General features: G+C 39.9%; 1 protein-coding gene and 1 long non-coding RNA gene across 4 annotated transcripts; both read right to left on the bottom strand.

Moving 5' to 3' along the window:
* Positions 1-40,733: 40,733 nt before the first annotated feature.
* GALNT1 (polypeptide N-acetylgalactosaminyltransferase 1) lies at positions 40,734-133,469 on the bottom strand. 3 transcript variants are annotated; one of them, XM_055800700.1, is made up of 13 exons: positions 132,918-133,469; positions 106,045-106,220; positions 85,631-85,860; positions 78,782-78,956; positions 64,827-64,993; positions 58,555-58,762; positions 56,788-56,958; positions 55,229-55,346; positions 54,093-54,273; positions 47,105-47,244; positions 45,892-45,990; positions 44,982-45,116; positions 40,734-42,419 (listed from the first exon to the last, which is right to left on the bottom strand). In XM_055800700.1, the coding sequence occupies exons 3-13, from the start codon at positions 85,767-85,769 to the stop codon at positions 42,273-42,275; spliced, it is 1,680 nt and encodes a 559-aa protein (XP_055656675.1). In that variant the 5' UTR covers positions 85,770-85,860; positions 106,045-106,220; positions 132,918-133,469; the 3' UTR covers positions 40,734-42,272. The 3 variants fall into 3 exon arrangements, with proteins under 3 accessions (XP_055656675.1, XP_055656677.1, XP_055656678.1); XM_055800702.1 differs by having other exon boundaries at positions 106,045-106,215; XM_055800703.1 differs by lacking the exon at positions 85,631-85,860 and having other exon boundaries at positions 132,918-133,468.
* Positions 68,224-73,588, bottom strand: LOC129784210 (uncharacterized). The gene is made up of 3 exons (XR_008746663.1): positions 73,408-73,588; positions 72,189-72,291; positions 68,224-68,462 (listed from the first exon to the last, which is right to left on the bottom strand). It is a non-coding gene; the product is annotated as an uncharacterized LOC129784210 (long non-coding RNA).
* Positions 133,470-144,179: the final 10,710 nt, after the last annotated feature.

The raw sequence follows: 144,179 nt of genomic DNA, 5'->3' as shown, positions 1-144,179 counted from the left end.
ATGCAACAGGAAAGGAAAAGGAAAGTCATGGGACCAAACTTTCAGAAATGTCTATGGTTCCTGAGTCACTGACAAATTTAGGAGGCCGAGTTTCATTGTAAATCCATAGAGGCTGGTCCAGCTGTACCGCAGTCTTTCTCAGTGACACCATTTACCATGCCCAGAGCAATGGTGCCCTTGCTTTGAAAACCACAGCGACTGGCAAGGGGGTACTCTTTCGGAGGGAGCTCACCAGCAGGGACACATGCTGTGGGCACCCATTGCCAACCTGGTGCTGCAGGTGCATAAGCATCCAGAGGTGACGTCTGAAGGGTGCTGTGGAAGGTACCTAAAAAAAGGCAGTACGTTTAAACAGCAGCCTGCACCTTGTGTACAAAATGCGGGGGCTATGCAAACTGAGGGAGGTGGTGAAGCATTACTGTAGGTCACTGACTGGTGCTTTTGACCTTACCCAGTTAGGAGTAAAGTCTTCTTGCAGGACTGGGGGAGAAGGAGACTGGCATCCAAGGGACCAGCAGGGCAGCAGAGACAGGGCCCCAGGATGTGCCTGTCCCTTTCCCACCCATGGAGGGCAGGAGGGGAGGAAAGGAGGGCTAATCTCCACTGGTGCACAACTGAGCCCATGCTAGTGCCTCGCTGCCCCAGGATGTTCACCGCCCTTCTGCACCTCCCCAGGGAGGCATCAGGGTGCTACCATTGTTGGCACAGTGTGCTACTGCACAGGAAAACCTGAGCCCATCACACCGTCCCCAGCAGGAAACCCCATCTTTGGCCAACAGGTGCTCCCTGGAGAAGTTTGAGGGTTTACATATATATACACACACACATATACAAAATATATGTATTATATTTTATAAAAAAATTAATATATGTATATAAGCCCTGCGTTAGATGTGCATGCAGACAGAGTAGCTTCCCCAGGGCCCAGCAGCCGTGGGCACTAGTGGAGCTCAGGACCAAGCCCAGGGCTCTCCCACTGCCTGGAGCCATGTACATACATGGGGCATCTGTCAGGGTCAAGTGGGACTGCAGGTCCACATCAGCCTCTGAATGCTTCCTCGCGTTACACCAGCCATCCTAGGAGTATTCTGCTATCTTCCAGAGCTGAACTATCTCAGAGCTTCCCAAAAAAACAGTGGGAGGAAGCTCATTGTATTTCATCTGGAGTTTCAAGTGCTAATAACATTGATACAGTGCTTTCAGAACACTGAGACCCTTCGCATCCATATTGGGCTGCATGGTCCTGAAGGCTCACCAGTTTTAATAACACTTGGAAGAACCTGGGTGGGATTTTGCAAGTGATATGGGGCCAGGAACGAGCCGAGTTTTGCCTGGTTACCTCACAAATAACTTTTTTCAGACTAATTTTTAATCAAGGTTTACATACACTAAGTAGGCATCACTGAACACCGGCAATAAAAAGCTGTATTTCATATAGCAGCCTTCCCGTTCCCATCAATAGCAATAAGAACGTATTTAAGAAGCCCACTTCAAACAAGCATAACTCTCAAGCTTCCTCTGACAAGAAAACTATCATGAAAGAAATGTCTTGTTCATGAAAGACAGGAGCAAAAATCTTCAGAGACCTCCACCCTTCCTGCACCTCCACCCTCCCCAGGAGAAGGGAGGGACAAAGAGCTTGGGGGTTTTGTAGCCAGATGGAAAGAAATCTGGTGAACCCCTGGGTTAGAGACAAGGTGATGCTTGTCCAGCCCAGCCTAGTCCTGTGTCAGAAGCAAAGCACCAGCAGTTTTAATAAAAAGCACTAGATGGGAGTAAAACATCAAGCAAAGTCTGCTTGAGGAGCAGCAGGGAGGTTTTTCCAGATAGGGCAAGTGGGCAGAACATGCTGCTGCAAAGATGTGTTTTATTCTGATGCAGCTCCAGAGTGGTCTAAATTAACTTAAAATAAATGTGTCTGGAAGCACTGTAATAAAGTTCAGTGCACAGACAAATAAGCAGAACTTCCCTGACATGATGCAGAGAGTTGGCCATCTGTCCAACACAGAGCTGCTGTAATTAGAGGGAAATAGGGAGGCTACTTCATAGATTAAACATTTTCCTTCCTTTGGTGAGTGTCTAGGTGATGGTGATTGGTGCTGGTTCCCAAATGCAGGTGGTATCTATCACTTAGCTGGCAGTGGAAATTGCTGACCAGAAGTCACACACCTGGGCCAGGAGGCTAGAAACTCAGCAATATAGGAATTTTGCAGCATTTACAAAGCAGAGATGTTTACATGCCTGCAGAATATTACAAATGCAGCCCCTTCCCCCCCTAAGCCCATTACCAGGAGAGAGCAACACTCTCTCTGCCTTTCACAAAAGGCTAACCAAATGATTTCTTTTCAATGAATCCTCTCAATTCCCGTATACACAGAAGAGGATGAGCTCACCTCCCAGATATGTAACTGGTGTTTGAACACTCCCCCTCTCTTTCCTCCTTCCTTTCTGCTGGCCTTCAGGAGGAAGCTGTGTTTCCCCAGTGCACGCAGCCATTCCGAGGGTACGAGAGCATGTCACATACCAGACGCATCACTACATTCAAAATCAGGCACCCGGGCTGAACACAGCACGTGCTGGCAGTGAGACATAGTTTCTACTTTGAATTCTTTTTCCCTTAAAAAAAACCACCACCACAATAACTTTAGAGCTGTTGATGTGACCTCAGGATTGATAAGAAATACCCTGGACACACACCTTTGACAAATAAATGCCCCAAATCACAGTACTTAGCAACTCTGTATGTAGGTGCTGTTGTTCGAGCACTGAAGTCAGTCAGGAACAAAACCCCATGACTTGTCCAAGCCCTGTGCAGCTCATGACCCAGGAGGATAAGGCAAAATGTCCTGTGATATTTCAGCTTCTTCACCCTTTTTCCTCACCTGTTCAGCACAGAAAGTGAGTGTCTTCCCTGGGGTGCACGGTTAACCAGGACCTCCCATTAGCTCTCCAGATGAAAGAGTCCCAGATCCCATCAGCATGATGTGCAGCACTGTTCCACTCCTTCGGAAACAGCCAGACCCACCATCATTTTCAGAGAGGAAACACAACAGGATTTCATTCGTGACTGACCTGAGCTGGGTCAGGTATATATGATCTCTGAGAAAAAGGAAAATCGTATCTCTGGCCCATCACTTGCATTTCAGATCCTCATGGGCAAGAACCAAGGCTAATGATGGAAGGCATCTACAAAAAGCGGACAGAAAAGTAGGGTGGGAAGAGTGTTGTGATCCGACCATGCACCAGGCCTTGCCCAGACCTAGACTAGAACCTCTTGGGACCCACCTTCAGCCCTGCCTTAGCAAGCACTGAGCTCCAGGGGAGGGGAGAGGTGGTGTCCATCTGTGGCCAAGTGGGGAAAAAGTTTTAGCAGGAATAAACGAAGGCACAACATCAGTGCCATCATGGACAGTTTTGGAGCCATTACACAGTGTGGGTAGGGTTGAAGGGGGAAGCTCTCCAGCAACACCAAAACGCTGCTCATCTGCTGGCACGATGGTGCACGAGCTGTATTGCATCCTCTAGAAAGGGCACAGCCCAATGCTGCCTCCACACCTTCATCTCCAGCTACCTGGAGCTATGTGGGTACCAAGGTCAGTGCCCTAAGGTAATCCATCCTGTTGGGAGTAAAGAGGTCATGGAGGATTACTCCTCCTTCCCTACCTGCTGCCTTTGCTGCTGCTTGTTCCTCTCCCCCCAGCACATTCCCTTCACTCTCCTCTTTGCTAACATTTCTCTTTCTCTCTTGCACCTTCCCTGTAGTTTATCCTCTGTAGCATCAGCCTTGGCTCAGCCTGGCAGCCCCATGGTCCCCGGAGAGAGCACCAGACCACACTCCAGCGCAGAAGCCCAGCAATCACTGGGTCAATGCTTGCCTATAGCTCCACACCAGCAGCACTAACAGTGCTGTCTCCCTTTCCCACTGCTGAAATAAAAGCAAACCCTGCTTCAAATGAAAGCCAGCACCTGCTTAACTAATAGTTCCTGTAGTATTTGAATAAAAAGACCACCTCCGACACCAGCTGGAAGACAGTTTTGCTACAAAGATTTTCCAACTCTCACAAGTAAGCAACAGGCAGATCAAGTGGAGGGCAATCTGCGATGGAGAGGCAACGTTGGACTAAAGGGTGAGGGGTGGGGAACACAGCAGTAACTCACAGGAGAGAAAATTAAACCCACCATAATTAAATAAACCTCCAGGATCAAAATTATATATGTTCAACAGGGCCAGTATGTTTTCATTAAATCAGGGCCAGACTTTCCCAAAGAGTTAGGCCAGTCGTAATTCATCCTGTTTGTTTACTCAGAGTTCAATTGACTTCCACCAGTATTAAATATTTATTTAATTTCTCTGTGCATAAATGATGGGGCATACTAGCACAAAACAGTGACACTAAAAGCTGTATCCATTAACTGATGCTTTGCAGGGAGAGGGAGAATGCTACCATGTATCTTGCATTATCATATAATGTAGGAAAGGGAGAGGAAATGGCCTTTTCAATTCTCCAAAGCATGCAGTTCGACAATTCTCAGCAGTCTTATCTTGTGCAGAGATTAGAGCCAGGCAAATAAATTAAAGCAGTGTAATCAATGAATGCTTTCCTTTTTCCTGTTTGTGAAGAAGGGAGGGAGGCTGGGTTAACATCAGGCAGTCAGGTTAATGAATGTGTTCATGGGCCAGAATTACTAAATGAGCGTTTGTGCACACACACATACACCAAGCTATTGATTACACATAACCCTATTTCCAAAGAAAACTTCTCTGAATAGTCTGTAGTTCTGATTAGACATTGGACCTGTGAACCACCTGTGGGGACTGCAATTAAAAATATCTGTCCCAGCCTAACTTACCAAGTTTATCGATTTTAGTGCAACAGTACAAAAATCTCGCTGCTGCAGAATATTGAACGTGCATTACAGGTTTGCGCTCGTATCATTACATCAGGTCAGCTGAACACAGAAAACCTGCAATCCACCCAGATAACCCATGTTCATGGATCACTTGAGACCCCAGCTAAAGCCACAGTAAGATTGGTCTCAGCTACAAGATCAAACTTTGCAATCAAAAATCACAAAACAACACAAATCAAAAAGCTAATGGGTGCAAACAGGCATATAACCCAGGCAAAGATCCTGGCTGAAGACTTTCTGGCACATTTGTAAATGAACTGTATTTTGCAGCTTTAGCACCTTTGCTTTGGATTCCTCGATGAACAAAGTCAAACGGGGTTAACATGAACTAGGGTGTAGTGCAAATGTTCTTCCAACAATAAGGTGATGGGAAGCACTTCTAGATCAGAGACTCGGGGCTGAGGCCTGAAAGTTTTCTGCACCACTCCAGCATCCCGCAGGGGCAGTGTCTGCGGTACGTTCTCATCAGGAAGCTCAGAGAAGCACACAGAGCTGCCTCACCTCCTGAGCACCCTAGGAGCAGGGGTACTCAAGGATCAGGTTGCTCCAGTACCAAAGGTAGCACCCCTCCCCAAAAATGCACACACTAACCCAGATGGCTGGCAGACAGATTTATTGCCATAGCTGAACTATCTGATCTGGCTAGTCTGTGTGCCTGCGCGCTGGGGAGCACAGATTATCCCCTCTCTAATCTCCTCTCACGTTTCCCTAACCTGCAGACTGCTACCCGCAAACACACAATGTTTGGACTAGTCTTAAACTGTTAGCTATTCACATCAGGGCCCTACTTCTTATTTGCTCGCAAAGCCTCTGGTGCATTTTGACGTGACATAAATAGAGGGAAAGTCCATTTGATTTGCTCCTCCTTGTCAAACACAGTTTCCCCAGGTTACCTCTTTGTTTGGGAATACTGGCTTTTATCATACCTTGGATAAATACAGCCAGCCCTTTTTTAATATTTCCCCCATATCTGCACATTCATTTCATCTGTTTGTCCTGAGACGCTTCCAGCTATTTTCAGTGTCTTTCTGCGGGAGTTCACAAGCGAGTCTTTGTCTCCTACAGCAAGGTGCCCAGTGTAATGCAGAGCAGCGTCTGACTGCACCGGTACTGGAAAGAGGCAGGTTTTCAGATTACTAGAAAGAGCAGCAGGAGAAGACACCATAACACAACTACAGGCCCATTTCTTTCCCTCCCAGGGCCCCGCTGCAGAAGGTGGGGCACAAACTGCAAAAGATCTCCTCCTCCACCCACAGTTTACAGGTTTTCTTCTCCAAGACACCAGCTGAGTGGAGCCACTCAGATGCCAAACTGCAGCCTGCTGTACCCACCATTGGCACCTTGCCGCTCCCCATCACCCCCAAGCCCAGAGCAGCACCCCTGCTCTCCCTACAATGGGCTTCCCACACTCCTCTGCAGGTGAGACCCACCACCCTGGGCTCCACCATCACCACACCAGGTGTTTCAACAAGAGTATAAAGTGGTCCAGTTAATAACCAGGGCTGTGTGAAGGTTCAATGTACAAGTATGAGCTCTGCTCTTTGGTTTGTAATAACATATAATGTATTGCCAGAGGGAGCCATTACAGTAGCACTTAAAACTGACCAGTTTCTGCCCCCAGCAGATAGGATGCTACAAGAACAAAGCGATCAGGAACAGTCTGGTCATGCACCAAGTTTTTTTGCACTTTGCATTGTGGTTAAACTTAGCTAAAAACTACTCCTAACACAAGCTTTTCAGAACATTACGGTGACATCATGGGTTATGCAAGCCCTCGATTGTATTTCTGCACAGCCAGCTAAGAAAAAGTCCCACTGAAGGGTAATATTTGATGATATAACTTTGTATAGCATAACAGGGAAATCCCCCCACAGTGCTTTTCAAGTGAATTCATAATGTTCTATGTTTTTTGGGGGAAAAAATGCAGGGATAAAGTAAAAAGGAAATCAAAAGCACACCACAGTGTGCAAACTCCTCCATTCAGTCACTCTGAAACAGCAAGAACAGCTCACATTTGCATGAAATGGAAAGTAATGTCTGCCAGATGCTTGCCCAGGAAATTATTTCAGGGAATGCTACCGAATTCAGAAAAGCAGCAGCACTGTTATTTAAATTAAACATGGAACAGATATGATAGTTTGATTTTGCTCTATGCATCTCAGATCAGCCAAAAAGCAGCCATCCCTGCAAGGGAAAGCAGCAGTGCTTAGTGACACACTGTAGAGCCCAGGGAAGACTTTGGTTAACTGTTCACAAAGAGCTTTAAAATACCATTAAACCTTTACTAGAGCAGGCAGCCTTTGATTAATAAGGTCTCATCCAAACAAATGTTAACTACTAAACCCATTAATAATTGAGACCAAAGATGAAAACACATATATACTGGGGTCTGCCTCTGTGAGCTCCTTAAGTCAGGGGAGAAAAACAACAGTGTTGTGTGGCTGAAGGAGACGTAGGACCTGCTCAGATATGGAGAAGCTATGAGACCTGGTCCTGCTAAGACTTAGAAGCGATACTCATTCTCTGTAGCAGTAATAAGAATAGGCCATAAGTCATCTGCATTTCTTCATGTTTCCTTTGGAATGGGAGACAGGGCTGGGAGAAACACGCAGATGCCAAAACCTTCTGCTAAGGAGGTGCACAAAGCTGGCTGTTAGCGCTGACCTGCCCTATTGCTTTCTTTCTGCCATACCAGCTTCCCTGAATAAATTATGTCTCTGGGTCTTTTACACCTGAATTTATTCTTCAGCACCCTTTGACTAGGTTTCTTTCTTCGGGAGCAAATTTGACCACAGTGATGACATTCCAAATCACCTCCCATAACCTCTCCACCCTCCCTCTGTGCTCGAGGGGCATTTGGGGGGGTGCAGTGACCTCTGCCCGGACCACTGATACAGCAGCTGGGAATTACTGCCTGGGCTCAGCCAAGCAAAGTGCTCTACCAGCCTTACTTCAAGGGTATAGAGATACCCTGGCTGCTACATAAACTGACACCAGCAGCTGAGAACAGAGCCTCACCTGCTGTGGTCCTATGCTTGCATGCACATTTTATGGTAACTGTGCCCCAACACAGCTTGAGGGGGGGATGCCTTTAGAGATGATGGGTCACTGGCTAGAAACAGTGCCAAACAGCGACAAACAAACAAGCCTTTAAACAACAACAACAACAAAGAATACCTCAAAAAACTACACATTCAAAGACAAGAATCAGTAGGTATTAGCCAGAAATCTTAAAATCTTACTGCAGAACTTCATCCTCTAGAATTAGCAGCAAGAGAATGGATTTACTTTTTCCTCTTCTTTTAAAGCTGGCAAGTGTTTCCCAGCTCTTGTAGTGAAGACACAGTTATCAGGGAAAAATGCAAGAGGGGTTAGTTTTTTGTTGTTCAGCTGTGATCATTGAGGGCAGGATTTTTCTTATGCTTGCTGTATTAGAAGTGTTATTTTAAGAAACAAATTGGGAAATGTCCATCAAAATCACTACAGTTTATGGATAAAAGTGAGCACATCTGTTTCATCAGGCCTTTAAAAGTGTTTGCCTGAAGAGTTTCCTGCAAAATCACCTAAACATCATGACATGTGTATAACAATGTTTAGAATGTTACTAAAACATAATATTTATTTTTATGTATAACGTACAGAATATGTATCCTATTATATTATATATACGTTTTATATTCCATATGTATTTCTGACAACCCACTATCTTACTGCACTCTCTTGAGACACCTTTTCCTCCATATAGCCCCAGCAACCAAACCAAACAAAACCTGTACCACTCCCTCCTCTAAGTTCTTGTTTGCAGCAAATCTGAGATGAGAAGGAGCATGGTGAGGCCACTGAGAAATTCTGTCTAATTGAAATCAGAGTGCTTTTCTTGTCTTCTCGATGGGTGATTCCTCCACAGAGCTGACATTACCATCTTTCATGAGAAAGGAGGACTTTTTCACTCAGGTAAACATCAAAGCAAATCTGGTCCTGGTCCTCTTCCTCTCCCCAAGCATACAGTGGGCTTAATGGCCCCTGTGGCCCTTATGTTCCTGTGTGCAGCAGGTGGTTTCTCAGTGTTTCTAGACAAAGGCTTAGATTAAATTAAAGAGATGGGGAACCTGCAGGTCATCTGAAGGGCAATACTCCTGTGAGTGCTGAGGAGAACATCAAGGGGCCCAGAGAACCTGGACCTGTGGTGCTCTGTGGCTGTGAAAGGTAACGATGAGGGAGAAGAGAACGATGAGGTGCTTTCAGGGTGATTTATTTCTGGAGGAGAATGGCAGACGGGGAATTTAGAGGGAAAAAAGTGGATATTAGCAAACAAAGAGCAGAAATGGAGTTTAACAGTCCTGCTTTTTATAAATACATTCCAAATTTTAGGAAAAAACCCAACATTTAAACTTCAGAATCATTTTGGACAGGTGGAGAGATCAGTGATGTGGACAATCAAGGCTGCAGGTCACCAGCAAACAGCATGCAGAAGAGATTCAAGCCTACCTATGAGCCCTGCCAGGACACAGAGCACATTTCCCCACTCTGGCATGGCTGTTACTTTCCAGGGACAGGGCCTGAGTCGCTGCATTCATTTCCTCAGCAGTTATTTTCTTGGAACTCAGCAGAGTATTTCTTTCTTTTTTTTCCTCCCAGACAGAAAAGCATGTGATTATTTAGTATGACAAGCCAGCTTTCCCATCATTTTAATTTCTTTCAAGGAGAAGCACCCCACACAGAAACATACAATGCTACACAATAGCCTGCCAAAGGGTCTATGTGGGGAGTAGAGAACTCTTTCAGAGTGTGTCTAAGGAGGTGACATGTAATGCAGGGTTTTTTCATAATTTTACTTTATTTTCCCCTCTTTGAAAGGCTTCCAGTCAAGTGACATTTTGTTTGATATTCACATCATTTCCCAATTACAGTTCTTTTAGAATTCTTCTGAACAGCTGAATAATTCCTGGCGTGGTTTTGTTACAGCTCATTTCACTGCATTAGCTTCCACTGCCTCTCCTCTTTAGAGAGGCTGAACCTGGGGATGCAGTTCAAATCTCCCTCTCTTGCATCCCTCCCTCTCCACTTTTGCTTTTACCAAAGCAGGTTCTCTCTTATTTCAACTTCCATTTTGCAACATTGCTATTATGACCTGGTTTAGTGTAATTCTCCCTGCATATGATAGCTAAAAGAAAGGCTAAAATGTATCATAGTGATACACTTGCCCCAGCTGTTCAGCACTACTCACTTGAGGCATTCCTGAGCAGGCAGGGCACTTAGGAATGAGAAGGATCAAGAGCCATACCATGACTCTTATGTTCAAGACTCTCCAGCACACTTTTACAGTTGAAGGAGAGCAGTACATTCAGGGTAGGATATTCAGAAGCAATAAAAAAGGAGCAATCCATCCTTTATGCCTTTGAAAAGATTGATGCTCGTTGAACATCTTTCCTGCAAATACTTGTCATCGCTGGCAACTTCATAGATTTAACAGAGCCCATTGAATGCCACTGACAGTCCTCTCGGGTTAAACTATTCACACAGGGAAGTATGTTTTTTTCCCCAGGCAGAGCAATATAGAGAGCTCGTTAGCCCAGAGGCCATCTTAAATGGATGGTGCAGTCCTGGCCTTGCAGACAAAGTGCTTGTCAGTCTGGTTTCTCTCCTCTCCCTCCCCCCAGATTAAAATTGCTGTGCAAAAGCAGAGTGGAAAATGACACACTCATGGAGAAGCTCATGATCATTACTGAGTTTGCCCACAGTTACATCCACTGAACGCAGATTTCAGTGGTACCCAGCCACAAGCCTAAAGGATTTTTCTACTGCACATGAAGATCAGTTTTGTGTGCTGTGGCAACACTGAAACTCAGTGGGGATGGAGAGCAGCTTCCTGAAATGCATCAGGCTTATTTAAGATAGCTTAATGCCTAGAAAGGAAGTTTCCTGTTGAGGAAACAGAGGTGGATATTACCTCTATGCATAACGCTTCCGTCTTATATAGTTAAAAAGGGATACTAGGAAAGAGCCTCCCCGAGTGTTGTTACTCATAGCCTCATCTCTGCAGACTTTTGAAGCCAAGCTGCAGTCTAAGTTCCCTGATCCCTGCTGACATCCAAAAAGCAGTAACATACGCATCAACAAGAGCAGAAACTGGAGTCCTAGGGCTGAGCATGCAGGGCAGAGCTGATTTTCAGCTACTTGGTCGTTATTTTGTACCCCCAGATTCAAGTCTGTTCTCCAGCCCACCTGTCCCCCTTCTTTGTGGGGCTGTGGGAAGTGCCTGTGGGCACAGATACTCACTGAGAAGTAGAGCACAGGTCAGGAGCTCACTGGGGCTGTTTCACTAAGCCAGGCTACCAATGCCTAAACTTTCCTGAAAAGATTGCAAGCAGAGCTTATGCTGCCACCTGGGCTCAGGGAAAAGGCACCAGGCTGGGGAGTCAGGAGCTTTCAACTGCTGTCTCAGCTATGCTGATGATGCTATGCAATGATGAGCATTGCAGTGATCCTGTGCAAACAGGGTCCTGCATCCACAAGCTGGTCTCAGCCCTAAGGTTAACACCAGTTTTTTCACCCTTTCCCCTCTTGCTAGTCTCAGGGAATGAACTCCTCCACCCAGAACCCATCTCCTAGCTCACATCTGAGCTGAGAAGTCGAGATGCTTTCCCTTCCCCAACGCAAAAGCTGAGCAAAGATTATCCTGAGGTCACCTTTACAGCAAGAAGCATATTTCTGAGAACATTCCTGACCACAGAGTCCCCACTGTGCTTTGCTTCTGCTGCACTGAGCCAAGAACCTATAGATTTCCTGCTCTTAAAATACATTAATGTAATAAAAGTCAGAAATACACAGCCTAGTATTCATGATTTAGAGCCCTAAGCCAAACACAACAATTAAGAATTAAGAACATCCTGTGGCAACTCAAACAATCCAAGTCTGTCATGCAAAGGGGTGAACTTTTTACCTGCAACAGAGGAAGAGAGATATCGTGTCCATTACAGCCAAAACAGAAGTGACAGAGAAACATCTGCAATGTTTTTTTCTGGTTTTCCAGTGAATAGATCAACATTACTAATGACTGGCCTCGGCAGCTGTCCTGTGTAATTACCAGCTGCGCTCCAACATTATCATCTAATATTAATAACCACTGGAAACCCTGATTATATTCAGTTTATCATGATGTCATGTCTGGCTTCTTGTCTTTCTACTCCAAGTCTGCATGGTTAACTTAGACTAGTATCACTCCCTGCTTTCAGACTGAGCTAGCATTTTCAGAGTCTCTTTGCTGAAGGTGGTTTTAAGAAAAACATCACAGAGTGAGCAAGGCACTGCAGACATTCAGTCTTTGCTCTGCAATTAGCTCTGTTCTGTCCAGAGTCTTTTTTTTTTCCTTTTCATATCCACATCAGTATTTGATCTTTATGCATAAGCTCAACCCCAGCAACCAGCTAATGAACCTGAATTTTAATATTTATTTTAATTTTAATGTGCTTTGACCTGAAGAAAAGTGCTTTTACTGACACTGACTGAAAGACTTAAGTGAGCAATCAGCAGCGCTCCAACACTGCACCTGTAGCACCCCAGAGGAGCAGCCCAGATACACGACCTTTGCCTTTCAAGCCTATGTATCAATGATAAAGCCATGCTTTTCTGTTAGCTTCAACAAGCGAAAAAGGGAGAATCATCTCTCTGCATTTAAATGAATGACCTTAACAACGTTTAGAAGGGAGACTGAGGAGCAGCCCAATTCAGGAGAAAACTTAGGCTAAGGATTACACCGTACTTTGTGTTTGAGGTTCCACAGTACCTAAACACCAGGGAAAAGTGCATCGGGGTGCTCTCTCAGGGTCTGCATACTCTCCTGAGGGCAACATAGGCTTTGAATGTCACATTGAGATCGCAGAAAGCTAAAATACTGCACTAATCTCTAGGTTAAACATGTGGCAGACGAGACAATAGGAGCTTGTGTTTTTTCTTGCTAGCATGCTTCAGCAGCCAGATACCCAGAGGGATGCACCTGCAGGGATGAGGGTGAGCCAGACCTGCGTTTGAGGCTGACTTTTGGCTTCCTGTTGGTATCAGCTTCTAGGAAATGGGTCCTGTTTCCACGAGGACAGATACAAACTGGGCATTTTCCATAAGCCGGTTGGCTTGTTGTCACTACTTATAAGGCTTTTTTCCCCCCTCCTGCCAGACCGCTGGGGAGATGGGCCCCACATTCCTTCAGCCTTACCAGCTTGGCTCCCCCTTCATTCTGCTGGCAGCAGCTGCTGTGGCATCACATTGCTCCAGAAACCAGGTGCTTCTACCCCAGGGGTACAAACTGCATGACCCCACTCTGTATAAAAGGGCCACATTAGTCATGGAAAGCGCTTCCAGGAAGGCTAATGACAGGAAATGGATCCAGGCACTGACGCTTTGCATATTAAGTATCTCGTACTGCAAGGATCTTCCCTGCTCTTCAATTAAATAATATTCAGAGGAAGTACTGGTCACAAACCTTCTCTACCCTCATCCTTAATAGCTGGTAAAACAGTTACATTGACCCCTTGATGATGCTGCATGACCACAAAAGCAGCGGAGGAGTAGATGCTGTCACCAGGCACAGTAAGTAGAAATGACTGTGCATGCAAGCTTGACGTTTTCTCACGAACATCTGCTTTGAGGCCCTTAGCTGCCATGCACCCCTCTGCTGCCCTCCATTACGGTCATCTGCAAGAAAGCCAGCAGTTTTTATAGTGCAGAGACCCTAACTCAAGAGCTTCATGCTGATAATATACACAAGTCTTCTCTTACTCCAGAGGAGGGCAGACTCCAGTCCTGAGCCGTCACACACAAATTTGAGCACGAGTCTAATATGAATGAAAACATTGCCTTTTTAGCATTTTGTTAAGCATAATAGCAAGGCTGAATCTGAATCCTTATCCCAATCTTAAGGAGTAAGTTACATGTGAACATTGAAGGATCCTGTGCTGAGGATCCTTCAAAATCACAGTGTTACTATATCTAGAACATATGTATGCATACGTACAATGCGTGGCGGATCAAAAAATGAAAGACCTTTTCCAGCTGTTCTCCTATTGTAAGTTTTGCTTTTTTCACTACCATGGGAAAGAAGAATCTGATTTTTCAGCTAAAACATGTGTATTTGGTCTTCCTTTTTCTCTTCAGTGTAAGTGGCAAGAAATAGGGTAATTAGTTTCAAATATTTACACTATTTTGGTGGGGTTTCTTAAGTGGATGAAGCAATATCAGAATATACATGCCATAAGCAAGGGATAGCTGAGCACTAGGGGTAAATGAAGATCAAAGGGCATATATGCACCTGGATGTGCTTCCTTGAAATGTTTTTTGCTTGCACAGTAAAGTACTAGGCTCTGTGTCTATCATATAAACAATATAGAGCATGGGAGTCATGGAAAGTGAGGAAGACAAATAAAAATGGTTTGATATCAAATGTCACATTTGAGCTTTTCTTAGAAGATGTAATAATCCTCCAGAAAAGAGAAGGTAAAGGTTTTCATAACATAAAACACTATTTTCTGAAGCAGCGTACCTAGGCAAAAATCACTGCAAATGAAACAAAACCATAAAGCTGGTAGCAGCTGGGAAGTTCAAACAACCAAGTAAGGGTCTGAGTTGGGTCAAATTCAAATGGACTTATCTAATACAAAGTTGCTGGGTCTCCAGCCAGCATGTGGCAGTCACACAAAGCTCTACCACATCCCTGTGCATCTAACAGGGCGCTCCTGACCCAGGCACTCCAGTTTCCTGCCTTCATTCACTCACTTCTTGATGGTTGGTGGTCTTCCATGCATCTCTGAGAGGCTATCAAAATGTTTTAGTGTTATCACCTGTTGGGAGTAAAAAATATAAAATATTTTGCTCCTTCCAATGAGGTACGATTTTCTTTAAGTTTCTGAACTCAGGAGAGCAGCCGTGGTGCATGATAGATATGATTATTTCTTTTCTTACAGAGCAAATAAGAGTCATAAACATCTCTGCAATTACTTCAGACTCCATCACTGGTATTTTACATACATTTTAGTCCATCGGATTATTTTCAGGTGAATGTTCTTGTTGCTGCTGGGTGCATTTTCTCAGGATCTGCAATCCCACACCTTTATAAGAAGCCTCACAAAACTGCAGCGCTCCCCAGCTGGCTGCTTGCTCCCTTGGGATGCTCATGTATGTCTCGTGTCAATAAAGCTGTCCTCAGTCCCCCTGTGAAAAGGAATTGTTATTTCCTCATTTGAATGTTGAAGCAACACCGGGTGAGACAACAAAATACACCAGATGGAGAGGTCAGGACAGCACAGTCTCATTTATAGGACTCCAAACCACATCAATTTTTTGTCTTCTTTCAGCATACGAGTCCCAGCTGTGTCTCATTTGCTGGTGACAGAGGATGCTAGCAGTGAGAAGGGGGGCAAGATGCCAGGTGAGATCAGCCATTTCACCCCCTTCCCCAAGCCTGGGTGACTCTGACCAAGACCAAGGGGGCCCCAACAGGTCTCAGGTGGTTAGGGAGGGCAGATCTCCCCTCTGAAGCCTGGGGCTCTCGCTGACCTCCCTCCCCTGCCCCCCGAACCGGTGAGACAGAGGAAGCACCTCTCCCCACACACAGCACCACAGGCGTCTCTTCTGCCACTATTCACACCACCAGCCCCTCGCATTAGGCCATGACATGAAACACCAAATGAGATCATGAAAAGCAGCAGTGTGCATGCAGCACAGCTAAAGGTCACTGCTGCATGTGAATCCACTTTCAAAAATAATTAATTGAACAACAGCCTGACATTTACCCTGCAAAGGGATTTTTGAAAGTTTGCTTGCTGAAGCCTGATGCTCACAGGCTGCAATGTTTACTGCTGGAGGAGCAGAGGATCATTGTTATTCTAGAGCAAATAAAAGAAAACGGATCAAATTCAACTCTGAGTAAAGGGGAAAAAAAACACCTATGGGCAAACCTTGCATTGGATTGCTCAGCTTTGTTCTTTCTCCCTGCTTTGTTTCATGGGACCAGTGAATACCATTAAGGCTGAACAAATATTTCCAATGCAAAAAGTAATTTCCACTTGCACGGATTGTTCTTCCTCAGGGCTGAAGTTTCTCACACCTTTCCCTACCTCAGAAATATTTTTATTAACGTTATTTTCAACAATGAGAGTCTGAATAACGGTCAGGCAGGTTTTTTGAGGATATAGAGGAAGGAATAAAAGAAAGGAAATTGTGGTGTTCTCCTCACATCTTCTATTTAACTGGTAGCTCAGTTGCAAGTGTCTCATCCTTCTGTTTCACAGATGGGCTGAGCTGGGTGGTTTGACCAGCATCAGTTGTGAGGGGCCAACAACCCAAACCCATTCTTTTTACGTACTTGGACTCTGCAAGCCCATGGGCCATCAATTTCCTTCTGACTATATCTGCCCTTTTAAGCCCTGGAAGGAACAGGCCACAGACTCATTATCAATGATGTTGAACACAGCGGTTACTCACCCAGAAGCCTGTTCTACACAATGTTCATTAAGTATTTTGTCTCACAGGGAAGCTAAAATGTGAATTTTCATTGTGGACTTGGATCAGACTCTATTCCATTTTCAAAGCATCTGAAATTTGGATTCAGTGTCTCTCAGAGCATCTCACCCTCTAACCAGTTTTCTGTCCATTCTGACCTCTGGTGTGGACCCTTACCTAATGCTGCTAGAAAATCCACATGCATCCCACTGTCCTGGGCCCTGCTTAACCACAGACGTAGTGACAACCCCATGGGACCCAGGAGGCTAGTCTGGTAGGGTTTCCCTTCTTAAAAGCCATGCTGACTGCTTCCTACAGGCTGTGTTTATATCTACCTGCCCAACGCTCTTATTCCTTACTATCACCCCTACCATCTCGCTGCCGCTGCTGCGAGTCAGACGCATGCCCTGTGGTTCCCAGGATGCCCTGGGAAAGCTTCTTTTGTGAAGCGAGTTTACAATCAGGGATTTCAACTCTCCTTTAAAGAAACAAGCTTTTTGCATGCACCGATACTGATTTTAAGTTTTGGCAATGAAAATCTCAGTCTGGCGTCTGTACGTTCTTCTAGTCACAGTCAAGCCTGTGATTCTCAGCACTACAGCAACTGCAAGCACAAGCTTTATTCTTTACATATCACATGCCTTGCCTAATCACCTCCTATTTGTCACGTAACACACAGTTTAAAGAGAATCTCATACACTAGCATGCTGTAGCACCTGGCATTAGAATGCATATGTAAGGACAACACGTACATCTCCCAAGTCACAATATAAAGCAAACATTTTTCTTGAAACAGTATACTAATTTCTGACATATTTGCATAATTAGATTTTGTATGATTTATCACATAAATCACAAATACAACCTGCTTTCTGAATACACATCAATATACACAGCATCATACTGCAGACTGTGTGCAACATAAAGACACCCAAGCCAGACTTTCTAGCTCTGCTGTTGTATAGGTACTAGGGGAGGCAAGGAAGCTGGCTGCCGTGTCAAGGTGGTCCCTGCAGTCACATGAGATCGGCTGGATAATTTACCTCATTACTTCAGCTCTGAAATTAATGGCGCAGCCCTAACAGGCCAAGCTTAAGAAACAGGTAGATTTGCAGATTTATTGCAAGAGCTTTTAGGTCAAATATTTTTAAAAATTTTTTTAATTCCCTAAAGGTACATTATGAAGTTGGTTAATCTTCTGGCTGGCAGGCTAGATAGGGCCTGGGACCTCTGGTACCCCTTGGCTTTGGATCCCAGGTCTCCTATCTGCTGGCCTGGGTTACTTATGCTTGATCTCTGTGATAAAACTGGGGGCAGCATCCAGGCCACTTGTTCCTCAAGCACAGCTGATGCACACATGGCATGTTTGTTGACATCCAGTACTAACATTTTGCAGTTCCTTTATCTACATGCTCCATCAGCGGAGTTCCTCCTGTTTGCAAACTCTGATCCACGTGCCACTCTGAGCATGATGCTGAGCTCATTTTTTCGCAGGTCATTGGCAAAGAATTTCAGAAGGAGCAGAACAGAGCTGACGAGGCAGAAAGGTGATAGGTGAGCTTTGGTGTTGATGTAAGCAAGGAAATACACCTAGGGAAAAACAGCTTACCTGCGCCTACACGATGTGAAGCTTGGGAATAGGCAGTTACAACTCAGAAAGGAAATCTTAGAGTGATCATTGACAGCTCTCAGCAATTTCTAACTCGGTGCACAGGAGCAGAAAGAAAGAAAACACCAACATAATTGGGCATCATCAGGAAGGGTAATGAGAACAAGACAGGAAGGAATGCTTCGCCGCCACATAAGAAGTTGGCAGCCTCCATCCTGAAAATGGCATGTGGCTTGGGTGTCTGCATCTCAAGGAGGACATTGTGAAATTAAAGAAAGTCCAGAGAAGGGTTAACTGAAGTGATTAAGGGGATAGTGCAGTTACCCAACAGGGAGAGATAGTAAGAGACTAGGACTCTTCAAGCTTGCAAAAGACAAAGCCAAGGAATATCATACAATGCAATATTAATATAAAGACATCATATCAAAGCTGGTGGCCATGCTGAAAGCCAAATTGTTCAAGTGATCTCATATTGCAGGAACTATAGGACACTCAAGGAAACTGGCTGGAAACCAGTTTAAAGTTGAAAGAAAACAATTCCTTACATAGAAGGCAGTGAACTTCTGGGACTTGCTGCCAGAGCAAACCATGGATGTTGAGAGTAAGAGCTGGTTAAAAAAAAGGAATTAAGTTCACGGGCAATATAGAAATTATTTCTGAAAGGACTGGGCAAAGCTGTATTCTGTATAATTTTTATGATGGTGATTGTGGATGTTGGAGAACTATGAAGGGCATGGACCAACACAAATGGCAGGGCCTGCACAACCTCCTAAAACAGCCCCTCCTGTTGCCATTAAAATCTATGCCAGCTTTGCAATCATCTTCAAATTAAGCCAGTATACCATAGAACCAGCGTAAGCTCCCGTATATCATGAGTGTGATTTGTTGGTAACCCAGTAACTAAAGGCTGTGACGAACTAAAATCTGCTTGATAAGTAGGTGCAACTCTCAGGTGCAGAAGCTTCAGAGGACTTCTACAGTTTTGACTGGACAATCCAGTTCCATCACACAAGGAGCAGGGTAGACCTCATCAGATCTTAGGCAAAATCTGAATGCAAACATTACTACATATTGCTTACCAAGATACAAGAGATATTAACAAGCCACAATGCACTTCGTTATAATTGAATACTGTGGAGCTGCACATTTATCACATCCTAAAGATACTACATCTTGACCTTCAAATTTTCAGAGACAGACAAAGCAACTCAACAATTGGGAAAGAGTCATGAACAAACTGGGATTCATTTGGCTGCGTCAAGGTTTATATGAAGTTTTTGTTTTCTTGATTTAGAGGATTGTTTGGGAGTGCCCCACAAGGACACTCTCTAGAGCAATGTTCCTATTTACAAGTATCTGCAAAATATCCCCTAACCTCCCTGCCTTTATATCATATATTTTTAAATAGCAGGAAATCCAGACTACAATAAAAAAACCTGCACACTCAGCCCTTCCAGCAAAATGCCAAACCACATGATAGCTTATTCATCTGGTTTGAGTTGAGCCTGTCACAGAGAATGAACAAAACTGAAGGAAGGGGCCATTTATGATGGTTTACTAAATCTCTCCTATGCCAGTTTTCAGTTGCAAGGGTAATACTAGTCACAGTAAAGAGCCTAAATCATGCCCTGTATGTCAGCTGATAATGTCAAAAATAACACAGAAGGGAAACATTGACCCTTACAACTGCTGCTGAGACAGAAGTCATAGGTTACTGATGGGAAAAGGAATGTCTAGCAGCAAGAGAACACCGAGAAATGCCACAGGTAAAACCTCCAAGAACTTCTTGGAACCCCACACCTGAGGACAGTACCACAGCACATTACACTTTGCTTACTAAGGTGTCTCGGTCTTGGACACTTAGCAGGCAACTCTGAGTCTTCTATAGTTCAGATAGGTTAAGTGGAAAATACTGGGTTTGATTTTGCTATCCCAGAGGCTGTGAGGGTTGCAGGAATTTTCTAGGTCTAATTTATATGTGCCAGCCTACAATTTGCCACCAACTTCTGTTGGTAAGGAGATCTGAGAGGAGGCTTGAAGGAATGCACATGAGCACTATATCTCAAGAATCAGAGCTAAAATTATATGTTTGATCCAGTTACAAAACCTGTTTCTCATTGCAACACAAGTAATCACCCCTGTGATCCTGCTAAATTGACTGGTGTGTCCCAGTTAATGTCTTGCACCACCAAGTTTGTTTAGATTCCTATAGATTAACTTTGGCTTTTGGAGTAAGAGATAGCAATAGTTACTTCTCAGCTAATCACAGGTACTGGGTAAACGTAAAATTGTATCGATATATTGTTCCAGAAGCAGTAACCTTCTACCAAGACACACAGATATCTCACTCGACATGAACTTGTGACTCCTGGATGAAATGAAAACCCACCCTGTTTGGTTCAATTCCAACATTTTTTCTTGCTTAAGTTAGTGTTTATGATTGGCTAAAAACACCTCACCTCCTTACCACAATGATGCATTTGTGTGGGAGCAATATTATCATTCCTCCTTAAGGTTCAAATTACACAAACTCCCCCTTTACTCATCAGCCAAGACACCCTCTGAGGAATTTCATAGGAGATGAATGAAGGAACAGGTCAAGACAGGCTGCTGCCCAATGCCATCCTAGGTAAACCCTGGTGTACATACTTGCCTCGAAACCTGGATAGAGAGGATCTGTTCGTATCATCACAGCTTTCTGATGTGGTTGCACATTACAGCGTCCTGAACATTCAGTCCCTATTTCAAAGCCTCAAAAGCAGTGAGGCTGAGCCACAACTTTCTACTACTTTGATGAGAATTTGGATCCATGGGGCTTGTTGGGGGTGAGGGGTGGGGGCAAAAGAGTGTGAATTGCTAAATTAAAAAAGAGTTACATCTGTGGTAATAGACATTTTCCATTTGCAAGCCAAGAGCTTTTTCACTATTTTGCTTCCTTGAACAGATTAGCTCTGATTAACAACTGCTTTTAGAATCCTGTGGTGTAACATCAACTTCTCCTGGGTTTTTGGTTATTCCTCTCCATTTACAGAAATATGAGCTCATGTCTGGTGTCTGCTTCTAACCCCTCCTCCCTTGCTCAGACAAAATAATATGACATGTGCCTCCATGCCCTTGGAGGTGTCTGGCTGAAGGTCAGCTCTGGAGCACACCTCCTTCTACCACGAACTGAGCGAACATCACACTTTATGAAACCTCTGTCTCTTCATCACACCATACCAGGGCAGTTAGTGTTACATATTCTCTTAATGTAATTTTGTCCACGTGAATTCTGAGTCTTTCTGAGAACTATTTCCACAGACACAGCTTGCCCCTTCAGACAACAGCTTACAAGGTGAAGGCATGAATGGAGAAACATCGTGGATCAAAGGAATAGCCTCTAAGAGCTGAAGGCAGGAAGCAAGAGAGTTGCACACACACAAGCCAACATTGTTCCTGACTTCTGCAGCTTTCTTGTTGTGGTTTGGTTTGAACAAGTGCTAATCAGTAGAATACAGACATGAAAGATGCACAACGTGTCATTGCTCCTCTGTGGTCTCCTGTGCTCTGCCACCACCCACATCCTCTGGAAAATCCTTCCAAGCTGAGTTCTGAACTACTTCAGCTGAAAAAAAGCCAGAATGTATTAATGCCACCCATGTGTGACAATGGTCACTTTTATCCATAAACATGAGTGCAGTATTGGCTGGTAAAGATACCCGTGCGATAGATGGATATTACGTTACCTTCAGCGTGCTGCACAGTACCAGTTCAGATGACTAAGTTTGAACTCAAAGTCTGGCCTGTTTAGACAGAACTGAACTCCAAGTATGGCACCACAGCTGCTGTCAATACATCTGCACTTTTTTCTATTCCTACAAACACTTTTCCCAGTTTGTTAAGCTTCCTTTCCCCTTTTATGCCTCTTGCCCTCTGAAGGCCTTGCCCAAATACTTGCAGGCTACACCAACGTGCACTTCCAGTCAAGTGAAAGCAACACCCGGGCAGGGTGAAGAATTTGCAAATTGCAGATTAAGGCCTGAGAGAGGAGGACAAAAATAAAAATGGACAAAGAAATGAGGTTTTCCCCCTATAACTTACTGTTGCAAACATTCGAAGAACAAAAATAAGATTCATGAAGGCTGCTTGTGGAGGAGAAATGGAAAGAAAATGTGGGGACTGCACATTAGCTAAACAGAAATGCACATTGATGGTCACGTACACTCATACACACAGTCTGCACGAAGCAGATGATGTGTGTTTGAGACAGTCAGATGCTTTACCTGTCGGCATGTATTGACATGCATATACTCCTACTCATGGACCATGCCTCGATGGAGGCAATATAATCCAAACTGCGTTTTAATAATACAACCACACTTTCAAAAAACTATTGATAACTTTGAGTGTTGTTATTATTCAAACCCCTTGTCATCTCTGGAGACTTTAATTTAATGTGAAACCAAAGCTGATTTTCAATGAGTTCATTCTCTTCATGTGAGAAGAATATGCCTTATCTAGTTAAAAGAAGCTCTACCTTCAGGATTAGACATCTGATTTCATTAAGACTTCTGAAAGCATTTAATTAAGGATTCTTCCTCTTTCCACATTCCTGCAATCACACCATATTGAAGACACCAGGTGATTCTCTCATTTTAATTTTGTCCCCAGTAGCTTTCAACAACTGCTGCTTGAGCTGGAAAGTCTTTCTGCTGAGCCCTGGCAGCAACACCCTGATAATGGCAACATGATGTGCAACACATGCACTTGTTTCTTGCATGCAACCAGAAGCAGCAACTGCACCTCCAGGCCTTCAGGGTACCATAAGGAGGAAAAGGCCACCCAGGTCCAGTGCCGACCGCCCATACGCAGCATGTCTCCTGAGACTGTGGTATTGATGTAATCAGTCAGGAAAGACAGCAAAGGAAAGATTTGGTTTCAGTTCACTTGAGTAAACATCTCTTTACATGTTCATGTTTACAAGTTCAGAACAAACACTGAGAAACTAATATCCAAACAAACCTGATTTAACCCAGGATTTTGCTTTTCTGATTTTTTAAGGGCTGTTTATAGCTCTGACAACGTTATAACATCATTCCTGACTTGGCATTAGTTCCACAGAAACAGAGAAAACAAGACGTGTTACAAAGTTCAAGACAAGCAAAGCGTTCAGCCTGCAGGGCATCCCTCTGCCTTCGCTCCAGGGTGCTCGCACCTCCTGGCTCCTTATATCCACCGACAAACCAACTGTATGGTAGCAGCCACAAATGTCTCCAAGAGCATGGAGAAGGAAAGCGAGGGCAGGGTGAAGGGTGTCACAGCAAGGAGGTTCCTTGGGCCCTTTATTGGTAGGGACTGCCTAGAGACACTGCTAGGAGACCCGTATTTATCCCTTGCTAAGGCAATTCATTTACTGCAGGTTGCCCACAGCCTAAAACAAAGTTCAGGGAACACAAATAGGCCTCCAATGCTGCAAATAGGTCTTTTCATCTGTAAAATCCTTTATTGTTGCTAGACCCCAGAGGACTCGTCAAGCTGCCTCACCTGTTTCTTCCCCCCAGTGTATTTATGTAAAACACAGGAGCAATTTCCTCCCCAAACAGTGATGATCTTCCAGAGCCCACCACTGATGCCACGCTGTCTTAACACAATGTTTGTGAAACGATGTTCCTGCCTTGTATTCCTCAGGTACAATAACCCAAAATTTATTAATATGTTACCTTTTTGAAAAAACTTGGATCTACCTGGACAGATAAAAAAAAATAATCAAACCTGATGAATAAATGTATTCCTAGAGATAAAGGTCTGTGATGGGTGAGTTTCAGCTGCTGGAGGACACAGGCTGAGCAGCAAAGCAGCCCAAGCGGAGGGCAGTGTGCTCTCTGCCTGGGCTGCCACAGTGGTGCCCAGCAAGACTCTGCAGCACCCAGCCACTGGTCACAGCTGGCCCGGCTAGCCACAGAGGACAGCTGGCTCTTCAAAACAATGCACATCGTTTTGCCAAACACGTAAATGTCACTGCTAAAATCTGCAGATGGATCAACCACACACAGGCAGTTTATTAACAGTAAAATAGCAAAGTGAATGAGAGAAAGATTATGCTCGATCTGCTTGTGTGCATGTGTGTTCACTTGCATGTGTGGGGAACAGCAACCAAACATGAAGGTTTGTGCAACATATACGAGTGGGCTAATAAACACTGCAACTAAAGATGTCAAATGCATTCAGTGAATGCACAGCAGTTTGCCTATTTGGATATACTTAATTTTGCAATCCATTTATCTATACCCTTACAATAACTTTACTTACCAGCATAGAATTCCCATCAATAAATAAGGACAGTGATTCAATTTTCTTTTTCTAAATGGAAAACACGGTCCATATGACCCTAATCCCTCTGTAAAATACCCCGCCAAAAATACCATATAGACACACATTTAAATATCTTCATTATTTTTATATATGCATATAGGCATATTTAATATGCACACAGAAGCTTATACTAAAAAAATGTTTTCCAGCCATTTGACACTATGACTACTCATTAGGCTGTTATTGCACACAGGAACAGTTTTGAAACTTGCAAAATAAATATTTCAACCACATTCATGGAACCAACCAACTCCAGTCAGAGAGTAGCAGCTGAACCCATGCACATACAGCGGCCAGGAGGGAACTGGGAGTCCGCAAACAGGTGGCTTAGCTGCCAGAGGTCTGAACGGGGCAAGGGGGCCCGGCAGGCAGAATATCACTTTCTGGTACTCAGATGCCCAGGGACCTGCTCGCCGGGCACTGAGGGCATGATGAAAAGAAGAGTTTGGATTTACACACACCTGGAAGGATGAAAGAGTTGAATGCCTTGGTATTGAGTGTATGGAGTCCCTCGGGGATGGAGATATTTACGCAGCATTTCACTGTGAACAAAGTGAGAACTCACTAGCAACAGTGAAGAGGACCTCATCTGGCAAAGTGGTGTGTGTGGTACGTTTAGCTGCTGTCAGATGAGTCAGGCAGAGGAAGATAATAGGAAGGGTCCATGATGAGATGAGCAGTACAACACGGTTCTGAGTGTGTGACTGATGCAGGGCTTACCTTGACCAGCCTCTCTGACACTGTTGGAGCCTGAAAAGAAATCAGACTGCAGTGGGAACCCAAAGCAGCAGCCCTAGAGCGACTACCCAGGAGACCTGTACTTATCCCTGGATTACTCTATTTAATTTCTACAGGTTGCACACAACCTAAAATGAAGCTGAGACTCTGATGCTGCAGTCAGGATTGTCTGCCTCCAAAATCCTGCTGATCTTAAAACCAGTCAAGCAAGCTATGGTGAACTCCACTGGCCAAGACAGAATTAAAAGATGAAGGAAAAAATAAAGGCATGCAATGAATTGCCTCATTTTTGGCAAACACACAGTGGACAGAAATGATCACCTCAAGCACTGCTAGCTAAGGGGAATTAACAATCTGTCCATAGCCTGCTGCAAAGCACTCTGAAAAGCAAATAAGATTATTAATTTTCAATTGGATACTGTTACACAGTTACAAGTCAGTTTCCAGAAACAACAGTATTAAATAGAAAAAGAAGTTCCAAGTACTGAAAAATTGTCAGGGAATCCAGCATTTATCATGAAGGGCCTGTCCTGTAAGAGGAGAAAGGAAACTCGGCATGCTGGTGAGTGAGCCATCATCAATATTAATGAAGAAGGAAATACTTGTGGCTGTGCTCAGGAACACACTGCTCTACCTTATACTGGATAAAGGATGGGAATGCTTGCTCATCGCTGCACCACAGAAGCAAAATTCTAAGTGTTTAAATACATGGACCCTGAAGACCCGATTAAGACAACTACAAAATTACTCGCTACAGAGCTTTACCCTCCAAATACTTTCTTTCTAGGATGACCAGTTGATTTGGTTAAAAATATTGGGAAGCATAAACACTGATGACTGGCACCTCAGGAAAGAGCCAGAACAAACACAAACCAAGGCAAGTTTCATATTACAGGAAATGTATTAAATAATGAAGCAGCAACTGATAATGGATGTTAGGCTAAACTGTGTCTACTACAGCTAAATTTAGAGCAGATCTACAATATAATACACGTTTCTGGTAAACAAAGTGTTTTCATATTAAGGACGGGGGTGACCGTGATGCTGAAAGCTGATATCCATAAACCCCATCTCCTCTGATATGTAAAAGGTAGGTAAAACTTCACAGACAGCTCTCTGATTTTTGATGCTAGGTCCCACCTCCACTTTCTGCAACACAAGCCCACATCTGCTGGAGACAGCAGTGACTTCAGACAGCAGTCATCACATCAGCTTGCCACTCCAGACAAAGATGCATTGGGAGAGAAGAGGTAACGCCATCCCTGCCATCCCCCATGTCAGGGCAGAAGGAAGCCAAGAGAAGCTGAGGACAGGACTCCTGCTCCCCTGGAAGGCCTCAGGTGACAACCAAAGGAGATCAAACAACTGCCTCAGGTCAGAAGAATGCTACAATAAACAGACAAGGACGTTCCAGTTGCAAGCCCAGGCAGTCATGCAAAGCAGCTCGCAACTTAATTGAACAGCCATAGCAAACCCAGATGGAAGCTCAGGAGCTTGTGTTGTACTGCAGCAGGCTATGAAGCCAGGTTTAGCTGAGAAAAGATGGATGTGCTATGGGGACCAACATCCCCAGGAGCCTACCTACCTTTCCCTCCTTCAAAGCCCCGAGGTAACAATTTTGCTTGCACCTGACCTTTGTGTTATACAGTATTTTCTTCTTTATAAGAAGCCACAGGCGGCAGGGCAAGGAGGGAGAAGAGGGCCAGCTAACGCACCCTGCCTATCAGAAGATGACAATACCAACATACTCCCCCCAGCCAAACCCCTCGTGCAAAACCATCTGCAGTCTATGGAAACGTTGCCTGACAAGGCTCAGGAGGCTCACAGGGAGCAAACTGCTGGCATCAGCACAGTGCAAACAGATGAAGGAAAAGTTCACCAAAGCGCTGCTCGAACACAACAATAATGCAAGTTTATTCAGTAGATGGTGGTCAGGCTTTTACTGGGAAGTTAGCTACCCTACAAGTGGCTCTTGAGATGGAAACACTCCATATACTCCCATAATCCCTCTCTTTTTCTTTTTTAGTCAGACCTAGATATATAATATTAAAAAAATAACAAAAACACATCCAAATAAGACAACAACCATTGCACTCCAAATTATTTCCAAATGAAGACTTAATTTCAAACAGATGATGATCATTATGTGAAGCAAACAAGAGTAAAAAATATTGAGTAACAGACTCTGAAACATAGTTATTTTAAACAACCATGTTAAATAATAGCTAGCACACTAAATCACATGTTGGCATTTGAGAAGGTGGAAGCACAAAGACTGAAGACTTACACTTCTTGACCCAGCACCAAACATGTCAGAGGCTGATGGCATGGCTGCATCCTCTGCTCCTTCCCCTTCACTTTTTTCTTTGAACTCTGATATCATCCAAATGCAGCTCAGGAACTTTCTGTAACAAAAGCCTGATCTAACTTTGGGGCTGGAGGGGTGGGGTGGGGGGAGTCAAACTAGTGCTCTAAACCAGCTTCCCCATCTTAACCCTTTGGCACATGGTGCGGTTGTCAGAGGACGGCATTTATAGCCCAGCGACACTTTTCTGGTAGAGCTGTGCCTCAGGAAAGGAGTCCCATTGCATCATAGCAGAAAACCAATGTTTTCTTCTAAGGGTTTTATTTAGTTTTTGCTTACAGGTTTGGAGCAGTATTATTATTTCAAAGTTAAAAGCAGGCCATGTCATCTTATTCAAATCCTCTCCTCTCTTTCCAGCATTCTCAGTTTATTGGAAATAACTGTAAACTCGCCTTGTTCAGCTGAGCAATATGAAAGATCAAGTCAATTCTAGACCAGTTCTTAAGTACAGTAAAATATAAGCACAGAAAGGAAAATGTCAAGGAATGACCACTATTTTAATCCTGAAAAGCAGGGTGGAAATCACATAAGATTCTGCAAATTTCTTATTTAGTTTTAGAACAAATGAGACAGGGTTAAAGTGCAATACTTGCATACATCCTGATCTTCAGGACTGAATTCCAGCCCTATGTAGCGAAGCAGAGAAGCAAAGAAGCAGATGACTTCTTTTAAATCACAGGGAAGTTGTAGTTCTTGCAGTCCTACTCCGCCAGTAAGGGGGGAAAAAAGACCATCAGGGATACTGTCAATTTACTTACCCAGAGAAACACAGGAGAGACCATTTATCAGCAGTGCAAATTAATAACTGGAGCTACCTCTACTCTTTATATTAGGGTACTTGCTGTCTTTGAAAGCAAAGTCTGCAAACTAGATAAAAGTCATGGGTAAATGTCTTGAAAATTGTAACCATTGTGCACTGAAGCAAAATGTGGTGGCAATAGCAGGTTGGTTTCACATGGCCAGCTGCAGTTTCGGTGTCCCATTTGACATAAGCCTGAAAGATTTACTCTCTCATTCTTTGTATTCCTCTGCTTTTTGGAAAGGGACTGGAGCCGAGTACTTTGGTTCGGGGTAATTCCATGGTTACTCCAGCATTTTAAGGCAGATATGACAAAGTTTGACAAGAAAGCTGATGATTACTGTTTACTCTACAAGATCCTCAAATTTCACATCACATTGTTAGGCAGAGGAAAGACATTTAATTTCTTTCATATGATTTTACAGCTGCCTGTGGCCTTGCACAGCTGTACTCATAGTAACTGATGATCCTGGCTTTAACAACAAAACAGGGGGTCCAATACAAACACTTCAAATCTGTTTAAAACAATTGTAAAATAGTTTTTGCTAAGATTTGATCATTTGCTGCTATGCAAAGATTTTGCTTGCAATGCCAAGAAGTTTTCTGAAAGGTTTTCATTACACAGAGGAAAAAAAGATTGCACATCTTGGGAGAAACCCACAATGTGACTCACAAGCAAGACTGCTAAAGAATGAGACCTGGTTTTGGCTGGGCCACATTCCCTGGTTTCTAAGTTAGCTTTACATAGGTCTACTAGCTGGACAAAACCCATGCTGATGGCTAACAGCCACCAGGGAGATCACTGGTGCCTTTCATAGCACCAAACCAAAAGAGCACTTTTTATTTTTTTTTTCTTTTCCCCACCTGTAAAATGTTGTCAAAAATCAAAATGCTTGCAGGCACTTTATACACCATCTGGAATGACGCTGGCATCAATCTACTTTGTCTTTGCCACCAGCTTGAAGCTGTCACGTTGAAAGGGGTTGCACCTTAAGGGTAGGTAAGCAGAAGCCATTTACACCAAGAGCAGCCAAACGATGGGAGGCAAAGGGGGGTGCCCTGTGGGAGGTGGTGGGACTGTGGGAGCTGGGCAGCCAGCAGCAGCCCCAGTGGCCCAGGGATGGTGTCAGGGCTGGTTTAGCTGTGTCTGCTACAGCAATTCAGTCAAATAGGCAGTCAAATGAAACCACAGATGTGGATCTGTCCTCTGAATAGGGCTCCAGTTTTAGATGTACGACACGTTTGCATTGGGGAGGGAAAGCAGAGAGGAGATAATATCAGAGATACACCCAGAGTAAGGAAGGTTTTGAAATCTAATGGTGCCTCTGGTCCCTGGTTTGAGATCAGAAGGGTGGGTAGTTGTTCTGATTTGGTGAGTGAAAAGTCACATGAAGCAACTGTCTGTAAAAGTGTAAACAGTGGGAAGCAGAATTGCAAGAATAATTACCATCGAGCAAAGCACAGAGCAATGCTAGAGCAGCAAGACACCACACCTGCTTGCCTCCTGCTCTGCCCCAAGATTAAGTCTCTGATGTAACCACAGAGTTACAGTTTTGGCATTCAAGACAAGGGGGAAGGGGAAGAAAAAGTGAAGATGTTGCAATGGCAAGAAAAGGCAACTAGACCTAAAAAGGAAAAATTGAGCTCTTTCAGCTGTCTCCATCTTCAAAATACTTTGCCAATTCTTTGTGAAATGATGTGTTGTGTGTTCTTCTTTAAGGGTAAACGTTTCAAAATATTCAGCCATGGAAGTGTCTTTGGATTTGCTTTTTGTATAAAATATTTGTATAAAATAAAAAAATATTGCTTTATGTATTTTCTTTTCTTCCTGTGAACTAGATGCTTATGCTGACAGCTGCAGATGCCTGCCTAGCTAGGCTTTCTGTGCAGTTCAATGGAGACATTTAAGACTAAACACAGTCTCTTAAGAGTCTCTGCTTCCATATACCTGCACCCTCCCTTCCCACAAAAAGAGAACCTAACCAGTTTCTCCTTTGACTGTAAAACAAAGCTTCATTTTCTTTGTAAATTAATCTATTCTACCTGTGAGCAGAAAAAGGGAGAGAAAGACGATGAACATTATCTTTTCAATGAGAAAAGAAGGATGGCTTTTGTGGGCTATCCCTTTCACGAATGAAAATTGAACAGAGCATGAAGCGACTGCGATGGCCATTCTGACACAACCACCACAGCTGTACTTCAGAGAAAGTCCCTGTTTGCAAAATTCCAGTCCTGGGGCTGGTGCTGCTTTGACCCTTAGAAAGACAATCCCCCAGCCTCAGCATACCCTCCTCTTTCAGGACATCCAGAAGCCCCTTGTGTGGAGAAGAAATGAATGACACTATGAGTGTCAAGAAGTCACAATGAGCAAATCTTCAGAGGGGTGCTTCTGCAGTTCACAATGTTTCATGTTCTTTTCCCATTGCCATCGCGTTTTAACAGACCTCTGCTCTTGTGTCTCAATAAGCTGCTCTGTGCCCATCACAACACTCCGGAGCCCAGATCCCTGGGCTGTGCTTAGCAGCTGCAGCCCAAAGCAAAAGTTCCCTGGGCATCTCTGCAGTGGCAATGTGCAGAGCTGGCCCTTCTCACCGAGCTGGTCGCTCCTCACAGAGGTGACAGGCATTAGTTACCTACCCATAAGAAGCGTTTGAGCTCAATCACCTATTTCAGAGGAAGGATCATAAAATCCTCTGAATTCTTAGTTTTCAATAAGCCTCATGCTCTGAATAATCAAGATAGTCAGAAGTCAAGGCTCACTTCATCAGTTTAGAAAAAATCATATACAAGTTTGCATAAAAGTGAGATTTAAGTTTAGCTAAACCTTGTGAAGACGTCTCTTTATCCAGTAGTGATCCAGATAATGGTTTTTGGCTTTCCTAACTGAAAAGAAAAATAATTTGTTTTTTCTAGGACTCAGCTGTATGTATTTATTGTAAGTTACTTGAACGAACAGAATGACTCCTGGGAAAACATAGCTTTTCCCTGTGCTGACCCTAAACATTTCCCACGTAAAGCGCTTGCATATACAGCAAACACTGGTTAAGAAGATAAACTGTCTTGGACTTCAAAAGAAAAAAAATTCAGCTTTCAGTAAGTAGAGGAGCATTAGAAATTAATCTTTGAGAAATTCAGGAAAGCAACTTCAAATGTTCATTGAGTTTTTTTACTATCCCCCTAACTGTGAGAAATTATTAAAACAGTATGGTCAGGGCTGGCTTTTTTTCAGCTGTTGGTTTTGTTTGTTTGTTTGTTTGGGTGTGACAGCAAGGAAAAAATCTGTTCCAAGTCACTTTTACCCCATTACATTTTAATCTAAACCCCATCAGGTAGAATATGAGCTCCTATTCCTTCTCTCCTTGATTATATGCAGCTGTATTAAATCTGTTTTAGCTAGTTAACATTCCTAGCCCAGGCACATCATAAAAAAAGTTAGCTGAAATTTGCAGTTATCAAGCTACATCCACAGGATGCAGGAACAACCACTTCATTAGCATTTTGCAACATGCTCCGAATAATTAAGATAGTCAGAAGTCTAGGCTCACTTCATCAGTTTAAAAAAAAAAAATCATATGCAATTTTGCATAAAACTCAGATTACCTCGAACTGGATTTCTCCAAGTTGCAGTCTACTTGCACATTTGCATCTTGGTTGTACATATAACACAAATCTTTGTTTCTAGTATCCATATCGGGGAAAATAACTCTTCTGCTCTTCATATTTGGGGTACAGACATGCCTAGTACCATCTAAGTTCCTTCTCAGCCACTTGACTGATAGCCACAAAGTGTAAGGACTCTTACAGAAAGGGAAAGAAGGGAGGAAAATGAGCACACACATCTAATTAATCCCAACTGTGGCTTTCAAACTATGCTATTATCAAAAGAAAGATGCATGGAGCCACCTGTGGTGTTAACATAAGGTGCCTGACATTGATAACTACTTGTCTGAGGGTTTCTTCTCACAGACACCTTACTGGTGCCATGTTAGCCCTAGGTCATCACATAAGCTACTTAAGAAGTGGCAGGAAGAACACTTAAGATAACTCCAACTGTAGTGAAGTACGCTGCAAAGGAGGAGGCCATAGTGTGTACACGGAGGTGACCATTCTCCTAGCTTTGTCAACTAATACTACAGACAACCTTGGGTGGGCTTGTCTAAAGAACCTCGTACCACTGACAAAGGCAAAACTATCTGAGGTAATGCTATGAAGCACAGCTTTTGGTGTGAGCAATTTAATGAAAAACCTGGGTGCATTATAGCACAATTCAAGCAGACATCAGATTAGAAATTTAAACTGAACTACTGTATCTCAAAAAAGCTTGGGTACAGGTTGGTGCAGGGTATGGGAGTTATTATCCAGAAGTGCTCTATCTTCTCTGTATTTCTGGCAGAATTTGCCCTTCTTTCAGATATCTTCATAGAAAAATTCCATCAGGGGGGCAAGTAGGATCCATCTAACTTCCTTATGGAGCTGTAATATTACGGAATGTGAACACAGCAAAGAACAGGAAACAAAAAACCACAAAACGCACAGAATGAAAACAAAACCCCTCACAGCATGAGGTCCCTAAAACTGAAGGACGAATCAGTCTTCTCCAGTTGCCACTACTCTAACTGGCAATATTAAGGACTATAGGAACAATACTCTGGAAAACCATACGACAGTATACACTGTGTAGCTGGTTTTGCCATTGATGAGAATATCTTGCAAGGCAGAAGAGATGTATGCTCCTGAAAGAGCTGTCTCACCCATTCCCAAGATCAAGTACAGTAGAACTGTTAGGCACAGTGCTCCACCGTTCTCCATCGGAGGTCTGGGAGACGGGACAGCATCACTGAACAGCGTTGAGAGAGCAGTAAAGACATTCCCAGTATCACTACAGTCCCCACCAACCACATCGATTATTACTACATTCCCATCATTATGATGAGTCCAGTTCTGTCATCTCTTTGAAAAATGAAGGAAACTTGTACATCAGCCTTTCCGGCCCTCCAGCCAGAATCACATCTAAGGGACCTCTTTTTTAATTTCCCACACATCACTGACAGGATGAGAACAATTAACGTGTCTTATTGATGTCCAAGTCAAACATACAATTAACAGGCAGATTCAAATAGCCCCATGTCTGGAAGACAGTCCATTACACATTCCTCTGATATTTCCTACAGGAGATATGGAAACTTGAACCAATTCAGCCCACGCATCAGAATATTAGGAGCATGCAGTAAATGAGCCACAAACAAATACGAGGTTCAGTGCATCAATACATCAGTAGTCAACTGCTTCGACACCAAACCACAACATTTTGCTGTGTTGTGGATATTATACCAGTTGGTTACATGCAGCTGACAACACTCTGTAACATCGCAGAAGATCCTGATGAAACACCATGCAAAAGGCGTTGCCTGTTCACTGTGCAGAATAATGTGGCCTCCTACTCCTTTAGGAGCCAATAGGCTGGTTCTCCTCTAAGCAAGTGGTTTACATGGAAGCATTTTTAATTAGCTACCCAGGCAAAAATGGGACAGAGGCTGCCACCTCCCTGAGTACCAAATCAGTTCCAACACCAAAAAAACCCAAAAACATTTCAGCCAGTAGTTTGTGACCTTCAAAATGAAACCATCCATCCATCCAGGTTGTTGCAAACCAGGTCTGCAAACTTCGGGCACCTGGTTGTGGGGTTAGGTGAAGGTAGGGTGGGCACTGCCACCTCCCCATGATGTATTACGGTGGCAGCACAGTGGTGGCAGGAGCAGAGAGGTGCTCGCAGCCAAGCTGCTTCCAATGCCAAAGGCAGAGCAGACCAGCTGTGCTGAACTGGAGTGAGCAAGTAGCTCTAAAATGCCAATGCCTGAGCACAGTTGAAGAGTTGTCTCCAGTTACTGTCCCGACAAACGCAAAAAATCCATTCTCTACTGACAAAGTGTGTATTTTGGGGAACCTGAAGAAAACAATTAATTTCTTTTTAGTGATGTCAGTGATTACTTAAGATCACTCCAACATTCGTCATAAATCTCACTGCAGGAACCAACTGAATGAATGGATTTTATACTTCCATAGCTTCTGCTCTCACAAGGCTGAAAGATCACTGATCCAATCGGACTGAAGTATCAGAGAAAGAAAGCATGTCTTAGGGGACTCATCTTGACACATTCAAGCTATCCAGCCTCTGGCAAGTCCTTAGCCAGACCTTTGGGATCTGGTTTCTGCAAAACCCATGACTCAGATGGAAGATACAATTTCCTTCAAGACATCTTTCAGCACTGTTGCAGGGGGCTGAAATGCACTTTTCAAGGCAAGAGTACAATACAGGAAAGTGGAAATGGCACACAACGCCTCCCGGCACTCCAGAACCATGAAAAGAAACGAGAACAATGCTGTGTTTCATTGCACGCGGGACCTGACTGAGCAGGCTGGGGATGGCACTGACTGCATCTTACGTACCAAACGTGAGGGGCAGGGATAAGCATGCCTGCAACAGATAATGCAGAAGTAAACCAGCCTCTGATGTGACAGGGTGTGCACACTCCTGCTGGGGGGCTGAACTTCAGTTATAATTGGTTGAAGTGGTTTAATGTGCTTTGTCTAAACTACTTCACATAAATACACACATATGCACAATATGTAATTAAATAACTCTTTGCTATTTCTTTCAGTAATTCACACTGAAGATCACAAAAAATCCCAGGCCAGATCAGAATAATGATTGGCTTTGACTTCAAAGAGTAATTTTGAGAGCTACTACATTCAAGCAAGCCATAAATATGGGTAATAGAGTTGGTTCCTGTGGTTTTCAGCATCTGGGAATAAGAAGATTTTTGAGTTTCAGATTTGTCTCCAGTTCATTCACCATATTAGTAGAGCCACATCTGAATGGAATTACATGTGCAACTTGATCTCACTGCCTCAAGGATACATTTCTTTTTTCATTTCACATGGGGAGAGGTCCTTTACCCTGGTAATGGAAATGACACTTTCCACTCCCAGCACCTCCCCGATTTAAAAGACTGCAGGAGAAACTGAATGCCAATGAACCCTTTGCTTGCAACAAGCCACCACTTACTGCATTACAGCAATCACCTACAGTGACAGCTGTTATATCCCGCGATCCTAGAATACTTACCATCAGAAATGGTCATGTGAGCTGTGTCCGTTTAACTGGCATAGATCTGAAACTATTACTCTGCTAATCTGGTTAGCTACCTGAAAACATTTTCAGAACAAAAAGATCCATTAGAGACCCAGATACCCTGATTAATCAATTTGCGTACATCAGAACCATGATGGAAAACAGCAGCTAGAAAATTCTTCCTGTTTTCACGAACTTGAAACAGGGCTTCTGCTCTGAAACAATCCAGATCTCCTTGTTGTGCAGCCAAGGCAACTACAACTTACTCTCGAATTCTTCAGTCTGAATATTTCCAACGCTGAAGTTGCCTCAGCGATGAAGGCTGGGCTCCCTTCCCACTTCCTGTGGCCTGGACACAGACCCAACAGTTTTTCTTGGACCACTTAACAGGATAGGTGCCTCCCTTTGCCAAAGTTGTTTGCAGGAAAGGCATATTTCTAGAATTTAGGGGAAGGAGCGGTGAAGTCTCTGGTTTAACCTACTTCCTATGAGCAGTACACTTTCAGTATAGAAACTATACATGGCCAACTGGTTATAGTCCCAGAAAGAGGAAAATGACATAGTAGACAGAGTATCTGAACAGTAAAGATGTATGATTGATTTTGACATGCACAGTGAGAGACTGAGAGGCAACAGCCAAGTTGCAGGAAAGGAAATTCTGATTAGGTACTGGGTGGGGGGGGAGCAGGAACCTCTACCATGAGAGGTGTCAAACACAAACAGGTTGGCCAGAAGGTTGTATTCTTCAAGAAACTGAGAACTTGACTGGATGAGGCTCTGAGCAACCTGATCTAACTTTGAAGGCAGCCCTGCTTTTGCAGGGGTTTGGACCAGATGACCTGCAAAAGTCCATTCCAACCCAAGAGAAAAGCCAAAGTGGGAATGTCAAGAAACTTGTGACTGAACCAGTACTGTTAAGTACTGAGAAAGAAGGCCAAGTTATTTAAGACATCAAAATAACCAAAGCTAGATGATTAAACAGCATACAAGGAAAGAAAGCAAAAATCTAAAAATTCAACTTAATGCAAAATGGAACACAGAATTACTTCTATAGTCCTGTGTTATAAGCTCAATGTTCAGAAGACTAAAACGCCACTGAAGATCACTCCACAAAAACATTTACTTAATGCACTATTAGAATGTGTAACGGGTAACAGAAATAATGCACATGTCTAAAGACATTATATGAAAATCACCAGTACCTTCAACACCATAATCCAATCTTTGAAAGAATACAAAAAAAGAAGACTAGAAAGGTGATAACAGCGAGACAGAACTTCACTTTGGTGAGACCAAAAAGCTTTTTTGAATACAAAGCATGAATAACATCAAGGTTATCTGAGCACTCCTAAAGACATTCACCTACTGAAAGGAAAATGCATTTAAAACTGAACAAAAGGAAGTTCTGTGTATCTTACTAGTTGCTTCAGAGGCAAGGAAACCGGAAATGATCATTTCAGAGGCAGGTTACTGTCTATGCCCTGAACTGGTGATACAGCAGTTACTTGGTTTATTGTCAGAAGTAGCAGCTTGCTTTCATCTCAGTTTGGTTTTCATATGGAGTAGCATCACCTGGCTGAATGGCTTAGCATGGCAAGGATCAGTTGACACTGCCTGAAATGCAAGCAGAACTCTACAAACTCATTTCCCAAGATTTAAAATGAAAATAAGTGAACAATGTAGCAAGTTAGTTTTCATCTCAGTGTCATAATTCTTAGTTTCTAGATAACCTATTAGCTATGTGCCAGTCATGTTTTCTACAATGAAAACTTTTGTTACACAAAAAGTACTATCTTATTCAAAGCACTGTACACCACAAGCACCATCTCACCTTCACATAATTTTACAACTATGTTTAGTTGAGCAATTCTCAATTATTAGAGTGTTTAGAGTAAGACAAGGTTGGGAACGATTTGCTTGATGATGATTGTAAGAAATATTCTTACAGACCTGAGAGCAAACAGCACTATGATGTTGTGCAAGTCTGATCATTTTAACTTGATGCATTCCTGTCTTACCTTAAATCTCTAGTATTACAACTAACTTCAAACAAGATGCAAAGCTCTCAAAGCTATTAAAATCTATTCTGTAACACTCACGTTTTACTGCGTTTCTTCATTTGAAAGCATGGAGGAATTGTTAACATTATGAAGGAAAGCTTTGAGTAACTATTTCTCAGTCAATCTTCTGAAGCACACTTGCATCTCCTTACTTACCTTGAAAGGGAAATATACCAGAATAAATCTGTCAAGGTTTAGCTCATCTCTCTGAATGCATTACATTACTTGAACAAATAAAAGCAACCAAGAAGCATTCTGCAGAGTAAGAATTAGAAAGATTATCTTACTTTTGCTGCTAACTTGTAACAAAGATTCTTTCTTCTGTTTACAGTACATATCTCTGATTGTGACTGTTGCTGTGATGAAATGGAAAGCGACTGCTAAGCCCTTTTGTATAGCACTACCATAAAAATAAAGCTACTAAAATACAACTTAATTTCATACTGATAAAACAAACTGGCAGATGGAGACAAAAACATCCATATTTGCATGTACATGCAGATAACAGTTTTGTGACTTACAGCATCTAAACAGACTGAAGATGACCTAATCAGATGTGGCACAGTGTACTTATCCAAAGTTTGTACCATAATATGTAATACACTTCAACTCAGTTAAGGGGCACTGGTGTTTCTCAATAAATGTCTGCACAAGCAAATGAGAAAAGATGTGGAACAGAACACAACGCTGTCTTTAAAGCATGCATAGGATATTTTGCTAAATACACCGAGCACAGAAGGGCAAAATGAGAGTTTACCAGTTCTCTCCAAAATACAACTACTGATTTTTATTTTTACTTACCCTGTGTGTATTTGCTATCAATGTTAAATAAGACAGTAGTGGTCTTATTTTTTCCCCCTCCTACATCTGATCTGAACAAAACAGCCATAAATGCAGAGGCACTGGAGAGCAGAGTGGGATTTCTACTAGAAATTGTTCATATGCCTAATCACACAGGTATGTTACACAGTAAGAAAAAACCACAGTGCTGCTTTTTTTTTTTTTTCAGAACAGATTAAACAAAAATAGTTACAGAAGTTCTAAAAATTCCATATGAAGACTTCAGTATGAGAAGACAGATTCAGTGGAAAGGAATTAAGTGTACCTGTAACTCCGAAAGGACAGTCGACTAATGTTCCTATTGCAAGCTGGGACACAGATGTACTGTGCCTGTAAGCCGAGGACCGCCACTGTGAGACTGTAGGTGGTCACCAAGGAAGGTCGCTTGCTGCAGGGAGCTCTGACCACAGCCACCATGTTTGTGGTAAGAGAAGCCAGAAGAAAACTGGGGGTGGGCAGAGATATTCTGTGGCCACATTTGAGAGGTGCTTAATACAACAGACTATTTGAAATGCACACTAGTAGAGGGACAGGGAATCCTTGCAGAATTCCTGTTGTTATCCAGCGCAGTACAACTGCTGAGCATGAGCTGTAGCAAGATGGGCAAGCTAAGCACAGCCCGCTGCCAGTGAACCAGCACCCGTTGCCCTGGCTGAGCTAAGGGGTTTTGACCCACACACCTAGAGGCTGCAGACACTCTCCAGTCTGCTGCTTCCCCTCCCCACATTCAGCAGGTAAGGATCGGTAAGGTATGAACTGGAAATCAGATTGCTGCTTCGGTGCTGCGAAGCTGCGTGCGGGTTTTGGCTAGGAGAGGGTTACTTTCCTTCATAGTAGCTACTGTGAGACTATGTTTTGGATTTGAGCTGTAAACAGTGTTGATAATTCAGGGATGTTTTCCTTACTGCTGAGCAGCTCACACAGAGCCAAGGGCTTTTCTGGAGGAGTACAAGAAGCTGGGAGGGGACACAGCTGGGACAGCTGACCCCAGCTGACCAAAGGGATATCCCGTACCACATGGTGTCACACTCAAAATTGAAGGTGGGGAAGAAGGAAGGGGGAGATGTTCAGAGTGATGGTGTTTGTCTTTCCAAGTCACTCTTAGGTGTGACGCAGCCTGGCTTTCCTGGAGATGGCTGAACACCTGCCTGCCCATGGGAGGTGGTGAATTCCTTGTTTTGCTTTGCCAATGCATGGCTTTTGCTTTACTCATTGAACCGTCTCTTATCTCAACCGAGTTTTCTCACTTTACCCTTCCAACTCTCTCCTTCATCCCACCAGGGGGGAGTGAGTGAGCAGCTGTGTGGGGCTTAGATGCCAGCTGGGGTTAAACCACAACAAGCTGACAACTCAAGACATGCATTTTCAGTTGTGCGATGATTTTTACTGCAGTTCTATGTGACCAACATGTAAAATGAGTTGTTGAATCAACAAGGGTAAAATCATAGTAACACTGAGGTCTGGCTACAGGTTTAGTGATATTACAAGCCACAGCACTTCAGTTTTGTTAACAGAGTAACACAGCATTAATCCTAAGAGTTACAAATATAAAGTGAAAATGATTCATTTTTGTGTGTTCAGTGATGTGCCATATACTTATGAAAACTGAAACACTAAACTAAGAAATTTTCAAAACTTACAGGACTTTTATGCTGCACTTCTGACACTCCTTGTTCTCATTCTACAAAAGGTTACCCACCTTTGATTTAGAGCCTCTTTGCTGGCGATGTTTTTAAAGGGATGTATTTTGAGTTTCAGAAATTGTTTCTGAACTAATACCCTCATTTTTACATACCATCACCCCCACACACACACCGAAAAGTGCTAGCTTGCTAAGATCAGCTAAAATAAAACCCAAAACATGACCCGAGCCATCACTGGCCAATACACAGCAGAAAAATGAAAACAGTGCTTTGGTGGCTAATAAGCAGTATCAGACAAAAACTTCAGAAACAGTATAAAAGCAGCAGGGACCACAGAGTATCTAAGGAGCAAGAATATGTAGCAATTACAAATGATGACATGGTTGCCCATCCCATCTTCATCATGGCCTGTAACAAAAGGTATAAATCTTCTTACATCACCACTAAGACTTTTCTTTAAAGTCATCTTGGCACGCTTCAATATCTTTCTGATAAATGTACCATACCATTTCTTTCATAAATCACTTCAACTTTATAAGATTTGCAGGGCTATCCACAGAGGAGTCAATGAAAGATAGATATTTAGATGCTTTATCTGATATTAATCCCACCATCTCGTCCTATGTATTTTTAAAGCAGCAACATAATACTGCAATTTGTTAACTTCTCCCCTGCTTAGTGTATGAAAACTCTTGTGTACTGCTGCAGAAATAATGGACATAACACTGACTAAAGCAACTTGGAATAGCAAATCTAAAATAGCCATAACATCCAAATATAATTCCACACAACTTTTGCATGAGTCTAGGTTTAATTTGCTTTACAGGACAGTTGGCCAAACAATGACATTTATCATAAAAATATCCTCTCCATTAAGCAAATCTGATTTTTCTTTCCAAAAGAAAATTCAATGTATACTCTGAGCATTCAGTGGCTCATTTTCAAGATTAGCCCACACAGATTTTTTTTTTGTAACAAAACAAAGCAATTCAGTTAAAAAATGCAGACCAATGTACTGACATAGTCATATTGCTTTTGGCTATGTTGACTTTAAAAACCATGCCAATTTTGCTATTTTTCTTTAGGTTTTATTAGAAAAAAGCAGCAGATCAACATTACAATTCAGAGTCTAATCTAAATATGCACTTGACAATGAAGCACATCTGAATATGAAGTGAAAAAAGATTCCAGAAAACCTTCAGTTTTGCCAGTCTCCTGCTAGCCAAATCATGTATCTTTTCTGCTGGCTTTCTGATGACTGAAATCAAACAAGAAACAAAAGATTTATTGCTATGAAAACAAAACTGTAGTACAGTAGTATAGGTCTTGGGCGCTAAGTGTATCCTGTCAAGTTAACTTAATAATTTCAAAGTGTACTTAAACCTTTTGTTTGGCCATGAAAGACCATAAGCTGACTGACCCAAGTAGAAACTGAAACAGAAGCTTTGGACACAAAAAAAAAACCAAAACAAAACAGTTAGACAGCATGTTAACCTCCAGTTTTCAGACAGTAATAAAAAGATACAATTCCAACAGCCAAGAAATTAAAATAAAAAAATGAAAAAAGTTGACCTGACATTCAAGAGCTATGTTTATTCTTATGCTCGCTTTTTTTGCACCCAAAAGAATTTTAGACTCACCAGAAAAAAAAAAAAAAAAAAAAAAGAGTATTTATGGACTATCTCACAATTGAAAAAGAGAAACAATTGTCTTTTGACTTGGTTATTTTCCCCCACTGAGGTATAAAATCTACATATAAATTTGATACTTCACTATAACAAATCGTACTTTTCATAGTTCTGATTTAGTTTCCATTAAACCCTGTTTACTTTTTGTTTTTAAATCACAGAATTCTTATTTCATGTTACTGAATCTGGTTTCCAGCTCTCTCATTTATTTGTGAATCTATATTTAGTAGTCTGGTTACCACTGCTAAACCAGGGAAAAAAAATCTTGGAACTTTCTTCATTACAACAGCACTTTCAGCAGAGTTTACTGATGTGCAAGCAAACTACAACGATATGCAGCTCTTCAGAGAGATTATTTCATTGATTATGTTTCCACTGTCCAAACGTTCTCAAAATGACTTGCTGAAAGAAATTTTTTCGATCTTGTAAACATCAGTGGGCGCAGTTTCACTAGTATGTGTGGTAGTTTCACATCCTTATACAGGAAGGCTGGTTCACAGCTACTGAGAAGCTGCAGGAGTTCTAACAGCTGATGAACTGTGGATTCTGCAGAGCAGAAGATTCTGTTGCTACTTAACAGTGTAGCCCAAGTATCAGCCGAGGTAGCCCAGTCAATTTTTTGCTTTTTTTTTTTTAGAACCTCTCAGAATATTTCTGGAAGGGTGACATTGCGAAGCAGCCACTGCTGGGAGCGGCTGCCATTGCAGTCTCTGATGCTGGGTACTTGGCTGTCCTCTTCGGTGGCTTTGTCCAGGCACTGGTTACTGTTCACGTGCAACAGGGTTAATTTCTTGAAGACAAAACAATAAGAAATTAGTTTTACAAAATTCACCAGGCATAAGTTCACCAAAAAGTTTCTAGTGGCCATTAAAATTCTTCCACAGGTATGTAGGAACTAGACAAGACCCCTTGGTTACTGACTCCATGTCCCAATCCTAAAGAACACTGAAACATGCTATTTGATGTGGTAGATATTAAAAACAACGCTTTGTGAAAAACAGAACAGTCTGAACTTTTAAATCATGTTCTTTATCAAGCAATATCCACCATTCTTTAAATAGGACTATATACCTAGGGATATTTGAGGAGTTAGAAATTAAAGTTTGGTAAGATATACAACTTCAATTATTAGTTATAAGAGAAGCTTTGATCAGAATGAACACGTGAAATATGTATTTGAAAGTACACTTTTATCCTCAGCTGGGGACACAACACTGACCTTACATTGTGTTCTTTTAGTACTATGTTCTTTTTTAAAAAATATGTTCTTTAAAAAAAAAAGATGCGTACAAGTTCACATACATATGTATCTTTTGCAATACCTACTAATCTTACTTATGCAATCTTCCATACACCACTCTGTCTACCTCCGCACTATCCTCATGGACAACAGATCTTCAAAAGTTGCATTTCCTGCCACTGTGCTGTGGGTACTCATCAGTGCATCAACTTCTCTATGGTACTGACAGGCATTACTATCAGTATTTCTTCTCTCACTCAGCAGCGCTACTGGACTGACAGAAAAGTGGCAGAACAAGCAGGCCTTGTGTGCACAAGCAATGAAGGGTAAAATAACCCCCAACCAAAAACCTGAGCACATTTCCTCCGCTCATACAGCACATGAAGAACGAATGAGACAGTTGGAACAGACATAAGCAAACAAATAACTAACACACAGGTTTAGGTTTTGCTTCCCCCTCCTTTCTCTTTCTATCTGGTAGACACCAAGGGAAAGGGGCTTCTTACATGTCTCCTGAACAGAGGCAAAAGAAAAATAAAACCTACAGGAAAATCATCCAGCTAAGCAGGCAGGAGTTCTTGCTAAGTACTCCCTAAATTGTTTTTGTGTTTTATTAGCCAGCTTTCAGTAAAGTTCTGAAGGTTATACCTAGATTTTCCACTGGCAGAATGAAGAGAAAATACAAATACAGCCAAATCTATGGCTCAAGATTGACACAGGGGAAGTTTTACTGTCTTTACTGTTTTACTGTCTGTGTCAATCATTGCAAGACAGACTACTGCATCTTCAGACACCTAAGTGCAACGTTCTTCCCAAATGATAAAGTAGAAACAAAATAAAAAGTACTTTGGTGAATCGCTGCCATGTAGTAATATTACTCATCTTATTTACTTAAGTCATGTGAACTAACTACATTAAAAACAAGAATGAATGGTTCCCAAGATTCAAATTTAATCATTTCAATTAACATTTAATCCTGAAAGCCTTCAACAGCTTGCTTCAGTCTCCTACCAGCAGCTGCTAGCAACGTGCAGAAATTCAAGTAAAGATCCACCATCTTCCACATTAACTACCATCCTAATGAAAAAATCATCTTTCATACATATTTCCTTTTAGTCTTAAAGGCTGTAGGTTTCATTAACACCTCAGCTACTAAAATCTACAGCAAGTCTATTTAGTTAGAAATACCTTGTTAGGTATGCCCAACCCACCCTTATTTCTTTTCTTTCTCTCGCTCTCTTTTTTTTTTTTTTTTTTTTTAATCTGTGAAATTACTTTTTAGTAGCTAAATATCCACATGTTCTCTTTATAAAATAGTTGTCATGATTATACTGGCAAGATTCTCCTTCCACAAATTGTCTCACAATTGTCTTTTGCAATAAGTGATTTTAAATTAAGAAGTTTTAGAACTATTTCTTACTAACTAGCCATGATTTAAGTCAGAGTTCTTGACAGCACTATATCACAAGGGAGTTTTTAGAGCTTGCAAATCAAATTAGTGATGAATGGATCAACAATCAATGATTTCTAGATCTGGCAGTTCAACATGTGAACTTCAAATAAATTTGAACATGATGTACAAGAAAAAGAATAATTAAAGGTAAAATTAAAATAAAGCTGCTTTAAGCATCTCAACCTTAAACATATCATGATTAGAAATGTAAAATCTTCCTTATAATTTTGGGATGCTGATTTTTTTAATTAGAGAAGTATTTCCTTTTAACCTTGTGCAAGATAAGATACCAGGTGACGAATTTGTCACAAGTTTGTTAGCATTAACTTTTACTGGTCCAGAAGATACCTGGAATACTTTTCCATTGTTAATCTCACTGTAACACAACACTACACTAGCAGACTAATCTTTCTCCAGAGGACCTAAAAAGCACATTAAATATATTCTTCTAAAAGCTCCCCCAAAATTCACCAGGTAATTAAATCGATACAGATTGATTTAATGTCTATTTAGTGATTACACAATGAATTAATAACAGAGGGAACATAACCCTGACCTTGTTTCCTGTTTTGACTGTCCAGTAGTGGTTTCACACTGGAATATGTTGCTCTGTAGGTTCATGTAAAACCCAAGTTGTCACAAGTCATTAGAAGACTTACCACTGGATCATATTCCCAAAGCTGATTTCCTTTTAGATGGTGGCACTTGAGCATCGTTACTGGGCCATTAAGTTTGGATACATCTAAACACAAATCATCTGTTCGAATTTCCTTGTTGGCAGTATATGAGAAAACCTAGACAGAAAAAGAATGAGAGGAACTGGAAAAAAAGTTCAACTAAAACTTCCTGGGGCAGGGGGAACATTTGTGCATTACTTCATTGATATCCACTAAAACTTTCAGGGTTTTATTCTTTTCCATTCAGCGTGTATAGAAAGATTATGGTGGGGTTTTTTAGGGAATAAATATAAACACTATACGAACAAGCTCTTCAGTCAAAACTGACATTTTTTTTAATTCTAGACTGCTTCCTGTACAGAAACAGGAGAATCCCCAACACAGTTAATCCCTGTATACTGAAAAAAACCCCAACATCAAGAATTATTGACAAAATAGAACAAAAACCAAGATGTAAAATAAATTCCAGAACTGACCCCCAGAAAAATGTACATTAAAAACAGCGTTTCAGGTACAGGCATGTTTGGGTTTTATTTTTAAAGTAATAATGCCAATAAGGACATCTAACCAGAAGACAGTCCCAGAGAACCTACAGGAGGTGAAAAGTCTTGCTTGCGGCAGGTCTCCTTCTCTCCTCATTTCTTTTTTGACTTGAAAGTTGATCTAAAACCTATTACAATAAGGCCTCAAAAATCTACAAATGACAAACCACTCAAGAAATCTTCTTATGCGTTTCCTCTTACAGGCATCTTTTTCAGCAAGGGTTTCCTAAACTTTACCACTTTGGTATATTTTAAAGATAACTACTGAAAGAATTGAAGAATTGTTCCAGTGAGGAGAAGTAGTGTTCAAAATAATTCAATATATTAAGAAAATAAAACAAAATAATCACCTGATTGCCACCCATTCCATGGCAGTTAAAAATTCCAACCTTCTCATTTTCTTTCCTTGCCATGTTATCCAGACATTGATTTGTCTCCACATTTCTTATCTAGGAGTGAAAAAGAGCACCTCACCAAAGGTTATTTTTTAGAAGAGAACTAGGTCCATATCAAACCACACTGGCACCAGTTTTCTCTGCCATACACCAGAGATTATGGGAATGAAATGTAAAATATAGCAGCAACTGTACTACAATGAGAAACCACTGTCTGAGACTCAAACTCCCAAGCAAATTCTCAAGCTACCAGGTTACAGAGCCACGTTTGTTTCTTTACTTTCTTTCAGGGATCCTTCCATCCTGGGGACTCTCTTTGCTTAAAGGCTCAGCTATAACAAAATGGACACAGTTGAGTCTCCAGCCCAAAACCTTCAGAAGTTTTAAAGCACTCTCCTAGGCATGGTGGGTTTAATTCCCTTTGAAATCATGGGTGACTGGTTTCAATTTCCTCACTTCTTAAGTTACAGCCTTAATCCCTGTATTACTATATAGTAAGCAGGCAGGGGTAGCAAGTCTCTTGATAGTCATGCAGCAGCATGAATGCCTGCTCCATTTTGTTAAAAGCACTTCTTTTAAAAACAAACGGTACAAAATCACCCTACAATGTGCTCAATATTTGCCTCAGCGTGGCTTGTAGGGGAGAGTAGGTGCATGCTCATTTATGAAAGCATCATCTGTACTACCTTTACAGTCACCTAAGAAACTTTAAAGAAAAAATAAGAGAAATGTCTAGCAAGGTTTAGGGATCACTGGAGTTTGCTGGTCACGGACGAGGGTTCTGGCGGTAAAGTTCAGAGCTATTGTTGGGCCAAGCCCTTGCTTGACCTGGTCTAGATCTTTAAGCAAAATTCTGCTCATACTCTACTTAGAGAATGTTATATAGAAAGTTATTCATAACTATAAGTTTCTGAAGGAATATTTCTAAAGCCTTTCTATGTAACATTTAGTATTGTAGCAAAAAAGGGAGAACATTCCAGTTACAGTACTGTATACCGAAGTTCAGTTTTCTGCCTCACTGAGAAGCCAGATGTATCATTTCACAAGGAACACAGGTGCAAGATACTTGGACTTTGCTGGAGATAACTTGTTTGCACTACTCAGTTCAGAACACAACTTACCTACCCAACGTAAGTTGCACATTAAGATATGTAGAATAAAATCTCACCTCTCCTAGAGAAAAGTAATGGCGTGGAATTTGGGAATCAGGATAAACGTTCTCCAGGTACCAGGAGAAAGGCTTGCACTGGAGCTTGCGTCTTAGTCCAAGTCGTGACGATATGTCCCCATAATCAACTTTAGTAACTCCTGTAGCAACAAAGAAAGTTTTGTTCAATGACTGCTAATAAAAGTTATGTACATCCACTTGATACAAAAATGATCAGTATAATACACTGCTTGCATGAAAGACTTTCTCTTTAGAAAATCATCTCTACACAACAAAATGTTTTGGTTTTTTTTTAATATAGCATTACACTGTTTATATTCTCAGAAAGAACATGTCAGTCACTACCTGTGACTTCTTTTTCCAGATAATTATAGAAAAGATGGAATCACTACATCCGTGCTACACGTCGATTTATTACCTGTGGTTTGTGGAACAATCTGAATGCAGTTGCTTACTAAGTTATCAAAGGAGCAAGGTTAAAACCATTACAGTCACTAACGCCATTCCATCCCCAATGGCAATCGGGGTATATAACATGGTAGTCTCCTCTGGAGCAAGGAGAATTCCATTTTAATTTAATTCTGTAAGCCAGGTACCACCTGCTGGACCTTCACCATCTATCTAACTGCACAAAGAAACAGTCAGAAAGCAGCCTTCATACAGGGAACTAATCCTTCAATAATTCAGTATTTGTTCAATATAACTGCAGCATTTGCAGGAAGTACATTCACCATTAGACTGTTATCATTTTTTGTGGTATTTTGCTTGCCTTTCTTCTCCTTTGCTTCTCATTTATCAAAGTGCTCATTCTTTCTGTACCTTCCTACTGCTTTGTGGTTATTGTAATTCCTTCCAAAGATTAATTTGTGCAAGTCCCATCTGTAGACAGGTTAAGGAAGGTGTGCATGATCAGTAGATATTTTTGCCTGACCAGCATTAAGCGCTAGTCATTAATATTCCAGTAATACTGATTAATTAAGGGTAGAATAATTTCTAGTTTTCAGGCATCATGGGTTTTTTGTATTTTCCACACTACACTCCATAACACACAGGCCAAAAGTAATATACTACAAAAAAACCCAAAAAACAACAAATAAAACGAAAACCTAAACCAAAAAAGAACAAAAACAATTCCTAGCAATTTAAATTCCCCTCACAGACCACAAATATGGCTCAACTGGCCGCCACACTATAGACCTCCAGCTGCATACATTTTTCAGAAATCCCTCCACTTAGAGGACTGTGAATTACCTCTGAAATTGTTGAACTTTTGAAATTGAGTTCGAGACATTGTTAGCATACTGTGTTATTACATCGACCAACCAGAAGATGGTGTATGTCTACTCAATTAAGACAGATAACTGCCGTTTCAGCTAAATCTTTGTAAACATCAATAAAAACATTAGTAATTTCAGTATTCCAGAAATAAAAAATGTTACACAGGCTTTTTTTTTTTTTTAAATACAAACCTAAAAGGCTTTTTAACAAAGATGTTTGAGAACTACACTGGAAAGGGAATGAAAGCAAAGGAGAGCTTGTTTTTTTAATATTTTGAATAGTGTGAATGAAATTTAAAAATCTCTTGGAATAGAATACCAAAAAACTTCAGTTTGGGCTTTCCAGTCACAAAAGAAATTCCAAAACCAAAAACCACAAGACAAAGAAAACCTCCAAAAAAACCACTGTTCTATCTTCACCAAAGCAAGTATTTGCTCTACACCAAAAGGAGCACTCATTCAAAAGATGATGAAGCAAGAAGAGAAAGGTTGTACCAACCACAGCTAAGTATGGAGTTCTTCGTTTTTCAGTGATAAAAAAGCTGCTGATGGATGAAACAGTTATCATGCCATCCTTACAACAACCTTACAGCACTCAAAACTATTTCATCAGTCTGCTAAATCGACCACCTTAAGAAAACAACACTGTTAAGGCTTTGTCACATCACTGGATGGCAGTAAGAATTAAAGTCACAACCATAAACAATTAAATGCAAAGTGACTTAATAGCATATGTGCATGCTGTTTCTTAAAGTATTTTAAAATGTCAACAAGTAGAAAGAAAAGTGGCAGCTGATTTTCTCTCTGTTACAATGCAGTAAAAGGTATGTATTATATTACATTTAACCATTTTTAGTCTGAAAGATTTTTTTAGAAATCCTCTCTTAAGTTAGGTTTGCACCAAACTATATATCGCCACATAACTGCAGTTAGCAGCAGGTTAGCAGATGGACCGAATAGCAGAACAGGTATAGTTGCCTTAGGGGTATCCTTTAAAGAGGCTGAATTACTCCATTTCCTAGATTTCTGGTACTTTATCTGTATTACTCAAAACTAGCTTGAGTGTTCCTATACAGTGCAGTGGCGGTCACTTACGGGTTACAGTTCTTTTGGGAAGGAAAAGAAAAAAAGGAAGCAACTAGGAAAACTGCAAAGTATAAAACATATAAAAATTAAGTACATGTGTAAATTGTTATTTCCTCCACAGACCAGTAAAGTTTATATACACATGAAAGTGACATATCTTCCAGTGTTTTTGTACTTGTTTTTAATGGCTCAGCTAAAAAAACAAAACAAAAAACAAAGCACAAAACAAGAATTAGATCAAAACTTCCCCCCAGGAAAGAATTATGCCAGACTCCACAGCTATGTCCACAATCACATGCTTTTTTTTCACACATATATTTAAAGATGTACTAAAAATTAAATATTGATAAGGCAAAAACTACCACACAAAAAAAGTTACACCACCACCAGTTCTTTTGCACAAATAAAGACTCATCTCAGCAACAGCTTGTGCTACCACTATTCTTGAAGAAGTTTGGTATGCAGTACCAGTCTACTCTGATTAGTAATATATAACGGTCTTTCCTTACACCTTTAGAAACACATACATATAATGATGTCTATCAGTAAAGTACTCCTTCAGATTAATTTTCTTTGTCACCTTATATTTGAGCTTCCTATCGGTTGTGCTGCAACAGTTCTGCCAGCCTCAGAACTTCAAAACAACTAAAAAATTGCTTGCAAAGTTCAACATGTGGCAATATATTTATGCTAAATTGCTTTGAAAGAAAAAGCAGCATATTTTGATCAAGACGATCAATTGTTCAATCATTTTCAAAAGCATGACAAGTATGAAAACTATTTCATCTAAAACTAGTCTTCTGTTAAAAATCATAGAACTTGTTTTTACTATTATGAAACTCGATAAGCAATAATAATTTTAAACCAATTTGAACAGTTCCATTATTTGCATTCCCAATTAATGCTAACAGGGAATACTAGCTGAAAACAAAACCACACAAATAAAAAAGTTATCCATTTCCAGTCTACCTATGGAACCTTGACTTACCATGCTTGCATCAAGACAAGTGCATGCAACAATTAGAAACTAGGCCTACTGATTCAGTTTTCAGAATAACACATCTAATGTCTGCCTAGATGGCTCTTGCTCAGGTAATTCTGCAATGCTGTCTTTTCAGGCTTTCTGCCTTTCCACTTAGCCCCAGTGCAACAGAAGATACCTTCAAGGGCAAACTTTTGCTCAACAATAAAACTAATTTCTATACCAGCTAGATGAGGTTCTACTTGAGCTCACTGAAGTGGCTTTCTAAGATGCCTTCAGCTCGCCAGCTGGGATGGGAGAGGCTGCTCAATGACAAGAATGCATGCCGGACAAGGAGTGGGGGTACATGTAGGAGCTGGAACCCAGACTCACATGCAGAACAGGGAAACCATGCAGTCTGAAGGTATTCATGCTTCACTTTTAAACTGAGGATACCAAATTTTGCAGCTGTCACTTTATCATTAATTAGTAGTTAGGAGAGAAGGGCAGGGTGAGGTAGCTGTGGTAAGCCAGCCTAATGCTTTCAGCTTCTGCTGTGGAAAGGGGCAGCTTTCCCTTGCTCACCTACAGATTCCTGCTGCACCTCCTGTGCTGCCACAGGGGTGAACTTAACCAGTGGAGAGCCAACCCACAGGACAAATAACCCTAACAGGTTTGGCAAGTCCAATCAGTGGACACAGACAACAGTCAACAAGTGAGGGGAGGTGAAGCCCTATCACCTGCCATGGAAAGCAAGGCACTCTCCTCACAGCAAGCTGTCAGACTGCCATCGCCATCTTGTGAAGCCTCACCTTGGACAATCTAGTCCTAGTATTTTAGGCTGGAGAAAGTGATGAACGGCCACCATTAGGAATAAAGAAGTGGCAGTGTCCACAGAACAGAATCACTGGAGCCAGGAATCAGATTATTCATCTGCATGTGCTGGACCCATTTTCTGAAAGCCTAAGAGGAAACGGTCTGGGAAACAACACCTTGCCGTAAAGCATGACTGTGAGGAAAACAGTCAGCTAATGAGAAAAGACTATAGCCAGTGCCATTACTGCCATGAAAATAGCTGTTGTGTGCAATAAGATAGGTTTGATTTTAGTTGAGGAGCAGCTGCTGCAATACTTCCCTGCCCAACTACTCAACTGCCCTACCCAACCTAACCACTCCTAAGGAGAGAGGTGGCTTCTAAAATGCATTAAACCTTAAAACAGACAAGTAACAATTTCTACTAGGCTGTACTTATTACAGAAAAAAGGATTACAGGCTTATTTTTCAAGAGGGCAGCTTTCCATTTAACTACATTACATTAATAGTACAGTCTCTTGAGTCTCTATCATTCAAGCAGTAAGCCTTTTTTTTCCCCCCGCATAACACAAATTACATGAAGTGGGAAAGCTACCTGAAAATCCTAGGTTTGCTTTCCTGGACCAATCCCTCTGTGATTCAGTATCTTAGGGGAGCAGAATAGAAAGGATATAAAGGAGGAAACAAATTTCTTGTTAGCTAGGCTCAATGATGCCTGTCAGTATATTACCTCCCCCAAAATCCAATTTTCTCTTCCATGTCAACTAATAAGAAAAAACCTGGGTGCACAGCGGATTGCTTGTTTTCCTCGCTCATCTGCACCCAGGCTTGCAAACCAGCATCAGCTTAAAAATCCTCACCTCAGTCCTTGCAAGAACTCAAGACAGTGTCACAGTAATATTGAAAGTACACATTGTACTTGTACTAGCGAAGAGTTTCACAAGCTGCATGCTGTACTCTGCCAGAGGGCCACTACACCATCATTCTGTATGAACTAAACATTAAAATGTTTATGTTAGAAGGATACCTGGAAAAGCAGAGTATGGCTAAATGAGCCGATGCAGCAGAGATTCACTGAGTTTCTAAGACAACTATTGGCCAGAAAGAATTACTGAAATTCACACTGATGTTACTTGCTGTCAACGGGTAAGATCAGGGTCTGCAACACTCAGGTAAGATTGGAGATATATCAGAATAACAACAGCAAAGTGCTTGTGAACTTCCCAAAACAGCAATCCCTTCTAGTTAACACCTACTGGCTCTCACAACTTACATGGATTTGGGGGGCGGGGTGAGAGGCATGAGTGGCACTGAGTACATTTATGTGCTCATTCTATGAACAACAGGTATTACATCATACCTAAGAATGACCCACAGTATTAACCACTCTTTTCACAGCCCCAGGCAACAAATCAGTTTCAGAGCAACAACTTCTTCAGGTACTACATGATCCTATTCTTGAAATGCTTAGAAATTCTATTAAACTTCAGTGCAGTGTCAATATGGACACAGGTATAGATTGTGTGCCAGTTGGAAGGTGTAGATGCTCTTAAGAGGAGCCTGGCAAGAACACATCCCTATCCAGCAATCATTCAGTCTATCAGCATACTAACTATGCAGACATGCATCTTTTGAAAGGAAAGAAAATATACAGTGCAGTTAGACAACTGCTTAAGTTACTTTCACCATTTCAAAATTTTTACCCTATTCTGGTTTAGATTGAATTCTTTCATTCCTTTTCTCCAACAGCAGAATGCATGTATATTCCACAACACTGCAAAACTCTGAAAGTAAGTCCTATCAAAATAACAATCCTACAAAATTCAAACAGTATGACTCCTTTTGTAGCCTACACTTAATACATGAAACGGAAGGACTACAGAGATTATATATAAAATAACAGCCTTATCATGGTGTTCAGTAATGTAAATTTCTTTTTAACAATTAGATAATTTTTATAGTTAGGTGTTCCAGCTACTTTTTACATTTTAAAATCTTGCTTGACATGGATGCATAAAAGCAATCTTAACCAAAAATGATTGTACCTATTTAAATACAAGTTTTCTGAATATCTATACATGTCATGTTTGAATTCATAATGCTTCATTAACAACAACACAGGGCAGTAACCATAAGCTATTAGCTTCTGATTTCAGCTAAGCTTTGAGTAGCAGTAAGAATTATTTTTAATTAAAAAAAAAATCTTACACAGTCTTGAGTAATACATTCTCTTAAGACAAAAAAAGAACATAAATCTGCACAGTGACTTGTTCTCAACAAGTATTCTTAAAACCATTAATCTAAAATTTGACATTGTTCAGACTCATACTACATTGTATTACAGCTTTTAAATTTGAATACTAATGCAGGTTTGATAAGTCATAAGGAAATATTAGTTTTAAAGATACATTTTTGGAAAAGCAGACATGGTATATAGAACTACCACTTCGTATTTAAAGTCAAAAGCCTCTATTGTCTCAAGTATTTAGAAATTATGTCTGTTGTTACCCAAAGTTTGTCTCTTTTCGTTTGTTTTTTTGAACAACAACAACAACAGCAACAATATTCAGTAGTGGAAAGTAAGTAATCAGTATTTCCCAGGCTTCCTCTCTTTCCCTGATTTTTTTTTTTTTTTTCCCAGAAATTGAGTTAATAGTAAATTTGCTCTCATATTTTACATCCTCTTGGTTTTTTAACATCCATTTTATGAAACATAATAAATATCATACAGACAAGTATACTAGCAACCTGCTCCTATACTCTGGATAGTGAAGTGCAAACTCTACTAAGCCAAAAGATGTTAACGTTTTAATATTTAATAGGTATTTCTCATAACCAAAGGCCTGCTCACCTGGGGAAATGATGTAAAAAAAGTTTTTGAATTCATCCATCCAGACTTCTGCAAGTCGCCTGTTATTTTTGTTGATAATCTGCCCTGTACCTCCTGGAAAAGTGTATGGTGTTGCTTTCCTGAACACATGACCAACATGTGAACAAGTTACAATTTCCAAAGTGCCACCACACTGCCAGATCTGAAAGTGATAGAACAATTATTCCATAGCTTCAAGTTGTTAAAAAAAAAAGTTTAAAACTGTTAATCACTTGCTTCTGCTCGAGCTGGAGAAACAACATTAGTTGAGGTCTAGAACAAACACATACTGCATGGAAGAGAAACATATGCCTGTTTCCTGCTCAACAGATAAAGATGCTCACAAACATGAGTCAGGCACCATAATAAAGTGTATATCAGGCCTCGAAGCAGTAATGCATCAGCAAGGCTACTTTGGAGAACTGGGCAAGTTGACAGCATTGGGAGGAAAAGGCTCACATGAATCACAGGAAGTAACAGGTGGTGATCTGTCCAAAAAACTCTATCATAAAGTAGAATATACATGTAAAAACCCCCATACATTTCCCAACTAAAGATTCTGAAAATATTTGCATTTTTACATTGGACCTCTAAAAATGCAAATCCAGGAGGCTGAACTACTTCAGAAGTATCCACCTGTATATTCTGAGATGATAAGTAAACCAAAAGCAAATAGTTCAGTTTGGTAGGAACCAAAGCGAGAACACCACTGGTTAAGTCCACATCCAAATGAACAGATGCAATAATTAAGTTAGAAAACAGCACGAGGAGAGTTTGTAACAGAAGTGCTCACATTTCACTGACACATTAAACCATGCACTGATGATATCACCCTTAACTTATGCTACCCAATTAGCTTTTCTAACTGAACTCCTTTTGACACACAGCCATTCTTCAGAATGACAGTCCCAATCTTTTAATCACAAAGCTATGCCAACAATTCACCATGCACTTTTCACTAACAGCTACAGTCTTTACATATCTACATTGGAAGAACACGACAGAAGCAAAGTGCTAACTGCAACAGGGGAGGACACTGATGCAGGCAGCAGATCTGTATTTTACAGAACTCAAGATGCACTGTCCTGAGTAACAAAACACTGAAAAGTTTTACCTACCCTGAAAGAAATTTCTAAGTTTTCTCCACCCCAAATATCCATTCCAGCATCATATGTTCCAATTTCCTGAAAGTAATCTCTGTCTATTGAAAAAAGACCTCCTGCCATTGTAGGTGTCCTGGGGGGGGGGGGGGGGGGGGGGAAGACAAAAGGTAAGTGTCAGTCATTATGAAAACATACACTTAAATACATTTCACCCTTACACTGACAAAATATCTTTTTATTTCCCAAGTTTCTAACACATTCCTGCTCAGTAGGTTTCCATCCAAATTCAGTTACCATCGATGTACGTGCTAGCCCAAAATTTTCCAGGGATGGAAGCAGTTATTGACAGTTCTCCTTATTTTCTCACTTCAAATTGTAATCCAGATAAACAGCTCCTAGAAAGCTGCTGCAATTCCAGAGAAAGACTTCTGGCTTCAGTGCTGGTAATTCATAAAAAAGAAACCAGTTTCTGACAGGAAATTTATACTTCTGGCAACTGTTCTTGAAAAAGTTATGGGAGGCCATGAAGCGGCCTGCTTGCTTGCACTATTATTGCTTCATAGAAGAAAACTGTCGTCAGGGTTACATCCAGATTTTCTTTAAAAATTCCTTATTGGTAGAAAAAGAGAACTGTGCTGGTTTCTCCTAACTTTACCAACATCTCCCAGATTTCCACCTTTTTAGTCAACAAGTGTACAAATGGTAAATTATACATTAGGCTGATGACACATCTTTGCAGTTCAAGTACACAAATTACTCACACTTTTAGAATAAATTATTTTATATCACTAGTCATTTTCCTCAAATGCATTGGACTTTTTCTGAAGGACACAAAATATAAACCAGGTCACAATCTAACAAAACATTTATGTAGCTTTCTCCCCTAGAAAGGAAACTTGGTGGTGGTGGTGGGATTATACAATTAACCATATCCTCAGAAGAACTCTTGATTTCTTAAATGAAAAAAAAAAAACCAAAACCCAAGAAGCAGTAAAGGCCATATCCTCAACTTTATGGTAAGTAAACATTGCCCACTTTTCAGAACAGGAAGGCCAGAAAAGGTAAGTTTGCAATTGTTAAGAAGTATACATTATACATAAGTTATCTTTTTTCTTATTACCTTTGCTACAACATCTGCATGACATCCTAGTATTAATTCACCTCTCAACCATGCACTTTGAAGAAATTACGTTTATATATGTATGCACACACACACATACATACACATGTAAAAAATCGATGCACCTTTTCAAAATGTTGTTTACTTGTTTGAGTAAAAGATAAAAAAAGCCTCAATAAAAGTCTGTATATTGGTACAAAAACTAGTTAAAAGCTAGCAATTTATCAGTAATTGCCATAAAACTTAAAATTTTCTCAAGTCACAGGCTGATTGCTTCCTTCATTGCTACCAAACCAACACCAGTCCATGTCAAAGAACTTTTATGCTGTTCCTTTGGCCAGACAAAGATGATGCAACAACACAATTCATTAAGTACTCACTCACAAGATTAACGTAAAAAGGATATCATTAAACAATCATGTGAACACTAACTGACTTAATATTTTCTCATTACCTAACAGGAAGGGTTCGATCTCCTTTCCGTCGATCCATCTCTCTCTGAGGAACAGGATACCAACGAAAATTCAGCTTCCAGTTGAATCCACCATAGGTCATGTCAGACCCTGCCATATATTCAAAGGTGTCATCGCTAATTACGTCAATGATAGGACACACCACTGTTCTCCTAGACAAAGGAGAGAATCAAACCCTATTAATTAAATTGTCAAAAAAGATGGTGGTGTTTTTTTAATTTTGTTTTTAACACATGCAGTTTAAATTTTCATAATGCCATCTCTTAACAACTGTACTCAATAGATTATTATCATGAAACATACTCTCTGTCTTGCTAATTAAGAGTTAATTCCCCTAAAGGACAATGTGTTTTTCTGATACAATTTTGGCAATACTAGCACTTTTTAAAAATAATATTTGCATTATTACCAGTAATAAAGAATCATCTCTCTGCAGATAGAAAAATTGATCACAGCTTTCTCAGTGGTATAGTAATTGTATAGAAAACAAGGTTTTCATTTCTAGTTAAGCAAAGTAACTTGCATGTTTTGAAATTAAAATGTGGTCATTATGTCTGGGGAAGTATTCTTATATGCCCTTAGGACTAAGAAATGATAGCCATTGTTAACGAAGTATAACTACTGTATCAAAGTTGACAGAAAGAGGCCTCCTTGTCCACTCTCCTGACATTATTAAGACATACTCACAGAAACTAATTCTAATCATCTTAAAAAAACTTAAGAAACCATCCTCAAGCAGGCTCCCTCTCACAGAAAGCTCTGCAAAAAGATTCAGGTGTTGCAACTATATTTAAAGGACTTAGTTGAGCCATTTGCACAAATTTTAACAACTTATGTATCGTAGTCTCACAAAAAGTGGTTTAATAGTAACTTAAAGGTTAGTATTACATCAGCACAGTGCTGAACAAAGATTCATTATCTGAGGATTTTTCACTGTGTAATGCTGTATTTTGTAACGTTAAATTTTCAAAGTTATTTTAATCTATAACTGTAAGAACAAAACAGAACTGTAACGCCATACTTACATACTTAATATCTAGTCTATTTAATATGCTGCTCACTAACAGACTGGTGTGCATCTACAGAGTTACTGCTCAGATGTATAAATGTCCTATAAAGCAGACCATTCTCTCACTCCTTTTTTTTTTCCTCTCAATACAATTTCCATCACACTATCATGGATATAAGTGCTGTGAGTATTGACTTAAGATAGAAATATAAAGCTATGATACTGCAGTGTAGGTCAGTATGATTCCAGTAGCTATTCTAACTCTAGAAAGTAATCACAGAAAACCAAGTCACAGCACGTATTTCCACAATAGAAACACATTACAAAATAAAGAAAACGCAATGAGAACCTGAAAACAGTAAACCTGACAGTTCTTGTTCAGAGCGTTGGCGTTGCAAGAGATTAGGGCTCCATCTCTTCCTCAATAATGTCTTCCCAAATTCGTGAAGAAATGGGCCAGGTTGCACACGGAAGACCTCAAATTCCACTGCTTTCTCAACTCCATTTGTGCTCAGGTCTTCTGCTATTTAACACACTATCCCACACTTCCCAATATAAGCTTCAATTTAGATCAAGTTTACTTTTTAAAAGCTGTACTGAATTAGCCTTTTATACTTACACCAATGAGCATTTATCCACCCCTTCAAAAAGTAGATAGTTGCTTGTAGGCTATATTGTAATACTTTGAACATTTCTTAATAACCAAAAAAACCAACATGGACCAAAGATGGATAATTACCTGTCAGCTTTGATCCTTGCCAGCAGAGGCTCGAGCCAGCCTACTGTACATTCACAATGAGCATCTAAGAAGGTGATGACCTGGCCTTTAGAAGCAGCAGCCCCCTTTAATCTGGCTCTAATCAATCCAGAACGCTGTTCCATTCGAATCACATGAACAGGTACTTTTAATTTTTTCACATAGCTCTCCAGCGGTCTTTTCAAGAAATCTGCAAAGAATGATCAAAACCATGGAAACTGTTAGTTACATAGTTAAGCTTTTCTTCCCCCCAACTCTCCTTTGAATGAAGAGACTTGAATTAAGAGACATTTCCTCATTTCTTTTCTTTTTCCTACTTTCCTCTGCTGCTTATTCTACACTTCACAATATGCCCTTCCACAGTTCCATGTGCTTCACTTGCTAGAGCTGGAAGTTCTTCCTCCTCTTCATTTCTTCATTATGGAAAATACGGAAATGAAGAGAGTGTAGAATGCTTACATAGAAACCAGATGGGATAGGCAAGTTGTTATTATGGAGTAGATATGACTCTTACTTTCAAAAACATACACATAAGTGCTCTTGGACATAAAACTTCTCTACCAAGAAAATACAGAAAATGATCCGACTAGCTGAACATAAGGAATTGCCTTTTACAGGAATGTAACTTTTACAGGAACTGTAACAGGAATGTAATTTTTTTGAAAGCAGCTGAAAACATGCTCAAATCTTTTTTTCAATTTTGCTTTCTCTAGATTTTTCTGGCTAATATTTTTTCTATTAATTTATCACTACAACACCATAAAACAAAAATAAAGACAAAATAAACTATATATAAATGAGTATCTGTAACACCAACAAACCTCAGCTTAGCTGAGGAACAATTTATTCAAAATAGAACAGCCATAACTGACTACCGTATGCCTAGGGACTCAAAATTGCTTGCATTACAAAGAGCTGCTAAATCAACAAATTTCCCATTGCCAGGCACAGTTTTTGTCCATCATGAAAAATTAGACTATAATGGATGATGCCAAGGGAAGAACAAAGAACTGAGGGGGAACGCAACTGACAGTCACACAAACAATAACTTGCAGATCCGAATTTGTACAAAAAGAAAAACAGTCTTGTAACACAGCTACGGAATATATCAGATTATGCACTCAAAGCACATGGGAGTTGTACTACACCAGTGCAAAGCCTGTAGTAGGATTTAGCATAAGGTAGTAAGTACCTCATATAAGAATAAGCGTGACACTGGAGGGGAGGAAAAAAGGCACAGCATGAACTCTTAGTGGTTGTTTTGTAAATCTCAAGAGGCAGAGCTGACCTGAGGGTGATTACCATTCCTTACCACTGCTCTGGATGAATGAGTTCTAATTGCCTCCTCATTTTTTTCTGTGCATTGTTGGACTGTCACAAAAACCCACAGAAATAAGTTCTGACAGATCTTGCAAGCTGAACTGTGCTAAAAGAGCATAAAAGGTTGATAGATCTTAAATATTTGTCTCCAGAGAAACTCAAAGCAAGTTAATTCTTATTTTGCATATTAACAGAGACTCATAAATAAACGTTTATTAGTACAAACCAAGTGTACACGTCTGAACATCTTGCAGGCCTTTTGGGGTCGAGCACAGACAGATCATTTGGCTGAGGCTGTAGCAAACAATCTCAAATCTTTACAGTGTAGCTTTCCAAAGCCATGCATTACAAAGAACTAATGATAATGTTTATAGTTTTAATGTATATGGCTTCCATGACATACACAAAGAGAATAAAACGGCAAAACATTCTCTCTATGCTAACCATCTCACGAGCATGTCACACAGATCAGCATGTTCCTCTGCACATTTCAGGTGTAGTTCCAATAAGCTTTCAAAGTAGTTCTAACTACTTAAAGCTGAATGAATATAGGCTGTTACATTGGTCCTTGAACACAGAGTTACATTAACAGAATGGTAAAATTCTACCAGGAGGAAGAGAGGAAGAGACACGTTTCAATAATACAACTGCAGCCATTCAAGAACTAGCATAAAACAAAGTTGCATTACAGAAAACCATGGGTCAACATATTTAATATAAAATCCTAAGTCCTACCTACATTTTCTCAGTAAGGTATTTCAAATTTCAATTTATCTTTTCAAGTAGTTTTCAATTTTTTTTTTCTCTAAGAAACAATCACAGATGTATGCAGTGTTTTCACTACAGTGGGAAGAGGTTTAAGATCAGTCCTTCTCCCATGTTTAACAGCGTCCATAAAAATATTCTGATTGAACACCTTGTTCAAAACTTCAGAAGTTTTCTTTTCCCAGAAGCAAAACACTGTGACAGACATTCAGTAACCGTGCCCTTAAAATATTACTATAGTTTCAGTAAAATAAGCAAAAAGGTAAAGCTTGACATTTCATTCCTACAAAAGCATGGAAGATAACTCGAGCATCAAGATTTCTGGTGCTCCTATACTAGCACCAGTTAGGGTTAAATGCTCAAATCTAAGTAGCTATTTTCCTTCCAGAGCACTGCTTCTTAGAGCAATACACATCCCTCACAAACTGCTTCCTTAGTTCAAGTAGCAAGAGGCTAGAGTTTTGGACTAGTCATACATCCAGAAACTGGTAATAGTTTCTTGTGAGGCAAGACTTGCTTTTTATTTTTACAAAAAAGTATTTGAAAAGTCTTCTAATGCAATAAATGTTTGGTCTATAGGAGATGCCAGAATCAAGCAGGAGAGATTATTTTCTATACAACCCTATTAGTCATATTTATACTAAAACTTGTATTAAACACTGGAATGAAAAGTTTTGTGCATTACAGAGTCAGTTGTTTACAAGTCATTCAGGATGACAGCTGCGTAAATTTTTAGCATTGCCTTCTATGCCTCAGAGTAAGGTTTGATAATATTAAAAAAAAATTACAAATCCACAAATACTTTTACTTGGGAAAAATAATAATTCATGTATTTTCAGAGGTATAACTTCACTTTCATTTAACTCTTTCTGCTGGATATTCCTTTCAAACTTTTTCTGTATCAAAAGGACGCATAATGCTACCCATGACTATGGACAGTTTAAAGAGTATCTTCTATGGCAGTAGCACAACTATGAAAGCCAAAAAAGTAAATCTATTCAGTTCAAGTCAAGTAAGTGCATAAATTGAAAAACACCTTGCCAGTTCTATTAATCACATCTATATGAATATAAATGAAAAATCTGGTTTCAAACAATTTCTTTTTTAAATTAAACTATACCAAAACACTCATTTTATCACATACAAGCATCCAAACACAGTTTTCAGAAATGTGAATACTTTTACAAGACATTATTGGCAGGAATTTAGTTTTGGTTAGGTTGCCTTGATCTGTATCTGTATAACCAACTTCTGTGAGTGTATTCTAGCCCGATGCAATCTGCCTACCATGCCTGGCCATTCAGTGCTGACCTAGTTTTAAGTACTGACTAATCCTGATTTCTCCTGTTAACTTTTTTTAACTAGTTAACAAAGATCAATACTTAAAAACGAAACATGCAATTCTGATCAGTAACTAGCCAAAAATGTTACAGATATATCTTGTTTCTGTGTGTGTGATGTTATTATGCAAATTCATTCTTCTAAGAGCATGACACTAACAGGTACAAAGTATGCTTCAGGCAGACTGAATGCCTACTTTATTCCAATTAAATTGACTCCGGTGCTAGAATTCAAAATAGCCTACTTAGGCTGAACATTTTTTTTTTTTTCTGGAAAAGTCTGCTGGTTTAGTTCAACACAAAAAGAACACAAGTACATATACTAAACTTCATATCCTTCTGTTTTACTTAATCTAAAAGCATGCTTGCTGCAACGATAACAAGGTTTTGAAAAACAAAACAAGACTTTCAGTAATCATTGAAAATAACTACAAATAGAAGGTGCCTGAATGATCTGAAATGAAGAACACAGATTTCAAATTGAAACAGGTTCAATAATACCACCAAAAAAAGTCTGAAATGCTGTATCTTTCAGCCTGGCATTAAGTTCCCTTCCTTCTATTACCTAACCCAAACCCAGAAACAGTTATTTAGAGAAAGCCACATGGTTTTTTTCACTGGACTACAATTCTACTTCATAATGAGGACATGGCTGCTGCTATGTTAAACATTTTTCCTAAAACGGAAATTGAAGAGGTAAAGCAAAAGTCAGATAATGTCTACATTATTTTACTCTTAGCTTGCTCTTTATTTCTAGTTCATATTGAAAGCTGACCTGTAAAAATTAATCATTAGCACTGATCTGAATTAGTGCCAAGGACTGTTTTCATAAATGAAACAGACAACACTTGCAATAAACTTTGTTTTCCTAACAAGAGTCTGCACACAAAAGCTAACCAAAACAAATGTATTGTCTCTGTTCCATTAATGAAGCATATACCTGTACAATAACCAGGTATAGGCACCCAGAACCCAACTATCAGGGTCTGTGTTAAAAAGAGGATTGTTCCCTGGGAACAACTTCAAAAAAAGTGAGCAGTTTCACATGCATTAGAACCAAAGAAATGTGGAAATTTTATATAAAGGTTGAAAAAACACAAGAAATTGAGGGATGCAATTACAAATTCCCCACAAGTGAAAACAGTGAAAATTTGACCTTGTGCCTTTCTAAAAGCAAAAGTCAATCACACCTCTCACCTAATCTGGAACACATTTGTATGGCAGCCTTGCCCTTTGCATGGGCATTCCTCCTCTGCTGCCAGAATGTTATTGTGTTTAAGGCCTCTGTCCCTTCTTCCAAATTGCACTGAAATTGGCTGAAGCAGTTAAAGTTAGTATCAGGTAAGAAAGAAAAAGCAAGCAAGGTGCCCAAGAGAGGAAAGGAACACAGACTGATAAGAGTGCAAACACAATCTGAATGCACGAGCTATTCATCCTTAGGAAAACACGTTGGTCAGGTCTCAGTTTAGCTGATACTACCTTTCTTTTAGTCTACTCAGGTGCTCCACCACCAGCTAGCTGTACTTTAGACCTACATAGTTTGGATATGCTACGGCATCATACGTACACACAACCTGAAGAAGTTCATTATACTTTCTACCAAATTAGATATGAAGTGCAAAAATCCCCTCTTCTTCAGCTACAAAAACTCCTGTTAATGGTTACTAACTATCATAAAACCTCCTGTTAACCACTGCAATCCATATGCCATTCTGCTACTTAGACCATAAGATCAGGAATCTAACGTCTCTCTTTGTACATATATGTCTAAACAACATCTCTTGTTCGAACAACAGTCAGCCACTTTACTCTGAAGTTGGAATTACCATAAGCAGTAGAATATGGATTTTGCATGACTGGAATCAAAAGTATCAGGCAGACACATCAGCATGCTGGGCATAAACACCTTCCCTGACTAAAGCATGGGAATTCCTGCTGCGACAAGTAACAGCCTACAACTGGTGGCTGCTAAGACATTTTCTGGTGGCTTACTAGCTATTATTCCTAGTAAAAAACTTTCAACGTAGAAAGATAGAAAAATAGGTGATTCAATACAAAAATATAGAAACGTTTTAGATTAAAAATCAACATAATACCCTCTCATGTCCATTTACAAACACAAGGAAAAAGAATATCCCTCAAGTTATACTTTATAATCCCTACCACCGAAGATTAAGCAAGAACAAGCCAAATACCAACTATTAACCAAAATTAAATATAAATTATTGTCTAGAAAATAATTATTTCCACTGTTTTGTAATTCACAAAAAAAATACTAAAAGAGTAGAATCTAAATAAATCAGCTTCAAGTTTTGTCTATTAATTTCATTACACATGGAACATTTCATTCTGTAGCACTAGTAAAAAGCAGAATCTCTTACAGCATAGAAGTTGAGTTTCAACTTCCCTTGAACTGAATAATCAAAATTAATCCCTCTGAACACCAAGCTTAATGATGGTAGTGACAGTGAATTTGGACATGTGTGACAAGCAGGCCTATTTACTATTATTCACCAGGTGATTCAGGTATTAAATGCCCTCAAGCTTTAGGAATGCGTTTAAACACAAAACATGAAAACTGTAATAGGATAAACCCACTAGCAAACACAAGCTCTACAGAGTCAACAGAAACATAACCAGATAAACTTACACTAGTTTTCAGCAGAGAATGATCCACCTGTATTTCAAAATGGGCATCGCTCACTCTGCCTTCCCCTGCCCCAGCTACTGTGTTACTGTCTCTTGCTGAGGAGAGCTAAGCCCGTAGAAGTCAGTCTCAGGTTTTGAAGTAAAAAGAGCAGCAAGCTAAAGCATCAACGTTATCATTACCTCTTTCACTGGCATCATCGACAAGGACAATTTCTTCCAGCATGTGTCGTGGTGACCGGTTTATCACACTATGAACAGTTCGTAGGAGTGTGCTCCAAGCCTCATTGTGAAAAACAATGACAACACTTGTAGTGGGAAGGTTGTCTACGTACACCTTTGTTTTACACCTATAAACAAAAATAAGGCACATATTTGTAAAGGCCAAGCCTTCAGTTAGAACTGCAATGTTTAGGTTTATTTCTGGGTATCAATACTAACATTCATGACATAGCAATTGTATGTGAAATATGACAAAGGAGCAAATGGTGCACAGATTTATATTTTTACCTAAAAAACATCCTGACTTTTATGTATACTTCTATGTATTCCTACCACTAAAAAGGGGGAACATCAATTCAATAACCAATTCTAGAAATGAGAGAGACATCCATACTGCTAACACACAGAGATGATAGCAGATTATTTGTTTCCACTACCCATGTTTTTTGAAGAGTAGCATGTCCAGACACACTAATCCAAGCCCCTGATTTAGGCTTGCATTCCATCAGAGGACAAGGGAGAAACCCTAGTACTGTAATGGGGACAGAGGGGGAATGGAGAGAGACACATAAGAAATGGCAAACAAACTAGGAAGTAAATGCAGTAAAAACACAATAAAAAAAAACCCCAAATAATAATTAAAAGAGGTAAAGAATTCTAGACACAGCTGATGATTGGAAAAAGCCAAGACTACATGCATGCTACCTATAAAACCAGTGAGTTAAGTACATTTCATAATTTAACGTGTTTATATTACATGAAGAGGTTAGGGGTTTTTCGGTTTTTTTTTTTCTCCTCATTGTATACATGTTGGAAGTACTATAAAAGTTCATCAAATTAAAAGAGAATTACGTTCACACTCCAAAGTTCGCGTGGAAGACCATAGCTTTAGCTCTTCTAACAGCATATGTAGGGTATTTGTGCAAAATATGACATGCACTCCAAGTAACTCCACATGCTGCCAATATTTTACACTCTGCAACACTATTTTAACACAAGTGATATTTTCATTATCTCGTAGAAAAATCAATACACTGTACATAAAGTACTCTTAACAATTCTGATAATACAATTCTGCTCAAAAAAATAACCATGCAAATTTAAGTGTTCCCCCCACAGATCTGTTCCTCCTTCATATTCAAAATTACACACAGAAACTTACATAAGATTTGATGGTGCTAAATCCTGTAAGAATCAAAGCTAGAGAGATACATGCAGATCTCAAACACAAGGAAAACACTGAAGCAGAAGAAGAAATATACTCAGTGGAGCTTCGTTCCAACAAAAAAGCTTTTATTAGATCCCAAATTATTGAGTTGATTCACTGTAATGTAACCTGATCTAAACACTGTTAAAATGCATTAACAAGTATTCATGACTATCCCCTGAACAGCAGTGCTGTCTGAGAGCTTAAGAAATACCTAGTGAATATTCTTTGCCCTGAACATACAAAAATAATACTGAAGAAACAGCCTGCCAATACAGGATCATGGTGTCAGCATCTAATCCCACCCCACCCAGTGACACCAGGAACGTCAAACAGCCAAAACCAGGGGTTTTGCAAAAACCAGGAACAGCCAAAACTGGGGTCCCAAATTGAGTATTTTATTTGCTGGATAACTTGGTTATCCAGAGCTCTTCTAAGTGAGAGCAGCTCTCATAATACATAGGCATTTCAGCTCTGATGTGGTGACAAAAGCCCAGTGTACCCAGAGATCCCAGAAAAGATAAGTCCAGGTACAATTGAAGAAATACCTGGAAAAGCTTCTGTGGAATCATGTTTCATTTCTAAGAACTGAAGCAGTAGGATCAGGCACTGTCTTCAATATTATACTTACTTATTATAAAATTATGGCCAAATTTAATTATTCACCACACTGAAGTGAACAGCATAAAATCTTTAAGAAAAGCAGCCATACATCCTTATATTTTCCAATTGAATTAATGTGTAAAAAAAAACCTTGCAAAGCATGCCGACTGATAATGTTATTTCTGTGGTATCACTTTAATACCTTTTCAGAAAAATGCTATGAATTTCAGATGAGAAATTCAATGACAAGCCAAATAATTTTTCATTTGTCACTTTTTCAGCCTATTTTGCTACTTTAAAATCGAATTCTAAATGTTTTATTCCTTCTGCTGCGTTGTTCCTTACACCAGAAAATAAGTGTCTGATTGTAGACCTTCAGCTACAGTACTAATACAAATCCACCAATTGTTCCTCTACTTTTTGGCAGAATAAATGTAAAAAAGTTGTGAGAAACCTGTTACCAGTTCTCTGTAAAAAGCAATAACAATGTGTCATTCATCAGGAGTATCCTGCTGCAGTGGCCACAGGATCTACCATCGCGATATGAAATCTTGCACCTCCAGCCTCTCATTGTTTAACAGTTTTACAGAAGATTTTATTTTACTGAGCTCAAATCAATGAATTGGTATAATAAAAGCCAGCCAAGTGATCAGAGACTACCATGTTTATGAACGATTACAGTCTGAAGCATAAATATAACAAAACATTTGAGATCTGTCTTTGAAGGGGAACTTATTAGCAATATGAGAAAACCAGGTATTTTTTGGGACACACCTTCCCCCTGCAAGGCATTCTCACTGCCCTGTCCTGCAGAAGGTGAACATTCTCCTTTCCGTAACAAGACTTGCCTATTCTCACCCACAGAGATCAACCCCTTCTGGGGTAAAAACTTGTACCTGGGGTAAAAAGTGACCCTGGACTGGTTTGTTTACCAATATGTAAAAGGCTGCCATGCGTAACACAAGGGTGTTTCTGGCTTGGAATTTTTTAATGCTATTCTTAATAAAGTGTTTGGTGTGAAGTTATTCTAAAAAGACTCATTGATGCAGGCAGGATAAAGGAAAGAATTAATAGCATGATACCTGATTTATAATACTCCTTTCACTTGCCTTTCTGTATATAACTTTTAGCCGTATTTGTACAATTTGTGAACGCATATGAATAAACCCTCTTGTTTTTCATTTTGACAACACTTACATACACTCCTTCCCACCCTCAGGAATGTATGGCTGCAGAACATAAACCAAGCAAAATGGAACAGCTGATAACTGTGATCAGAGCATTAGCCTTCTACGTAAACCTGTTTTATCCTTACTAACAAACATTTAAATTAAAAATCCTTTTTGTCTTTCATTTGAAAACAAATTACACCAGACAGGGATTACTATAGAATTTAAAATAAAGCATTAGTTTCAACCAACAGTTACGCAACATTAGTAGCGGAATATAACCATGAGGGGTATGACACATAGGGTATGAATTAAGGACAATTTGAATTTTAATGAACTACTAATACATTATGTTCCTTTTCTTGGATCATGCCTCAAACAGTTTTAAAATTGAGTGCATAATATTAGGAAGGCATACCATCTCCAGTAATTTAATGAAGACTCCAAACGGCAGCTGAGCATGTCTACTTCATATGGAATGCATCATCCTTTCCTTAACCTATGGCATTCACCATGCAAACTCTCGGCTAATGTGATTCCATACATTATTTAGATTGTGGAAACTCCCCAAAAATGTCAGACATTTTAAATGCAAGCAGAGACTTACTGCCCTATTACCTAAAGACACAGAAAAAGAATAGGCCAGATTGTTAAAATATGATCAAAACAAAAAGCCTAGTTAGTCTACATTTCTTAATGTACACATTCCAATGCTCAAATCAGTAATGCTTTATTTCATAGCAAGTCTCCGTCTCATGCACTTAAATCCCCACCTTCAGCTGCATTAGCCTTGTATTCTTCCCTAATGTTTGATTTCTTGCTTCCATGTAATTAGGAAATGAAGTGGAAAATTAATTAGGAAATAAAATTAAAGTTATCCAAGATCTTTAATACCCCATCAAAATCAGATTTGAGAAAAAAATTGAGTTTACAAACGATACTTTAAAAAGTTGTTGTGCAAAGGAAGAGGACTATAAAGACATAACTCTCCTCCAACCTCTGTTAAGATGTTAATAACATTCTTCACAGAATGTCACTTTTTTGCAATTTAGCATCATATATTCAGAATACTTTGGCCTAGTTCCTTATAGCTACACAGTTACTCCTAGGTCCACACCTCCCCAAAAGCACAAGGCAATGTAACAGGTCCAAATCCATCATAATTTGAATTTCAGATCAATGGACTAAAGGCAAAGGAAGGACAGATTTTAGCATATATGTGTATAACATTCCTAAAGAAGAACAGTGACAGCAAAATAAGTACAAGTTGTTGTCCTTAATACCCTGTAGCCTGATTTCAAATTTTAAATCCATTACAGAAGTTCTTAAAATGGGAGGTCAAAAGCAGCTCTGGGTTGTGTTATGCTTCTCTGTTACCACGACTTTTTGTGCAGGTGTTAATTGAATCATATAGAAGCTCTGCATGTTGTAGATGGGGAGACATTCAGGGGAAAAAATAATCTCAGAATTTTATTCAGTGGACTATGTATAGCTATTTGAAAACTACCTGATGCTACTCCAAATGCACCTGAAAAGCCTCTGAAGAAACTGCTTTCCTACTTTCTCTTTCACCCCAGGGTACAAATAGCCCACAGAAGAAATTACAGAAATAAGAAGAGACATCAAGTAAGGCAATTCTTTCCAAATAAAATTAAACCATTAAATCTCATAGTTTAACTGCTGCTGCAGCACAGTCGTGCACAGAAAGACAACTCCTCATACTGTGTTTTCTGCAACACCACAACCACGTACTTTCAACCCTCCTCCACATCTGGCCAAACTGGAAGCCTCTCTTCTCTCATGCCAGTGAGGGAATGAGAAAAACATACTTCACCACCGCAGGGACAGAAGAAATCTACCAGGCAATCTTACAAGATCCTTCATTTGAATTCCTCAGAAGGTGAAATACTTCTGATACCTATCAGCTCTGCTCAGTGCCCTACTCTGAGATCAATAAGGCTTACGTGCTCTAGCCACCAGCACCCAAGATGCACAGATGCTGGGAACTTGGGACACCACCCTTCGCTATGCCAATGCCTCCTCTTTCAGCTTACTGTTGGCACTTTTACAAACACTTCAAATATTATCTTAAAAAGATGCAACTGTGCAGCCATCTTACTACAGAACAGCACTTGGCATTTTATCAATGTTATGAAATTGTATTTGTGGATCAATTTACTTAGAAATTATCCCTAAAACCCAAAATTGAGTGTTACATGTGCAATATTGTCATATCTTGAAAGACAAATATTTAAATGTTAGCAGTGATCTGTTTGCACACTCTTCCAAGTCATGCTAAATCATTTCTGAAATTAATATAATAAAATGGGATTTAATGTCCTGATAGCTCTTAAACACTTTTGTTTCACAGGCTAAAGAACCATACACCCCCAAAAACAGCTATAAACAGGGCAGAGGTCTTGTAGGAAATCAAGTATACACTTTCATAATGCTATGCAGTGAGACACAATGAGGAAAACCTCATTCACTGAGGTGAACAATGGAACGTGAAAAAAAAATCTAGATGATTTTCTAGAAAGATGATGTCATCATTATATTCTGTATTAGAAATAAATGCTAAATTTCTAAATACTGTAGTGCACGTCTCTGTTCTTTCTGATGCCACCAATAGGTTATTGTCTATGAAAGAGCAATGAGAGGACAAGTAACATCAGAGTATTTTTTTAAAATAAGGAATTTTCAAAATGAGGCCACTTATGCTTACCTAATCACAAAATTTAATAGACTCAGACACTACCTGAACCCTGACTTGCTATACCTGATAGCAAGTTTATTCCCAGATTCCACCACTTTTTCAAAGAAACAAGGCATGACCAGTAATTTCCAGTGGCTCAAAAACATCAACAGCAGTAAAACACGTATGCAATCCTTGTTTTCTAGCCCAGCGCACACAGCCCAGAGCACTCTGATAAAGGACAGAGATGGAACACAAGCAAAAGTGTCTCCTGTGCACTAGGCAGCTCAGTTGGGAAATCCCAGCGGAGCTCAGACCGGAGTTCGTATGTGCAGTAGGATAATGCAGTGCCAATGTATTTTTGAAAGCTGTGCTGGCAACAGATTGGGGCAGGGAGGAAGATATATTTTGTCATCTTACAAAATTAGTACAATGCCTTATCTTGCACACTACAAACAAGAGTTATAAATAAAAGCTGCAGTTATAAATAAACTGTATCCCAGAACTTAAATGTGACAAAGGAATAATCTGTGTCTTGCTAAAAATCAGGTTAGAGTTGAAGTTCTGAGGAAACGATACACAGCACAGCCCCCGTAATAAATGTGTTTAATATTACCAATGCAGTACAAACAGCATACTCTTTAGTATTAAAATATACTGGAGTATCTGGGATGTAAGCATCAGTATTCTTAGACTTGAAAACACACATTTATTTTCTATTGAGGTTACCAAAGTTAATGCCAAATCAATAGAGAGAAAATCAGGAAGTCTGAGCTCCTCTCATGAAACGCCAGGCTTTAATTACTGATATCTGATGAATATTGCTGCAGCGCCATAAAATGTCAGTACTCCACTGTTTACCTGTCCATTTTCCATAAGTTATAGCCTGCAATGAAGTTAATGTAACAAAGCTGAGGCACAGCTACGCCCAACACAGAATCTCCTCTCTACTGAAGTAATGAATGAAAACGGCTTTGAAACAAGACCGAGAGTCACCCCGAAGCTGCTGAGACTGACCTACATTTCCACCAGAAGGTAACGCCCTGTGGCAGGGGTAGCACAGAAAGTGTCAAAACACTACAGCGAGAACCACCAGCACTTAAGTAGTGTGTTTCTGGTGAACACTGACTTAGTCTTTCCTGGATATGAGCAGCAGCATCCTGATATCGTTATGAACAAGGGTGTTAATAAATCTGCTTGTGACATAAACTTTAACAATACCTCAAGCTCTCAAATCGAAGACAATCCAGCTGGATAATGATCTAATTTTCACACAGAAGCAACATGGCTAAAAGCAATACTTCTCAGAAGTATTCTGAGAAAGATGGAATCACTGACTGTCATAACATGCCAAACCACTTCTCACTACACAGACTCTGCATACAACCACAGTTTTAACTTGTGGCCGCACAAAGAGAAAGCGCTACAGGTAAGGTTGCAATAAAACTTCATGCTAACCCTGAAGCTGCTTCGTCCAATCAAATCGGAACAAGTTGGTTTAGAAAGGTCTTCATTTCTATAATTTGTATCACAACTCCAATTAATCTTTCTAAGCAGGTGACTTGAATGCAGGCAAATCCTTTATTCTTACTTAAACATTTCCATCCAGCCTGCTTAGCGTCTCCCTTCAACAGTGTTACATAATTTACCTGACATCAAGAGTATGATATTTTCCTTTCTTCTGATCTCAAAGATTTGGATATAAGAAAGGTCGCATTATCTCATGAGTCAAGTAGAAATCTTCTTTAGACCCTGGAAACAAAATCCAAAATGGTCCTTAAAACCATCGTGGTTACAGAATTCAAGCAGAATTTCACAAAAATAATAAGCTGCAGTTGGCTGTTTTCCTTATCCTGAAAGTGATCACAGGAAAGAACCTCTTGACAGAAGCAAAACCAATTCTGTCCTCAAAGCCTGAAATTGAACCTTAAGTCCTCTAGACAAATTATTTTCCATACTTGACCTATCAATTTTTAAAAAGTTCAGGATATGGCTGCTCATCCAAAATGGAAAACACTCATAACTAAGAATGAGATTGCCAAGTGTTTGCATGTATATACAGACACACATATGGATATTATGTATGTATATATATATGTATGTTGATATATAACCAAAAAAACCCCACCCCAAACCAGTTTACAGGAAGCAAGCTGATTTTAAAGTGACTTTTTTCCCCTCTAAACTTTCTCTAGGAAAAAGATTTATAGGTAATTTCTTCCAGCTAACTCATTAAGTCAACACGAACAAGAACATTTCCAAATGTTGACTCTACAGTGGGTCAGCAACAAGCTATATGCACCACAAAAGCCAGATGAAAAAATATTCCTGCTTGAAAGAACCGTAAAGTCTTTAATGCCTCACATGCTTCAGACTTTGAGCATGACATTGCTGAAAGTTACATTACTAGTCATCAGATTAGCAGATTTCCTTTACAGGTGCCAGGTTAATTAACAGTCTAGATTTCTAGCCTGTACCAAAACATTGAAGAAACTTCTGAAGTCTTTCACCACCTATGTTGGCAACTTGCTCTTTTTTATTATCTTTTATGTCACTATGACCTGAGCTAAATGAATACCAGAAGTTCACAAAGCATATCACAATTTATGGAGCTATTTAAATCGCCATGATCTTATGGGGATTTAAAAAAAAAAAAAAAAGGAAAAAAAAGAAAAAAGTGTGTCTTAATACACACAGGGTTTTTTCCCCCCATGTTTCACCTAATCTGGTGCAACTGCAAACTGCTGCCAAAAACAACAATCCCACTTTAGACCATTACAGTTTTGTCCCATCCCCTTCTTTACACCAGATCTGGTAATCACAGAGCTGCTGTGTGTTGCCTCAGTTTGCTGATTCAACAAAACATACTTTTTTCTCCTCTTTGGTGTGCAATCCTCCAGCCAGCCAGTGAATGCCAAGGCCACACAATCATCAGATCAGTATGAACAGAAGCAGTGAGAACACTTCGTTTGGCTGCAGTCCACCAGATTATATGTAGTATAAAACTGCCCCCTTAGCTATTCTCCTGAATTAAAATAATTAAAAGCAAAAAGAACACACTTTCAGAACCCTCACAGAATAAATACTTTAAGTGCTGCCATTTAAAAACCCCATAAAATGTCACACATCTGAGTTGTAAGAGCATATGTAGCCTTACTAGTTTTACTATGAGTACATTTACTCAAACTATTTTCCTCACACAGGGATTGTGTAAATTTTATGAATGTGTTCTATTACAATTTAACTGTAGTATCCTAAGATATACAGCAAATCAGTTTGTTCTGAGAAGTTAAAAATCCAAATTCCAGTGTATCTCACACGTACAATTCAGGTTTAAAAACAACATATTTTTAAAGTACATGTATGAAAACCAGATCACAGTCCCATAACTGAAAAGCATTATATTGTATCATATAATTAACAGTGCCTAAATCTAAACCTAAACCTAAATATGGTTCTTTCTAAGCAAAAAGACGACAGAATTAGTCATATGTTGGACTTACTCAGAAAGGAGCCCAGCATAACTGCTCTAAACTCCACAACATTCATTTAGTTTAGACTTAGAAAAAAGGCTTAACCTCAGAAAAAAAAAAAACCTGCCTGCTTCCTCCCAGTTGTGCAAGTAAGCTTGGCAGCAGGAACTGAGCAGCGTAGTTTGATTCAGCAAAAAAGCCTTAATAATGTCCTAGTTAAACATTAAGGTCTTAGTTAGAGATCTGCATCTTATTTTTCTATTAAGTGGCTGACGTCACAGTTCGTATGAACTTAGAGTCAGTTCACTCAAATATGGAGGGCCACCTGGCTATAAGCTCTGATTATGCCCTAACACTATTTATACCATTTGAAACCCAGCTACCTACTTCCCGGATACAAACAGTTTGAGAAAAGGACAGTTAAAAGATCCCAAATGTTCTGCAGAACCGACTGAGGTATAATAAAATTTTTGACACCCTTAACTCTGGCAAAATTATACCAACTAAGGGGAAAAAAAAAAAAGACTAGGAAGTTCTTTTATGTGAATTTCTACAGAACCTGCAGCCTTGGGGAAAAGATTGTTAAGGTATTCCAAAGCAATAAAAAACACACTCCTCCTTGCTGCAGGTCTGCTTGGGAAAGCCTATCATTTTCCCTAGAAATCTCACCCTGCAAAATAGGACTCCCTCCTAGCTCAGCATCATAAACTCCAGTGTAGACCAGAGCTTAGATGAATGACTGCATTCTGTCCCAGCTATGCCTCCATTGTTTCCAGCCTTGACCACTTGTACCTGGAAAAGAGCAGCATTTTGAGATGCTCTTTTCTAGTTTAAAAAAAGTCAGAATTGGGCTTAAACTCTCACACCCGGGACACAAATGTCTCCTTAAATGTTTTACATATTCCACAAATTATTAAATAATGAATACAGCCTGAAAAGCTCAGCTTTAGAACACAGTACCCATTCTTAATTTTGCAAAGCAGCTTCCAACTAACCTCAAACAGCACTGAGAGTAAAACCAAGTCATATGACACATACAAATGTCATGCATTTAACCACAGCATTTCCAGCCTGAATACCAGTCTAAGACACATATACACAGCTGAACACCTCTTCTAGTCACTGATACCTATTTTATTCATTGCCTTCCTCACCCCCAGTAAATTCAAGGCAAGATTCCAGTGTTCCTAATCACTCATCTTTCACTTTGCTGTCATGTCAAGCCCACAGCTGCATATTTTCCTGGCAACTGTGAATCAGCTCCCACCTTGATGACTGATTCACAGATCAGAGTAAGACATGCTTACAGAAATTATTCTATTAACAACTTGCTATCCCCAGCTGCTTCTTGCCCTGCAACAATATCCCCCACAGAGGCTGTGGCCCTGTCAGTTACATTAGTTAGTTACACTAACATACCCCAGTCCAGATTCCGGGAAGTATCCAGACTAAAAAGTTACTTATGATTTAGCTTTTTCTCTTAAGCAAATCATTCAGTTGGGATAACGATAAGAGTAGGTAGAATAAAGCTCCCAATTACAGACATAAAATGACTAGCAATTCTGGCATATGTCAATGTTTTTAAAGGTATCTGTGTGCCTCAGTAATTTTGTGCCAAATAGTAAAAATAAATATAAATCTGTTAATACAACTGGGTTACAGCTCAACAGAACACAGTTTTCAACTTCTGTAGATGTCTCATACTGAGGAGTTCCTTGAGCTGGAGAAATGCCTAGAAGTTATTAAAACAGCTCACATATTTGTTCTTCCAGTAAGGAAACAACATTTCTTGGCCAAAACATAAATATGATGCCCGGAGTGGGTCGCCTATAGACATTAACCTATGAGCACTCGAGGACTGAGTGGACACACAAATGTGCTTGCCTTTGCACGGATGACAGGGGGATTTGGCAGAACTAGAAATTAATGTGAAGTATAATGCAGACTTCAAAAGCTGCTCTCCAGCCGAGAGGTTATGCCACCCCCATTAAATACATGTAGCAAACTGGTCCTGGCACACCTGATTCCACCAGCTTTTCAATGATGAACCGTTAGGCAAAACTTTTACAGACTTCTGCTTTATAGAAAAACTGACATGCTGGAGAATTATAGGACTTGAAATAGTCACATATTCTCCCCACACTACATTAAAGGAAGCAACCCACAAAACCTGCGAAGAAAATAATTACATGGTTGAACAGCTAAGTATGCCTTTGAACATACCCTGCTTTTTCAAAACCTTGATTGAAAGCGCTACTGCAGCTGTGCTGTAAGTATATAAATGTGGTAAGGAATGATTAGAAATTAGCCATTCTCCTTCTCCCCAAACTATTTCTATATTAGCAGGGATATAGATAGAACAAGTTATAACAGAAGCAACTCCAACACAACAAAGTGTTCCTGACCATGTGAGTATTTTGACTAATCAAACAAATACTTTTGTAAGACAAACATACAACACCAGAGCATATTTATAGTTTTCAAAATTCTGAAAATGGCTATAGTGTTCTTGGAAAGTAATATTAATCCACACATACAGATTAAGATACCCTTACATTGTAAATACAGCATTGTTCTCAAATCTGCTGAAGAAGTGTTAACACATTCCCTAACTTCTTAATCGGTGTGACCTTATAGAGTACATACTGAAGAGATGACCAAAGGAGGAGCTTTTTGGGGACCATTTCTCTCTCAAAATCTACTAAAAATGTACACAGCAAATAAAAATTAAAACTGTTGGCACCAATTCACAAAAACAGAAAATCCAACCCTACCCTGAAACCTTACCTAAAATTTTATTCTGATTCTACTTTCACACGCATAATATAGTGACAGTATTTCTTTCCATACAAATGGAAAAAGAGAAACAAATGCAACATTACTAAATCTATAATGCATATCTTACTGTGAAATACAGTAACTGCAGAGCATAGCCAAGTGTTCAAGACAAAAACTTCCTGTAGCTCAACTTGATTTAAAATTGCGATTCCATTTGTCTGCAAAAGCTTGAGTGGTACTTAAGTAATACATTTTTTAATAGTGTACAACAATTTCTCTTTCCATTTTTGGTTTATTAGAAGTCTAGACTTCACAAAGCTTATGATTAAGTCAAATTTGTGGGTCTAAAAAGTTATTTTCATATCTTTGCACTTACACTATAAAAATGGTAGAATACATACGTGCAAGTTTTACAATATGAATGCTGATAAACAGATGATGTTAATTTATTTCATACTTCCACGGTCATAATGAAAAATTACTCATGTTTACCTTCCACATAGCCAACTGTTGTAACTATAATTTCCCCATAGTTTTGTTAATTCCTTCCATTCATCTCTTCCAGAAAAAACCATAAAGAAATCACCCCAAATTAGCATCCCAGGTTTGGCAAGTCTCCAGTGAAACTTAGGATTTTTCTAACGAGTAAAGCAAGTTGAGAATACTAACTACAAGTCCTTAACCAGTGGAAGTAACCCCTTTACAGTGAGGCAATTTCTTATTCTGTAGAGTGTGATAGAGGGGGCAGACACTATACATGAATCTGCATGAATGCCAAGGGATATCATTGCCAAGTTACAACCACAATCAGAGCAATAACATGAGAGAAAAGGAATAACCCCCCATAACATGTCAGTTTCAAAAGAAAACACTGCAAGCTCATGATTTGCATTCTTCCATCATACAGAGAAACAGGCAAGTAGTGACCATAAAATCTGACTCATATGTCTGAAAATCAATTGAAAAGTTACACTAATTCAGACTTATGAAATCAATATTTTGAAAAATATACGGTTCAATTATTAAGAACACCTGCACTACCAGGAACTTTCACACTACATAGAATCACATTCATTAAAATAGATGAAAGTACCTACAAACCAGCTCTTTATCACTCACTAAAAATGAAAAGTGGTCAGAGCTTCATCTCATTCTTCTAGTATTATCTTCTGAGGTAGGAAATGAAAAGAAATTAATCCAGCAGCTTGGCCTTGTATATACAGAAGCAACAGCAAAGCTTCTAAAGAAATGGGGTTTCTATAGAATCTGATTCTTGCAAGAGAATGCTGATAATTGATTGGGAAAATCTTGTTTCATGAGCTTCATTTAACTTGAGAGTCCCTTTCATAAATGAGAGGGATTGAGGGTGGGGGGAGTCATCAGCTACCCTGCCACAGTAGCCCCAGGAGACTAAAGCAATCTTAGTTTTATTTAAAACAAGGCTACAATTTTCTTTTTAAATTACTTATGACTCAAATAGCTCTGAAAGGATCAATATTCCAAAGGCAAGATCAAACCCAAACCAGATGGATATTAGAAAATATTATAATACAAACTAAATGAGGCTTTGCACATTTCATTAGGTAAGAAATTTTTAAAGTACTTCTCTCATCATCAAACCTTTTATATTTCATATAATTCAGAACTTTAGTTTGCCTCATTACAAGCAGTGCATGAATTTTTCAAATAAGTAATTTTTTTTCCTGAAATGCCAAGTCTTAAGTTAACTTTGTTTCCTTCAACCAAATTAATTTCCATTCCCCTGAACAGGCTTCATATTCATAATCGGATTCAAAGTTAAATAATACTGAATAAAACCGGTTTCTGCTGCTCAATCTTATTTTACAAGTAAGTACCACAATAAACAGGAAATCCTCCTACTTTTCACTTCAAAAGTAGGATCTTACAGAACTGAACTCTTGTTTTGGATCATTCTTTGCACATTCTTCATTTAAGTCGAGTACACTTTTAATACAACATAAAGCACTTACCCTTCTAACCTGACATCAGGTAAAGATCTGTTGAGTGCAATCATTTCACTTGCCATTAAATTAAATTGATTTATTTTAAACATTTCTTTCATTTTTTCTTGCTCCTCTTTTGGAATGACCACAGGCTTCCCCATCTCTCCAGGTCCTTCATGTGGTTTTTGTATGGGTTCTGGAACTAAAAATAGATAAAATATTGGTAACTAATTTTATGCTTGTTTTTGTTTGTTGATACTTTATTTTACACTGTAGGAGTGTGTACTCCTGTTTATAACAGTGTTCTAAACACACACACACACACACACAAGTTTTGGAATTGAAAACAAATCTTCATATTTGGGAGTTTAACAGAAGTAGTTATGCACTACTCTTGGACACCACAATTCATTTGAAAAAACAGTAAGGGTTTATATCTATTAGCATTATGTCCTAATTGACTTTGCTGTTAAAGTTCTAGAACAACAGACATTTATAATCTAGATTGTTCTTGCACACAAGCTTTTCAGGAAAAGTTGGATTTTTCTTTATGGGGATTTTAGTAAAGATTCAAGTAAAATTATATCTTTATATTTATTTCAACATTTTTATTTTGACGGAATGACATCGGCATTTACAGTTTAGAAACAATTTCTCTTAGGTTTACTAACGTTATTTTTAGTCAACATCATTACATTTTGGAGTTTAATGTTACTACTTGAAACAGAAACATTAACATTTAGCATGTTTAAACCGAAGAAATCTTAAATAGCATATATCTGATCAAACTGATGAGGGAGACAGGAAAGAAAAAAGGAATCCAGACTCTTGTATTATTTGTTTTTTTTAAACAAGTGAAAAAACAAATAATTAAAAAATAATTTAAAAAAACCTGTTACATTTTCTTTACAAATACTCATTTATTTTCTCCTGAACTGGAATGTTTTAAATGCCTGAATACTGAATTTGAAATATATTACTACTTTACAAATCGAATACAAATTTTAATTAAAAAAAAATAGTAATTTAAAATCTAAATGGAGGAACTGGAGGTATTTTAAAATAAAGGCACCAAAGCCCTCAGTAATAAGCCTAGCTTCAAGTTATCTTTAATTTGCATCTAGGACAGCACAGTGTAATTAAAGCTTATGCCAAGAGCAAGTCGCCGTGTAAAGAATAAAAATAAAATTTAAAAGAAAGCCCAAGACTTCCATCCTTGCTGAAACACTAAGACTTAATATATATTCTTACTAATAACTGAAACATTTTGCTAGTTTGCATTTAGCATTTATCTGTTAAAAGCACAATGTGTTCCTTGAGAAACTTTCATTTTCAAGTACTTGAAGCGATTGCACTATTTGCATTAGCACAGTAACATTTAGCAGAGAAAATCCTCCCGCCATAGAGATGCTTTCTTTTTACCAAAATGCCCTTGACTTCCAGTTGAGCTATACAATTCTAGAAGCTGCCAGCCATCCACACATACACTGAAAACTGACAGAATGAGTATGTCCAAGCAGGTCCTGAGCGGACTGACTTAGGCACTCTTTTAACCAGGGGTTAAAATGAGCAAGCAGTTTGCTTTGCATCTTTGCCTCCTAGGAAAGTACTATTGAACCCACATCAAAACTTGCTGATTAGCCATTGCATAACCTTTTAAACTAGAATTTTTGTCTTTTGGAGGGATAAGTAATATAAAAGTATGGTACACAATCAGTCAATTATTTGGGCTTACTTTAGATATTCATCTTGGTTTTATTACGTGGGCTACTATAACTTTTTATTAAGTGTATAGCAATTAGTGTATAGGTTCACTTGGACAGAAAATGATTAAATGATGCATGTTCAACATACCTAAAATGATTAAACAAAAGCTATCAGAATATAGTTATAGTCACCATGATTTTTAGCATTCTGAAGAGTGAATACCATATTTGCTTTTCAGAAGAAAAAATAATTTCCTGTTTCGTTTACACTCCGAGTTGTTTCTTAACTTTGACTAAACCAGTTACACTGAATAGCTAAATTAACCAAAACCACATCTTTCACATTTGCAGATCTTGCTGTTAGATGCTACTTGAGGACATCAGCAAGTTGGATTCCAGGTGTATAAATTCCACAAATTCATCAGTTGAATTTTTAAATTTCTCTAGCAAATACATACTACTTGATTACACATTTTACCTAAATAAAGTAGCCCCCACTTCTGCAGAAAAATCAGCAACAGCTAATTAGATCCACAGATATTTTATGGAACTCACTAAATGCAAAGACAAGCAAGCTTGGCGTGCAGGCACAGTGATGACTTTCCAAGAAAAGTTAACCATTTTCTCTGAGGTTTCTGCATTTATGGTAATCTGTTTTCCCACAAAAGCATGTAGCTCCATATAAACACAAACCAACATGATTTTCCCAAAATTACAAATTTTATGGACAGGTAAAACCTCAGAGAATTTTGTCTCTTAGACACACCTCAGCCTTTAGAGAACTAGGCTGATTTTTTTGATGAACAGTTCCTCTTTTCAAAAACTGAATCTGTGTTTTATATCTTGAAGCTGCTCACTTTTCTTCTTAGGAATTTTTTATGCAGATGAGAATATTCAGAACCAAGTCACAACTTAAGAGATCCATCATTACCAAAGAGCTCAAAATTCAGAACATGAGGCCTTAATTGGCACTTGACAAAAATGGCTGGTCCTAGTTTAAATTTGTCATTGCCCCAAGAAAAGAATGTAAATAGCAAGTAGCTGAGATAACAAGACTCTTGCAATACCAATCCTAGGTCTGAGATATATTTTTTTCCCTCCAAGGATTCTAATCATTACATAACTGGAATGCCATTTGAGGCAAAAAAAAAAAGGGAAAAAGGATGAGTTTGGAAGTTTACTTAGAAACTGCATCAAGTGCCAAAGCTGAAAGTTCCTTTGCAGTCATATCTTTAGGAAGCCTGTAACTGTGGTAACAAAGGACTCATTTGATTTTCATTTAAGTCAAGACCTCTGAGCTGATATACAGGACTCTTACAGAAATAAGATGGAGCTACACAAAAAAAACTTTATTAGTAAAACCACAGTACCACCTGGGCATTTTTTGTTTACAGAAACGGTCCCTTTTTATATAGTTGGAAAACAGTCTGAACTCTTTCTTTAAGTCTAGAACTCGTTTACACTTATCAGTAAGTTCTGATCCAAGCTGTGAAATCTAAATTGTAATGTCAAAACCCCACCTGGAAACAATAATGCTCAACTAGCTATTCTATGATTTTCAGGTTTAGAAAAAACGACTACATAGCATGGACGACGCTTACTAAGGTTCTGTGATTATCTTTCCAACTCATGACAACCTTTAAACTTACACCAATAGCCTTCCATCAACAGCTACTCTTTGTGAATTTGACTGATGAACCATCAGGAATTATAAAAAGGGAGCCACTACCCAGAGGCTATACCAATAGAAAGAAAATCTGTGACAGTTTGGGCAAGGGATATACACCATCCAGGTCAACTGGGTAGCTCAGAATAGGTGGGACAAACTGGGTTGAGCACTGAGGAGAGCTTTCCCCAACCTACTCCCACCTATCTGGAGTGGTCACAGCAGGGAGAAGAGCGAGCAGCAGTACCAGCCAGGACAAACACAGGCTCCCTTCCCAGCTCCCAAGACTGATGCTGGAATCAACACTGCTAGATGTTCTGATCCCGTTTCCGCAGGCTGCCTCCCAAAGCTACCCTTGTTGTCTTCCGCCATGGTGGAGGGGCTGGGGGCCTACTGCCAAACCATCCCACACAATTACAGTCACTAGACTGTAACTACTCCTCCTCTGGTATCACTTTAGTTCCCCAGACCTGTACCACCCAGACTCCATGCCAGGCCCCCTTTTCCAGAAACATCTTCATCTCAGCTCTCTCGCTCACAGCCTGGTAAGTGCTTGTTCCTTTTCCATATCACCTTTTGTCCCCTCATCTCCACATTTGCATCATTTCAACTACCAACCCTCAACACCTCTCTGATAGTGGACACAAGGACCTTTATCCCACTCATCTTACATTTCCCCATAATCATGTACGTACATTTTTCCACAGATCCACATTCCTTTACTACTTATTTTGAGCAATTTGTAAAATGTAACGGTGGTATACATACAATCCAATATTAGATGCATAAGCTGAAGCTCACAATTTAAGATGCTACTATCCTATGCCATCAATACCTAGGAGAAATTTTTTTCCCAAAGGCAATTTAGACCACGGCTCTTAAGTCTCATTCTGATAAAAGAAACTCCCTTCATTTTCTGTAAGGAAAACGTCCTTGTAACTTCAAAAAAGCCTGAACTGTCCAAAATTATGCTCAAAATCCTTTGCTCCTGCTGAAATATCTAAAGACAAATATTTCCAACTAGGCGAGCATAGCCTAAAATAAACTTACAAACTCTTCAGAAAAACTTAACTCATATGTCAAGTAGGTTCATTAAATGCCATGGAATTCTTCCACGAATTGCAAAGAGAAGCTATATACCAGAGTGACACAGACAAGAGACTATTAAATTCAGAACACTTACATAATTTATGCTGAATCAAGAAAACTAAATCAATTATGGAAATGAAGGGGGGGTGAAATGTGAAGTGCAAAAGCAGATTTTGATAAAAGCTTAACAGAAAAAATAACTTCAATGTTATCTGAGAAAATTCTAGGCATTCTGAGTGGGAATAAATCCACTACAGACTCTAGTCAGTAAACTACCGGTACAAGCAGGAATATCTAAGATCAGGCATGCAACTGGGTAAAAATAAGTGCCACAGTGTCAACTACAACCACAGTTTCTAGCAGACATATTTCTGCACATACCTTAAGAAAAGTTAGCTGTTTAAAAAAACAAGACAAATATACAAAACTATACACAAGGTTTTGTTTGGTCGGTTGGTTTGGGGTTTTTTGTTTGTTTGTTTACAAGCCAACTATAAGATATTAAAAAGCTAAAGGAGTTTAATACACACAGGTTAGGGAAAGGCCAGAATGAAGGCTGTACTCAGCTAAGTAAAACTGATGTTGCATAGGGAAAGTTATAAGCTTTAAAAACTGCAGATCTTCCCTCACCTGAAGGATCCCCCCCAATGACTTTGTGTAAAGTCATCTGAACTTTCCACACCTTCATATATCAAACCAAGTTTGATTTATATATTGACTACAATTGCTGTTTGCCAAAAGCAGAAAAAAATCCTGTTGCAATTCTAAAGAAGCCTGATGTAAGTTATCTCCTTAGCATCATGTAAAAACTTTGTGGGAACCTGAAAAGTAGACTCATTCCTTACCACCACAGTATCAGTCATCATCTTACACTCTGATGTAAAAAAAAAATTCCCAACTTTGGGGGTGGGGGCGGAGGGGGAGAGGTAAAAAAAAGGAAGACTGAGTTCCTATAAAAGACATACTTTCTACAGAACCCTAATTAGTTTTCTTTTCACTTTCTTTTCCACTTACTGAAAAAGAAACCCGAAAGATGAAATGCAAACAGCTGAAAATTTACGCCCTTTCTGCAAAACTCAAGTGAACTAGAACCTCTATAAAATGTTTGCATGCAGCTGTGGAAACTACTGTTCAGAGGTACTAAGCACAGAAATTCCGCATTTCCTATACATTGTGTTTCCCTGTGGAGATTTATTGGCTTGTTTTCATCATGGGGGAAAAAAAACTACAACAAAACTAACATTTCCTAAGCATGTTCCCAGAGTTATTCTATAACAGAGCAATAGTGTTCTTAACACATTTCAGAAAATTTCCCAAGAAGGTCAAAGTTGTCCATACCAGATGTGAACAGGTGAAAATGTTTTTGTGATGGAAAGCATTAATTAAAGTACAATTGGCTGATCAGACTTAACATTGAGCATCACTGATTAAGTTTCCTACAGCAGCAGCGAAACATACAAACACAGCTCTCCCTGTGGGAGAGACCCCCATACTACAAAATTAGATGCTTCACAAATGAACTAGAGGCAGCAGGTGCCTGCAGTTCTTAATACTTGTGCTGAGACATGGTAGAGATGAGAAGTCTCCCTACACCAGCTCTTTATCCCATGTGATCAGCTATGAAGGCCTCCCTGAAATAAAGCTGGCAACGTGAATGGTACTGGCTTTCCAAAAAAACCTCATTCAGCTCATCTAACCGGTACCCAAAAACTACCATGTCAGTTAACAAAACCTAAATCTTATCTGAAGATCTTTAGTACTGAATAATACGGCTCTCACTTCAAAGGAAAAGTTAAGTACATAAGTATGTGTGTATATATGTGTATATACCCCCCATATTTGTCACTTTACATGCAAGTTTATTCTAGTTATTTTCATATATTTATTTTCATTACAACATTCACTGTCCTTTATTGCTATAGTCAGTTAAATTTTGGCTTAGGTGGGGTTTTGTGGTTTTGTTTGGGGCTTGGTTGTGGGCTTTTTTGTAGGGGGGTGGACAGTGGTGTGGTGTGCACTGTGGCAGGGCCAGGGCACAAGTAAGTGTGGTCATTGGTTTGGCCTGTTTTACTACCAAGTCTAGTGAAGTTAACAATGCCTTTGCTTCCTCACTGCTGGAAATTTAGAACATGCTTTAGACTATATTAACATAGCTCACATTCCTAAACAGCTTGCTGTTGCACAGTTTTATTATTTTTCCATACACATTCATGCTTAGAATTCTACATCTTAAGTATTTAAATCTGTAACATACATCTCAGCAACGTGCTTATTTCATTCAAACAAACATTGAACATTTAGCAACATCTGAATGCTGATGCAATGCTATATTGTTGGGGCAAAAAAATCAAACGTTTAAAAGGAGTGCAATTTTACATGAGCACAATTTAAAGATTACTCAGGCAGAAAACTTACCATCTCCAGCAGGCAGGCCTCGTTCTTTTTTCTCATCACATTTGTTGCATTCACTGAAGTACAACAATAGAAACATATCCAGAAGGACCCAAACCAAAGAGGTGGCAAGGACCACCTTGCAATATGCAAATTTTTTCATGGCACTTTAAGTCAAATACAAAAATAAAAAAAGTATAAATAAAAATATCAACAAGTTGCTTTAATCCACTTTGAGAGGCCACGTTCTGTATCTGGAAAAAAAAAAAAAGAAAAAGAAAAAAGTCACAAAAAGTTACCTGAGGCCAGCAGCCAAAGGCAGAATTTTTATCTACTTTTTAAAGGTAACTATTTAATTACCAAATGCTGTATGTATCAAAATGAATCCTCTATGCACGCCAATGAGATTAAGGGAATAGGGTCAATTAAAGCAGCATTACTCTAGTCCTTTGAAACAAAACGAGTGACTAAAACAGAGTGCTCTGCTGAGCCACGGGAGAAGAGGGTAGGCAGGCACATATAATGAAATTAAAAGGAACTCTCTGGATCCTCTGGAAATCAGAACAAGCTAAATGAATGACAAATGACAAATCAGGAACATCTCAGAAAGCAGGGTATCAATCTGTGCTGCATGAAGCCCATGGCTAATATTCCTCATGCTCCTCCCATGTAGTACACTCTGACCTTCTGGGCTCATCACTAGGAACACTAGTCTACAAATGCCTGTATTTTACATGGAGTCTAATGGCATATTGCACCTACATCACAAAGAAAAATGCTTTGCTTTCAGCCAACCAAAAATAAACACCCCTTTTGGTAAAGTTAAACAGTAAGTAAAGTGAAGCAAGTACCTGCAAGCTATTGTGATCACTTACTAGGCATTCAAAGCTAAAGGTGTCAACTATATAATTGTGATGCTTAATAGTTTAAATTCTTATAAAACAATCTTTTATATATTTTTCAACATGCATACATTAAAATTTTAGAATGCCAGCCTTTGAAATTATCTTTTTTCCTACTGAAACTACAAGCAAATTTTGTTACAAGGACTGGTTTTTTTCCATGACTGACAGGTGGGTAGGGCAGAGTCAAGAAGAGCTTGGAGCTTGTTCACTTACACTAAAATATGATAATTTATTTACATTTTTTTTATTTTTTTAACCAAAAGGTTCCCCAGCAGTGCTGAAATGTTTCAAAGTACTCCCAAAGTATTTCCCAATTGGAATAGCTTACTAGTTAAAACCAGATATGAGATATTCCTAACTTAGAAAATACATAGAAATAACACTCTTCAAAACCACACTAGGATTTGAAAATTGACATACACACAGCTTCTCTTACATGCTTTCAGCCTAGACTGAAGAATTTATTGGAAAGGAAAACTTTAATCATAAACCACGATTATGCAAAAACCTCACCAAAAAACTGCATCGTTAAGACTACCATTTCTTTAGTATTTAATTGTCATAATTTGATTCCTCACTCTCACACACACACGCTTCTTGAGTGAAAATACTATGACATCCCCCTTGTAAATACAGCTTATTCTTCTTTGCAGGAGAGACACTCATGTCTCCATGCATCCCTATACACTTAAGTGGTATAGGTTTGGATGGCATAGTAGCGTAGGAGCCTATAGCTTTCCAGTTGTACAAGACTGGAAGGGCGTATATCCCTCTGCTTCCTGCATAGGTGTGCACCACATGCCAAGAAAGAGTTTTGTTTGGGATAATCTCAGTTTGCATCTATATAGTTTTAGTATACAGGGATGTCTATATAAAATTAGGAACTGCGGAAGTATCTGTAAGTAACAACTTGATGATAAAATAGCAGGTGAAGTTATACTACGAAACACTAAGTGAAGTATGTTAAGAAAAAAATCCTAGGGATTGGTTGTTTGGGTTTTTAAACAGACACAAGTGGGCCTGAACTCTGGATCTTGGAGTTGCACTATAAGCACTGGTGATCAGCAGCAGTGAAAGAAAAATAATTTGTTACAGACTACTAACCGAAGAACAGAAACCAAACCACCACTATGCCATTACACAGTATCTGCTGTCTCAAGCGCTGGATGAACATCCAGTCAAGGATATAGAAGGGTTAGAAAGGACAAGTCAGAAGGGCAAAAGGATGAAGACAATAGCTTCATCACAAGATGTAAGTGAAGACAATAGCATTCTTCTCGTCTGGAAAAGATGTAACCCAAATCAAGTGGCAGGTCTATAAAATCAAAGGCTGCATGGAGATAAACAGAGAATAACTGTTGCCTGTTACTCCTACTTCTTATATTGGCAGAAATCAAGTGAATTTAGCAGAAAGACATTAAAAACCAAAAGGAACGTAGTCCCCACAACGTGTAGTTACGTTAGGGGAACTGCCTGCCACAGTACACTGCCAGCACTGCAAGTCTATTCATCAGCTATTAAATATCCAGCCCTCACCCCTACTTCAGGCAGTCCCTGACTGCGACTCTCAAGTCACTGCACACTAGGAGAGCACAGTGAGGAAGTGTCATTACAGTTTCCCCTGTTCTCTTCCCATGATATACACTATCAACCACTGGCAAAAACAAGTACTGTATACAAATAAAATCTGTTTGACATGGTAAGACAGTACTTAAACTCTCCATACAATAGCTTTCTTCTTTTGCTCTAATTCGACATACTATAGAAATGATCTGGCAAAAAGTCATACCACCACCCTGCTTGCAGTTAAAGAAAACAACTGCTAATTAAAAATAGTAAGTTCAGACTTGTGAGATATTAGGCTATAAAAGAAAGTATAAAACACACAGGAGCACAGTGCTTAGGGGTCCTCAGGCTAGCAAGACACTGGTAGAACTGTAACATACACCTTTCTGTCCATAAAAATACCAACTATATGAAGTGTTTTAAAATACATAGGCTGGCACTATATCTGCCTCTAATGCAAGAAAATTCCTTTGAGAGTTCAGTGAAATGTGAAAGAGACACCTTCTGAACCCTTTGAATCCTTTGAGGGTTCAGGGAGTGAGTAAGAGACAGCAATGCAAAACTTACTTTGCACACTGCTTTTTCAATTCACACACACTGATGGACCATCGATAAGGCCCTTTAGACAAAGGCTCTCACTCCACTGGGCTGTTGACCATCTCACAAGTTACACTGTAATCACACTGTAATTTTACCACTGTTTTTTGAGACAGCACTTCCACTGTCTGCGTACCAGCAGAATTCAGGCAGCACAGCAGTGAAGCAGAAGGGCCCAGAAACTCTGCTGAAGCAACTGCTCTTAGAATGCCAGAGCCTTGACCCAGAAAGACAGCTCTACCATGCAGGGCTTGGGCTGTAAGCTGGTGTTGGAGTGATGGTGGTGGCCTCACTCGTGGGAGCGGTGCTCTGCCTGAGAAGCTGCTTCTTCAGTGGAAGGGGCTACAGGACAACGTGAGCACACCGGTACAGCATGAACAAGGGTGACCAATTGGTAGATGCATTTGCAGAGACCTTGCAGTGCCACAAGTCTGAGCACCATGATGCAAGGAAGAAGAGACAGGTAGGCATTGCACTCAAAGGATAAGTGGATGGACACTCCCAAGGTGGTGGCTGAGTCACCAAGGTGGTGAAATTAGTGACTTGTGGCAACAGAAGGAAAGTCTGCAGCCATGCATTTCCAGAACAGTTACACTGCCTGGGATGCTGTTGAAAGACTGATGAGTCTGCTCAAGTTCAGCTCTCAGACAACCATTCCTTGCCTGTTCCTTCATGTGTGAATCAATGATACTACCAGGTGCGAACCTGAGCATATGAGCAGTAACTGCAGAGCTTGGAAGGGTAGAGATCAGCAGGCATGAGACCCAGACACTGCTCTCCTCAATTGCTGCAGTGAGAGGGCAAGATTCAGGCAGGAGCGCACACAGCCTGTCAATACTTGGCTGCACGGCTAGTGTCAAAGGCAGGCCTCTAAGGCCACAGGACCTGCTTTGAGGAATGAGGGCTGCTGGCCAGGATCTCAGTGACAAAGTGAGGCCAGCAGCATCACGGAAGGGCTCTTACACTACTTCTGTGAAGCACACAGAAGGTGAAAGCAGAGCTACTTTAGAGGAATAAAGAAACCTCCTGAGAGTGTAGGGAGTTACTCAATGAACCCTGGAGTTCAAGTTCAGAAGAAACGAGAGCAGCAACAAGGCACCTGTAAGGATGATGGCAAAAGCAAGGCTAAGAGTAACGCAGATCCACTGCTGTTGGGGGGGCAGCAGACCTGGTGACAATGGGTGTGGGAAATGCTAAGATACTCAGTGCGACTCCTTTGTTATTGGGTCCCCCAGATCTGCCCAAAAAGCAGACTGATCCTATTGTAGGGTCATTCTTTACCATCTCTGACAAGTCACAGTGATCCAGAGTTGCCTCAGGATTAGGAAAAAAAAAAGCTATCATCAAGAAGGAAGAGTCTAGAGAACCACCTTCTAGTCAGTGTCACTACAGTCCCTGAAAAGATTACGGAACAAATCCTCCTGGAATCTATATCCACAAACAAACAAAAAAAAAAAAAAGAAAAAAAAAGAGAAAAAATGAGGGTGGGGTGGGGTGTGTGTGGCAACTGGGAACAGACAGCACAGATTCACCAAGGACTTGACCAACCTGGCAGCTTGCAGTAAGGAGAGGACTGGTTTGGTGAGCAAGGAAAGATCAGTGAATATTGTTTACCTTGCCTTTAACAAGGACTGTGATGACAGTCTTCCAGAGTACTTTGTCAGAACTGAACAAGACATGATCTTCATGAAGAAGTGGGCTATGAGGTGGGTGGACTGCCAGCTGGAACAGCAGGCTGCATGGGTTTTGACCAGCAGTACGAAATCCAGGTGACACACATTCACCAGTGGCATCTTTCAGAGGTCAAAACTAGAGCTGATGCTGGTTAGCATCTTTACCGAGAACCTGGGGGACAGGAACAAATGCATGCTCCACAAGGTTGCTGGTGACACCCCACTGGGGGTGCAGCATGCAGATGATTCCCTGAAACAGTATCCTGGAATAGCCCTGGGTGGCCAATCCTTGTGACACCCAAGGGCTAGAAAAACAGTTGGGTTGAAAACCTCACAAAGTGCAACAAATCCAAGCACAAAGTCCTGTACCCAGCACTGAATAACCTTATTATCCATTTGGACTGGATGACAAGAGGCTAGGAAGCTGTTCTGCAGAAAGAAACCTTTAGAGCCTGATAGCGAGTTTAATATGAATTAGTGTGTTCTTACAGCAAAGAAAGCCAACTGCACCTATAAACAAGTCCGGTAACCACAGCAATAATCCCAAAAGGCATTGGTTTAATAATTGCCTTTGCTACTGAGTAATGTAATAACACTGAAGATTTTTGCCAAACCAGGCATTTTTCCTCCCTTCAATATACTGGATAATAGACCACAAAACCTTTACACCATGGAAGTAAAAGTAGTATTAAAAACACCTTGGAAGTAGAAACAGAGGCTGTAACTTGGCAAGAATAAACTGAAAGGAGGAAAAATGGCTATGTTCAAGTCTTGTTACTTCTGAAGGTCAAGTGATTCCCCCCTCCGACAAAATCCATGATACACTATAGAAGAAGGTCATCTTTAAAATTACTGGTCATATAACGTGCATTGTTTCACTTCACCACCTCTCTTACCAACACAGTTGGCATTGAAAAAAATGCTTAGTCTTTTCAATACGACACGTGACTATTGAGTCATTTTTATCTTTGGACCAACTTCATCTTTATTTACACTAGTAATCAGTCTTCAATACGACTTTGTAACAGACTTGACACAGGACTTCATTGCTGTTATTCAATGAAATCAGGATCCTACACTGGATGTGGCACTGAAAAAGCTGATGTAAAGTTTGCTTTCCAAACTTGCAGATACGAATAAACAGAAGTTGGCACAAAGTAAGGGTTCATCAAGATCCTGGCACATTTGCTATTTCTAAGCCATTAATATCAATTTAAACAAAATGGAAAGCAATTAACTGAACAGCATATAAGAAAAAATTGATGGCCTACACAAAATTGAATTTTCAGCTCCTCAGTCCATTTAGTAATGAGGGAGAAAATACTGGCATACTCTAAGGTAACATATTAGGCATATGTATGGATTTTTGAACAAACTTCTGAAAAATGAAGCAAATGCAAATTGGCATTGAGTATTGTCTAAAACTTCATATATCTGAACTATTAATGAGGCCTATCTAGTTTAGTATGTCTCTATTTGAGAACAGAAGCAACTAGACTCAGGTTTCTGAAGTAGTTTTTCTACTGTGATGATGCTTGGGTTGGTTTCTTTTAACTGGCACATGCTCTCTTAAATTATTAGTGCTTTGCAGAGAGCTCATTACCATCAGCTCATCAGTAAATAGGTCCATTTGAGGACAAATAAAGCATTGCCTAGTTTCAATGCTACAAAAGCAAATTTAAAATACCATTTGAATCAGAGGGTCAACCCATCACTATGCAAAACAGGTGTATTCTTTGGCTTCTTCACAGAAACACAAACACACCTGGTAAATTTCATCAGGCAAAAAAATATTCATGAGCTCAAGAAAGCCAGTACTCTCTTCTGCTCAGAAATTAACACAGAAGTACTCTTCATTGGCCTACACTCATTTGATGGATTTTGAAAGGTTTTAGTATTCAAAAGTCATCTGTTCAGTACAATTCAGAAACAGTAAGTTCTGAACAAGTGATGAGAGAAAACAGATCATACTAGTCTGAGCAGTATGACATTAATTCATTAAAAGCAAGCCTACTCTTCAGAAAAATCCGAGAAATGTAGGTGAATAACATCAATTTCTATTCTTCTTGGTCTGTGTAGGAAGACTGAACTTCCAATTAATTAGAAGTGAATTTTCAATTCATAAGTCAATTTTTTAAACTGACCATTTGAAAAACCTCATCAGTTAAGTTTCTAAAACTGGTGGGCCTTGGAATGAAGGAGGAGTAAAATAGAAACATAGGATTAGCTGACTACACTTGAAAAACAAGGATGAACTTCACACAGAAGCTGAATTTATTGGTTCATAAAGGCCTTTCTCCAGTTAAATTAAAATGCATAAATATGCTTATAAAAGTAGAAGCTCTTATGAGATGAAAATCCTGCTCATCACATAGAAAAGCAATGCCAAAAATTGAACAACAGGTATGTACTCCATCCACAACTCTGTCAAAGTGTATAGAACTAAGTCACTGTGCTCTTGAACCTCAGACTCTTCCAGTGTAAAATCACAGAACCATAGAATAATTTGGGTTGGAAGGGACCTTCTTATCTAAGTAGTCTTTACTTCACCTCTAAATTTTTATGACTAGTTCTAATACTACTTCTACAGATACATAGTGAGGAAATAACATTTCTAAATTCAGAAAAAACACTTTCAAATCCAAGCTCTTCTTTCAGTTACTGCAAGAAAATTTAAAAGACACTGCTATTTTGGTACCTATACTTTTCAGAAACCTCTTAACTACAATCATTTAACTTCTGAAAACAATTTATCATTTTGCAAATTATTGCTTAGCAGTTTCTCAAATGAGTTTGTAAGTAGTATGTACTATCTTGATTAAATCTTAAGATTTTCAAGAAATCAAGCAAGCATTTGGTCAACACTTTCAAGTAGTTCCCACTACTACACAGTCCTTCCTGATTCTCTTCCTAATCAGCACTACTCAAATAAAAATAATAAGTTGCAGATTAATAACTACCTAGTATGATCCAAATACTAGCTATACAAGAAATATGGTTTACCTCCATTTAATAAAGATGAAATATGTGAAAATTAATTGCAACAGGGACAAAGAATGGAAATGATCAAACCCAAGAGGAAGCAAAACCAACTGAGACCACCTACTCTGGTAAAACCAGGACAGCCTGTATAATCCCTTCAGTAGGGCCCAGAAAGAACTGCCACGTGAAATTTCAAGGTGTGATAGCAGAAAAGTCTGGTAATTTACTGCCTAAAACAGGCATAAATTCAAGGGCATTTAAAAGGACAGCAAGTTGTTCAGACATACATGCTTAGTTTAATATAATAAAGTATATAATACGGCATTAACATACTATACATTAGAATAGTAATTAATACAGTATATAAATACTGCAAATGTTTCTATAACAGACCAAGTGAATGATCAGAGATGTAAGCAGACCAGAAGTGTAATAAAAAAGAAATACAATTTTGATAAAATTAGGACAGTGTAAATTTCATTCAATCCATAATTGATTGTTTTATAGATATAAGTTACTGCTATCAGCTAGTGCAAAACATTTTAAATGTAGCTCCCACAGGCAAATTGTTATTTAAGGTGAGGAAGATCAGGACTAATACAAAAAATAATGTGGATAAACAACTAAAGATTTATTAAAAAACCAACTTCATAGGCTGATGAGAATGGACTTTCAATAATCTAACAACTGTTTTCTTTAGTAACCTTGGTGCTAGATCTAGATGGGCAATCTTAAGACCTGTTGCCATTAAAAAGGAACAAGTGATAAGGTATGAAGAAAGATGGGTTTGTGGACTGGAATAACAGAATCAAGATAACATTTAATAAAGTATGTTCAATAGTATGCACCGGAGCATGTAACTGCTCTCAGCTGAAGAGTTTCAATAAAGCAAATGCTCATAACAGTAACACTGAGCTGCCACTGTCATCCAGTCATGGATAAAAGGCCAATGAGATTTTTGGATACATCATTTAGGTATTCTTAGACATAAAACCAGAAACCATTGTACGAAGCACAAGGCAAGGACAAAGGGAGAGCTATGTGTTTAGCAAACAAGATGTTTCAGAGCAGAGCCCTGTGGATTTGTAAGAGACCACTGCAGGGGACTGGACACAGTGATCCAGATGGCCCCTTCTACTCCTCCTCTTCCAGCCTGGAATTCGTAGGAGAGTAATGAACACAAGTGAAAAGGCCTAAATATATCACTTCCAGAAGCAAATGTAGATGCCAGATCTTTTTCATAAAACTCCTCCATACGAGCTCTGTGTTTGGGGTGTTTGGTTTTGGGTGGGTTTTTTTGTTGTTGTTGTTGTTTGTTAGCCTTTTAGAAGGAATAAAATTCTCCCAATAGATTGTTTCTGAGAATAAAAAATTATTCACAGAACTCCTCAAATGAAAGTCTCTGAAAAGCTGCTTAAGTTACTTTTTCCCCCCAGCTGTAGCCAATACTTTTCCAACTGACTTTAAGAGAACCCAGTGTTGCTTGCAGAGAGAAAGTGCAATAGGCAAGGTTTTAAAGGACCAGATGAAGAATATTTTAATCAAAAGTTAAAAAACAATTTAATCCACAAATTTTGGATTTACATTCTCTTTTACAAGAATTTTTGCTATTCAAGAAAATAAATAGATCCAGGAGGGAGACAAATATTGCCTCTCAGAATATCACTGTAAACCCAAAAGCTCAAGAAGATAGCTAAATTTTGGAAACCAAAAATACAAGTGCAAAGACTACTGTACTCATATAAACAGCTGAGATTTGCTAGACTCCCATGACTTTAAAGTAGCTTTCAAATGACTGAGGCAACATTTTAGGTTTTCTGTCTGCTCTCCAGGTTGAATGAAAATTGTTTAAAAATAGACATAGTCAGGGATTCTACAGACAATTCCATTCTCTCAACTGCTTTGAGATTTAAAATATACTTCTGATTGTTCACTGGTCATAATAGTATACGTTATTTAATAATGCCAATCCTATACAAAAAAACCTTACACATTTTTACAGTACTGCTTCAAATATTAGAAGTACATCATTAGTTCAATTTAATTACAACATGATGAAATGAATACACAGATATATAGTACCTTGAAGTCAACAGCAGGAAGTTTTTGCACAGTCATTAAGTTATTGGGTATTAACAGTACTGGCAGGCAGGTTCAAAACTCCATTATTCAGGTCTTTTCCTTCTTACACTGAACAGCAGACATTGCCTCTCGTGACAGCTACAGAACAGGCAATCCTTTTAGGAAAGTAGATTTATAAGCTGATAGACCGTTATTTCTTTTCCTGAAGCAACTGCAGTCTTAAGTTGGGCTACTGATGCCTCAGATGCTGACAGAATAAACACTCCTCTTCAAAGCCACAGCTACTTCACATACGCACTCTGGGAGCGCTACTGAGTGTGCTTGACTTAAGAATAACAGCCAGCTAGAGAATACAGACAGTATTTTCATCGGTATCACAGGCAGCGTGAAGACAACATGCAATTGTTACCAACAGCAGCAAGAGAGGATTTTAACGTCAGTGCTAGCAATGTATCAAGCTCCTAAATCCCCAGCATATAGTAATTAATGGCTGAAGATGCATCAGTAAGACTTACTCAAGCTTTCTACTACCCTTTGCCTAATAGGTTGAGGTAGGATTTTCTTTGTTTTTTCTTTTTGGAAGAGTCACAGTTGGTGACCCAGCACTTAGCTTTTTCAGTACAAGCAACACTCCTGCCAATCAGCATCCCAGAGCTGTAAAGTGACTCCAACATTTAATAAATCCCTGATGAGCTGTGCTAGTTGGACTTCCAACCCCAACACTACAGGGCTGGAAGAGGAAAATACAGGTCACATCAGTACAGGTGTTCTAGGTGAAGACCTCAATTTCCTCAAGAAAAACAATTCTGTCATGTGAGCTACAGACCTTGCAAGTTCATTATTACTCAGAAGAAACAGATTTTTTAAAACTAATTTTAGCTTCCTTATTAGAACTAAATGGTGGTTCCAAGGCTCTTTTTAAGAAATAAAAAGCTGAACTACCCAAAATTTATATTACAATGGGATAGTGTCACAGTAGTAGAGATCAGGCTATTAGTATACTATTTGCTGTCTGCAACAAAAACCTGTAAACACCTCCACGTATTTTAGATATTCAAGTTTGTGACATGATGTAACACAGCCTGAAGGCTTCCAGCCAAAAGAAGCATCACTTGGCCTTACAAGGCATAGATTCACTAAGATCAAATGCATGCAGCAGTCAAGAATTTCTAATAATCAAGAAATCACACAATTCAAGAACTATTTAAAATCATCTCACAGGTGCAAGATGAGCTATAAGTAGAATAGGCTAGCTGACACAACTTCTTTTAGAGTTAAAATTCTTAAAAATTAAGATTTACTATTGCGAACAATCTTCTTTAACAAATAACAAGCACTAGATTAGACTACGTGGAAGTAAAAATACAGCAAGCTTTTCCCATTCTCAATGCTCATATTCTCCATCTTCCTTTATAATGTTTCTGCTTAGTTCAGAAAATCAAATTTACTTCCAAATTTTATTAGAAGTTCCACATTAAAATGTCAAACTGCAAACTCAGTTTTTACCAGCTGACTGAACTAAAAAGAACACTAATCTTATTAATAGATCACTTTTAATACAGATGTGTCAAATATCAGTAGAATTTTCAAATTTTGTAGTATTTGCTTTGAAATATTTTGAGAAAATAAGCAGGTTCTTCTTGAAAACACTGATGAACACAAAGGGGGTTGGCATTTATTCTACTATTGCTAGAAGAGATGAAAACTAGCAACTCACGTGTCTGTATTAAAGAATCACAAATTTCAAGAAGAAATCCTTCACTGCTTAAAGGTCAGAAGAATTCACTGTTGCCAAGCTAGTTACACATTTTTCATAGACAAAGACCTAAGCAGACTATGAACAATCAAGTGAATAAATCTTCTACAAGGCATCCTTGAAACGTTCCTCATACATTACAAAAATTGTTAAATCTTGCAAGCTATGTCTCAAATATTCTAAAATATCAAACTTCCATAAAGCTTCTGATTATTCTTCAGCTTTTGGCTTTAATACATATCTAGAGTGGAATAAAATTGTTCATTAATTCTTCAAACAATTTTAAAGACAGCAGAAAATTACATAGGCAAATACTCATCATTAAGGATGAACCACTAATGGGCAAAAATTTGAATTAAAGAAAAGCAGAGTCAGCTAATTAGAAAATACTATAAAGGAGATTCCTGGAAACATAGGGTAAATTGCAGTGAACTGATTAAACCATCCTTACGTGTGTAACTGCAGAAACTTCAAATTCTGAAAACTTCCTATCATAGATTAAAAATCCAGAAGGGGAACTTGAAGAAACAGCAAATGCATTCAAAGAACATTTTTTCTCTCCCTCCAAAATATGTAGAAAATATTCAAGAAAATAGTAAGTATTCTAGAAAAAAAAGCTTTGAAAACACCACAAGTAAACAAAAAAAGGATACTACATGCTGGGACCACGGGGTGTTTATCCTAGAGAAGCTGGCAGAATTCTGCCCAGAGTAACTGCAGAACATGCTGAAAAATCAAACACTGGCAGATGTCAAGTTAAAAAATGTTTAATAGGACAAAGCATGTGACTAAATATGAAAATTTAAAGAATTAGGAAATGTAATTTGACAAAATAAGGGTGACAAACATTTAACCCATGGTGGGTTATATTCTCTCAAATAAAATGAAGAATGGTGAAGAATTCAAAAGTTTTGGTAATAAGCTTTACTTCCAACAGTGACACTAAAGATAGTTTAAGAAAAAAATACTAAAGATATACCACCACCACCCCCTCCACATTTAGGGAAATACCAAAATACTAACCCTAAAGTAGCTCATCAGGTTTTCAGGCCTAAATACTTTTTGAAATACAGAGAAAATATCAGATCTCCATCCAAAAAAACTAGTAAGCCCCAAGAAAGAAAACAACTTGAATATATGCTTCTGTTCCTTTTTCTCTTTCCCCCCATCTTGAGCTGGAAGACAGGGATGAGGAGCAGAATGAAGCCCCACAGTCCAGGAGGAAAAGGTCAGTGACCTGCTGCTCCACTCAGACATGCACCAGTCTATGGGGCCAGATGGGATCCACCTGAGGGTACTGAGGGAGCTGGTGGAGCAGCTCACCAAGCCACTCTACATCATTTATCAACAGCTCTGGCACACTGGAGAGGTCCCAGAAGACTGGGGGTCAGCCAATGTGACATACATCTACAAGAAAGGCAGGAAGGAGGATCCAGGGAGCTACAGGCCTGTCAGACTGACCTCGGTGCCAGGGAAGGTTACGGAAATGGTCATCCTGAGCACCACCATACAGTACGTGCAGGACAGCCAGGGGATCAGATCCAGCCAGCATGGGGTTATGAAAGGCAGGTCCTGCTTGCCAAATCCAATCTCCTTCTATGACAAGGTGACCTGCCTTGTAGATGAAGGAAAGGCTGTGGATGTTGTCTACCTGGACATTAGTAAAGCCTCTGACACCACCTCCCACACCATTCTCCTGGAGAAACTGGCTGCTCATGCCTTGAATGGGTGTACTCTACACTGGGTTAAAAACTGGCTGGACAGCCAAGCCCAAAGACCGGTGGTGAATGGAGCTACATTCAGCTGGCAGCAGGCCACCAGTGGCGTTCCCCGGGGCTCAGTGCTGGGGCCAGTCCTGATTAATACCTTCAGCGACAATCTGGATGAGGGAATAGAGCGAAACCTCAGTAAATTGCAGATGACGCCAAGCTGGGCAGGAGTGTTGATCTGCTGGAGGGCAGGAAAGTTCTGCGGAGGGATCTGGACAGGCTGGACTGATGGGCCAAGGCCAATTGTATGAGGTTCCACCAGGAGAAGTGCCGGGTCCTGCACCTGGGGCACAACCACCCCACGCAGCGCTACAGGCCTGGGGAAGAGCGGCTGCAAAGCTGCCTGGTGGGAAAGGACCTGGGGGTGCTGGCTGATGGCTGGCTGAACATGGGCCAGCAGTGTGCCCAGGGGGCCAAGGCAGCCAACAGCACCCTGGCTTGTATCAGAAACAGTGTGGCCAGCAAGACCAGGGCAGTGATCGCCCCCCTGCACTCAGCACTGTGGACGTTGCACCTACAATATTGTGTTCAGTTTGGGGCCCTCACTCCAAACGGGATGTAGACGGGCTGGAGCTTGTCCAGAGATGGGCAACAAGGCTGGTGAAGGGTGTAGAGAACAAGTCTTATGAGAAGCAGCTGAGGGAACTGGCATTGTTTAGCATGGAGGGAAGACTCTCTACAACTACCTGAAAGGAGGCTACAGGCAGCTGGGTGTTAGTCTCTTCTCCCATATAACAAGCAACAGAACAAGAGGAAACAGCCTGAAATTACAAAAGGGGAGGTTTATATTGGATATTAGGAAAAATGTCTTCACTGAAAGGGTGATCAGCACTGGAACAGGCTGCCCAGGGAGGTAGAATTACCATCCCCCCTTGGAGGTATTTACAAAACGCGTAGAAGCAGTGCTTAGGGGTATGTTTTAGTGATGGACTGGGCAATCCTGGGTTAACAGTTGGACTTGATTTCAAAGGTCTTTTACAACCTAAATGATTCTATGAAAAGCTGGATCAGATATGGAGAAAAAAAGAAAAAACGGCATTGTCCAAAATTTGTGCCCCTTTGCTATCTCCCTATGCAAATTAAAGTCTACATCAAAAGAAAATGGCTGTATTTATACAGACATGCCACATAGCTCTGAAGCATACATTCACACATGAAGTCTGTTTTCACATCATAAAGCTGTCTGCTCAGCAGGTAACTTCTGCTGCCAGCAACTGTTTTGTACTTAATTAACATGCACAGTATTGCACTAAGGATAAGATTCTTCACATCCATCCTTCACTTTCCCTCTTATACTCACTTGCTTTAGATTTAGTTTTTCTTAATTCTGTCTTCCCAGAGATCTCTGACAACACAAGCTTGAGAAATACCATGCTTCTAAATTTTTTATTTCTATCGTCAATCCATGCAAATGTACACATAGTATAAAAAGAACAACGATGAGATTTTCTTCAAGGACCTATATATTTGTCCATGTAAAGTCTATTTCTAAAGTAGGCAATGTTTGTATTTTGGGTTCTAGTTTGAATAGGTAAACAAGAAAAGAACTGTCAGATAAAATGCTAAATAGGCAGAATAATAAAACAGAGTTCTGGAAATCCTTTAGAACTTGGGATCAATTGCAAGATTACACAAGAAAAGAAGAAACTGAAAGGGAGAAGTTGCTATAATAGTTTGCAAACAGCCCAGTACAGCAACAGCTCTTCTTCAGGACTAGGGTCCTAGGTACTTTGTCCCCACAGCATCTTGGTCTTTAGATCTGGTACTGGTATTTCCAAACGACCAGAGCTTAAACTCCACAATTCAGACTTCAGGTGAGCTGTAGAGGTTTATATGCTGAAGCACCTGTGATGCCTGACAGTATAAGAGAATTTACACAATTATGAGTACTGTTCATTTTGAACTGTTCAAAGACTGGTTTCACATTTTGGGACAGTCTCACAACAGAAATCTACTCTCCTTTTCCTCTTCACTGCATTTTCCCCTTTGATATTCAGCAAGCAAACTATCCTTAACTTTCCAGCAGGCAGCAGCTCTGACCAATTCTGTTCCACGCAAGCAGATGCACTTTCCTTCCCCCATTGCTCTTACACCTACATCTCCTAGGCTGCTATCACACAAACAAAAATTAAGATAACAGGTGAAGCAGAGGCAGGGTGAAAAAGTGATCTTCTGTTGCTGCTGGAATCAAGATTATATAACGAAAGGAGGAATAAGGAGGAGAAGACAAGACCTCACCTGTCTAAGAAATATGCAACTGCCCATATGATTCAAAAAACCTGAAGCACACAGTATCCACCTATCCACCTAATGTCCTTCTGTAACTGTAAAAGTAGAAAATGATAAACAATGGACCTAAGCATGGAAATTGTAATTAACCATGGACATGTCTAGCTCATTACAAGTTATGTGCAGGCAGAGTTTCCATATTCCATTAAGTGGAAGGGAGAGAACTCTGTTTGATCCACCCAGGTCCCATGCCAGTCCTAATGGAAATAAATGAAACTGATTTTACATTAGCAGTCCCTACAAATATGAATACATGAAAAAGCTAGATTGGCAGACAAATCAAAAAGCCCAACTGAATAGTCATGAAAGACTGGCAAAAGTTTGATGGCAAACAAACAAAAAAGACACTATCTGGCTGTTCAGCAGAATAAAATCACTTTTAATTGAAGACTACTGAGACTATACAGGAAAAAAAAAAAAAGAAAACCACCAAAGACTAAAAAAGACAAGAAATCCAGTCTGTTAATTTCATTGTGAACAACTTTGTCCTCTCTCCTCTGCCCCCAACCAGACATGTTAGATAGCATTGTAAAAAAATACTTACAAACCAAGACTTCATTTGCCACTATTTCTAGACAGACTAAACGCTGGCTACATTGAAGACTTTCCTTAGACTCATCTCCAATACTACAATAAATATTTTAAGCCTCTTCATATTCACTAAAGTTGTACTTCCAAACAATTTAGAAAAAATAAAATAAAATCCACTAGTTAAACTTGGTTTGCTGAAACTTCAAAATATAAAGTACGATCACTGAGACCAAGAGTATGTTGCATTTAGGTCCAGCCAAGTATGACAAAGAATGTCTTGGGTTTATAGTTTTACAGAATGAACTTTATTCTGTACTCTGGACCAACCTTTATAAAAAGTATACCATTATTAAATAAGAGAAGGCATAACAAGAAAGAAAAAGGTCTACATCAAACAGGCAGACGTAAATTTAAAGAAGCACTTGGGTTGCCCTATCAAGTCACTGTATTCACAGCATTTATGCAGGACTGGATGCAAAATTTGGATTTCCAAAAGGTTAAAACAGAACCACTGAGCACTCTTTAGAGCTTTCAACTTCATTGAAACATAAACCAATTGATATTCAAGTTCACAGTTGGTCAAAAAGCCATAGTATGGAAACAGTAAGTTGAGTCCTATAGCAAATCAGGATTGCTATTCTCTAACAGCTTCAAAAATCTGTACTCCTTTTAAACAAGCAAACCTACCATGTTTTGAGTTCATTTGTGAAAGAAAATGCTAGAAAAACACAAATCAGTAAACAGAAAAAATTAGTTTTCACTTAGATCACAGAAAGTATTTAAACAAAGTCATTTTGACAAGAAAAATGCTATATTTTCAGCATTCTGTAATAAATACTTCCAAATGTTGCTGGATTTTATTTCTTAATACTCTAGAGGAAAAATGGCAGATTCGCTCACACGTTAAATGTCAAGACTATACTCTTACAGCTAGTGACTCCAATAAAATGTTTTCCATCTAGCTTAACTTCTAAGTTTTCATACTAATATGAAAAAGGTTTGGCAAATTTAAATAAAATAGCCATATCAAGACATAGGCATTGCATCAGTAAAGGGAAAAAAAACCACCAACAACTTAGAATTTGTTATTTCTTGCACTGTGCAGTAGTACAGAGAAATCTGAAGTCTGATATGAAATTTAAGGTAGAAAGTTTATTTCCTGAAAGAGTTCACATTTCCCCCCCAGTTACCTGTAAGACTGATGCTAAGAATTTTCTGCATAGTTGCATAGACAAAGAAATCAGCAGAACATTAGGTATGGCAGAGATGTATTAGACTTCAGTACATTACTTAAGTTTCTTCAGATACTTAGGTGCTTCCTACTTTGCCAATTTTTTCCAGAAGTTGTCAGGCACTTTGTAAAAAAACACTTAATATATAATTTGACACATCATTTTTTGAAGGTATAAAGCTGGTAGCAACTCTAAGCTTTTTTACAATTCAAAATTCATATCTGACTAGAAGCCAAGAGAGAAACAGGTCACTGTAAAAAAGGTTAATCTGTCAGAAAACATTAAAAAAGGGAATAAGATGGAACTGTTTTGCAAATTCAGCTATACATTAATTGGAGACTGCAGCATTTGAGTAATACAATCACTTTAAAAAGTACCTGATTAAATTTAAAAAGTCTTTTTTAAAATTCTGTGCTCAAATACATTCTAAATTACTTTTCAGTAACCTTTCCAAAAGATTTGCAACTTCTCTGAAAATACTAGTCTTTACAACACGAGAAAGTAGACATGCCTAAGAAGCCATACCATATGGTTAGACCATAGCTAAAGATTCACCAACATGCTACTGCGTAAGTAGTTGCTACTCTATCTTCTCTCTTATTCCAATATGCCAGCCTCCTGCTTTGCCAGTAAAAATTTACACAGCAATGAAGAAACTCAACCAGGAAATAATACAACTGAAAAATAACCAAAAACAATAGTGCTTTTTCAGCCACATCAGCCTCCCAGTGCAAACCCAGACCAAACAATACAGACCAACCAGGTAACCCTCCCCCAACAGCAGTTATTTCCACTCAAATCCATAACCTTATTAAATTCACCGTTAAAGTCAAAAACCAAGAGGTGGTTGGGCTACAGCAGAAGAAATATCAGTGGAGCTATAGCTCGAAAGACCAAAAGCCTTAAATCCAGAAATAAATTGAAAAAAAAATTACCCTAATTATTTTTTATTCTGAGTAGCCTCTACTAATGTTTAACAGCATTAGGTAATAATTTTGGATATATTTTTCCTTCTCCCCTGAAATTATGCTTGTTCAAGCTATACTTTTTAAGCACTAAATGTAAGAGTACATGCCAGATTAAGATCTTTTGAAGTCAACTGGAAAAGGATCCACTTAGACCTGAAACAGGCTTTTTCCTTTTTACCCCACTGAACCTGAACTTCAAAGTTAGTCCCAATGAGTTCTTCAGAACTCAGTCTGCGAAAATTAATCTTATGAAATGTGCTAACAGGTTTGCAGGAAATAAAAAAATAAAGGTGAAAAATAAGCACAAAATGTCAATACCAAAGATATCAACCAGAAGACAACATTTAACACACTAAATACATTGAACTGGTTAACCTTTTTTGCCAAAGGAAACATATTTGTTGTACCACATCTTTGCCAGTTTGTCCCATTAAATTTGGTTCTCCAACTTGTTTCAATCAAGCTAAAAAACCCCCAAACAGTAGTACGTGGGAGATGCACACAGAGAGAAGGCTTGACAAGAGCTTAGCTGTTAAACATGTCACTGGACAGCCAGTGACACAGTGGCCTTGGCTCGTATGACAAGGATGCTTTAAGGGAACTGTGTTTACTGTAGAAACACAGAAAAAAAACCCAGACTTTCTTATTTCAAATGGATAGAAAATTATTGATCTGCATTCCAGTTCATTGCCCTAGGTCACTCTTCTCAAGGTGATTCTCATACTGAGAAAGTAAAAGTACATTTAGGAAAACTAAAAATGGGGTGCTTTACCCACTTGGGTATTGTACTTTCTAATACCCAGAGACAACCACAGTACCAGATTAAGTTAGGCTTGTGCTAGTATCTAAAGGCATTCTTATGGACACCTGTTTAATAGCTGTAGACAACTGCACTAGCTCACCAGGACTCTGAAGGAACACAAAAATATGGAACATGCATTTGGTGGATTGACCCTGGCTGGACACCAGATACCCACCAAGCCACCCTATCAATCCTCTTCTCAGCTGGACAGCAGAGAGAAAATATAATGAAGAGCTCATGGGTCAAGACAAGGATAGGGAGATTATTCACCAATTACTGTCATGGGGAAAACAGACGAAACTCAGGGAAATTAGTTTAATTTACCAAACCAGAGTAGGGTAATGAGAAATAAAAACCAAATCTTAAAAACACCTTCCCATCACCCCTCCCTTCTTCCTGGCTTAATTTCACTCCCAATTTTCTCTGCCTCCTCCCCCATAGTGGCGCAGAGGAACAGGGAATGGGGCTGTGGTCAGTTCATCACACGTTGTCTCTGGGGCTCCTTCCCCCTCAGGGGGAGGCTCCTCACACTCTGCCCCTGCTCCAGCCTGCGGTCCCCCCCATGGGAGACAGTCCTCCACAAATTTCTCCAATGTGAGTCCTTCCCACAGGCTGCACTTCTTCACACACTGCTCCAGCATGGGTACCCCCAGAGTCACAAGTCCTGGCAGCAAACCTGCTCCAGCCTGGGTTCCTCTCTCCACGGGTCCTGCCAGGAGCCTGCTCCAGTGCAGCCTTTCCAGGGGGTCACACCTGGCATGGGGCTGTCCACTGGCTGCAGGTGGATATCTGCTCTACCAGGGACCTCCATGGGCTGAGGGGGACAGCCTGCCTCACCATGGCCTTCACCATGGGCTGCAGGGAAATCTCTGCTCCAGTGCCTGGAGCACCTCCTCCCCCTCCTTCTTCACTGACCTTCAGGTCTGCAGAGTTGTTTCTTTCATTCTCAAGCATCTCTTCAGCTGCTGGATTTTTTCCCCCCTTCTTAAATACATTATCACAGAGGTGCTACCACCATTGCTGATGGGCTCAGCCTTGGCTAGCAGTGGGTCTGGTCTTGGAGCCGGCTGGCATTGCCTCTATCAGACATCGGCGAAGCCTCTAGCAGCTTCCCACAGAAGCCACCCCTGCATCTCCCCCCATACCAAAACTGTGCTATGCAAACCCTATACAACGCAACGACAAAGTAGTAGCATACATGCAGTCTCCCTTTGCTCTAAGATACATCCAAAGCAGACAGACCTGACCAAAGCATCAAAAATTCCTAGATCAAATTTTGTACTAACCTCCTCTGCAGGTTCACAGCCATCTGGATGGTCCACTAACACTGGTGGCAAAATCCCGATACATTGCTGTAGGGCACCTGTGGGTAGGGACCATAGAGCAACAGACTCGCCTAGGTCATTCTGACATGAATGTAGAAGCAGAAGATTTCTTCCATCCACAAGGTTTTAAGGCTGTCCTAGAAGAAAAACAGAAATTCAGATAAGTTCCAGATTCAATTCTGGCATAGCTTGAGGTGGAAGGGGAAGGGAAGTTTCCCAGCATTTAAGACTTCAAAATCCAAAATCCTGTGCAAGGGAGAAGGAGCCAAAAGACTGCTTCTAAAAAGAGGCAGTGAACTGAGCCTGTGAGGAAAACAACATATGCAGGGTAGAGTGGAGAGGTGGAACAAGTCATCAAAATTTTTTAGCCTTTCAGATGATATGATTTAAGTGGGAGGACTGCCTGTCCTCCCAAATAAGCAGTTCTCTATTTTTGAGTTCTATATATGTCGCCCTCTATCCAATCATAAACACTTAGCACAACAAACTATGAATTGTTCTTGATAAGGCTAGAAAACAGCCTCCTCAACAGCACACATTCACATGAGCAGCTCCCCAGATGATCATTCTTTTGGACTAAATTTTTCCATACATATTCTAGTTTATAGATGTAAGGGTTTTTCACATTCTTTCATCTCTCGCCCACAAGTTAAACATTAGCATTTATAACGACAGCTTTTGTAAAAAAAACAGGTGTTACTAATCTAACACTGACCTGATGCTTAAGAAGCAATGTTTTTTCACTTCTAAAAGTGACACCTGAAAAATGATGGCTGAGCCTTTCCAAGGCTTTGTTAAAATTTTAGCAATATTGAATGAACTCTTTCCTTTTCCTTTCTTTTCCTTTACCCAGTTGATACAGCACTATCTGAAGGAAATTCTAAGCAGCTGAAAAGTAAACAAAATATCTTAACAAATAAGAAAGCAGATTTTTTTTCAATGTTAAATGCTTGTAACCTGCCTACACTTAAGGAATATTTGCCATACATCATGACCTTGTGTGTTGTATTTGCCATATTGTATATGAGCCTACTAAGTTATTTAAGTTTACTGTTCTGTTTAAACTGTTGGCTTTATGCATTGCCTGTCCAGATGAAGAATTATGTACTAGGGAGGAAAAAAAATTAAGATGCTGACACTATGATAACATGACAGTATGGAGGAAATACATGGTAAGGAAAGCTAAGACTGGCAGTGATTGAAAACATGTTTGTCAACTGCTTATTCTGAAACAAATTATGACCCCCAGTACCGAGGCAGGTGCAGCAAGTATAATACTTGGCAGTTTCCCATTTTTTTGGATATCAAAGTAGAAAGGTAAAATGTCTCAAGTCCTAATTTTGTTCTCCATTTGAGGATAGATTACCAAAATACTGATAAAACATACTGATAGAATAGGAATAGTAAGCAGTTTTATATCCACAGAAGTGGCTTACAGCCTGAATTTTAAAAGAGTGGCTAAGAATCTCCCAGAAATAACATCAATTTTTATCAAATCTGAAAAAAATAAGGAAGTTTCAAAGGGCCAGAAAAATACGGGTTCACAGGATGATCCAAGCCACACCCAGCAGGACATCTGACATAAATCACATGACTGTTACCTTTCTGAACGTGTTAAATATTAAGAGATCATGACAATTCTGAAGAGATCCAACCGCCTTTATCAAAGCAAATTAGTCACAGGCTTCAAGAAAGTGAAACACACAGACTTCTGTGACATGTCTGACAAGGCTCTACACATTGTACTGTCACATATAATACAGAAAAAAAAATCAGCGATGCTTATGTTAAATTAACTTTTTTTTATATCACTTTTCTTCAGTAAAACTCAAGTGCCTTACAGAGATGGAGAACACAATCCATTTTTACAGATGGGGAAACTAGTCCATTACTGGCTAAGCAGCTGCCAAATCTGGGATTAAGTTTTATTCTACTTGCTCAAGAGTTGTAACTGAAGTATCTATCTATACATCTGTCCAGTTCGATGAAGATCCATATTCTAGTGATTTTGCTAATTTAAGTATTTCTTCAAAGGATCCTAAGACGACAGGCTCTTTGTTCAGTGTGCTCCAGACACTGGACAGAAATAGCTCCTATAAAACCCACAAACAAAAAGCGAACAATAAAAGCAGGACACACAGAGAATGGTCCACGTTGCCATTAGTAAGCAAAGCACATCTACCAAGGGCAGATGTTCGCTTCTTCATAGTGAACTTCCACACACTTAAAAGCATGTAATTTCCCTTGATTTTTCTTTGGGTTACAAAAATGTCAATTCGGTCATTCTTTCTGCACATACCATCTTTCCTAAATCACCAGTCATTACCATCACCCTCCTGAGGCAAATTAACTGTGCCTACATCTTTCTTGAAGTACAATAACAAAAACTGATACAGTACTTTAACCTTACAATACAGAACAGAGCAAGGTTCAACTCCACATGTTCTCTAGATTATACCACCATTTATTCATGCCAATACATAACACACCTATTCTTTCTAAAGAACGCCACTTTGTTAACTCTCATTTTGTAACTCATGGCTTGCGGTCAGGGTGGGGAACAGGGTGGCAGGAACAACTTAAACAGTTGTTCACCTTTTATTTTTGTGCTATTTTGACCCACATATAAACCATTTCACTTATTCTTCTAAAATGCATCCTATTCTTTCAGGCCATTTTCCCAACATTCAAGATTCTTCTGAATTACTTACTCTAGGAGAACCTGCTGTAGCAGGGGGTTGGACTCTGCTAAATGATTTCCAGAGGCCCCTTCCAACTCTGACCATTCTGTGATTCAGTGAATTGCCAGCCCAGCTTCGTGTATCTGCATTTATTCCCAAACATATCTTGTCTTCAGGTCTCACAATCATATGCTATTCCATTGCCCAATTCATGATCAGGAACAATAGTCTGAAACAACTACACAAAATCCCATACAATATGCTTTCCCCTTGCTGAAAGTGAACTACTGAAAAACAAAACTCTGGCTACTGTTAACCTAATGATTTTACACGCATGCTAAAACAGCCTCTTTTTTTTTTTTTTTTTTTTTAATCTAGGCCACGTTTCCTTTGCTTGGTCTGTAAGAGTATCACATGTGGCTTTCCCCAGTCCATAAGCTTCCTGTTTTAGAGGATGTTAGACTGGCTTGATAATGCATTTCTGATCTTCACAGAAGGCTTTCAAATTTGCTTCCCTAAACAGCATGTTCAGAGAGGACTATCTTACCTGTAACTACATCTCTTCAGTATTCTACTCTAACTGGATTTTCCATTATATCCTGTCAAGAACAAAAATCAAGGCACAGTATGTGTGCAGAACTCACTGGTGATTTTCTCATGGTTCTGACTCAAAACAAAAGTCATTTTAGCTAGAAACAGGCAAAAGAAACCAAGGTAAAGAAGATGCAGTGTGCCCTTTCATTTTCTTCATGTAAATCCAAAGTAACCCAGAAAAAACTAATAACCAACACACACCCAACCTGATGTGGGCAGGCAAGTGGGTTTGGAGACAAGAACACCAACAACAGGATATGTAGGTGAACAAAAACAAGAAAGCATCTGCTGCAATAGCACTTATGAGTACGTAGATTAAGGTTACCAGTAGCCATTGGCTTTCAATGCTCCATACAGCATTACACTGCTATGCAGTCTAAACTGAAGACTACTACTGCTTTTAAACTGTGCATACAAAATAGCCTACAGACTTCAAAGGAAATTATTGGAGCTGGGATTTTGGAATTTGGAATCCAAGCAGCTTCTGTTAATAAGTTCTTATATCAACTCCCAAGTATTTCACAGGATGAAGGTTAGATGAAGATATTCTAGGTAGAGATCTCCCTTGCCAATAATTTTCACTGTCCTGTTTTATACCCCATTACCACCATTCTGTCATCACAAGCACCAGTAGGTGCCTCAGCTTTTTTAAGTGACACATAAAACAAAGAAAGGGATTTTTTTGAAAACTGAACTTTAAGGGGAATTGAATACTCTTGAGGTTTTTATTTAAACCAAAGCAAATTTTAGCTAGCCACTCTGATATGCTGACCAGATTCAAAGTCACAACATTGAGTACAAATATAATTGTCTCATATTAAGTGTCTATGCTGAACAGTCTGAATATTTGCACTCACATTATTCAGAGAACTTCCTTCTAACACATTTAATGTTAATAACAGCAACGATCATGCAGAGTTATCTATGCACAATAAAATATCTATTTCCAATTGTCACTCCATTCCACTTACCACTTTCACCTCTTCCCAAATATAATATTGGATTAACTATGATTTTTCAGTCATGCATTACCTTCCCAGTCTGTACAGTCAATTTCTCTTTATTCAGTGACATACCACCCACCCCACACAAAATCACCCAGTTGCCATAAGGTATGTAGCAAACTCCATTTCATCAGCTTGTTTTTCTACCAGCTCAGTCCAGTGGTATGACCCTGCACATGACCAGAAACACAAGAGTAGGGGAGTGAATAGGAAAGCATGAAAAGGAGACAACATTATTAGCCTGCCATGAAACTCCAGAGAAAACAGATTTATAACACTAAGAAAACCACATCTTCTACCTGTTGGTCTTGAAGTGACCAACAATACATAAAAAACCCCAGAGCATACAACAACACAACCACGGTTTTATTCCTTAAGTCTCCATGGCTTTATCTTATACAGAAAGACAGCAAGGAAAATAATAATTTAAATAAATCTTTCCTAATGGAGACAATCCAAAGATTTTTTTCCTGCATGCAATTTGTCAGAAAAAAGTAAGATCCATAGGTGTAATTTATAATACAATCAGCAAACCATAAACACAGGTATGTGCTTAACAGGTGTAAAGTACACACTGCTACCATACTATCTCCCCAAAACTCATAAAAAATTGTCAAGGTAACAGTTATTTCGATCAAGCTGACATCTAAAGTGTATGACCTTACTTTTCTTGTAGGTTCACCAACGAAGCCATGATTCTGGCAAGTACGGCCATGCAAACAACACAGCGTCACCTTCCTCTCACAGGCCTCCTGCCTTCTGAGGACACTGACTCAAAGCAACACAAGCCAACACTAGCAATGTATGAAAGAGACCAAGAGTGACTGAACCCACAGGGATTTTTTTAAGGAAATATTAATTTTAGAAGTCACCTGCAAAATGCACACACACACACACGCCCCCAAATCAAGAATCCAGCAAAGCCCATTTTCACTTTGCTTGAGAGTATTACACTGCTGGAAAGCAGAAGAAAAAAAAATACAAGACAATCTACTGCTCTCAACAGTAAAACGTCTACTATCATATTCAGCATCATTATTAAGTCTCCTTGGACTATAAGAAATATCTTTGTCATAATTCAAACAGTACCTATGCGGAATTACTTGGGGGAAAAAAAGCTGTCTTTCATAACCTCACACTGCTCTCCGGAAAGACAAAAACCAAATTATTTGTAAATCAGGAGCAGCATTACAGGTCTGTAAAGATGACAGAAGTCTTTCTTAACTATTGTGATTCAAAAACATTAGAAAGCAATCATCACAACCAATTTATTTTGATAGCATTAACATATATCAGCCTTAAGTAAAAGCATGGAGCATCAATGGTCCAGGCATGCTTGCCTTCACTGGGACTATCAACAAAGAGTTGTGTGTTGACTGTTGTGAGCTGGCAGACACCCTCTGCACCTTCTCTTCAGCCACCAGGAAACAGTACACTCATTGTTTCACAAGTATGCAAAGCAACCAATGTGGATTCATATGGAGGATGTGAGCCACAGAGCAAAATGCATTAGACACCTCTCAGCTCCTTCAGTTGACAAAGCATTCACTACGAAGGAACCCAGAAGTGAAAAAAAATAAGATTTAGTGTCCACTACAAGTTTCGTTTGTTTATAAAGAGTGGGTAACTTAGCTTTTCAGTAATTTTTCTATTGTAACCAGCTACTGAAAACTTAAAGACTGAGCTGTACTTCCCTCTCAAAATCTCCTATTTTGCAATAGTTCCAACTCCAGTCTTGCCTTCTCTCCCCTGGCTCACAGAGCTCAGGTAGGACCAGCAGTAGGCGCACACCCCTGACATAACAGACAAAATGCTTCCTGTATACAGAGTGTATACTTTGGACCTCACTGACAACTCTTCACCACAAGTCACATGAAACTCAGGAGTCATCAGATAATTATCACTTACTGTAACAGCTCAAGTAACCATCTTCCTCAAAAAATGTGAGTAGAGCAACAGCCTTAAACCAAGCAGCAGCAACTAGGCAGAATCATCAACCTGCTCCAGTATGTCAACTGGCATTAATCCCAGCTGCCTATACAGATGTGTGCATGTGTACAGGTGCATGGGTATGTACACTAAGTGGATTACTTCAATTAGTTCTTATGAATGTGGCTTGACTCCCATTTTCAGAGTACTGTTCTTTGCTAGAAAAAGCATACGTGACATTAACATTGGCAAACAAACATAGGATCCCTTCAGCTGAGAAAGATGATGCCTTCTGTTTAAGCTTTCCTAGTCTCCCTTGACTCATTAGAAAAAAAGTTCCCAGACCTGCTGAGGAAAACAAAAATCCTAATTAATTATGAATACAAAATAGTTAAATACATAACTACGTTAAAATCAATCACAGCTACCTTCATAAATGTTCGGTAAACTTGCATGCCCTATGATGACCAACGCTTTCTTCAACAGTGAGCAGAGAGCTTCAGGAAAGCAGCCTGCTACATTCTCAGGTATAATACTCTACTGAATAATCTATAACCTCTCTTTCTGATATACTGCAAAAAAAACAAACAGCAGGAAAGCTTACAGGGAAAGAGTGCAGGAGAACAGAATTTAGAAAATGATAATATAAATATAATAAAATATAAAATATACAGTAAATATAAATTGAATATAAATATAAAATATATAATAAAATATTAAATTATGATAAACTGAGTTATCGTCATACCCAGTTTCTCCATTTCCACTGATAATTTTTAATGGAACTACAGAGAGCAAGATAACCACAAATATTTCCCATTACCTCAGGTACACCAGGGGAATGCAAAATTATGGACATTCATACATGCTGCTTTAATGGTGCTTAAAAGATCACAACCTCATCCTTCCATGGGCCAAGAAATCAGTTTGCAAGTGGAAACGGGCAACTGTGGGATAATAAAATTACAGCAACTCTGTCCTGTATGTAGAGAAAGAGAACTACAGAACTGTTCTACTTCTAACCAAAGGCTTAAGATTTTTTGGAGATCACACACATATACAGTATTATGGTGTGCACTGTAGCATATTACTTAAAGTGAGAAAAGTGGGAGGGAGAGGTATCTAAGCAAGATCCTAAGACTTGCCATTCAGAACAGGCAGTACTTGAAATAAGTCAACTGGTAAATTTGTAAAAGCAAATGTCAAATTTACACAATGCTTCTCAATATTTACAAAGCATCTCAACGATATTTTCTCATGAATATAATAAACAAAGTGCTAAGTGGTAGGAAGTCCCCAAAGTAAAACCACTGCTCCACACATCTAATTATGTCTGTTTAGACACTAAGAAATCATTTCTTCCAGCATTCTGGCAAAACAGAGAGTCTACTGTCTATTCAGCTCTGTACCTTTACTGTGAAAGAAATACAAATATTAGAGTCCTTACTCTAAACCAAATAATTTATCGCTGTATACAGAGCTAAAAAAGGCTGTTTTGTATACTAACTTAGGAACCAAATGTAACCAAAAAAAGTCACAAATCAAATAGGAAGTATTCTCTTGCAGGGTGCAATTAGCACTTGTTAATCAAAGAGGAAAATGTGGAAATTGTGTTCTTGTCTACAGGCTTTTATGAAGCCCTATATTATCACACATTACATTAGTCCCCCAGTAAGTAATGGAAGTATTAGAGACAGCTGTTTAAGAAGTGAACAAGCATATCATAACTCCAAAGTCCAAAATTATGCACTGCTTATTAGGAGGACTTTTAACTCAGGGAACACTAAGTTTACAGCACATAAAAGTAAACCTTTAGAAAAACCTCAGCCTAGAACACAGAAGTAATATGTAGAACCATGTCTAGGAAAAAAAGTCTGGCCTGAGGGCTCAGTTCTTTGAAAATATTAACACACTATTTAAAACAGAAATTTTGTGGTGAGGGAAATAAATAGAAGTGAAGAGGGAATGGTTTGCTGCCTTCTGCCAGATATAAAGCATTTCAGTAAGACTGTCTGTCAGTGTCAACAGGAGAATATGTACCCTAAAACAACAAGCTGCTTGACTGAGCATATGTCTTCATACACAAATACTAACTCTCCCACAGAAATTCTAGTTTCGGATATCTTCATCTGCCTCCAGGCAAAGCTTGCAACAGTATCTGAAATTTGGCTGAGCTGACAAATGACTATCATTTCTCATCTGCAAAAGTAGAAAGATCACTTTAAACAAAAAAAAGTTTCTTCCATTCTTCTGAGCAGAAACAGGCAGCCAAACATTTTCTGGCTGCAGGTGAGATAATGGTCCCTATTTCAGGAAGTTTTGTTTACCACCAAGGAACACAGGAAACATTACGTTATCAAGTTTCCAAAACAATGGATTCAGTTAGTAATGCGGATCCTAACTTTTTTCTTGTCCCTTTCTGTGAAATCAGTAGCAGGTAGTTGAAACAGAATACTGAGAGATATTAACACTGTCACCACCAGGATGAGGAAGCTGTGACAATAAGCCAATGAATTAGCTTTTCTAAAAAAAGCACTTCTGTTTTAATGCATTCTTTGACAACACAGCATTTTAGCATACAGTTTCCCAAATCATGCTGCAAACTTTAAGGTTTCTTCCTAGAAATACCTTGTTTTACATAGTTTACTAATTGCTGAGTAAGTCATCTGTTTCCAGTACCATTCTTTTTACAAGCACGAACTCAGAAGATACCTTGGTATGCAGTTTACATATACCTCATGCCTAAAATAAAGTTAAAAATATAAATCAAGAATACTGAAAATCAGCACTGCTGCTCAAGGAGTGCATAATAACATCTCCTAGTCCCTAAGCATTTGCTTCTATCCCTACACTCCTTCCTGACATCACCATGTTTGTGTACAGGTTAGAACTAATTTAGCACAGAAACGTACTGCAATCCAGAAAATTTTGCAATATATTTCACAATACATGCCTAAGGAAGAGAAAGTATGGCCAGGAAAAGACTGTTTACTTCAGCAGCAGTGGCAGACTGGCACAGTCACGAAGTTAACAACCTAATTTTTCAATTTTGAGACTTGCCATTGTTGTTACACTAAATCTCAACAGACCTGTTATGTGGCAATTATGTCTTCTATTTTCTCTAATTGTTTGGTTTTCAGTTATTCTGTATCTGCTTTCCACGTCAATTTAAAGGCTACTTTAGCAGCTGGACCAGGAACACTAAATTACATCATAACATAATGAGAGAAGGATTATTAATCTGACACCTGGCAGAACGCTTCAGGGTCTGAGAAACTTTCACTATTGGAAATCTCCATCAGCTATTCAGATATAAATTCAGCCATTTAGCATTTTCAGTAACTGGAAATACATCAGTTATATAAACTTGCTTCCCTAAAACACCTGGCTGGATGACAGTTGAGGAATAATTCTTGTTTGAATATTCTAGAAAGGGATGAAACGGGAATCTTCCATCTAGAAGCTCATCCTAGGTTACATCAAAAGTTAGGCAGGAATACAAAAACATTCAGAATGCTTAACTTTCTAATCAGTCCCTAGAAACAAAGTTATTAACGACAAAATAGTGTAACAAGTAGGCTAGGTACTTCCAGTGTTGAAAGGAAGGTCAGGATACAGATTGAACCATGACTTACAGAAGAATAAAATTTTAACATTTTATTTGATAGCAGGTACGCTACACTATAGAATACTTCTGCAAGCACCAAAATGAAAGAAGGCACCTTTTAAAAAGACAGTTAAATAAGAAGCAACAGAAATATGAATATATTATTTTTGTTCAATTGACACTGAACTATTCCTTTATACAGATGGGAAAAATTTTTGGAAGTACTAGAACTCTTTTAAACCACTTATCTTGAAATGTTTAATGTGACATTAAGAAAAGCAAGCAGGAAGCGCTGAACACTTTTGCACACCTCATGATAGGCCAAAACAAAGCCTGCCAACTCATTCAGCTTTCAGCAAAACGGTTTGACAAAGTCATACCCTTAGCAAACCACTTCTTAATGCTGGCTCCTGTGAAAGGTATCAACTAACTTTCTGTGCATACTGGGAAACGTACTGTTTTTGAAAAACTAAAATCCAATTCACCATTACTAACTAAACCAGAGAACGGGTACCAGCTGTAAAAGCATTTTTAAGACCTTCTCTGCAACTGAAAACTTGGGGCTTGTGATTACCTCCCTGAGAGGCTCCCACCAGAACAGAAGACCATCCATTTGTCAGAATACCTAAGCTGCGTTTTCACAGTATGATACATGTACATTTAGCTTCAAATCACTTTGATATAAAATTAATAAGAACCAATTTATATGTAGCATTTCAAGTGCTTCATCAGCTTCAAAAGAATAGCAAATGCTGAGAAGAGTTATTTGCTTTGCAAGCTGAAGTGTTCTACAAACCAGGTATGCTCAAGCCAGTAACTTGTCAACATTACTCTTAGATTTGCACCAAAATGCATTCCACACTTCCAGAAACTAAGTTCTAAATAAACAGATGATGACTTATATATGGTCTTTTCAGCAAAAGCCCTTTAAATACAGAATGGAAAATTCAACCTGATCTTCCATATCCTAACAACAATATTCTGCTTACTCATCCAGAATGAGTATGACAAAAGTTTGTACAAGACATAAAGCTCAGTGCTATCTTCAGCACATGTACATAAAAGAAAACTACAAGTCTGTAGAGAGCATGTAAATTTAACTTCTTATATAACTATCTTCTCAGTCTGCTTTGGAGTGCCATGTAATTTTTCTCTCAACTGACATCACATCTTATCCAAATATATCAACTGTCCTGTCTACCTCCTCAACAATTAATACAACATACCCCAGGGCTGTAACAGTGTGCCCTATGCTGTAAACGAAAGCAGACAGTATGTCTACTTTACACTTTACTGGGGTATAAAACCCCCTCCCATTTCTTGCCAAGTTCCCACTGATACTCTTCTGCTAATCATAGCTTACCCTCTTTTACCCGAGTTATATCAAAATATTTAGAATTTAAAGCATTTTCCCCCCATTTTTATGTTTCATTTCCAGAAAGCACAAGCAAGCACAAAAAGAAAACTAAGTTCTATATCAAGAGTAAACTTCACTCGTGTCAGAGTCAAGAAGGGCAGGATGGAAGTCCAGTTGATTTTTTTCCTACCTAAAACTTACTAGACAGGGTAACTACACTAGTCAAAACTTTCACCTGCCAACTGGTAAATACTCCCTAAACTACACCTACATTCTCTTAACAGTTAGGGATTTTCTAACTGTTTTACTAATTAGCTTGCTACACAACCGTGTCGCTATTTGAAAAAAGAAATGGCAAGATACTATTTAGCCATCTGAATATTGTTATCTTCTAGAACAAGACACCTACCTTATTATCTCTTGCCAGCTCCTCTGTTCCCTTCTCCTACAGGTGTTTGCTGCCCAGTTTCCTGTCTGCCTATACTTGGAGCCACCACCGCACGCCTTTAGGCAAAGCACTGACTCTCCAATGCTGCTTGTAGCTGCAGCAAAGTAAAAAGCTGAAGAGGGGAATGTCGCTGCTTCCTTCACATTACTCAGTCCAGAGAAAGTTGAGATCACAGCTTTATTCTCATCAACAGGATCTTGTACCAGAGTTTTTATTTCAAAGCTGTTCATATGCTATCAAAGCATCTAATTCTGACCCACCCTCAACTACTTCTAATCCTTAAAAAGATGCTTGGTAACATCAGTTATGCCACCCAGTTCCAATCTTCCTCAGTCTCAAACATTTGCACTTTGAGGCAATGTACCTCCTTTGAAAGAGCCTTCAACAAAGCAATGTCTCATTATGAGATTTCATTTTGTTTTTTTCAAGCTGAGGTGTAGCTTTTGACCATTTACATCTTACATACTTATAAAAATAATTACGAGGTGAGGAGCCAAAATTACAGTATTTCAATACTGTGACCCAGTGGTTTACTTATAATGCTGTGAAAAGAATGTCAGTGACCCCTGAACATTACCAGAATGAAGGAAAATTTGAGTGTAACAGAATGTATTATATTACATGTAATCTGCGATTTTTTTGTTAATATGCTAAACTGGGGCCGGGGGAAGTAATCCCCATTAGGCAGATCAACATAAACACATGAATCAGATACCATTAACATCAAATGGAAAAAATAGTTACAATACACCTTAAGACAACCTAAGCTTTTTCTTAGTATTTATTAATTTCAAGGCTTGAAGCAATCAATTCTTTAGATTTAATTTTTTTTAATGCCAAGGAAGTTGTTATAATGTTACATATTAAATGTGAAAAAAGCAGCTAATTCTGGTAATTAAATAAAAATATGTCCACACTTACAATAACATTTCACTTCTTAGTAACATCAAGCCCCTAAAATCATATCATTTAGTAGCATTCCTTCAGGAAGGTGGGAGAATATGATTTATAGTGTAAGAAGTCCTTCCTAATAGTTTCTGTGCCATTACAGCTTAGAACACATGTCCACCAAAGAAACTAGGTCATAACTAAATATCCAACAACTGCATTTGAAGAAAGTCTGAGCAGACAGTTGCTTTTATCAATTTTCTCGTACCACTCTTCTGTGCAAGTTGCTGTCACTGTTAAGAAATAATCCTCAGTTTTCCCAGTGTGGCAAGGTATCCAGTTTAATATTTTTGTGTAGAAAATATTAGCACAAAGACAATGAATTGAGCTTCTTTCATTCCTTTTCCTCATGGTATTCAGAGAGTAAACAAACTAGGTTATCACTGTCCCTAATTACATCAGCTTACATACTTTAGATGTACAAACAATACATTAATCTTTTCATCTTGTCTGAAGTCTGTTCTCCTCCTCTGTTTTTTCAGGAGAAGGTATACTTCCAAAATAGCCACTTTATAAGCTAATTATCTCTTCTATAAGCAGCTTTCAAACTATTCCCATTAAAGAAACAAAAATTTAAAAAACACACACACATTCAGTGAATTCAGACCGAGAGTTCACAACCAAACTGTTGAAACTTTGTGTCAGGGAAAAGAAATATGACCAACTACTCATTACTACAAGCAAAGCGGTTTAACTTTGACCACTATGTTCTTCTAGAAAACCTACCCTGTAGCAGCAGCTGGCTACTTTCTTACAGTTTAAAAGGACCCGCTGCAGTAGGAGGTGCAGCACACTGAAAAATATCTGTTGGAACGCGGATGCTTACAAATAAATCACAGTCTATCTGCAAACAGCCATTGCTAAAACAAGTTATCCTGCCTTGTGGAAAGTAGAACTTGTGGGTTGATCTCCCACAGATTTCAGTGAAGAGCAATAAACTCAGCACCTTGCTGCTGGCTGCCCCTTACAAGCTCTCCTTTATTCCTCCACTCCCAAAACATCCATTCCCCACATGATACTATTTTAGCTTCCCTATGTCTCTTAATTGCCAAATCAGCAAGAGGTATCACATGCCAGGGTTTGTCCCAAGGTTCCAGAATACCATCCAGTCAGTCAAAACCATGGCTCACTGGTGAGCTGGCAGGCTAGGAAAGAACAGACAACTGTTGAGTTATCTTTCTTCTTCCTCAGCATCAATTTTCTCCCGATTTGTGCCAATTTAATATTTTGGCGACTTTTCCCCATAGAGTATAACTAAAAGCAGTCTGCAAATAGGGGGTGGGGGAGTGGTCTGTATAGGGAAAGAGCAATAGAGGGCTGAAATGTGAACAGAGCAGGAGATCAAACTGTCTCAAAGGGCAACATTTCCTCTCCTGCCAAAGGGATTTTTGTTTCCTGGCTGGGGCAAGCATTCACCTGAAAACACTATTAGCTTTTACAACAAGGACTGTCACAGGGGATGATGTTACCGTATTTGATACATGATGAGAAAACAGACAACCGGCAGGCGGAGAACAGGACCCCAGCCAGTGCTGCTGTGGCCAGGGAAACACCCCTCCCATCTCCTGAAGACTGGACATGTGATCCACACAGATGCAGCCAAAGCAAGTGCCTTCAAGTTTTTCAAAATGTCCTTCAAACTTTTTGTGTATTAAAGTTGTCTCTTTACTTTCCTTTCTCCTGAAAGAACCATGTAAAAAAAAAAAATGTTTATTTATAACTCTATTATACTGTTTTCTGTTCAGCTTCAAAAAGAACACTTTTCTTCCATAACCTTTCATTTACAGTAGATACAAAGATTTTCAGACAGATACACAGTTTTAAGATAGAAGTCTCTTAAAATTTTCCATCTATATACAGTTGATTTCATAAGCTTAGAGGCTTTTCAGTAATATTTCTCCTTAAGCATTCAAGCTTTTATAAATAACTATCATTTTTTTCCTCTCCATCTGAAACAAAGCCCTTTTGGAAAAGAAAGATAATTCTTCAACAACTTTTTGCATAATAAGACTGGCTAAACTTTCTCCTTCTTGTGTCTGAAAGTGTCAGCTCGACCCCATGACAAGTTTCATGATGCCAAAGCAGTAGCAGTTCCAGCTGCCACCAAAGAGCCAAACTAATTCCCTTTCCTCCAAACCGCAAGACTCTGATTTGGAAACATTTAAACAGTGTTTGTCACTTGGGCCACTGTGTTCACTTCCTCTTCAATATGCCTGGCCATAAATAGATTTCAATTTATTTCAAAGATGCCAGTCATCACTTTTCTCTTAAAGAAGTCTTGTCTCTTTCTCCTGACATATCCTAGTTTACCTTTTATGTAATGGTTTCATACATTGTTAAAACACAAAGGAACTCATTAAGTTATTCATAATATATTGAAACATCTCTATTAAATTAAACTAAATTATGTCAAGAATTTGCATGCAAATGAAAATACAAGACCTCACACCTTTTCTGAATACTCTCCAGGCACCAGTACACTAAAATGAACATTCTCAGTAAGCTGACTTTGAGATAATTTTATTTTAATTCTGAAATACTTGAGTTAAATGAAAAAAGTGATGATTTGCTGAAAAAGGTTGAGCTTCACTTTCAGACAACCAGGTCTCTAAGACATGTCAAACTAGATAACCAAAAAAACAAACTACTAGCAATTTCTATTATTTTCACTTCTTTCAGATATATTTCTCCGCTGCCATTCTTGAATCATTACCACATCCTTCTGTATAAGAATTAATGATGCAACCAACCACTCATTACATATTCAAAGAAAAGGAAAACATGGAGAAACCACACATTATGGCAAACTTAAGCTGATACAACTTAAGCTACAACAGTAATTGATAAAAACTGTTTTAAACTAACAATTAGCCAGCATTTTACAAGTGACAGATACATAAACACACACAGTCCCTTAGAATAACAATAAATTGTTCTTGTTTCTGCTCCATAAAAATACTCATCCCTGCAGACGGAAGTGGCAGTGAATCATAATTTCATTAGCCGCCACAACAAAAGATAGTTTCATTATAAGAAAGTTGGTATCACATATTTTTACAGCCTCAGAGTTGAAAAGTTAGCTACGAGGATCCCAAGGTCAAATATTTGATTTCAAAATCAGTGCCTGACTTGCATGCTATTTAAGTCTGGGCTCTTCTGCATAGAAGTGACAATAAAGAAAGCCTGCTCATTTTAAAAACCATCCCATTGTGGATTCTTTGTTCAAAAATGCTAGTGATTGCAGCTAGTGGATTAGTGCAAACGAGTGACCACAACTCAGTGCTATTCAACTCTACTGCAAATAACATGAGGTATGCTATAAAAAATTAAAGGCATTGTTTTCCTGGCAGAAGCCAAAATGTTTTATGAAGTTTTCAATAAAGGAAAACATGGTTGAAAAGAGTCCTTAGATGTCTTTCAAATATACAGAAACCGTTGTTTCAGCTCTAGGAAGTTCTTAGTGTGTTTGGAAAAGTAAAATTTTGAGGAAAAAACCAATACTCATGACAGTCTAAAGCTCCATAAAAAAGCTTTGCTATAATGCAGAGCAAGAAAATTACATATTATTGTACTTCTGTGAATCAGATCACAGCTGAGATCAGGACAATTGGTTTCTTGCGCACAGCAGATTTCAAGCATTAACTGGTTGCAGAAGAGTGATTAGCTTTCCTGGACATGGAAAGGCAAAATAAAAGATGTGATTTGACAACTCTGCAAAATCTAAAAGGAACTAAAAGATAGAAACATGAGGAAGAGAGGAAGGAAGGCAGGAAAGAAAATACGTAACTTCCAGAAACAGAGGGTTTGGTTTTCTGGGTTTTGCAGGGTTTCTTTTTTAAAGATTTAACAAATTCTATATACAAGATTACTTGGGAATTTTGGGGCATTGGTTAACTTACATTTTTTATTATTAACTACTCAAGATTTATGTTTTTATGATTTAGAACTGCAGTGCAAAATTAGTTATTATATAGCCTGACAGCCTATTCTGATAGAGAAAAAAGTTTTGCGTTGAGTACGCATACACAAGGTGCATGTTGCTTTAAAATGTTCTAACCAGTTCTGTTACTCACTGGACTCTTCAGCTTATTCATTTTTAAATACCCTTTTTCATTTGATGACATGACACCATAGCAGAATAATGTGAATAATATCATGAAATAGTACTTGAATTCGTAATACCAAAAAAAAAAAAAGTATTTGACTTTTAATGACTATACCATATGCCTTCTGAATATATAAGTTGAATTTTTTTTCAGATGCTTTTGTCAGAGTAACTCTGATTCTGCTGTACTACATTTCAGCGTCGTTCTTCCAACTACACTTCTACAAGAGTTGATTGATTGTTCAATATTTTCAGCAGGAGTCTGTTAGTGTTACTGGACAGTCACAGTACCAAAGGTTTCCTCATTCTTTAACAATCTGTACAACAAAGTAGTATTTCAACTACAAACATACAAATTATTTTAGACTTGATAAAATATTAATGCAGCTCCCAGCAATTCAATTAATCTATTCACAGTCGAACATCAAATACATATTTTAGAGCATATAAAACCTATAATGAACACTATTTTTTTCTAAAGGTACACTACCAATACTTTTTAAGCTCTCAGCCCACTGGAGTTATTTGAAGGCAAGATTATCAGCCATTTACTTCTGGAACTCTGCACAGCTGAAAGTCCATAAGGATGGTGTTGATCTATACACTTTGAAAATATTTAAGTCCAATGTTCATAAAACTTGTGATGCCATACATCAAAACCAATCTGAACTGAAAAAAAAACCAAACCATTTTTTTTGATTATGCCATCTAACATAGCAGCAGCTGCCCTATTTTGTTCTGCTTTAGCAGGGAACTTGAGCTTTTACAAAGAATAAAGAATTCCTGTGCATCCTTCCTGTCACATTATTCTCCCTATCCACTTCAGTGCCCAAATAAACCACAGCAGAAGTTGAAGAAAAGGGACCACTGAGCAGCTTGGAGTTGTTTTCCCACAGTTATCTTAGACCACATTTCCAAAACATTACCAGTCTGTTCTTTAAAGAGGCCAGACACTTAAAGCAAAGTCTTAAGCAAATGCAAGGTTAACTTACTGGACTTTCCTATCCCATCTGTAACCCTTTTTATACATGAACAGCACTGGAGCAAGGAATAAGTCGTGATATGAATCTAAAGGCCTTTCAAAGCATGCAAGAAGTTACAAAGAGTGTCTAATGTGTAAACTGCATTAGGGCTCCTGAAGGTGCTACTGTGCTTTCCTACTCTGTAAAGTTACTGAACTGAACAACTTTGTATTTTTCATGCTGTTTGAGACTTTCCGTTCAGGAAAATAAACAACAAAATCTAATATTTGGAAGCGTCAGACTGAAAAGGGACTTCAATTTTGTAATCTCTCTTTGCAGGCAGAGGGCCTTAAGGGGTGAATTTCGGGTTTTTGAAATATATATTTCAAATAAACATATTTAAACTGCCGTACTTCTGCATTTCAGGAAGCTTAATATTTATAGTACGATGTGTACATGTCCACACTACCTCCAGAATTTGAAAAATGAAAACAAAAAAGGTTTATTAAACTACTAGTGGTTTAAGTATCTGTATTTCTTAAACTTCTGATCAGCCACCCCTGAAGAAAAAATTGCAAGAGTATATTGGAAAAGGGGCAAACTAAGTCACACACTGCCTGCAAGAGTGGGGTGCTTTTGGCTATTTGAAGTATACCTGTTGTTCCAAGTATCTCTTTGGAACAGGACTGCTCTGGTATGTCGTCTTCAACCATTTTTTCAAAGATAAAGAGAGCAGACATGAATTTTGTTGACATGATACTATAGACAGAGTTTAAAACCACAAATTGGACTTAAAAAAACCACCTTCTGTGGAAATGCATCCCTACCCTCTTCACTACAGTCACTAACTCACAAACTGGACATTTAAAGTAGCATTGCAATCAGAAATTGAAGTAATTTCTTACAGAAGTACTGTCTGGAAACAATAGTCAAAGCTGAATTTTGCATCTAGAATTTGGATTCAGCTTCTGTGTTTGAAAAGTATATCAATTCCAATTACCCTGAGTACACAATGAACTGAAAATTAAATAAATCCATTAGTTTAATTTTAACTTAAATGAGTCCTTAAAGATAGTTTAAAAATGCCCCATCAGTGAATGTTCTCTCTTCAATGTATTTAGTGCAGAAACATCATGAACAGGATACATCATAAGAGCCCAGCTTGTTCTTAATGCTAAATTATTCATAATGGTAATCAAACTGATAAATATCACAGAGTGAAAGCACAGCTCTGACCAGTCCTGTTTTTTTTCACCTACCACTAACTTGCACTTGGACCATCTGAAGATTCAGAAGTCTATTGTACTTGTGGGTGGGTGGTGGTTGTTTTTTTTTTTTGGAGGGGGGGGGGGCAGTGTTAAAAGCATCACCTAGCAAAGTTAAGAACTGACCACATGAAATCACATCTGCTTGTCATCCACTTTTGGCTGGAGTGAGAGACAGCTTTATGTTTGGTCTTAGTCCTTACTCATCCTGGCCTCTTTAGTTAAACTAATTTTAGAACACTGTTGCGGAGACATTTGATTAAGACCAGTACTAGAGATCTCTTTCTCTTTACAGAGGTCCATGGTCATTTGATCCATTTCTCAGTTAGCTTTTCAGTCAGCTTCTCCATTCAGATATGCAATGAGCACTTCCAAATCTCTCTCCACACTGACAATTGACCTTCACCAATATTCCCATCCCCTGGTGTGTTCCTCACAGAGACCTCCAAAAAAAACATTGGTTTCCCTCTCCCTGGAAGAATTCCCGGTAATATCACTTCCCTCTTAATTTTCAGTGTAATTCTGGTTATCATTCACAATTGGCGCTAAAGCATTGCCAGCATACAGACCGCATGGGAAAAGAGATGATAATGATGACCTGCGGCTACAGAAAAGTCAACAAATTTGGATTCAAGTTCTTCAGGCTCTGTTGACCTTCACCATGTTGTGACCGTAAAATAAAGCTAGTATTCCTTGTCTCCTGTAGAACTACTTAATGTTCTGTATTTATTTAATATTTAACTGTGATATTATCATAATTCTTGTGGCTGATGTAAAGCACCAGCTGAAGCTCTGGAGTCTACTCTGATGCACTGTAAAAAAAAAGTCAGAGAAAATTATGTACCCTCTCACTTGCCTGTAACAAGTTTTCACAGGCAACTTGGATGTTGAATGTCATCCCGATTCAAATGTTCCACATAACTAGGATTACAAATTTTGTCACATGACTTCACTTACACATCAGGAATTCTCTTAACATGAAGAAATATTGGAACTCAACATGAAAATAGTACTGCACCCCAGTACAAAACAGTATTTGTATAAAAAATGCAAAGTTTGTCTACAGTAAGAAATCCCACCAAAAAACAATTCCTAGAGACTCTACCACTTGCACAGCTTAACCAATATTAGCACTAGTGAAACTAAAGTAGGCTTTCCAAAACATTTACAGTATTACACTAGCTTGTAATTTTTTTAAAAGCAAGACAAGTGTTATGGAACAGAGGACTAGTTCACACCTGCCTCCAAAGGACACTAATGCTCTTTCAGCCAGACAGCAGAACACTGAACTGGCTTATCTTTTGGCTAAGTTTTCTAAGAGAGTAAAGTTTCTGAAAGTTGATACTAGCATGGCACAAGGAGGGGAAAAAAAAAAAAGTATGAAAACACTTCCCTCCTCGACTAGGAATGAATTTCACAGCAGCTGTACATCAGCTTGTCCCACAGTCTGAACTTCCACAGCAGCAAACTGCTGCTGCTGTATACTGTTCTTCACTAGAGTAACTTCTCACAGAAGAACACACACAAATGTCTTAAGTACAATCAGATTATGCAGAATAGCAGTCTACAACACAAACAGTGCTTAATAACCCTACCTGTATATCAGTCTTAAATGCTGGAAAAGAACTGTTAATACAGGAAAAATACACAAGCTGAAACTATCAATGAAAACTGCAGTGGTCATTTAACGCTGATTCCAGTGAAAAGGCACCATTACAAAGCATTGACTGCTGAGGATAACTTTTGAATTCCACAGAAAAATAGAGGTGGCCACTCCAATACCAAAACCAAATACCTCAGCAAAAAAAAAAGTTCTGAAGCCACTTAACAATCAAGTTCCATACCACACCTACCATTTAAAGGCAGAATAAGATAAGGGAAGAAAAACAAAAAGCAGTGGGTTATTTTAATGACTGAAAATAAATCCCTGAATCACAGAAGCAAGGATAGTAAGCGGTATCAAGAGACAATCTAGGGAGACCACCTTATCAAGTGTACCTACTCTTAAGTGACCAAGTCTCCAAGCACATCTGCTTTCAGTGACAACAGAGGCTATCAGTTAAACACACCTTTATGTTAACTGTTCAATTCCATTGGCCCTTCAAACAACGACACGAGGAATCAAAGAGCCAAGGATAAACTTCATCCTTTTTTAGATGCAGAGGGGATCATTGCCACATGTTGGATGAGGAAAAGGCTGAGATACTTAAAGCTTTCTTTGCCTCAGTCTTTCATAGCAAATCCAGCTTCCCTCTGGGTACTCTGATCCCTGAGCTGGAAGAGAGGGATGAGGAGCAGAATGAAGTCCCCACAGTCCAGGAGGAAAGGGTCAGTGACCTGCTGCTCCACTCAGACATGCACCAGTCTATGGGGCCAGATGGGATCCACCTGAGGGTACTGAGGGAGCTGGTGGAGCAGCTCACCAAGCCACTCTACATCATTTATCAACAGCTCTGGCACACTGGAGAGGTCCCAGAAGACTGGGGGTCAGCCAATGTGACATCCATCTACAAGAAAGGCAGGAAGGAGGATCCAGGGAACTACAGGCCTGTCAGACTGACCTCGGTGCCAGGGAAGGTTACGGAAATGGTCATCCTGAGCACCACCATACAGTACGTGCAGGACAGCCAGGGGATCAGATCCAGCCAGCATGGGGTTATGAAAGGCAGGTCCTGCTTGCCAAATCCAATCTCCTTCTATGACAAGGTGACCTGCCTTGTAGATGAAGGAAAGGCTGGACATCAGTAAAGCCTCTGACACCACCTCCCACACCATTCTCCTGGAGAAACTGGCTGCTCATGCCTTGAATGGGTGTACTCTACACTGGGTTAAAAACTGGCTGGACAGCCAAGCCCAAAGACCGGTGGTGAATGGAGCTACATTCAGCTGGCAGCAGGCCACCAGTGGCGTTCCCCGGGGCTCAGTGCTGGGGCCAGTCCTGATTAATACCTTCAGCGACAATCTGGATGAGGGAATAGAGCGAAACCTCAGTAAATTGCAGATGACGCCAAGCTGGGCAGGAGTGTTGATCTGCTGGAGGGCAGGAAGGTTCTGCGGAGGGATCTGGACAGGCTGGACTGATGGGCCAAGGCCAATTGTATGAGGTTCCACCAGGAGAAGTGCCGGGTCCTGCACCTGGGGCACAACCACCCCACACAGCGCTACAGGCCTGGGGAAGAGCGGCTGCAAAGCTGCCTGGTGGGAAAGGCCCTGGGGGTGCTGGCTGATGGCTGGCTGAACATGGGCCAGCAGTGTGCCCAGGGGGCCAAGGCAGCCAACAGCACCCTGGCTTGTATCAGAAACAGTGTGGCCAGCAGGACCAGGGCAGTGATCGCCCCCCTGCACTCAGCACTGTGGACGTCGCACCTACAATACTGTGTTCAGTTTGGGGCCCTCACTCCAAACGGGATGTAGACGGGCTGGAGCTTGTCCAGAGATGGGCAACAAGGCTGGTGAAGGGTGTAGAGAACAAGTCTTATGAGAAGCAGCTGAGGGAACTGGCATTGTTTAGCATGGAGGGAAGACTCTCTACAACTACCTGAAAGGAGGCTACAGGCAGCTGGGTGTTAGTCTCTTCTCCCATATAACAAGCAACAGAACAAGAGGAAACAGCCTGAAATTACAAAAGGGGAGGTTTATATTGGATATTAGGAAAAATGTCTTCACTGAAAGGGTGATCAAGCACTGGAACAGGCTGCCCAGGGGGGTGGTGGAATCCCATCCCCCCTTGGAGGTATTTACAAAACGCGTAGAAGCAGTGCTTAGAGGCATGGTTTAGTGATGGACTGGGCAATCCTGGGTTAACAGTTGGACTTGCTGATTTCGAAAGTCTTTTCCAATCTAAATGTTTCTATGTTTCTTAGAAAGTTACATTTCCTACAAGAAACTACAAACCACCAAGTAACCTGCATAATCCAGGGCTTTAGAATTCAAGTAATTCTCTTTAGTGGATTATAACCAGACCTTTATGTGAACCTGATGGTAAGAATGCCTCAATGAGTCGGGAGTTACTACAACAGTACATGCGCAAGATATTTATGCAGTGCTCAAAGTCACAAGCTTCTAATTCAGCCAAAAAGTAAATGCCCCTTAAGAATCCTCATATTTCATAGCACAAAACCATATTTAAGTGATCAAAAAGTGAATAATAGAGCAATTAGCCAGCTCTTTAATACATTAGGTAAAAGTATATCAATTCCATTGATTTTTATGATGGGCCAATTTCACATAATGGATTAAGCTTGCTAGAAAGACTGTAAAAGGGAAAAAATGCTTTGCCAGAATTAGTGGAAGATGGTGTCAAAATGCTTTTACGACAATCACACAGCTAAAACATTTTATTTGGGGATGTTAAATTTAGAACACTATTGGCAAGAAAATATTTGGTGCTAAAAGTTAAATAAAAGTGATGATTACAGCACTGCAGATATATCTTGCAGATTTCTGTTATATTTTGCTTTAAATATTTTGGTTTATCCCTAGCTAAGAAACAGGAAGCTTGGACTATGAATTCACAAACTTCAACACAGCAAAAGGGTATCAGCAGGATGCTTCAAGGATCCATAAAGCAAGCAACATTTAAAGGCACTAATGATCTGAAAAAGAAAGTAAAAAAAGTTAACAGTTATGTAGGTTAGTCAAGTACAGAAAACAAAGTTCAACCATGATGGACAGGTAACAAAGCAGCAAGTAAAATTCAATATTAATAAATGCAGAAGAAGTGTCACTGAAAGGTAAAGACAGAATTATTAGTATGGTCAGCAGCCTTCTAAATTAAGCAGACCTAGTACAAACAAGAGGATTACAAGCATCCCTGTGGAACTCAAGAAAGATCTCTGTTCAATATGAGAACATAGCTGTTGAAAATTAAAAGTATCAGAATTCAAAAGATTCAAAAGAAGCAATGGTAAGCACTCGCAGAACTGTGGTATCTTCATATAAAACTAGTGCTTCATTCTCAATCTTTACTTAAAAAAAGCTGCTACAGTATTAGATTAGGTGGAGAATTAGAAATTAGTACTGTTAATACAAAGAATCACAAAGCAAGACATGAAAAAATGCATGGGTATAAGTAGACTTAACAACATAGATAGAAAGGAAATAATTTACACCAAAAATTCAGATGCTGCTCAGTGAAAGTGGGAAGTATACAGTTCAGAGGTATGCTTTTTTTGATGCAATGCTTAATTAAATATTCAAAGTAATTTCTAGTCCATCTTTATAATAAAGAATCTGCCAACAGTCAAAGCAGCACAGAAAACTAGACTGGGATGATGAACATCACGTTTAAGGATCCATGACTACTTCTATGAAGTATAAGATCCATACCATAACAGAAGTATTCAACATTTGCTTCCTTTAACACTTCTTGTATCTGCTACAAGCTATTCATCTAGATGAACTCCAAATAAACCCCACTGCCACAATTTCAATGCTAAAATCACCATGTTGGACCTGTGGGGCAGGGGGACGACACAGGAGGAACACTCCCAAAACACCACCGCCCAAATAAACTTTAAAAATCAAGGTCCTGAAGAGCAACACTGGAATGCAAAACACACACTACAACTTGTCCTGAACAGCACTACAGACTTCCAGATTTTGGTTAATAGTTTAAGACAAATAAAAGAACTCAAAAATTCTTGATAAAGTGATTAGTTCTTAAGTGTGAAACAGCACCAGTCCAACTGCTAAAAGGCATTTTAATGCATCTTATATATATATTAAAAAAAATAGTTCTATTTCAATTTGTAGGCCAGTCCTTTTCCTTGTAAGCAGTGAAGGCTCCCAGCACAGGTCAACTTGCATCTAAAGATAGTTCCTGCACTTCCACATAGAAGAAACCTAATGAAACAGACCTGGGAGGACTGCAGAGCCAAAGATCAGACCATTTTGGTCCTGTGAATCAAACTTTTGTGCCAGATGAATAGTCTGAGACTTATCATGTGTACTACAAAAAAAAAAAAAAATCACTAACAAAATCTGTCAAGAATCTTGTCTCTTGAACTAAATATAATGTAAACAATATTCAAATTATTTAAGTATTTGGAAGCACCCTGTTTTTAAATGAGTGTCCCTGGAGCTATTGTTTGTTCTCATCCCAAGACAAACATCATGCCCTTTCCATAACAGAAAAAAAATATTTAACAAATTTACAGCTAACGTATAGTTTACCACCATACACACAACAAAGAAAGGACAGTAGGGTACTGTTTTGCTAAAGCAGCAACTTGGCACTGAAATTTATTCTAAATTACCTCCATTCTTTTTATACCTTATTGCTGAACTCATTTGAGCAAATCTAGTTTGAGATGATGAGGGGGGAGGAATAAATCTTTGTATAAAAGTGAAACAGTACTGCCTCACCACTAGGCTATGCAGTGACTGTCACACAGTATTTTTAAAACATTTTCATGACTTTCATTAGCATCTTTGAATTGCCCTATTCCTACAGGAACAAGGTATATATGAGAAACAAGGTATCCTCACTCACGCAGCTTACAATTCTGAAAAGCCAGGCAGCATCCAATAATAGTCCAAGTGTTATCATTATCACCTTGATCTCAAGGGTGGCTTGCATGTGGTGTCCTTGCCAGGTACCATTCATATCATTTTTCTGAAGACGATCATGCTGCCACAATCTCCCTATCAACAATCATTCGAAGAATATTTCTCTCTGATGTGCATTTGCATTTTACAGATAAGGTAAGCCTGCTAAAATGCAGCAAATCCAAATTCAAAGCACTAACAATACCACTTAAGGCAGGCCAACATCACAGGAGCACATGGACAAAATTCCAAGTCACAGAAAAAGATGAAGCTGGCACCAGAAAGTGAAATGCTTTCTCCAATATAAGCAATCCTTTGTATTTACAAGAAAAACTAGTTCTGTGGTGTTCCAAGCGTTCAGAGTAGCATGATTTTCGCTGCCTTTGCAAAGGAACAAAGTTGAGAATAGCAGTGTATAAAAATACATGGTCAGTTACATAGTTTTGGTTTGCACAGCTGTTGGCTATGTTCATTTACAGTTCATGTAGTGCCAACATCATTTATGTAAACAGAAGAGGCTGGTTCACTCCTGTTCATCGCCATAAAAGTTATTTCTCTCAGCAGCTGCTGCACAAAAATCAGTTTCTATTTCAGTATCTCACCCTGTAAGTTTATGAAGCGGCAGGTTCTAGAGACTGCTAAAAACAAGAAGGACCTAAAGAAACTTGACCGTATTTAATAATAAACGGGGAGGGGGGACAGACGACGCACACTTCTGCTTTCTTGGAGAGAAAGCAGGCTGTAACCCTCTGTTCACACGGGTAAAGTCACATGAAAACTAATTTGCTTTTAGGCAACTGCTTGGAACGGGAGCCTTAGTTCCCCCGACCCTCTTCAGTCAGCTTTATAAATTAAAAAGGAAATAAATAAGGTTGATCCGGATTCCGGCAGATAAGACAAAGTCTAAAATATTAGTCACATGTTATGTAATAAACATTAAGTGATCGAACTTGATGTGACAGCGGTGCCGCGGTACGGCCGGGGATGCTGCCCCGGTGCTCACACACACACACACGCGCTCCCGGAGGCTGCCGACACGCCGCAGCCCCCCGAGCCCTTGGAAGCAGCAACGGGACACCCCAGCCCCCGCCCGCCCCCTTCCCCGGCCAGCGGCCGCCCAGGAGCCGCCGGCAGGCAGCGCGCAGGCGGCGTGTGCCCGGCCCCCCGCCCCGCTCCCCCCACGGCTGCCCCCCGAGCAGGCACCGCGGCGGGGCCGCCCCGCTCCTCCGGCCGCCCGGCGGGGAGGAAGCGGCGAGGGGCCGAGGCGGCGGCTCCCCCGCCGGCGGCCGGAGGGGGGAAGAAGCCCGACGCTGCCCTTCCCCCGAGCCGCGGGGCGGCAGCGCGGAGGGGAAGCGGAACCCGAGGCGCCCGGAGCCCGCACTCACCTCGGCCCTCTCTGCCGCTGCGGGGCGGCCGGCGGAGGACGGCCGGCCGGCCGGCCGCTGGCGGGAGGCAACGGACGCCGCCGGCCCCGCCGCTGCTGCGCCTGTCACCGTGCGCCCGGGGCGGAGAGTCCCGCAGGGTAAATCCTCCGGGCGGCGGCGGGGACGGGCACGAACCGCGCACCGGCCACTCGTCGCGGCGGCCGCTACCTCGCACCAAGTTGAGGCGCGGCCGCCGTTGCCGTCGCGCAGCCGGGCTGCCGCCGGCGGCCGCCGCCGCCGCTACAGCCGCGGGGAACCGGCGCCTCCGCTCGCCGCCTGGTTTCGCGGACGGGGAGGTAGCGCCGCGCCGCCGCCGCCGCCTCGGCCCCCCTCTTCCTGCGGCTGCCGGGAACCGCGCTCCGGGCGCAGCGGCGCGGTCGCACGGAGCCCGGCGGAGGCGCCGCCGCCTCCCTCAGCGCCCCGGAGCCCGCAGCTGCAGCCCCCGGCGGCGCCCGCTCCGCATGCCCCGCGCCCCACCGCTGCCGCCGGCGGCTCCTGCCCGCCCTCCCGCGCGCGCCGCTGCCGCGCGAGCCCTCCTCAGCGCCGCGGCTCCATCACCGGCGCGGGGGCGGCGGCGCGGGGGGGCGGGCGCAGGGAAAGGGGCGGTCACCGCCCCGGCGCGCGGACACGTCCCCCGCGCGCCCGCCCCGCCCCGCCCCGCCGCTACCCCGGATGTGCGGGGGCACCCGGCGGCGCGGGGAGGGACGGACCGTGGCGCGCGGCCGGCGCGTGTGCCCGCCCCGGTACGGCGGCGCTGGCGGCCGCCGGCAGCTCTGCCCCCCCGCCCCCCCGCCGGGCGCGCTCGCCTCGCCCGGTTCCCGCCAAGGAGGCGGGTGCGCGCGTCGCGGGCCCGCGCCCCCCAGCCCTGTGGCGGCGCGGCGCGGCGGGCGGCCGTGCCTCGCGCGGGGGCTGTGGCTCCGCGCGGGGCGAACGGCTGGTGGGGCGCGGGCCGGTGCGGTGCGGGCACCCGCTGCGCCCGCCGAAAGGAGGTCTGGGGGCCCGGGGCTGAGCGAAACGTCGCGCCGGGCCGTGCCAGGCCCCTCCGAGCGGTGCCCCCCGCGCCAGGCGCTGGCCGCGGGCGTGCGGCCCGTTGCAGCATCGAAGGGTGACAGTGTGCCCTGTACCAGCGTTTGTGTGCAGGGGTTATTTTACACAGCTGGGAAATCACTTCCAAACCCCCCTCGAGACATATTTTGACACTTGAATTCTGGGAATTGTTTTTCCCTACTCTTAAATTCGGCTTTTTAAAGTTTATAGATCAAAGATTGTGTGCCCTCTTTAAAAGGTCCAACTAGCAAAGTTTTCAGCGAAGGAAACGCTGGGGTTCCTTGACGAGTGAATCTTAAAGTCTCTGAAATGATGTATAGTTTTAAAGAGGTATTTGTTTACAGAACCCAAAACCCATGCTGTGCTCATTATAAACATATTTAACAAGTTCCTTGGCAGAAACCCTATATTCTAAATACAATTTAAACGTGGAAAGGAAAAAAAAATAAAGACAGTGTGCAGACCAAGTTAGGTGAGTGCCGAACACTGCTATATCGACGGGGTTTTTTTGCTGGTGCTTCCATTTATTTCTCTCTTCAAAGCTGTTTCTGTTCAGATGCTGACTCGTTCTAGTCCTTTACCCACCACACACTTGCAGCTGCCACTACCCCTATGGTATTTTTATTTTGTCTAACCCCAAGATTCATTTTCTTACTCTTTGCCACATACGCAAGTGCTCCTTGCTCCTGCCTCTCTCAGAAGTAACTTAGGCCTTTTTCTAAAGGCACTTAGGTTTCCCAGCTATTCCTTTGGGACATTTTTTCTTCAGACAAACCCAGCAAGTTCCGAATCCTTGTGTGCCCCCACAGACCTGTTGAGGATGAGTCCTTGGTTTGCTGGGCAGAGAGCATACAGAATCCTGTTTCTCCATGTATTTTGATGCACGCATATTTTGACAGCTGTATACTTGCCTACTTTTGCAATTGCTAAAGAAGATATTTCAGCCCCAGCATCTCTAAGCAGGATGAGACAGGCAGCAGCACAGTGGTTGCACTTGGACTCCATCTGCCTGTTCCTCCCTCGCTGGGGACAGTCAAAAGTGGATGATGGATTCCTGAGGAGAGGAGACATCTAGCCAGGGTAAGCCAAGGAATAGACTAAAAGTGGCTTTGACTAATGTTGACTGACGTAGTTCTAGTAAAAAACATTTTGAAAAATGCTAAAAATTGTAGCTAGGTGACAGAGTAAACATGCGTGTAAAAATACCAAGGTAGCCAATGCATAAACAGTAGGACAAGGAGGCATTCTTCGCCCAGCGCAGGACTCGCACATGTGTTCACCCTCAATGAGCTGAATGGGATTCCTTGTGTGCTTAAACAACTTCAGTGTTTGAGCTTTGCTGTATTGCTCAGCTGATACATTCACCAGGGACTGCGTACTACAACAGGCAGCTTCCCGGTGAGCGGTAACACACGCCAGTGCAAGAACTATAGAGCTGCCTTCATTTAGCATTTATAGGCTGGGGATTGACTATGTGTGTATTTATACACAGGCAGGTAATATAAGAAGTATCAGGCTTTCCTATGCCAAAAATGTGTGTTTTCAATTTATACTAAAAAGTTTTAGGAAGAACGATCTATTGTATGCAAGCAGTTTACTGCATGCAAGCAGCTTAACACTTGTTCTGTTATGATTGATGATGCTATAGGACATATCCCAAATCCCCATGGTGGAGTATCTTTATGACACCTCAATTATCTATTCTATTGCATTGCAACCAAGTCCAGGAAACTCACTTAACAAAAATGTTATCCATTTTGTGAAAAGAAGTCAGTGTGAGACATCTAGATACAGCCAAAGACACTTTAAGAAGCGATATGAATTCACTAAACCATGTAGATAAGAAGATGTAATTTTGGAGTAAGTGTACATTCAAACATGTAGTCTATAATTTAAGGACTAAGTTTATAGCATTTGTATTAAGAGAAGTATATTGAGATTCAGATTTATGGATTGTGGAGCACTACTAAGTCAAGTTTATAAAATTATTATTGGAGGGATATTTTAAAATATGTACATCCCCAAGTCATGAGAACAAATAGATTTTAAAAATCTTTGTGATGGTTTGTAATTACAGTCAATGCTATTGCTATCCTTCTGATTTCATGACACTCTCAAATTGCTCTGACATACATACTGCAGAAAGCTGGGGGGGGAGGGCGGGCAGGATTTCTAGGATTTCTCTTGCTTTGGTTACATGTTTGTCCAAGCTGTGCCACTCCTCTGATGTGCCCAGAACCCCACAAAATACCAGGTCTGGGGAAAACAGCTAGTACACTGCAGAGGGGACCCCGCTGTGTAATTTGTACTGTAGCAGGTACTAACTGGCACAGTTTCCTACATCGGTCTCCATCCTACATGCGCAGCCCTCCTACAGCTGCAGAGAGGTGAATTGACCAGGACAAATGCCAAAGCTGCCAGGCTCAGGGTAGATGAGGAACTGAAGTTCGAACTACCTGCAAGGTAAACAGAGGCACCAGGTGCCAGATCCCAGGGTATGTGCAACTGTAATTCGTGTCAGCAGCATGGCTTAGTGTCATGAGGACAATAGCCAGGAGCAGCCTTGCCAAGGAATCCTCACAGAACTGGGATTAAAACATTCCCCAGCTGAAGCAGGTCACTGTGTCAGAGTTTGGCAGTTCACTGCATTGGAATCTGAAGCAGCATCCCATTTGAACGGAATACAAACAAGCAGTATCTTAATAGAGGTCATTTTGCACTCATTCAGTATTTAAATGGCATTTTAAAAAGAAAACCTTAGAAATAAAAAGTATACTTACATGCCAGATACAATCCACTTTGTAAAAAGAAAGGAATGTATAAGCACTGTCTTCACATCAACTTTGGGGTAGGGTTTGTCCCATCAGAGCTAATTGCCAATGAAAAAATTGGCATTTATTGTTCAGGTTGTTACAAAAGGTGTCATAAAGTAACTTTATTGTAGCAAATGTTAAACTATATTTGCATTATTTCCATCGCATTGTCTTTGTTTTACAAGCTGTCTGCAATAGCTGTTCTTGGAAGGTCTCCAACAAAGCATTCTCTTTGGGGCTACTAACTGCAAATAAGATTAAAGCTTAATATGTCTGGTAATCAGTTTTCTTTTAATGAGTGCAATTTGATTTCTTATGGTCAGCTGGGATCCCATGTATCCTCATCTCTTCTGTTTTTCAACTTGCTGCTTTCAATAACCCAAAAAGGCCATTTGCCAACAGATGTCCTTTCACCACTTTTCCTGAATTGGAGTGTCATCTGAGAGGTAGTCATAGATGGCTTCTACTCCAGAATCCAAGACTTCAGTCTATTAAATGTGATGACTTCCTTTTTTCTCCAGCCTGGGCAAGAACAAAGCACTTTATGTTCTCCATTTGTTCTGCTGACATGCAATGAATAAAGATGGGTAAAGCTCATTTGCTCAAACCAAGCAAACAGGAGCAGATAATCTCTGTGCTCCTCACCTATACCACTGCTTTGCTCCAAGAGAGCTGTGACTGTACTAGGTGATTTTTTCTTCATAACAATAAAAATCCCCTTTGGGGCAAATGGCAAGCAAGAAAAGGAGAGCACCATAAGAACTTGTCTATCCTTCATGAACCTAATCTCACCCCCCAGCTGATCTGATCTCACCTCACTTGTAAGGGTGGGAGGAGGGAACAGCTGGGATCTGTGTTGGTACCCCAGAGGGGAGGGTAGAGCACCTTCTCAAGTCCCAGGGTGCAAGTGTCCCAGCACTCTCATGCCATGGATGCTCCCTGAGCCCATGAGTGCCCAGCTCTTGTCTGCTTTGCTCCTTTGCTGGGGAAGAGTAAGAGCAAGAACAGGTCTCCTTCACCCCATTCCTTCCCTGTATTGGGCTGCAACTGGGACACTGTCCTGTATCTGAGGAGAAAGTTAAGGACAGAAAACGAGTGACACGGGACTGGCAAAACTGGACTTAGGTAAGCCTAACCCTACAGATATCATGTGAGTTTGACAACCTGATAATTACTGAATCATTTGGTACCATGTGCAAGCTGAACAGCAGCTGCACAGTGTTACTGCCATCTATGCTGCAATATTGTACCACAGAAGGGTCAGAAGTTGCAGGAGACCATGCATAATGAAGGAAAGCATTTGGTAAAAGAGAATGCTTTTGGCAACTCCTGCAGTGTCTTTTTTCAATATTCCTAAAAAATCATCTTGACTGATACTACATTTTTTCTGTTGGGGCCTACTTGGAGCAAACCGCCAGAGGCTAACGTTGTCAGCGTGTTAGTTCCTCATCAGGAGCTAGTTTCTCAAATCCCAGCGCTTAATTTTTCACTTCTGTTAACTCTCCTATGGAAAACAAGCTTTAGGACAACATCAGAGCATATTGGTATATTCATCAGTTTGGTTGTCAGAGGTCCAAGATGATATAAAACAAGTTTGCCAAGGAAGGAGGTTGCTTCTAGGTATAAACATTGCAAAGAATGTAAACACCAGTTTTCAAAATGTTAAAAATGTTTTGGCAGGTATGAAAGTGCTTCCATTTCCATCTGCATTAAACCTGGAGCTTATTCATCATTCTTACACAGCCTGTTGTTATTTCATATGTTGTAATTTCTTTGGATACTTATTTCTAAGTTTGTTACAGAAAAAAGAAAAGCGTATGTTTCTAGCATATTTCTGTTACAGCAATGACATGTTTCAATATATTACAAAACACTTAATCCACAACTACAAAATGTGGATGTTTAAACCACGAAAGAAAAATAACTATTACACTTCATTCAAATACAGGTGTGACCGAAAGGACTGACAATTTATCAGAAACAGCTCTAGCCTTTACAAAGTGAAAGTGACTGGTCCTATTCTGGAAGAAATATGAATGAGCTTTCTCCCAAGAAGAATAGAAGCGGCTGAAGGCAACACAAAGGTATAGTAAACCTCTAAAAGATGAAGTCTCTATTTTATTTTTACCAGAGTAGCTTTATGTTATGGATAAACAAAGACAAGATGCAATTTTATGTAGCCATTTGAAAGTTCATAAGCCTGGTTAAAGCAACTTTTCTCAAGCAGTCTTAAAAACAACAGTAAAACTAGCAACTAATTTTTTTTTTTGTTTGCCTGATATACTGTTGCGTCTACACAATAGTAAGGTCTGTCTAACACCATCCGTTCTCCCTGCAGATGGGATCCCAGTGTTCTGATTTCAGCAGGATGTTTTTGTCATTGACTTAAAAACAATAAGTGATTAAAGCGAGAGCAGATACTAAATGTTTTCACATAAAAGCCTGTCACAGATTACTCACCCAAATGCTTCCATCTATCCTTCACTATTTACCATCGCTGTTAACACAGTGGGTCAGCAACATAATTTTTTTGCCAAATGTGAAGCAAGGCAATCTTGTAGGGGATGCCTGAGGCTGCTTGGAAACCACTTGCTTGAAGGAAGAGGAGGTACATTCTGAAAAGGGGCTGTAGAAGTGGCACCCGAGGGCTTCAACTTTGTACTTTGGTGGCTTCTTCAATAAATAGGCTCTGTTTATCACATACAGAATAGCAAAGGACAGGAAATGGGCTTCCCACAGGCAGGTCTGCAAAACGAAGGTACTGTCTGCTCCACACATCATAGATCAACCACAATAAAAAGGCTGAATTCATCAGTGTAGAGAAACACTGCATCCTTAAATTATGCCTTCAGTGACAACTGAATAGTCCATTTGCCTTCAGCAGGTTTCTAGCGGAGTCAATGATTGGAACTTAATAAACAGTTATGTTAGAAAAGCGCTATTTGTTATATATATGGCTTGTGAAGCACAAGCAGCAAAAGCAAGCAGGAACATTTCAATTACAAGTGGCAGGTAAAGGAAGTGGACTGATGTGATAAAAATACACTACTTAACACTCACCTTTCAGGTAAAGCAAGCCCTTAATAAGTATTTGGTAGGTTTTCCCATTAATCTGGTGCTCCTACATTATGTGCGTTAATTAGCATTCCCACATGTTACTTCCAGCCAAAAGACTCCACCTATAATCTAGATTCCAGTTTTATTGCCCAATTAATGTTTTAAAATAGTCAACACCCACTGCAATTCAATGATTTAATTACATTTACCATTTACCTAAATGACATTGCAAATGAGCCACACCTGCACAAAGGGATGGTTTGGGTCAAACCAAAGGTCTGTCTAGCTTCATATCCTCTCTCTGACACCCCCTGAACTGGGTATCCCAGAAAAGATTACACGGGCCACTATAAACCCATGGTGGCACCTCTCTGGCTTCCAGCTGAACTTGGGTTTAGTTTCTGTTTTCAATAAAAAGGTGATTTGCAGTTCATTTTTTTTCTACAACTTGCAGAAGTCTGCAGAGGCAGTAATCCTGAAGATCATCCTCATCTGGGTCTCCGCTTAAATATGTGCTTAATTGAAATGTACTGGCAATACTTAATTGCTGCAGGTGAGCTTTGTAGACATGAAAGCTGCTAGCAAAAGCAAAAGGCAAGTCTTAATTCAGTTTCTCCCTTCTGATCTCACCAGACCATAGGGATTCGCATACTTTCCCTAGGGTTTTGATTTCTGGAACCAGTGGATGACATGTTGAGGGGGCCAAATAATTTATCCAAAGTATAAAAAGGCTTTGCTTTAAAACCAAGGAATAATCTGTCACTCAGAACTTCTTTGCTAACAATTGTTGAGTATTAGGAAATTGTCTAACATTCTTAAAGCTCCATTCTTATTCTTAAATCCTATTACCCCACAATCTCAAACTATATGCAAGTATAAAATACTTTACCTAGGATACGTTTGAGTAATAAGGGTATTCTAACAAGTTTTCTTCTGCCTTGCTGTGTGGAAATGATTTTGGATATTAGTACATTCACTGCCTTCCTTCTAGAGTTGCATGGATTTTAGAGCAGGTGGACAAAAATCACTTTGTCTGGAGCTGTTTTAAAGCTTACTGCAAGATTCCTGAATCCTGCACCAGAACCAAGCACATCATGGCTGAGCACGAGCCCAGCGTGGAGGGTCTGAGGAAAAAAAAAATATCCAGCACCTCAGGGTCATACTTGGCAGCTGCTGTTTCAGCCCTAGAGGTACAGCAGCTGCCACAGCCAAACCAACAGTGCTTGGAATGGACAAAATAAGGAAGATCTGCCTGAACTGTTGATCTACTTCTCCTTCCCACCTTGTGGCTTGCCTGCATTTTTTAACTCTTCCTTTATGCAGTGCAAATAGTTCTACCTGGAGAGTAATCTTGTGGATCCAGGAGAAAGGCTGTTTTCTTCCCTATTACGCAATACAGCCACAGAAACCTCCCCTCCCTTTCCCCCAGCCCCACCCAAATATTACATTGTTAACTTAAAAAGAAGCCGCATTATTTCTTGGATATATGCTCAGAAATCCTAGCGCAGGTGGATAATACAGAAAGATTATTTCATCAAATGTAACAAGCACAGAGACTGTGCAAGCAATGAGTTAGACGCTTTGGAGATGAGAAAAAGATGTAGTATATAGTCTAGAACCAGCACAGCAGCATTGAAGTAAATTCAAGTATTTAATTTTATATGAATCTACTTTCATACCTTTATTTTCCTCCAGTCTTCTATTTAAAAAAAAAAAAAAAAAAGGAGAGAAAAAATATTTTGACTTTCCAGAGTGCCATTTCTGAGATGGTATCCCATAATGCAAAAGGGAAAAGTCTGCAAGCTTTCCAGTGTAAGTGAGCAGCAGATGTGTCCAGTAGAGCTCAGTAAGTAGGTATTTCCAGAGAGCTTAGATAAAGTGCTTAATACAATGCCCAAATACCACAAGTCCCAGTGGGATCTTGAAGGTTGCTGTAGAAGAGACAATGGAAGAAAGTCAAGGACAGTGCAAGAATGTGATGTTTCATTTTCGAACTGTTCCGAAGTCCAACAACCTTTGTGTGAACCTGTCAGTCTGGCAAAGTCAACAGCAAGATGCAGCGTGTGGCGGTGGCCATGGAAGGTAATATAGTACCTGCTCAAGGTTATAAACTGCATTCCACTTGCCTGGTACTAATTCTGGGGCCAATCACTTCCATCAGAGTCAAGAGTAAGCACAGTATCATAATTTCCTAAATGTTGTTTTAAAGTTGCTCTTTTGCATCTAAACAAAGTCTCTCTTTTTGTCTGCTCATCTGAATGTACACAAGATTTGAGTATTACTGAGTGTTTGGAACACTGGCACTTCAGTCACCGCAAGTCTTAGGTAAGTAAACATGTTGTACATCCACCACATTTTTAACCCAAGGTTCTCACAGCTTTTGCTGATGCCACTGTCTCGGTCCCATTCTTGTTAGACAAACAGCTACACATATACCAAGGATGGGGGACACCACACTGAATCCAAACTAAACTTCATGTGACCCTGTACAGCAAGTTACCTCTGCTTTTAGAGAGGCAAACTGGCATCTTGCCCCAGGTAGCAAAGCAAGTCAATGACATCGTGCCAAAAGGATTCAGGGTCTTACCTCCCCTCCCACTCCTGTGCTTCATTATTGGGTCATGCTCCTATTTTATTACACGCATCTCCCTTTTCACTATAGCATACCACTGTTCAGCACAGTTTTAAGAGTAAAAGTTTCTTTTTGATTTGAAATGTCCTTCTTTGGATAAAGAGAATGCTTTGCATAAAAAGAAAAGTGTTTTCTTCGAAGATACACTCCTGTCTTGGAAAGTAAGTGTTAAATCTGTCTAGCTGAATATGGTCTGCATAGTTATTCTTTCAGAGTATGACTTCATCCATAGCACATGCACAGCCCAGAACACAGTAAATTATTCTCCCTGAAAATTCCTTTCATTACTCTCAGATTGTTAAACATCACCTAGTGGCAAATTGGTAACTGATGTCTGTTGTCTGAAATTGATTTGCAGGCTTATTCCTTTTGTTACACACTGGGGTCTCTTACCTTTTGTGTCTACAATGTAACTAAAGATGCAAATAGTTTAGGATGCAGAGAACATTATGGTAGCTGATTTGCTTTTTTCTAAACTTGTATTTATTTACTTTTCAAAAACAGCTTTTTGTGTTGCAAACAATGCTCATACACACAGTTACACATCCTCTGGTATTACCTCAGCTGCAAAATACAATTTTCTACCCAACCTTTGATGTGGGACTTCAGCCTCGTGTACAGCCAACTTCTGCCCATAGCCACTCTGACTTTGCAAAGGAGTGACCTTTTGAAATTAACACTGTTTTATTCATTCAGTATCACTACTCCAACTAGTTGAACAGTATCAGTATGATCTGAGGCCTCTGAAAGGAAAAGGTTTAATCAGAGACCCTCATTCAGTCTTTGGGAGCATTCTTCAGAAAGACAATACAGGCTTAAAATTGATTTCTTGCAGAACCTCTGAGTGGCTGCTGTGAAGAACAAGGAGACGGCATTGATATGAGTCTCATGAGGAGAGTTGCTTTAGCCTGAAGAATGCTGGAATTCCCCAAAGCTGAATGGTGATGAAGGTAATTACCGGAAAACATAGGCAATGTTTTGATGTTTCTGCTGTTGCCTTTTCTTCCTGGCTTTTGGGGTTGTTTTTCTGTTAGTTCCAGCAGTAAAGCCAGCATCTGCAGTTTGCTGCTGCCTACTCAGCTAAGCAAGTAGCCAGCATTACACTTTGGTTATGGCGGATCAGGCCCTTAATCCGAACAGTACTGTCCATAATGAATCAAATAACCTCCTGGGCATTTCTCTTACATATGGCACAGTTAATTACTTTCAAATAAATAACTTCCATAGGCACAAAGTGCTGCACTGCTTCTAACACCTGAACAGTGAACTCGGTCACATATTAAAACAGAGGAAATGCCTCCCTTTCTAAATTTCTTCTAGCTATGCTACAAATCAGCCACAGTTTATATTTCTATTAAATAGGCAGATTTTCCTTCCCTCATGTGTCCAATATATTTTTGCTTGGTTGCTCACCTTGCTAAATCCCAAACAACAGGCCCTGATGTTCTGAATGGCACTTTTATTAGGATTATTGTTCTACAGGCACTTCCCTGGAAATCTGGTTGAATTTTTAGATGAGTACAGATACAGAGGTAAAGAAAATAAATGTACAAAACTGATTATTTCTCCATTTGAAAACTAGTTTTCCTGCTGTTCTAGACAGATGGAGAGGAAAAAGATGGTACTTAATGAGGTGGGACATATTGTACTTCTTGACAGCACTGCTGAGCCAGA

Source organism: Falco peregrinus, chromosome 3, assembly GCF_023634155.1.
Source record: "Falco peregrinus isolate bFalPer1 chromosome 3, bFalPer1.pri, whole genome shotgun sequence".
NCBI classification, from domain to species: Eukaryota; Metazoa; Chordata; class Aves; order Falconiformes; family Falconidae; genus Falco; species Falco peregrinus.
The sequence above is the reverse complement of the archived record's forward strand: the minus strand, read 5'-3'. Positions and strand labels throughout refer to the sequence as shown.

What these genes read in the sequence shown, in the direction of transcription:
- GALNT1 (XM_055800700.1), bottom strand. Translation starts at nt 85,769, where the DNA reads ATGAAAAAATTTGCATATTGCAAGGTGGTCCTTGCCACCTCTTTGGTT. An exon ending in GATCGAACCCTTCCTGTTAG is followed by an intron (nt 55,347 to 56,787) that starts GTAATGAGAAAA and finishes CCCCCCCCCCAG; the next exon opens with GACACCTACAATGGCAGGAG. An exon ending in ATTACTTTTCTCTAGGAGAG is followed by an intron (nt 45,991 to 47,104) that starts GTGAGATTTTAT and finishes TTTCACTCCTAG; the next exon opens with ATAAGAAATGTGGAGACAAA.